Here is a 141,115-nt window from a genome sequence, read left to right as displayed (position 1 = left end):
TTTAAGAAAAAAAAGCCTTACTGTACTGTCGTTTTTTAAGAAAAAAAAGCCTTACTATACCATGTCGTTTTTTTAAAGTAAAAAAGCCTTACTATACTATGTCGTTTTTTTAGAAAAAAAGCCTTACTATAGTATGTCGTTTTTTAAGAAAAAAGCCTTACTATACTATGTCGTTTTTTAAGAAAAAAAGCCTTACTATACTACGTCATTTTTTAAAGAAAAAAGGCCTTAGTATACTATGTCGTTTTTTTAAGAGAAAAAGCCTTACTATACTATGTCGTTTTTTTAAGAAAAAAAGCCTTACTATACTATGTCGTTTTTTTTAAAGAAAAAAAGCCTTACTATACTGTCGTTTTTTAAGAAAAAAAGCCTTACTATACTATGTTTTTTTAAAGAAAAAAAGCCTAACTATACTATGTCGTTTTTTAAGAAAAAAAGCCTTACTATACTATGTCGTTTTTTAAGAGAAAAAGCCTTACATTACTATGTCGTTTTTTAGGAAAAAAAGCCTTACTATATATACTATGTCATTTTTTAAGAAAAAAAGCCTTACTATACTATGTCGTTTTTTAAGAAAAAAGCCTTACTATATTCTATGTCATTTTTTAAGAAAAAAAGCCTTCCAATACTATGTCGTTTTTTAAAGAAAAAAGGCCTTACTATACTATGTCGTTTTTTAAGAGAAAAAGCCTTACTATACTATGTCGTTTTTTAAGAGAAAAAGCCTTACTATACTATGTCGTTTTTTTAAGAAAAAAAGCCTTACTGTACTATGTCGTTTTTTAAGAAAAAAAGCCTTACTATACTATGTCGTTTTTTAAAGAAGAAAAGCCTTACTATACTATGTCATTTTTTAAGAGAAAAAGCCTTACTATACTATGTCGTTTTTTAAGAAAAAAAAGCCTTACTGTACTATGTCGTTTTTTAAGAAAAAAAAGCCTTACTATACTATGTCGTTTTTTTAAAGTAAAAAAGCCTTACTATACTATGTCGTTTTTCAAGAAAAAAAGCCTTACTATACTATGTCGTTTTTTAAGAAAAAAAGCCTTACTATACTATGTCGTTTTTTAAGAAAAAAAGCCTTACGATACTATGTCGTTTTTTAAGAAAAAAAAGCCTTACTATACTATGTCGTTTTTTAAAGAAAAAAGGCCTTACTATACTATGTCGTTTTTTTAGAAAAAAAGCCTTACTATACTATGTCGTTTTTTATGAAAAAAGCCTTACTATACTATGTCGTTTTTTAAGAAAAAAAGCCTTACTATACTACGTCGTTTTTTTAAAGAAAAAAAGCCTAACTATATATACTATGTCATTTTTTAAGAAAAAAAGCCTTACTATACTGTCGTTTTTTAAGAAAAAAAGCCTTACTATGCTATGTCGTTTTTTAAGAAAAAAAGCCTTACTATACTATGTCGTTTTTTAAAGAAAAAAGGCCTTACTATACTATGTCGTTTTTTAAGAGAAAAAGCCTTACTATACTATGTCGTTTTTTTAAGAAAAAAAAGCCTTACTGTACTGTCGTTTTTTAAGAAAAAAAAGCCTTACTATACCATGTCGTTTTTTTAAAGTAAAAAAGCCTTACTATACTATGTCGTTTTTTTAGAAAAAAAGCCTTACTATAGTATGTCGTTTTTTAAGAAAAAAGCCTTACTATACTATGTCGTTTTTTAAGAAAAAAAGCCTTACTATACTACGTCATTTTTTAAAGAAAAAAGGCCTTAGTATACTATGTCAATTTTTTAAGAGAAAAAGCCTTACTATACTATGTCGTTTTATTAAGAAAAAAAGCCTTACTATACTATGTCGTTTTTTTTAAAGAAAAAAAGCCTTACTATACTGTCGTTTTTTAAGAAAAAAAGCCTTACTATACTATGTTTTTTTAAAGAAAAAAAGCCTAACTATACTATGTCGTTTTTTAAGAAAAAAAGCCTTACTATACTATGTCGTTTTTTAAGAGAAAAAGCCTTACTATACTATGTCGTTTTTTAGGAAAAAAAGCCTTACTATATATACTATGTCATTTTTTAAGAAAAAAAGCCTTACTATACTATGTCGTTTTTTTAAGAAAAAAAGCCTTACTATACTATGTCGTTTTTTAAGAAAAAAAGCCTTACTATGCTATGTCGTTTTTTTAAAGTAAAAAAGCCTTACTATACTATGTCGTTTTTTAAGAAAAAAAGCCTTACTATACTATGTCGTTTTTTAAGTAAAAAAGCCTTACTATACTATGACGTTTTTTTAAGAAAAAACGCCTTACTATACTATGTCGTTTTTTAAAAGAAAAAGCCTTACTATGCTATGTCGTTTTTTTAAGACGAAAAAAGCCTTACTATACTATGTCGTTTTTTTAAGAAAAAAAGCCTTACTATACTATGTCGTTTTTTAAGAAAAAAAGCCTTACTGTACTATGTCGTTTTTTAAGAAAAAAAGCCTTACTATACTATGTCGTTTTTTAAAGAAAAAAGGCCTTACTATACTATGTCGTTTTTTAAGAGAAAAAGCCTTACTATACTATGTCGTTTTTTTAAGAAAAAAAGCCTTACTGTACTATGTCGTTTTTTTAAAGTAAAAAAGCCTTACTATACTATGTCGTTTTTTAAGAAAAAAAGCCTTACTATACTATGTCGTTTTTTAAGAAAAAAGCCTTACTATACTATGTCGTTTTTTAAGAAAAAAAGCCTTACTATACTACGTCGTTTTTTAAAGAAAAAAAGCCTTACTATACTATGTCGTTTTTTAAAGAAAAAAGGCCTTACTATACTATGTCATTTTTTAAGAAAAAAAGCCTTACTATACTACGTCATTTTTTAAAGAAAAAAAGCCTTACTATACTATGTCGTTTTTTTAAAGAAAAAAAGCCTTACTATACTATGTCGTTTTTTTAAGAAAAAAAGCCTTACTATACTATGTTTTTTTAAAGAAAAAAAGCCTAACTATACTATGTCGTTTTTTAAGAAAAAAGCCTTACTATACTATGTCGTTTTTTAAGAGAAAAAGCCTTACTATACTATGTCGTTTTTTAAGAAAAAAAGCCTTACTATACTACGTCATTTTTTAAAGAAAAAAGGCCTTAGTATACTATGTCGTTTTTTTAAGAGAAAAAGCCTTACTATACTATGTCGTTTTTTTAAGAAAAAAAGCCTTACTATACTATGTCGTTTTTTTTAAAGAAAAAAAGCCTTACTATACTGTCGTTTTTTAAGAAAAAAAGCCTTACTATACTATGTTTTTTTAAAGAAAAAAAGCCTAACTATACTATGTCGTTTTTTAAGAAAAAAAGCCTTACTATACTATGTCGTTTTTTAAGAGAAAAAGCCTTACTATACTATGTCGTTTTTTAGGAAAAAAAGCCTTACTATATATACTATGTCATTTTTTAAGAAAAAAAGCCTTACTATACTATGTCGTTTTTTAAGAAAAAAGCCTTACTATATTCTATGTCATTTTTTAAGAAAAAAAGCCTTCCAATACTATGTCGTTTTTTAAAGAAAAAAGGCCTTACTATACTATGTCGTTTTTTAAGAGAAAAAGCCTTACTATACTATGTCGTTTTTTAAGAGAAAAAGCCTTACTATACTATGTCGTTTTTTTAAGAAAAAAAGCCTTACTGTACTATGTCGTTTTTTAAGAAAAAAAGCCTTACTATACTATGTCGTTTTTTAAAGAAGAAAAGCCTTACTATACTATGTCATTTTTTAAGAGAAAAAGCCTTACTATACTATGTCGTTTTTTAAGAAAAAAAAGCCTTACTGTACTATGTCGTTTTTTAAGAAAAAAAAGCCTTACTATACTATGTCGTTTTTTTAAAGTAAAAAAGCCTTACTATACTATGTCGTTTTTCAAGAAAAAAAGCCTTACTATACTATGTCGTTTTTTAAGAAAAAAAGCCTTACTATACTATGTCGTTTTTTAAGAAAAAAAGCCTTACGATACTATGTCGTTTTTTAAGAAAAAAAAGCCTTACTATACTATGTCGTTTTTTAAAGAAAAAAGGCCTTACTATACTATGTCGTTTTTTTAGAAAAAAAGCCTTACTATACTATGTCGTTTTTTATGAAAAAAGCCTTACTATACTATGTCGTTTTTTAAGAAAAAAAGCCTTACTATACTACGTCGTTTTTTTAAAGAAAAAAAGCCTAACTATATATACTATGTCATTTTTTAAGAAAAAAAGCCTTACTATACTGTCGTTTTTTAAGAAAAAAAGCCTTACTATGCTATGTCGTTTTTTAAGAAAAAAAGCCTTACTATACTATGTCGTTTTTTAAAGAAAAAAGGCCTTACTATACTATGTCGTTTTTTAAGAGAAAAAGCCTTACTATACTATGTCGTTTTTTTAAGAAAAAAAAGCCTTACTGTACTGTCGTTTTTTAAGAAAAAAAAGCCTTACTATACCATGTCGTTTTTTTAAAGTAAAAAAGCCTTACTATACTATGTCGTTTTTTTAGAAAAAAAGCCTTACTATAGTATGTCGTTTTTTAAGAAAAAAGCCTTACTATACTATGTCGTTTTTTAAGAAAAAAAGCCTTACTATACTACGTCATTTTTTAAAGAAAAAAGGCCTTAGTATACTATGTCGTTTTTTTAAGAGAAAAAGCCTTACTATACTATGTCGTTTTATTAAGAAAAAAAGCCTTACTATACTATGTCGTTTTTTTTAAAGAAAAAAAGCCTTACTATACTGTCGTTTTTTAAGAAAAAAAGCCTTACTATACTATGTTTTTTTAAAGAAAAAAAGCCTAACTATACTATGTCGTTTTTTAAGAAAAAAAGCCTTACTATACTATGTCGTTTTTTAAGAGAAAAAGCCTTACTATACTATGTCGTTTTTTAGGAAAAAAAGCCTTACTATATATACTATGTCATTTTTTAAGAAAAAAAGCCTTACTATACTATGTCGTTTTTTTAAGAAAAAAAGCCTTACTATACTATGTCGTTTTTTAAGAAAAAAAGCCTTACTATGCTATGTCGTTTTTTTAAAGTAAAAAAGCCTTACTATACTATGTCGTTTTTTAAGAAAAAAAGCCTTACTATACTATGTCGTTTTTTAAGTAAAAAAGCCTTACTATACTATGACGTTTTTTTAAGAAAAAACGCCTTACTATACTATGTCGTTTTTTAAAAGAAAAAGCCTTACTATGCTATGTCGTTTTTTTAAGACGAAAAAAGCCTTACTATACTATGTCGTTTTTTTAAGAAAAAAAGCCTTACTATACTATGTCGTTTTTTAAGAAAAAAAGCCTTACTGTACTATGTCGTTTTTTAAGAAAAAAAGCCTTACTATACTATGTCGTTTTTTAAAGAAAAAAGGCCTTACTATACTATGTCGTTTTTTAAGAGAAAAAGCCTTACTATACTATGTCGTTTTTTTAAGAAAAAAAGCCTTACTGTACTATGTCGTTTTTTTAAAGTAAAAAAGCCTTACTATACTATGTCGTTTTTTAAGAAAAAAAGCCTTACTATACTATGTCGTTTTTTAAGAAAAAAGCCTTACTATACTATGTCGTTTTTTAAGAAAAAAAGCCTTACTATACTACGTCGTTTTTTAAAGAAAAAAAGCCTTACTATACTATGTCGTTTTTTAAAGAAAAAAGGCCTTACTATACTATGTCATTTTTTAAGAAAAAAAGCCTTACTATACTACGTCATTTTTTAAAGAAAAAAAGCCTTACTATACTATGTCGTTTTTTTAAAGAAAAAAAGCCTTACTATACTATGTCGTTTTTTTAAGAAAAAAAGCCTTACTATACTATGTTTTTTTAAAGAAAAAAAGCCTAACTATACTATGTCGTTTTTTAAGAAAAAAGCCTTACTATACTATGTCGTTTTTTAAGAGAAAAAGCCTTACTATACTATGTCGTTTTTTAGGAAAAAAAGCCTTACTATATATACTATGTCATTTTTTAAGAAAAAAAGCCTTACTATACTATGTCGTTTTTTTAAGAAAAAACGCCTTACTATACTATGTCGTTTTTTAAAAGAAAAAGCCTTACTATACTATGTCGTTTTTTTAAGGCGAAAAAAGACTTTCTATACTATGTCGTTTTTTTAAGAAAAAAAGCCTTACTATACTATGTCGTTTTTTAAGAAAAAAAGCCTTACTATACTAGGTCGTTTTTTAAGAAAAAAAGCCTTACTATACTATGTCGTTTTTTTAAGAAAAAAAGTCTTACTGTATGTTGGAATAATGATTCAAACCTTTTAAATCATTATTAGTAATATTTAATTTAAAAAGGAAAAACATCTTTCAACAAATTCTGCTTACAACTTGCAAGGAGATGCCTTGTGACGTCGTCTCAGTCCACAATGCATTCTGAATTGCAGTAACTGAATCATTGTATTTAATCGCGACATTCGAAAAACATGTTTATGTAATCAGTACAATAACACCCTAGATGTTTAGAAAAACAACAGTGTGAGGAATGCATTATAAGGTAAACAAAGTAGTATTATAATGTAGACAAAGCATTCTAAAGTAAACCAAGCAGGATTATAATGTAAACAAAGCAGTATTATAATGTAAGCAAAGCCGTATTTTCAAATCTGCTGCTGGAGTCTCGTCATAACAGTCTCATTGGGTCCTGCCGGGAGAAGTGTCCGTAACAATGTGTCCTCGAGCTTTGGCCTTGAGGAGACGATGATGTGGAGGAAAAATGTCCATGTTCCCATGACTTGATTTATAGCCTTACTACTTTTAAAAAAATGCTTACAACACATATAGAATATTCCATAATAATTCTAACACTGTACTATGTCGTTTTTTAAGAAAAAAGCCTTACTATACTATGTCGTTTTTTAAGAAAAAAAGCCTTACTATACTATGTCGTTTTTTAAGAAAAGAAGCCTTACTATACTATGTCGTTTTTTAAGAAAAAAGCCTTACTATACTATGTCGTTTTTTAAGAAAAAAGCCTTACTATACTATGTCGTTTTTTAAGGAAAAAAGCCTTACTATACTATGTCGTTTTTTAAGAAAAAAAGCCTTACTATACTATGTCGTTTTTTAAAGAAAAAAGGCCTTAGTATACTATGTCGTTTTTTAAGAGAAAAAGCCTTACTATATACTATGTCGTTTTTTTAAAGAAAAAAAGCCTTACTATACTATGTCGTTTTTTAGGAAAAAAAGCCTTACTATATATACTATGTCATTTTTTAAGAAAAAAAGCCTTACTATACTATGTCGTTTTTTAAGAAAAAAAGCCTTACTATGCTATGTCGTTTTTTTAAAGTAAAAAAGCCTTACTATACTATGTCGTTTTTTAAGAAAAAAAGCCTTACTATACTATGTCGTTTTTTAAGTAAAAAAGCCTTACTATACTATGTCGTTTTTTTAAGAAAAAAAGCCTTACTATACTATGTCGTTTTTTAAGAAAAAAAGCCTTACTATACTATGTCGTTTTTTAAGAAAAAAGCCTTACTATACTATGTCGTTTTTTAAGAAAAAAGCCTTACTATACTATGTCGTTTTTTAAGGAAAAAAGCCTTACTATACTATGTCGTTTTTTAAGAAAAAAAGCCTTACTATACTATGTCGTTTTTTAAAGAAAAAAGGCCTTAGTATACTATGTCGTTTTTTAAGAGAAAAAGCCTTACTATACTATGTCGTTTTTTTAAAGAAAAAAAGCCTTACTATACTATGTCGTTTTTTAGGAAAAAAAGCCTTACTATATATACTATGTCATTTTTTAAGAAAAAAAGCCTTACTATACTATGTCGTTTTTTAAGAAAAAAAGCCTTACTATGCTATGTCGTTTTTTTAAAGTAAAAAAGCCTTACTATACTATGTCGTTTTTTAAGAAAAAAAGCCTTACTATACTATGTCGTTTTTTAAGTAAAAAAGCCTTACTATACTATGTCGTTTTTTTAAGAAAAAAAGCCTTACTATACTATGTCGTTTTTTAAGAAAAAAAGCCTTACTATACTATGACGTTTTTTTAAGAAAAAACGCCTTACTATACTATGTCGTTTTTTAAAAGAAAAAGCCTTACTATACTATGTCGTTTTTTTAAGACGAAAAAAGCCTTACTATACTATGTCGTTTTTTTAAAGAAAAAAAGCCTAACTATACTATGTCGTTTTTTAAAAGAAAAAGCCTTACTATACTATGTCGTTTTTTTAAGACGAAAAAAGCCTTACTATACTATGTTGTTTTTTTAAGAAAAAAAGCCTTACTATACTATGTCGTTTTTTTAGGAAAAAAAGCCTTACTATATATACTATGTCGTTTTTTAGGAAAAAAAGCCTTACTATATATACTATGTCGTTTTTTAGGAAAAAAAGCCTTACTATATATACTATGTCATTTTTTAAGAAAAAAAGCCTTACTATACTATGTCGTTTTTTTAAAGTAAAAAAGCCTTACTATACTATGTCGTTTTTTAAGAAAAAAAGCCTTACTATACTATGTCGTTTTTTAAGTAAAAAAGCCTTACTATACTATGTCGTTTTTTTAAGAAAAAAAGCCTTACTATACTATGTCGTTTTTTAAAAGAAAAAGCCTTACTATACTATGTCGTTTTTTTAAGACGAAAAAAGCCTTACTATACTATGTCGTTTTTTTAAGATAAAAAGCCTTATTATACAATGTCGTTTTTTAAGAAAAAAAGCCTTACTATACTATGTCGTTTTTTAAGAAAAAAAGCCTTACTATACTATGTCGTTTTTTAAAGAAAAAAGGCCTTAGTATACTATGTCGTTTTTTAAGAGAAAAAGCCTTACTATACTATGTCGTTTTTTTAAAGAAAAAAAGCCTTACTATACTATGTCGTTTTTTAGGAAAAAAAGCCTTACTATATATACTATGTCATTTTTTAAGAAAAAAAGCCTTACTATACTATGTCGTTTTTTAAGAAAAAAAGCCTTACTATGCTATGTCGTTTTTTTAAAGTAAAAAAGCCTTACTATACTATGTCGTTTTTTAAGAAAAAAAGCCTTACTATACTATGTCGTTTTTTAAAAGAAAAAGCCTTACTATACTATGTCGTTTTTTTAAGACGAAAAAAGCCTTACTATACTATGTCGTTTTTTTAAAGAAAAAAAGCCTAACTATACTATGTCGTTTTTTAAAAGAAAAAGCCTTACTATACTATGTCGTTTTTTAAAAGAAAAAGCCTTACTATACTATGTCGTTTTTTTAAGACGAAAAAAGCCTTACTATACTATGTCGTTTTTTTAAAGAAAAAAAGCCTAACTATACTATGTCGTTTTTTAAAAGAAAAAGCCTTACTATACTATGTCGTTTTTTTAAGACGAAAAAAGCCTTACTATACTATGTTGTTTTTTTAAGAAAAAAAGCCTTACTATACTATGTCGTTTTTTTAAGAAAAAAAGCCTTACTATACTATGTCGTTTTTTAGGAAAAAAAGCCTTACTATATATACTATGTCGTTTTTTAGGGAAAAAAAGCCTTACTATATATACTATGTCATTTTTTAAGAAAAAAAGCCTTACTATACTATGTCGTTTTTTTAAAGTAAAAAAGCCTTACTATACTATGTCGTTTTTTAAGAAAAAAAGCCTTACTATACTATGTCGTTTTTTAAGTAAAAAAGCCTTACTATACTATGTCGTTTTTTTAAGAAAAAAAGCCTTACTATACTATGTCGTTTTTTAAAAGAAAAAGCCTTACTATACTATGTCGTTTTTTTAAGACGAAAAAAGCCTTACTATACTATGTCGTTTTTTTAAGATAAAAAGCCTTATTATACAATGTCGTTTTTTAAGAAAAAAAGCCTTACTATACTATGTCGTTTTTTAAGAAAAAAAGCCTTACTATACTATGTCGTTAGTATAGTCAGTTTTTGTCAGTTTTTTAAGAAAAAAAGCCCTACTATACTATGTTATTTTTTAAGAAAAAAAGCCTTACTATACTATGTCGTTTTTTTAAAGAAAAAAAGCCTTACTATACTATGTCGTTTTTTGAGAAAAAAAGCCTTACTATACTATGTCGTTTTTTTTAGAAAAAGGGCCTTACTATATTATGTCGTTTTTAAGAAAAAAAGCCTTACTATACTATGTCGTTTTTTTAAAGAAAAAAAGCCTTACTATAGTATGTCGTTTTTTAAAAGAAAAAGCCTTACTATACTATGTCGTTTTTTTAAGACGAAAAAAGCCTTACTATACTGTCGTTTTTTTAAGAAAAAAAGCCTTACTATACTATGTCGTTTTTCAAGAAAAAAAGCCTTACTATACTATGTCGTTTTTTAAGAAAAAAAGCCTCACTATACTAAATCGTTTTTTAAAGAAAAAAAGCCTTACTATACTATGTCGTTTTTTAAGAAAAAAAAGCCTTACTATACTATGTCGTTTTTAAAGAAAAAAAGCCTTACTATACTATGTCGTTTTTAAGACAAAAAGCCTTACTATACTATTTCGTTTTTTTAAGAAAAAAACCTTACTATACTATGTCGTTTTTTAAGAAAAAAAGCCTTACTATACTATGTCGTTTTTTTAAGAAAAAAAAGCCTTGCTATACTATGTCTTTTTTAAGACAAAAAGCCTTACTATACTATGTCGTTTTTTTCAAGAAAAAAAGCCTTACTATACTATATCGTTTTTTTAAAGAAAAAAAGCCTTACTATACTATGTCGTTTTTTTAAAGTAAAAAAGCCTTACTATACTATGTCGTTTTTTAAGAAAAAAAGCCTTACTATACTATGACGTTTTTTAAAGAAAAAAGGCCTTACTATACTATGTCGTTTTTTAAAAGAAAAAGCCTTACTATACTATGTCGTTTTTTTAAGACGAAAAAAGCCTTACTATACTATGTCGTTTTTTTAAGAAAAAAAGCCTTATCATACTATGTCGTTTTTTAAGAAAAAAAGCCTTACTATACTATGTCGTTTTTTAAGAAAAAAAGCCTTACTATACTATGTCGTTAGTATAGTCAGTTTTTTAAGAAAAAAAGCCTTACTATACTATGTTATTTTTTAAGAAAAAAAGCCTTACTATACTATGTCGTTTTTTTAAAGAAAAAAAGCCTTACTATACTATGTCGTTTTTTGAGAAAAAAAGCCTTACTATACTATGTCGTTTTTTTTAGAAAAAGGGCCTTACTATATTATGTCGTTTTTAAGAAAAAAAGCCTTACTATACTATGTCGTTTTTTTAAAGAAAAAAAGCCTTACTATACTATGTCGTTTTTTAAAAGAAAAAGCCTTACTATACTATGTCGTTTTTTTAAGACGAAAAAAGCCTTACTATACTGTCGTTTTTTTAAGAAAAAAAGCCTTACTATACGATGTCGTTTTTTTAAAGTAAAAAAGCCTTACTATACTATGTCGTTTTTTTAAGAAAAAAAGCCTTACTATACTATGTCGTTTTTTAAGAAAAAAAGCCTTACTATACTATGTCGTTTATTTTAAAGAAAAAAAGCCTTACTATACTATGTTGTTTTTTAAGAAAAAAAGCCTTACTATACTATGTCTTTTTTTAAGAAAAAAAGCCTTACTATAGTATGTCGTTTTTTTAAGAAAAAAAGCCTTACTATACTATGTCGTTTTTTAGGAAAAAAAGCCTTACTATATATACTATGTCATTTTTTAAGAAAAAAAGCCTTACTATACTATGTCGTTTTTTAAGAAAAAAAGCCTTACTATGCTATGTCGTTTTTTTAAAGTAAAAAAGCCTTACTATACTATGTCGTTTTTTAAGAAAAAAAGCCTTACTATACTATGTCGTTTTTTAAGTAAAAAAGCCTTACTATACTATGTCGTTTTTTTAAGAAAAAAAGCCTTACTATACTATGTCGTTTTTTAAGAAAAAAAGCCTTACTATACTATGACGTTTTTTTAAGAAAAAACGCCTTACTATACTATGTCGTTTTTTAAAAGAAAAAGCCTTACTATACTATGTCGTTTTTTTAAGACGAAAAAAGCCTTACTATACTATGTCGTTTTTTTAAAGAAAAAAAGCCTAACTATACTATGTCGTTTTTTAAAAGAAAAAGCCTTACTATACTATGTCGTTTTTTTAAGACGAAAAAAGCCTTACTATACTATGTTGTTTTTTTAAGAAAAAAAGCCTTACTATACTATGTCGTTTTTTTAAGAAAAAAAGCCTTACTATACTATGTCGTTTTTTAGGAAAAAAAGCCTTACTATATATACTATGTCGTTTTTTAGGAAAAAAAGCCTTACTATATATACTATGTCATTTTTTAAGAAAAAAAGCCTTACTATACTATGTCGTTTTTTTAAAGTAAAAAAGCCTTACTATACTATGTCGTTTTTTAAGAAAAAAAGCCTTACTATACTATGTCGTTTTTTAAGTAAAAAAGCCTTACTATACTATGTCGTTTTTTTAAGAAAAAAAGCCTTACTATACTATGTCGTTTTTTAAAAGAAAAAGCCTTACTATACTATGTCGTTTTTTTAAGACGAAAAAAGCCTTACTATACTATGTCGTTTTTTTAAGATAAAAAGCCTTATTATACAATGTCGTTTTTTAAGAAAAAAAGCCTTACTATACTATGTCGTTTTTTAAGAAAAAAAGCCTTACTATACTATGTCGTTAGTATAGTCAGTTTTTGTCAGTTTTTTAAGAAAAAAAGCCCTACTATACTATGTTATTTTTTAAGAAAAAAAGCCTTACTATACTATGTCGTTTTTTTAAAGAAAAAAAGCCTTACTATACTATGTCGTTTTTTGAGAAAAAAAGCCTTACTATACTATGTCGTTTTTTTTAGAAAAAGGGCCTTACTATATTATGTCGTTTTTAAGAAAAAAAGCCTTACTATACTATGTCGTTTTTTTAAAGAAAAAAAGCCTTACTATAGTATGTCGTTTTTTAAAAGAAAAAGCCTTACTATACTATGTCGTTTTTTTAAGACGAAAAAAGCCTTACTATACTGTCGTTTTTTTAAGAAAAAAAGCCTTACTATACTATGTCGTTTTTCAAGAAAAAAAGCCTTACTATACTATGTCGTTTTTTAAGAAAAAAAGCCTCACTATACTATATCGTTTTTTAAAGAAAAAAAGCCTTACTATACTATGTCGTTTTTTAGGAAAAAAAGCCTTACTATATATACTATGTCGTTTTTTAGGAAAAAAAGCCTTACTATATATACTATGTCATTTTTTAAGAAAAAAAGCCTTACTATACTATGTCGTTTTTTTAAAGTAAAAAAGCCTTACTATACTATGTCGTTTTTTAAGAAAAAAAGCCTTACTATACTATGTCGTTTTTTAAGTAAAAAAGCCTTACTATACTATGTCGTTTTTTTAAGAAAAAAAGCCTTACTATACTATGTCGTTTTTTAAAAGAAAAAGCCTTACTATACTATGTCGTTTTTTTAAGACGAAAAAAGCCTTACTATACTATGTCGTTTTTTTAAGATAAAAAGCCTTATTATACATGTCGTTTTTTAAGAAAAAAAGCCTTACTATACTATGTCGTTTTTTAAGAAAAAAAGCCTTACTATACTATGTCGTTAGTATAGTCAGTTTTTGTCAGTTTTTTAAGAAAAAAAGCCTTACTATACTATGTCGTTTTTTAAGAAAAAAAGCCTTACTATACTATGTCGTTTTTTTAAAGTAAAAAAGCCTTACTATACTATGTCGTTTTTTAAGAAAAAAAGCCTTACTATACTATGTCGTTTTTTAAGTAAAAAAGCCTTACTATACTATGTCGTTTTTTTAAGAAAAAAAGCCTTACTTTACTATGTCGTTTTTTAAAAGAAAAAGCCTTACTATACTTTGTCGTTTTTTTAAGACGAAAAAAGCCTTACTATACTATGTCGTTTTTTTAAGAAAAAAAGTCTTACTGTACTATGTCGTTTTTTAAGAAAAAAAGCCTTACTATACTATGTCGTTTTTTAAGAAAAAAAGCCTTACTATACTATGTCGTTTTTTAAGAAAAAAAGCCTTACTATACTATGTCGTTTTTTTTAGAAAAAGGGCCTTACTATATTATGTCGTTTTTAAGAAAAAAAGCCTTACTATATTATGTCGTTTTTTTAAAGAAAAAAAGCCTTACTATACTATGTCGTTTTTTAAAAGAAAAAGCCTTACTATACTATGTCATTTTTTTAAGACGAAAAAAGCCTTACTATACTGTCGTTTTTTTAAGAAAAAAAGCCTTACTATACTATGTCGTTTTTTAAGAAAAAAAGCCTTACTATACTATGTCGTTTTTTAAGAAAAAAAGCCTTACTATACTATGTCAGTTTTTTAAGAAAAAAAGCCTTACTATACTATGTCGTTTTTTAAGAAAAAAATACCATGTCGTTTTTTAAGAAAATACTATGTCGTTTTTTAAGAAAAAAAGCCTTACTATACTATGTCGTTTTTAAAGAAAAAAAAGCCTTACTATACTATGTCGTTTTTTAAGAAAAAAGCCTTACTATACTATGTCGTTTTTTTAAAGAAAAAAGGCCTTACTATACTATGTCGTTTTTTAAGAGAAAAAGCCTTACTATACTGTCGTTTTTTTAAGAAAAAAAGCCTTACTATACTATGTCGTTTTTTAAGAAAAAAAGCCTTACTATACTATGTCGTTTTTTTAAGAAAAAAAGTCTTACTGTACTATGTCGTTTTTTAAGAAAAAATCCTTACTATACTATGTCGTTTTTTTGAAGTAAAAAAGCCTTACTATACTATGTCGTTTTTTAAGAAAAAAAAGCCTTACTATACTATGTCGTTTTTTAAAGAAAAAAAGCCTTACTATACTATGTCGTTTTTTAAGAAAAAAAAGCCTTACTATACTATGTCGTTTTTTTAAGAAAAAAACCTTACTATACTATGTCGTTTTTTAAAGAAAAAAAGCCTTACTATACTATGTCGTTTTTAAGAAAAAAAGCCTTACTATACTATGTCGTTTTTTTTAAGAAAAAAAGCCTTACTATACTATGTCGTTTTTTAAAAGAAAAAGCCTTACTATACTATGTCATTTTTTTAAGACGAAAAAAGCCTTACTATACTGTCGTTTTTTTAAGAAAAAAAGCCTTACTATACTATGTCGTTTTTCAAGAAAAAAAGCCTTACTATACTATGTCGTTTTTTAAGAAAAAAAGCCTTACTATACTATGTCGTGTTTTAAGAAAAAAAGCCTTACTATACTATGTCGTTTTTTAAGAAAAAAAGCCTTACTATACTATGTCGTTTTTTTAAAGAAAAAAAGCCTTACTATACTATGTCGTTTTTTAAGAAAAAAAGCCTTACTATACTATGTCTTTTTTTAAGAAAAAAAGCCTTACTATACTATGTCGTTTTTTTAAGAAAAAAAGCCTTACTATACTATGTCGTTTTTTAGGAAAAAAAGCCTTACTATATATACTATGTCATTTTTTAAGAAAAAAAGCCTTACTATACTATGTCGTTTTTTAAGAAAAAAAGCCTTACTATACTATGTCGTTTTTTAAGAAAAAAGCCTTACTATACTATGTCTTTTTTTAAGAAAAAAAGCCTTACTATACTATGTCGTTTTTTTAAGAAAAAAAGCCTTACTATACTATGTCGTTTTTTAGGAAAAAAAGCCTTACTATATATACTATGTCATTTTTTAAGAAAAAAAGCCTTACTATACTATGTCGTTTTTTAAGAAAAAAAGCCTTACTATACTATGTCGTTTTTTTAAAGTAAAAAAGCCTTACTATACTATGTCGTTTTTTAAGAAAAAAAGCCTTACTATACTATGTCGTTTTTTAAGTAAAAAAGCCTTACTATACTATGTCGTTTTTTTAAGAAAAAAAGTCTTACTTTACTATGTCGTTTTTTAAAAGAAAAAGCCTTACTATACTATGTCGTTTTTTTAAGACGAAAAAAGCCTTACTATACTATGTCGTTTTTTAAGAAAAAAAGCCTTACTATACTATGTCGTGTTTTAAGAAAAAAAGCCTTACTATACTATGTCGTTTTTTAAGAAAAAAAGCCTTACTATACTATGTCGTTTTTTTAAAGAAAAAAAGCCTTACTATACTATGTCGTTTTTTAAGAAAAAAAGCCTTACTATACTATGTCTTTTTTTAAGAAAAAAAGCCTTACTATACTATGTCGTTTTTTTAAGAAAAAAAGCCTTACTATACTATGTCGTTTTTTAGGAAAAAAAGCCTTACTATATATACTATGTCATTTTTTAAGAAAAAAAGCCTTACTATACTATGTCGTTTTTTAAGAAAAAAAGCCTTACTATACTATGTCGTTTTTTAAGAAAAAAGCCTTACTATACTATGTCTTTTTTTAAGAAAAAAAGCCTTACTATACTATGTCGTTTTTTTAAGAAAAAAAGCCTTACTATACTATGTCGTTTTTTAGGAAAAAAAGCCTTACTATATATACTATGTCATTTTTTAAGAAAAAAAGCCTTACTATACTATGTCGTTTTTTAAGAAAAAAAGCCTTACTATACTATGTCGTTTTTTTAAAGTAAAAAAGCCTTACTATACTATGTCGTTTTTTAAGAAAAAAAGCCTTACTATACTATGTCGTTTTTTAAGTAAAAAAGCCTTACTATACTATGTCGTTTTTTTAAGAAAAAAAGTCTTACTTTACTATGTCGTTTTTTAAAAGAAAAAGCCTTACTATACTATGTCGTTTTTTTAAGACGAAAAAAGCCTTACTATACTATGTCGTTTTTTTAAGAAAAAAAGCCTTATTATACTATGTCGTTTTTTAAGAAAAAAAGCCTTACTATACTATGTCGTTTTTTAAGAAAAAAAGCCTTACTATACTATGTCGTTAGTATAGTCAGTTTTTGTCAGTTTTTTAAGAAAAAAAGCCCTACTATACTATGTTATTTTTTAAGAAAAAAAGCCTTACTATACTATGTCGTTTTTTAAGAAAAAAAGCCTTACTATACTATGTCGTTTTTTTAAGAAAAAAAAGCCTTACTATACTATGTCGCTTTTTTAAGAAAAAAAGCCTTACTATACTATGTCGTTTTTTTAAGAAACAAAGCCTTACTATACTATGTCGTTTTTTTAAAGAAAAAAAGCCTTACTATACTATGTCGTTTTTTAAGAAAAAAAGCCTTACTATACTATAAAGTAACCTTAGTAATACTTAAAATTGACATAGTATACTAAGGCTTTTTTTCTTTAAAAAACGACATAGTATAGTAAGGCTTTTTTTCTTTAAAAACGACATAGTATAGTAAGGCTTTTTTTCTTAAAAAACGACATAGTATAGTAAGGCTTTTTTTTTTCTTAAAAACGACATAGTATAGTAAGGCTTTTTTTCCTCAAAAAACGACATAGTATAGTAAGGCTTTTTTCTTCAAAAAATGACCATGTCAATCAAGGCTTTTATTTGTTAAAAGAAATGACCATCGCATAATTAAAACCATCAAGAAATGCTAATTCGTGCACGGTTTAAATCAAGTAACTCAAACACTGATCGTTTGCCACGTCCTTTTATTTTGAAGGTCTTTTAGGAAACGCCACTCGCGAAGCTTGACCGGAGGAAAAGTTAACTATGGGGACGTGGTAAGTCAGGCATCTGGCGCTTTTGTTTGCTGAGCCAGTATCTTTCCGACGGAGCCGGCGATGGCTCCTCGAAGATCGGACTCGGCGAAGAGAAGCGGCCCGGACGGCGGCGTTCGGAGCTCGGCCTCGGCGTCGGCGGCGGCGGGGGGACGCCGCCACTCGGCCGCGGTGCTCCCGTCCGTCCTGACGTTCCTGGTGATCGTCGCATCCGGAGGCCTGCTGCTCATGATCGAAAAAGGAATGCTCAACGGCGTGGAGACACCTCCGCCCCGGGGAAGCAAGCGGCTGGTTGTCGGCCGGCGTTCGTTTCAGTCGGAGCGCCCGACGGACGACGTCGAGGTTCAGGTAAGACTTGCAACTCCTCGCCTGTACTTTAAGATTCATTTCAGGCAGGACTAGAAAAGACACACACGCACACACTGCAGCACAAAATAATAGTTAGCGCAGGGGTAGGGAACCTATGGCTCGGGAGCCACAGATGGCTCTTGATGTGTGCATATGGCTCTCCACTGACTTGTGAGGTAAACTATGGAAACTGCCGGTGAGAAAGTGCAGGAATAGGAGCGTTACGTTGGTATTATGGCATTGGCACTACCTCAGTTCCTTATCTTTTTTTTCTTCATTACACTCTTCTGCATGGATTTTCTCATTGATTAGCAACAATGTAACAATGTTGTCAAAAGAATTCAAATACTTTTTGTACTTTAAAAGTGGTGAAGTGACTAAAAAAGGCACACATTTACATGCATGTTGACTTTTAAAGGATTAGCATTTAAAAAATATGAATTGTTTATGGCTCTTTCCATCAAAAAGGTTCCCGACCCCTGAGTTAGCGGATTCAGCTCGTGAATTCAATAACGGCGACATACGTCTAATCCGTTTTGACTGGAATCTATATGGATTGGATGTCTGTCGCCGTCAATAACAGGCAGCAAATCAACTAGTCCTAACTTTTAATATTGATAAAAGTAGATTTTCTCACCTGGAAGCTACTTACCACGCAAACTTTTCCCTTTTCCGTCTCATCCAGATCCTCCGGGACATCCGTAACCGGACCCTGACGTCGGTGTGCGGCCAGAAGAGCATGCCGCACGGCGTTTGGTCGCTGACGCCTCAGCAGAGGAAGACGTTGCTGCAGCACGTGCTGGTCAACGACCAGTACCGCTTCCTGTACTGCTACGTGCCCAAGGTGGCCTGCTCCAACTGGAAACGCGTGCTCAAGGTGCTGGGCGGCGCGCTGGAGAGCGTGGATGTCAACGTCAAGATGGACCACCGGCACGACCTGACCTTCCTGTCCTCGCTGAAACCGGACGCCATCCGCTACCGCCTGCGCCACTATTTCAAGTTCATGTTCGTCCGCGAGCCCACCGAGCGTTTGCTCTCCGCCTACCGGAACAAGTTTGGCGAGATCGAGTCCTACCAGCGCAAGTACGGCGCAGAGATCGTCAAGCGCTACCGCAAGAACCGCGGTGGCGAGGCCTCACGGCGGAACCGCGGCGACGACGTCACCTTCGCCGAGTTCGTCCGCTACCTCCTGGACGAGGACGTGGAACGCATGAACGAACACTGGATGCCCATGTATAACCTGTGCCAGCCCTGCGCCGTGCGCTATGACTTTATCGGCTCGTACGAGAACCTCCAACGGGACGCCGCATCTGTGCTCCGCGCCGTCGGGGCGCCGCCGCACGTGACCTTTCCGACCAGGCAGTCTTGGTACAAACCCGTGACGGCGGAGACGCTCCACTACTACCTGTGCGGCCTGCCGCAAAAGCTTCTCAGGGAGCTTCTCCCCAAGTACATTTTAGATTTTTCCCTCTTTGCCTATCCGCTTCCCAACACCACCGCCGAGCACTGCCGACATTGAGTGAAATTCCCCGAGTGAAAAAGGTTGACAATGCGAATGTGAATTTTGGCTGACATCTGACTTTCATACTCCGGAACAGCAGATGGCAGTAGTGCTACAGTATATGTAGTTACCAGTGAAGGGGGCTGGTGGATTAAAAACAACAAACCTCTTCATATAACCATCTTCTTTGTCAGTCCACACAAATACTACTCAGGACTGGAAAGACAAATAAGGCTTACGCGCAGGTGTCGTGTTTTGCTGGTGCTGCCACCTAAAGGCTGGGAATGCATACTGCACCTCTAAATTGGAAGTTAGATGGACTGCGTTTATGTATGCGGGTCAAGATTTCCCAACACAAAACCCTCAATATTGTGGTCTTTTAATAGCCAGGCGTGATCAAAAGACTACTGCTAGCCCTCCCAGTCAATTTGGATTGGACACCTACCAACATTAATGTTCGCTAGTTAGTTAAATAGTACTCTGTCATGTATTTAACTCATTAGCTGCTCCATCGATGGCAGCTAAAGAGTTCATATAAACACTTATATAAATACCAACTTACTTACTTTTGCAGTCCTAACATGATGTTGAAGCCAAAGTATTTTATGCACTTATTATTCAATAGTGGATATTTAATGTTTACATTTTGTACTTTTGAGTCCACTAAATTTGTATTGAATTTTATATTTTTTTTACTTACTTGTGGAGTAAAGAATGTTCACATTTTTACTGCATGACTTTTCTTCAGCTGCTAAAACGCACACAGAACACAAGGTCAGCGGGTTGTGGATTATTTTCACTCGGCTTAAACGTTAGTCGTCTTGAGCTGGGGAAATATTTGGTCAATTTGTAGGACGGACATAAAAAAGTTAACTAAAATCGTCTACCTAAAAACATATTTTTCTCTTTTGTGCTTATACAATTGTGCATGAAAGGTTTTTAAGCAACCTTAAAATTATTTTAGAAAACATCTAAAAATCATTGAACCTGGAAAAATGGACAAAAAGTTTCTGAGCACCTTTAAAATGTTGAAAAATGTACATTTAAGTGTCACCAAAAAATTACAAGAATTGATATTTCACTTCAATGCTAAGCCATTTTTTGTTGAAGTTAGTGTCATTATTTATTTAATAAATTGAGGGATTCTACTTCTGGAAGCAAGAGCATTTATAAGGGAAATCTAAAAATATAATCATATATGTATAAAAACATCAATAAACATCCAATACCTATTAATTGGCAGTACTGGTAGTGGAGTCCTCCCAGTTGAAACGACAGTCCAGCCAGTGAGGGCTCCTCTACTGTGGTACGAACCTGTCAGTGATTTTGGACGGTATTCCATAGGTGGTCTTCACTCCAAGTTAGTCCCTGAAGCTCACGTGTCTGGAAAGATGACAAGATACCACAAAAGATAGTTGGATGAAATGGAATTTCTCTGGGTTAGCAATTGAAAAAGAATAGTGCAGGTATGTATTGGCATGACTCACTGCTCCCTGGTCGGTCTCACATTTGTCGGCTCGTTGACCTCCGCCTGTCGTTCAGGTACTTGCAGATTCTGGTTGTTGCAGTCGCCGCTGTAAATCAGCAAAATGTTAAGACGCCATTATGAAATAGCAATAGCTTTTTCTTAACTAAATATTTGTTGTGGGTTCACTGATAGAAGTCAATGAAAATTTCAGCTTTTCTGCTTCGTATCGACCGAATCTTCGCTGCCAAGCCTCCCAGTCACAGCACATTTAAAAATAAAAGCGCGCGATTACTACTTTCCAAAACAGCATTGTTTTGTATGACAACGTGATTCATCGCCATGAAAAAGTCTGATCATTCCCCAACCCTCCTCCAAAGACATATTTCTATGAGTTTTTTTTAGCAAAGTCTGCTAAACGTGACCGGACGATTCGCCGAAAGACGTTTCGCCGAAACGGGATTCGCGGGAATAACAAGGGCATGTACTGCTGGACATATTTCTAAATACAAGTACGTACTACAATGTGCTGCCAAATTTTTTTTTAATCCTTGCGTTTAAAGTAGTAGCCATTTGGACTCGCAATGTAATTTATCAAAGCTGGGGATTGATGAGAAAAAACAACACTAAAAGACTTAGAATGTGAAATTCTAAGTGCCTTGGACAGACTAGAGGGCTTAGAGAACAATACCTGAAAATGCAATGGAACACACTTCTAGTTTAATTTTAAATAATTTCCCAATATTATAGGAAATATATATTCAAAATGATTTGCTGAGAACCTTAATTCAAAGATTAATCTCAACGTTTTCTATGCTGGTGTAACTTTTCTGGAGTAGGATTTCTGGATTTACAATTTCATTACAGTAGTACTTACTGTTACTACTATATTTTCTCTATTTCTTGTCACGTACTGTTCTGCGTGATCTCCAAATGGCTACTACTTTAAACTCAAGGATAAAATAAAAAATTGGCAGCACATTGTAGTACGTACTTGTATTCAGAAATATGTCCAGTGGGGAGCAGTACATGCCCTTGTTATTCCTAAATGAATGTTATCTGTAACGGGCCGTATATGGCCCGCGGGCCGAGGTTGAAAAACATGTACACACGATCCGGGGGCGGGGCGGGGCTAGCGCGCGAATCCTGTTTCGGCGAAATGTCTGTCGGCGAATCGTCCGAGTACCCTGCTAAATACTACTCTTATGAAATAATTTAGTTTGTATCACAGTTCAATTCATCGCAATTAGTGTCGTGCGATTAATTGCAACGCGTCATTACTGGCCAGCCCTAATAATTATGTCAAATTTAAAGGGATTCAAAATTCTAGAACGACCCGCACGCCCACCATTTGCCTTACATTATATTGTTTGCTGGTGCGGTGAGCCGGTCTCGTAGCACCCTCAGCTTGAAGTCTCTGTCGCTGAGCTTCTGAAGCGTGGCGTTGAGCAGCGTCTGCAGGTTGATCCCCCTTGCCTTTTCCTCCTCTAGTTGCTTTTTCAGCGACTCTGTTTCCGAGCGAACCTAGAGAGCAAAAAAAAAATGATACTGCAACCTTCCCCATTAAAAAAATACACAAGAGTGAGGAGGCCTCACGATGTCAAGCTCCAGGCTCTTAGACGTGAGCTCGCACGCGGTCAGCTCCTTGTCCGAGTCCAGTCTGGCGCAGAGCTCTCGCACGCTGGCCAGGGCGGAGAGGAGGGCGGCCGGGCCTTCCTGGGCTTTGCGCAGCTCCACGTCGATGGCGCTCACCAGGTCCTCGGTCACCTGCAGTCGCTGTTCGTGCTCTTGGAGGTTTGACTGGGTCGCCTGCAGGCGCTCCACCAGTTCAAAATTCTCCTGATCCTGCGGTTGATGTATCAAAGTCCGCTGATGTTACTGCTTTTAGGGTCGAATGAAGTTATGAATTGCTTTGAGATTTTCAATGATCCTCCCCCCAAAAAATCATATATTGCAACGTTGAGGGGTGAAAATACAGTAATCCCTCGAATATTGCGGCTTCAACCATCACGGTTTCACTACATCGCGTTTTTTTTCTGGGGGAATTTTTTTTGGGTTAATTACATTTTTTTGGTAAGTTCATAAAAATGTGAATATACACGCTGAAACTCCCAAGCAGAAGCCACTCCCATGTCTTCGGCTTGCTACTAGAACTCAGCACTGAAAAAAATAAAAAAATAAAATATATATATGTATATATATTTTTTAAAATAGGGGTGACCCTACTTCGCGGTTTTTCGTTTATCGCGGCCATGTCTGGTCTACATTAACCGCTATAATCGAGGGATTACTGTATATATATTTTTTGGTCATCAAGCCAAAACCACTTTTGGAGTAAAAACTAAGAATTCAATTCAGATCGGGGATACATCAAATTTTCCTGTTCAATGATTTTTACAAATAAGTGTTTGTCAAATGACTAATAATTTAGTTATTATTATTATTTATTTAATAAATAATGCAACATTTACTCTGAGAATGCTTTAGAGCACGTGTCAAAGTGGCGGCCCGGGGGCCAAATCTGGCCCGCCGCATCATTTTGTGTGGCCCGGGAAAGTAAATCATGAGTGCCGACTTTCTGTTTTAGGATCAAATTAAAATGAAGAGTATAGATGTATATTAAATTTCTATTTTTTTTTTAAATCACTTTTCTCTGCGATCAAAAATCATTTTGTAAAATCTAAAAATATATATTAAAAAAGCTAAAATAAACTGTTTTAGATCTATAAAAAACTGAATATTCAGGGCTTTTAATCCAGTTCTTTTAATGCATTTATAGAATTAAATCTAAATATTATATCTAAAATGGTCCGGCCCACATGAAATCGAGTTGACGTTAACGCGGCCCGATAACCAACCCGACCGAGTCTGACACCCTGCTTTAGAGTGTAGATCTAACCAAGGTTAACATTGCTATTCTTGAAAATCCATACTAAATTAGAAAAATATGTATTATTCTCACCTTTGTCCTCATCATGTCCTCAATCCTGTAAATTGCATTGATATAAGAGTGCATGCTCAATTTGAGCTGGTCCCTCTCACGTAGAATCTCCTCCATCCCAGCATTGATATTCTAAACAAGTCAAGAACGAAAACCACTTATGACAATCTATATGAATGAGACATGAATAATAGACTTTACACTTAATTATTATTACTTGCTTCTCTTTGGTCAGCGTGGTCCTGTCACCTGGTAGCTTCATGTTCTCTTGGACCATGCATTGTTGGGACAAATCTAATTGTTTTGGCAAGTTGGCAAGGTTCCCCTCCAGACTTTTGGACGTCCCCTGCAGTTGCCTGAGGAAAAAAAACATTAATATTCACAACCATGGAAAGAAAAATTGTTTTGTCCAATGGTGGTCATAAAACTGCATTGGCGAAAAACAAGGTTGTCGGTGATATATTTTACATTTCTTAATAACCAACAATTAAAAATATGTGAAACGTTCTGTCTTTCTACACTATAGAGCACCCGTTACTCAGAAAAACTGAAAAGCAAATTAGCATAAAAAATATATATATTGTATATTGACTTCTGAATTTGCAGCTAATTTAAAAATCCCCAAAACATATGAACTGAGGCTAACCTCGGTCGCGTTAGCATGGCTAGCCTTAAACCACAGGTGTCAAATTGCGGCCCGATAAAGTAAATGTTGAGTGCCGACTTTCTGTTTTATGATCAAATTCAAATAAAGTTTATAGATGTACAGGGAATATTTCCTTTGTTTCCCCGTTTTAAATCAATAATTGCACAAGATTTGTACTAATTTGAATTCCAAAAATGATTTTTCGATCAGCACGATAGCAAAAGCTGTGAATTCATGAATGCATTAATTTTGGCAGCCTAGTTGGAAGACATAACAGCCCTCCAGATGGAAAAATGAATGTGACCCCCTGCCTTAAACTGCTCTTCTGTCATGGAGTTATTAACATTGGACAAAACCCACTCAAGCAAAATATTTAAAAGCCAAAAGGACAAAGCCGCATCTTCAAGTCCGGAAAATGCGATATTCGTATTCATCTGAAAAACAAACCCAAGCGCTCGAGCGGCCTTCTTCCGTTGAGTCGCAGCGGTTTCTTCTTCTTCTTCAGTTTTCTGAAGCCGTTCGGCAGGCTGAAAGTCCCAGCGCGTGTCCAACTTGGTGTCTTTACTCACCGAGAGCTGCGAGCGAAGCTCCACCCTCTCCCGCTCCAGCTTCGGGACATAAACACATGCAAACGTCAACGGGCCAGCTTTTAAGGTAATTTCTGTAAGCCATTTGATCCAATCCAACGTGGTTTTTATATTGGCGCTAATGACAACAATGACTTACATTATGGACGGCTTTTTCCAGGTCGACAATCCGATTCAAACTACTTGGTCGGGTCTCTGGAAGTTCCTGCGAAAACAAAAACCAAGCAGCTGGAATATAAACTGGAATATAAACTAAATCAGTTGCGTTAAGAGCAAAGGTGTCCTATTCATATCCGTGGCAGGCAATATCGTAGTCATGATTTCTTTTATAAGGCCTTTATATCTGCCAAGTTTGGACTTGGATTGGATAACTTTATTCATCCCGTATTTATATATATATATATATATATATATATATATATATATATATATATATATATATATATATATATATATATATATATATATATATTTATATATATATATATATTTATATATATATATATATTTATATATATATATATATATATATATATATATATATATATATATATATATATATATATATATATATATATATATATATATATATATATATATATATATATATATATATATATATCAGTGGCGGGCGGTGCATTTTCTGGTAGCGCCTTCAACGTATCAATCCAACCCTCAAAAACTATTTTATGGCTATAAAACCTCTACTGCAGCTACAGCTGCAACACATAAAAAATAATCAATAAATTAATGCACAAAAATTGGGTAAAATCCACTTCCTAGCAGCATTTCATGATTAAATACAAATACTGGAGCTTTTCAGACATTAAAACCAGGCCAGGGGGTGATTTTCCCGGGAAAAGACAGCGATGAACGTCAATGGCGTACGGGCAAACATTGCCCGAAAATGGGGTAAAATCCAGCCAAAAACAGCATTTATTGATTAAATACAAATACTGGAGCTTTTTAGACATCAAAACCGGGCCCGGAGTATCATTTCCCCGGTAAAAAGACAGCGATGAACGTCGATACGTCCATACGTGAAATGACAAAAAATGTACTGTATTGGACCCGCAATGTAATTTATCAAAGCTGGGGATTGATGTCTGACACTGAGAAAAAACAACACTAGAAGACTTATGTGAAATTCTAAGTGCCTTGGACAGACTAGAGGGCTTAGAGAACAATACCTGAAAATGCCCTGGAACACACTTTTACTTCTAGTTTAATTTTAAATAAATTCCCATTATTTTAGGAAATATATATTCAAAATGATTTGCTGAGAACCTTAATTCAAAGATTAATCTCAACGTTTTCTATGCTGGTGCATTTTTTGTCATTTCACGTATGGACGTATCGACGTTCATCGCTGTCTTTTTACCGGGGAAATGATACTCCGGGCCCGGTTCTGATGTCTAAAAAGCTCCAGTATTTGTATTTAATTAATAAATGCTGTTTTGGGCTGGAACTATAAAAAATGAGTCACATTTAGTAAAAAAAAAAATACAGTACCCTACAATCCCCTGACCTAAAACCTATAGAAAACCTGAAAAACATATTAGATGAAAAATGTAAGAAATACAGGAAGAACCGATAAAATGGCTACCGCATACTACTTTTTAACACCAGCAACTTACCCCTCGTATTTTTACAAGGTTATCCTCCAAATCCTTAATGACTTCCTGTTGATTGATAATAACTTCCTGTGGAAACAAGGTTGAATTAAATCTTAAATTGCTAGCTGCGTACAAACTCTCTTCAGTTAGGTTTCCTCACTTTGGAAGCGGATAAATTGCGGTACGCAATATCAAGCACTTGCTTTTTGTCCATCTTGGTCTGCCTCATGACGTTGTTCTTTTGCGTTAACTTTCGACACAGGTCCAAGTTCTTCAGAGAAAGGTCAGCTACTTCGGCCGTTGCTTTTTGCTGCAGTCCTTCGATTTTATGCTCGAGTGTTTTGTTGCTCTCTTGCAGATACTCAATCTGAATAAAGATCATTTTCAAAATCGGCTCTGGCGTAAATAAAAAAAAAATGATACGGCGCTTTCTTTACCTGAAGGTTAAGATAACAGATCAATTTCTTGTTGGTGTTGTTCTGAGTCTCTAAAGAAAAGACCTGGTGAGTTCCAGGAAGTACATGATTGAGATTATCAATCTCTTTGTCTCTTTCGGCCACCTGGAACAGAAAATTCCGTTAAATCAACCATTCTTACAGGATTGCGCAGTTGCTTTTCACTTACTTGGGAAAGTAAGATTTTTATACATCCGTGCGCATTTTCTAGGTCTGATTTAACTTTGTTGATGTTTTCCTGCAGCCCAAGAAGCCTGCAAGACAAAGAGAAGGGAGGAAATTAACATTTTTCCCAACACATTATTGAGGGCATTTTGTAGAATATTCTCAATAATTGATGTAACAATCGTGTATTTTATAACTATAATATAACTTTCTTACATTTTGTTAGCATTAGGAAGTTTTTTTTTAATTGTTTTGAAGAAAGTCAGTTTGTTATCATATTGTTATATCAAAATGTTTAAAAATAGGAAGTGTATTTTGTCTGATATTTTATCATTTTTGTATTTTATCACCCGTACGGTCATTTTCCAAACATATTAATAATATCCCCCGTGACCCTTGTGAGAACATGTGGCAAGGAAGATGAATAATTTTATGTAAAATATTTAGATTTTTTTTTTAACTCATCATTTTTGTCTAAAGGTTTTGTCTATTTCTGTCATTTTCTTTTGTGTTTGCATATTTTCCAATATTAGTGAATCATTCGAAATTACTACTTGGCAAAAATGCTGATGTGGAAATACATTAACGTGTTTGGTTTAACAGCAAAATGTTGAGTTTGAGAGATAGAAAAAATTATTTAGGCCTCGTTAATGTGTATTAGGTGTGTTCTATTGTTTTTGGGGTTCACACTGCGTTAAGCAAGAATCGCTTGAGATGATCAACAAACCTTTCATCCTTCACTTGCAGTCGTTCATCTCCGTGATCAGGCGATTTGGATGTAGGCCGATTAGGAAGAGGTACGGGTCTGCTGCATTCTTTTGTGGCATCTGAAAAGAACATCAGCTTGCTTCACCCAAGTACAATTGTACCATAGACTCACTTTTGACATGTTATCTATATTTTTCCATCATGCTATGCCTTATTAATTGACATTGTTGGGGTTATCCTGGGATGTTATTATATGTGCATTAATCATTAATAGGTATAGGAGCCTTATTTCAATTTGGGACCCAGCAAGCTCGAGGTCACTCTACACGACAGCTGGCTTCGAGGACATTGAATTGTTTTCAGGACTATTGACCAGACAGATCACCATGTTCCAGGCCGAGGACTGTTGATCGGAGTTCGCAATGAATATCTGTGAAGGACTCATAAATTGCTTTGACTTGGATTCCGGCAGATGGCGATAATCGAATCAACTTCCGAAAATACTCGTATATTGTATAAAAAATACTGTCGCTCGGTTTTACCTTATATGGAATTATTATGCTTACTTGTGCAAATTCTTACGCAGTTGTTTTGGTTTCCGATCCCCTCGGGTCACCTTGTATGCTTACTCGTGCAAATTCTTACGCAGGTGTTTTTGGTTTCCGACCTGATATGCAATTGTTGTGGCAGTTGTTTTTTGACCTTAATGGTGTTATTCAGTTAGCTTATGCAATTGTTTGAATCAGATTACCTTAAGTGTTTTGATTATGCGCGACTAAATGGACAGAGGAGGATGCCATTTCTTCAGAATGTCATAGTGGCAAGGACGAGCCAGGACGATTCTCATTTGCAAGTTTCTTAAAGTATATCTATTAAGAAACCTATCAGACATCCTTAATTGTTTATGTCCAACACGTAGTATATCAAAGATGGATGCACAAAGTATTAAGGGATGCAACTGGCCTTTTGAGTTGCTGTTCATGTTTTTGTTGCTATTTTGTTTGGGGTGAGTACATTATAATTTATTCCTGTTATCCATGGGACGTATATGGATCGACCCTCGAACCCTATTTTGCACCAGGGCTGATTTATGAATTTGATACACATTGTTGCGTGTGGTTTAGGAGTCCTGCGCTTGTTTTCTAATCTAAACAAGATTCTTCTTTGGCGAGATACACATGAAAAAATATGTTATTTTTTTCATTTAAGTGGGTGGTAGACTAGAATTAATCATTTTGAAACTCTGGCCAATGTTGCAGTACATATTACTCTATTACACTGGCAGTGGAATGTTAGTAAGACAAAATTCAATATATTTACCAAGGTATTTTCCATTATTAAAGCTAATGTGCTCTTTCTGACAGAAAATCTGGAATTTTCCCAGCCCGGCAAAATAAGGTGAACAAGAGAAGCCCAATGTCCAAAGCTCTAAAAATATGTTTTGAGACTCACAAACTTGTAATCGTTCTAAAAAATATATATGTATAAAAAATAATAATAATAATGTACAACAGCAAACAATGCTAGAAGTTAGCACAACTTGTCCCAACCTGTTAATTTTGATTGGAACACACATGGAAGTTCAGAGGCCTCGTTCACATTTGCATACTTTTGTATCATATGAATAATAATAATAATGTTACCTGACATGGTCTTGCGGCCGTTTCACAATGTTTTCTGTGGCCGGTTGAATTTGGGGAGTCTCGCACGATGGCCCCAAAGTGACATTATGGCTTCTTCTTTTTTTTTGCCCTAAATTGCAAATTTACGAAGGGCTGCACGTCCAAAAACAATCGAATTTGAGAGTTAAGCCGAGTTGCAAATACACAGAAGACGATACGATTATTTTCAATAATTTTGTAACACACAAACGCAGAGTATATTTGATGTTGGCCGTAAGATTAAAGGTTCGCAAATGTTTGTTTAACTAGCAGCGTCGCGTGACGTCATCTGTTTACTAGCTTAATTAGGCTAGCTAAATTTGGTTATTTTTATTTTTATTTTATTTTTTTACTTGCGGTAATGCGCTTTTCTTGCGTGTGGTGATTATAATTTTTCTTCGACATGGTGTATATTTGGTCCTTTAGAAGTTTGAAAGATTTATATTTCAATTAAAAAAAACGCTGTCATACGTGACGTCATAAAGCCATTCTTATTTTATTCTTAATATTCACAGCAAAAACGCAATGCTCACCATGTTTCTTGTTTTGTGGATATATGAACAAAGTGATCTTTGTAATAGAGGCTCTAAAAAAATATGAACAAAATGCTTAGCGTGATAAAGAAACGATTCGACTACTGTAAAGAAGAATTTCAAATAATGACAAAAATATGTCTTTGAGGTTTCACAGACAGATATGTCAGATGTATAAAAGTTTTCTGGATTTTCTATAGATGAGGATGGGATATCAAGTATATGTCATAAATTGCAGTATGAAGTATTGATCGCTTCCTTAAGGTTTGTACAAGGCATTTTACTTAGATATGTATAAATGTTTGGTAATTAAAATCATGATTATACATCATTTCAGTTAGTCTACAAGAGCTACAATACACGCTTTCCTTATTAATTTATTGATTATTTTTCTGTTTGTTTATTCCTGTTATTTGTGCAATTTGTGGTGAAGCTTTAAAATCTCATTTTACTTGTATAATGACAATAAAAGCATTCAATTCAATTCAATTATCTTTTTTTTAATGACAGGCAAGCGCCATGGATCTAGTCAAAGAAAGAAAGTGGTCCAAGCTGAGGGGTCGCCTGTACGATCTGGGCTACGATAAGTATCTAGGAGCAGAGTCTGTGCCACTTGTTCAGGAGCTTTTCAGGTATTACAACCATCATTTTATTCTTTTTGTAAAGTGAAACAACTGTAGTATTTTCCAGCTAAAAAGCTGTAGTTCTAGAAAAAAAAATGTGAGTAGATGAATTAGCAAATGGCAACTCACAACTGAAGAACTGCTGGTGGTGAATATTGTTAATGCAGTGACCTGGTTCACACCACTGAAAGCCTGCGCGATTCCCAACGATCGATGGGCAAGTCAGAGAAAGAAAGCCAAAACTCGGATGTCCTCCTTGCCCACGAGAACCAAGACCTTCAGCTGGAGCTCAGGATGGTGAACGGTGAGAAGGCACACTTGACCAAAGGTAAGCGGAGCATCACGTCAGGGTATGATGGATCATCAGGCCCGTGAAAACGAAACGTTTCTTCTTCCAGAGTTGAAGGCGTACATCGCAAAACTGGCTTCGCAAAAATCTTTAAACAAGGAGTATATACACAAGATCCAATGCTTGGAGGAGGAGTGCAACGAAAAGGCCAGGATCGTACAGCAACTGAGTAGGAAGAATCCAGGTAGATAAAAGTCCAAGGGTTTTTAAATTCCATTCACTGATCTGTAATCATTCCATTTTGACCTGCTCAACAAATCGGAGTATTCTTTCTCTTAACATAGCGTCACATGCCGAATCTTCGCCTGAAGATCCGTATGCAGCCGACCTGCTACAGAGTGAACCCACAAAATTAAAACCAGAGCTAGGAAATTCTCAAGAACAGATCCAACTCTTAAACAACCAAGTAAGTCCAATTGAAATTGGCCATGGATTGTCATTTCAGACATAAAAATGTCGGTGTGCGGTCGATTGGTCACCGTCTTTTGGTTGCCGGTCTTTTGGTCGCGGTCTTTTGGTTGCTGTCTTTTGGTCGCCCGGACCGCGACAACGGGCAACCAAAAAAACGGCGACCAAAAGACAGACGACCAAAAGACCGGCGACAAAACAAGGTAAAACAACACGGTCTACGCACCAATAAAAGCCAACAATGGCCATGAGCAGTTTCACTGAGCCGACGTGTGAGTGTATAAGAGTTTGTATGTAAATGAGTTGTCCCCTTAGGAAACTACTTCAGTCAGGGTCTTAACAAGTTCTCCAACAAAAAACAATAAAAGTCCGGGAAATTTGGAGCTTTTCTTTAGCCTAATAATTAATAGGCCATTAAGTATGACTAAATAGTAATTCGCAGTTTGTATTTAGGGAATTTGAGCAACGATTTAAATGGTAATTATCAATAACCTTCCGGGCGACCAAAAGACCGGCGACCAATCGACCGTGTACCAAAATGTCAACTTTCTGTGTCTCTACGGTTGCCTTGTGCAGATTGATGAGCTGTTCCAGACCAACCACGCCCTGGAACAGGAGCTCAATGCCGTCAGGCAAAAGTCATCTAGCAAAGTGGTGGAGCTCACCTCAAAGAACCACGAACTCTGTCAAGAGATCGTGGACATACGTAACCTAGCGGAGATGATGGAGATGGAGAAGCAGCAAAAGTTAAAAGCTGCCAATATGGAAGTAGAAAATCTAAAAGTAAGACTACATGGAGACTTTGATTTTTCTCTCCAGAGTGCAAAAATATTGTTTTCTCCGACAGGACATTATTCGGAAGCACCAGGAGGTCATTAAAGATTTGGAAGATCAGCTTGGTCGAAAACCAACGGTGAGAGCTGCATTTACATGACTTCACACAGCGGGTGGTTTTGTTCTCCATCTGTTTCTTTACAGACTCCAGCTCTTCAAGATATTGAATACAAAGCACAACCAGTAGCTGGTGACCATCAGGGGAGCAATCGAGAGAAATTGGAAGAAATGGTGGACTTTCTAGCAGCAGAGAAAAGCAGGCTGCAGGACAAACTGCAGAAGATGATGGCCCTGGGTAAAAACAAAACGGTAGTCGGACGACTCCGAGACATGGTACTAGCGAGCTCCTGTTCTGCAGAGAAAGTCTTGGTGCTTGAGTTGGAAGGCTGGCGGGCCAAATATGGCGTTTGCGGGAGGGATCGGTCGCCGTCACGTTTAGATGCCTTTGTCAAGAGTTTGGAGGAAGAGCGGGATCAATATCGCTTGGAAGCCGAACACTATAGAAACACTCTATTCAGCGGCACCGGATTGGACAGGAAGAGAAGTCATGGAATTGAGGTAGCAGAAGATTTCTAATCTTATGTTAGTCAAACTAAACAGACAACACCATGTGTCGATTGGTAGAGCGTACAAGAGGAACCAGGCGAAATTCGGGAACTGAAAGAAGAGCTTCGACAGGTAGAAGAAAACCTTCAGCAGGTGACAAAGGAAAAAGTCTCTCTGATGGAAGAACTGAATGTGAGCACCGCCGGATTTTAGGTTCCAAATATTATTAGAGGTGTTGACAGATTTTTTTGCACTAAAAAAGCAAATACAGGACATCCGCCTTGGAGTTCTGAGATCGAGGAAGCGTACGGAATTTGAGGTTAGATTGGATGGACTGTCGATGTATTGCCCATCTTGGCAGGTATGAATACCCCATAATGCTTCACTGTAACTTCATAATACACTGCAGACAGAGCAGAACTGCCATTCGCCAGATGAAATCTCGGACCCGAGCGAGGCGGACAAGATGTCAGAAGCCAAAAGTGAACAGGAGTTGTCAGAGAAAGATTTACTGGCGAAGGAACTGGAGGTTTGTATCAACAAATTCAGCACCCATGTAGTTACAAGAAGATATTTCCAATATGAATTTGGATGTCCTATGAATCATGCAGCTGCAGTTTGAGCAACACACCTCAGAAATGATCAAACTCCAGATGCAACTCAGAAAGGCAAACGAAAAAATACAACAGCTGGCGATTGAAAACGAGTCACAAGTGGTAGAATTGAGGGTTGGTATTGGATGATTTGCATCACCATTTATCTTTTCATGCATTTGTTGAGTCCATATTTCATCACGCAGCAAAAGCAGGTGAAGCAAGCGGCGGCAAGTGCCGAAATTGTGAAACTGAAAGAAGCGCTCAGGCTAGCAAAGGGAGGAACGGAAGAAACGCCGATGGCAGTTGATCCGCTGATGGAAGAACTGAAGGTTGGTTTTCATCTTGGGGAACGGTCCTGATAAGCGGACTCACGTTTCACAATGTTTAGTACATGCAGCAGCAGCATGAGAAGCAAATGGCAGTTGCCTCTGGTGAAATCGTGCAACTTGAACAGAAGCTCCAAAGAGCAAAAGAAAAGATCCAGGAGTTAGAGGAATTAAAGGTTGGTACTAGGGAAAGTCCTGTGTTCTGACAAGTTCATGATTTTTTCTTCCCACTCTGCGCCTGTTGCCAAATCAGACGCAGAATTCCGAAACATCTGCCGAGATATTAACGCTGACAGTGAATCTAAAAAGGGCAGAACAGAAAGTTCAACAGGTCAATTGTGAAAAAGATTTAGTGAAGGAGGAATTCAAGGTTAGTAACAGCAGTCCATGTTGACTATGTTGTTAAAAAGGTAAGATTACACCACATTTCTTAATGTGAGACCATTGAATTCCAATATAATCGACTTCCAAATATGTAGCAACAGAAAATGCAGCAAGAGCATCGCATCTCCAACGCACTTGTCGATATTGCTGACCTGAAACAGAAGCTCAGAGTGGCTGAAGCAAAAATCCAGCAATTGACGGTGAAAAACGACTCGCAAATGGAGGAATTTCAGGTCAGCACTGGGACTCTCCTATTATATTATGATTGACGTGGATGAATTCAACAACAGTACGTTTCCAAATCTACCACAAAAGCAGAATGCGAAACAGTCGAAAGCATCTGCTGAAATGCTTACACTGAAAGAGAAGATCAAAATGACAGAAGACACTCTCAAACAGTTGAAATCTGAAAAAGAGCGACAGATGGAGGAATTGAAGGTAAATTATTGTGATGTCCGAGGCCCTTAAACCGTAAACAAACCACATTTTCTACTCTGTAGAAAGTTCAGCTGAAGCGTGACGAGCAGCAATTGAAGACCTCTGCGGAAATTCTAAAACTGGAAGAAAAGATCACACTGTCGGAAGACCAAATCCAGCAGATGAAAGATGAGAAAGACTCATTGATGGAGCAATTAAAGGTCACCGCAATAGCATTCTCAGTTTACAGAATAAACATGCTAATTTGTAATAACAACAACAGAGAGTCGAACAAAGCTCCAACGCGTCTGCGGAAGTTTTGAGGCTCAAATTGGAACTCCGAGAAGCCAACAAAACAATTCACCAGTTGACATCAGAAAAAGACTCGCTAACGGAAGAACTGAAGGTCAGCACCAGAAGAACTCTTGCATTGTTATTACGTAAAAACGAATGTTACGTTGACTCTTCTTGCAGCAAACGCAGCTTCAGAAGGAGAGCCTCAATTTGAGGACATCTGCTGAAATCGCAAAGCTAACGGAAAACATCCAATTGTCAGAAGGAAAAATCAAAGAGGTGATGAAAGAAAGAGACTCCTTTGTGAAGGAACTTGAGGTAAGTACCGGGGGGAAAAAAATGTGTGTCGCGTGATGAGGGTAATGCATCTCGGTGAAAATCAGATGTGGCGTGCCGACGAAAGCTCCAACGTGCCCGCCATCATCACAACACTGAAAGAGAAGCTCAGAGCGGCACAAGAAAAAGTCTATGTGGCTACTTCTGAAAAAGACATACTGATAGACGAGTTTAAGGTGAGCCTGTCAGATATTTAAAAAAAACGCAAACGCCTGAACTGGAACAATACTGTTAAATATGTAGATGCCACCTTAGTTTACAAAATCTTCCAAGACAAAGCTCCTCCTCCACTGCAAGATTTTGTACAAAAAAAATTCCAACACATCAACAAGGGCTGGCTCTAGAGGTGAATGTGTAGTTCCCTTCAAAAAGAGTGCATTCAGCCAAAGCACCTTCATACTTGGAACTCAATACCAATTAACACTCTCGTCTCTGAAACTCTTGGCCAATCATCTTAAAGCCTGGCTGTTAGGCGAACAAAATTCCAATCACAACCAATGTTCCCTCTAACCTGCGCGCGTGCGCAATTGGGCACTACTCTCGTCTTCTCTGCGCACAGCAAATCATATGGAGCGCACAAAATAAAATCCCCATTTTATTTATTTATTTATTTTTAGCTGTGAGGCCGACGCGCGAACCACTCATCCGCAGGGCCGCCCATAATAAAATTTATTAATCATTACATTTTATTATTACTAAATCATTTATGTGTAGTAGACATACACCTGCTTATGGCAGGTGTGATACTGGCGTGTGCCCATAGCGAGCAATGATGATGTTGCTCACACCGGTACTCAGTGTGCTCAGGGAGGTTGTCTTTCTGCCCAGACAAACAAAAAAATTAAAGGGAACATTGATCACAACGCTGTCTAAAACTAACGTTTATCTTCAACCTACCCAAGGGACTAAAGATGGAAATGAGCCCTTGGCTACCATCTTACATATTTACATATATATGTTCATTAACATGAATATAAATATGTTCATTAATATGTGCTGTCCCTTATTAAATAAATCCAAGTCAAACCCCTTTTGAGATTTGGATGGATTCAAACCAAATCATATTTCTTTCATCACGACAGCTAAAGACCAGCTCAATTACATCAGAGGAAATGTCAAAGCAAAAACTGAAGATCAAAGTGGCAGAAGAAAACATCCAACAGTACACCAAAGAAGTAGACTCGCTGATTCAGGAATTGAAAGTTTGTAGCAAAATATTTTTACTTTTCACCTTTACGAATCTGAACAAATTGAGCCGAACTACGTTTCCCAATACGTAGAAAAAAATGTGGTCATTCACATCTGATGAAATCTCCAACCTGAAAGAGAAGCTTAGACTGTCTGAAAGAAATGTCCAAGAGTTGACTGGAGAAAAAGACTCGCTGATGGAGGAATTAAACGTAAGTACAAGAAGATTTTCTTTATCTCAACATGGAAACATTTTTACAGAACTACATGTCCAAATCCGTAGGAGAAAAATGGTTCGATCATATCGGATGAAATCTCCAACCTAAAAGAGAACCTTAGACTGAAAGAAGAAAATATCCAACAGTTGACCGAAGAAAAAGATGCACAGATTTCGGAGTTAAAAGTTAGTACTAGATTTTTTTTTGTTTCAACATGACTTCATTTTACAGAGCTAATTGTCCTAACCCACAGAATACAATTGGTTCAATCACAACCGATAAAATCTCCAAACTGAAAGAGGAGCTCAGATTGGCGGAAGAAAAAATACAGCAGTTGATTGAAGAAAAAAACTCAAAGGTCGAGGTAAGTGTTCAATAAAATTCCTGATCAGTTGCAAAAAATATCAATTCATCAAGTCTACTTTGTGCTTAATTGCTAACAAAAGCAGCAGCAACGAGAAGACCAAAGCGCGACTGAATCTTGTGAAGTTCTTTCACTGGTAGAAGAAAGAAATGTAAAGGTTGAAATACGTGAAAGAGAAAATTCCTGATCAGTTGTTAAAATATGAATTCATTAAGAGTATTTGTTTTTTTATTTTAATTGCTTACAAAAGCAGAACCAGAACCAAAGTGCAACGGAATCTGTTGAAGTTCTTCAACTGAAAGAAAAACTCAGACTGGCAGAAGACAAAATCCAGCAGTTAATTAAAGAAAACAACTCAATGGTTGAGGTAATTGCTGATCAGTTGTAAAAACGTGAATTGATTAAGACTTTTTTTTGTTTTGAATCCCAACAAAAACAACAGCAATACAAAGACCAAAACTCACCTGAATCTGCTGAAGTTCGCCAACTGAAAGAGAAACTTAGACTGGCTGAAGAAAAAAACTCAAAGTTTGAGGTAGGTACGAAATTCCTGAGTATTTGAAAAATATGACTTCATCACGACTATTTTATTAAATTGCTGACAAAAGGAGAAGCAGTCTAAAGACCAAACTGAAATGGAATCAGTTGAAGTTCTTCATCTGAAAGAGAAACTTAGACTGACTGAAGAAAAAATACAGCTGTTGACCAACGAAAAAGATCGACTAACAGAACAGTTAAAGGTAGGAACCTCAAGTCTTCTAGTCTTCGCCATAACGGGCGATTTTAAGACGACTCCATTTCTTAATTCGCAGCAAAAGACAAGTTCAGACACATCGATTGAAATCTCCGACCTGAAAGAGAACCTCAGACAGGCAAAAGAAAAAATCCAGCGATTAATGGAGGAAAGACAGTCACAACAAGCTGAGGTAGGCAAAGAAAGCAAATTCTTGATCCAGTAAAAAAAAACATTGAATTGATCAAGACTATTCTTCAAAGTGGAAAAAAAAGCAACTGCAGCGAGACAACTTAAGCGCAAATAAATTTGCCGAAATCCTTAAACTGAGAGAGAAGCTCAAACTGGCAGAAGAAAAAATCCAACATTTGACTGAAGAAAAAGACACACAGCAAGTGGAGGTAAGAAAACAGGCAAATTGTTGATCAGGTTAAAGCAAATAAAACAAAATATGAACGTTCTCGTCGAAGTGGGAAAGAAAACAACTGCCGCATGACAACCAAGGTGCATCAAAACCATCTGAAAGTCTGAAAGAAAGGCTCAGACAGAGCGAAGAACAAGTCCAGCAGATGTTGGCAGAAAAAAAGTCCCTGGTTGAGGAGATGAAGGTTCGTACTGAAAGAATTCTTGCGTCCAGGTATGGAGCAATTCCACAAAAAATCCAATGAACCCTCCAACCTAAAACAGAAGTTCCGATTGACTGAAGAAAAAATCCAGCAGGTCACAGCTGAAAAAGACTCACTGATGGAGCAACTACAGGTCCAGACCAGACGACTTTTGGATTTTTACAAGCGCCAAATATTTCAACCCTCTATTTCTCAATCCACAGCTAAAAACCAGATTGAATACATCCGAAGAACTCTCCAAACTCAAAGCGATGGTCATGATGGCTGACGCCAAACTCACGCGGATGTCGGCGGAAAAAGCCTCACTGGAGGAAGACTTGAAGGTCCTAAAACAATCATCAAAGGTCATAAAAGTGCAAGGACTGAATTCCCGTTCAGACAGGTGGCGATCAACGCTCGAATACATCTGTGGAAGTCCTCCAACTGAAGCAGAAGCTTAAACTGGCGGAAGAAAAAATCCAGCAGTTGACTGCCGAAAAAGAATCTCTGAGGGAAGAACTGAGGGTAAGCGCCGATAAAACTTGACATCGCCACCAGGTTTCTATTACCAGTCCGTAGATGAACTGTAATTAACCTCAAGAACCTTGCGACCTTGTTTTGCAGTGTGGCCTGACCTCTGTGATGCCATATGAAGGTGGACGAGACACCAGGATTCGCGACACGCAGGATGTTGTTTACAATGTAAGGCCACGACTCCTAATCTTTTACACTGATTTGAGCATAAGTGACCTTTAACCCCTGGGTTTCATCAGATAAACTCAATGCAAAGCAAAAACAAGTTAGAATATTGAATCTAGAATATATTTTAATACTGCTACCTGTGTTAGTATTCACCTGAGCATTGAAAGTGTGGTTGGTGATTGATTCCAAATTGTAGACTTGACCTGCAATTGAACAGATTTTTAGATATTTTATGTCGAAGTTCGTCTGTCAAAGTCCAAAGTTCTTGTGTGGTTTCTCACCGTTTCAGTCAGGCAGTTTTCGTCCTTTCCAAGTCCAAAGTTCTCACGTGACTCTCTTCACCGCCGGTTGTTGTTGTGCTGCTAACTGGTCATTTGTGTGTTGCGGGACGAAGCTGAAGCAGGAGAACCTGGAGTTGCGGGAACAGGTTTTAGCACTGCGGGAACAGGTTTTAGGGCTACGGGACCGCGATCGGGATGTGGACCGCCAGATTGATCCCCGTTCTGCTGCACTGGTTTGGAATGATGAGGAGGCGGCGTGGCAGAGGAGAACAGCATCCGGTCTTAGGTTTGTTTCCATTCATTTTGAAGCAGAGTGAATGTACCTCACCTGTATCTCGACACGGAAAGTCAGACTCGTGTATAACCAAACCCGGAAACCGGATTTTCTTTGTAGTATCTGCAATGACTAGTGCAAGTATGCAGATGCCACCTTAGTTTACAAAATCTTCCAAGACAAAGCTCCTCCTCCACTGCAAGATTTTGTACAAAAAAATTCCAACATATCAACAAGGGCTGGCTCTAGAGGTGACTGTGTATTTCCCTTCAAAAAGAATGCATTCAGCCATAACACATATCTGGAACTCAATACCAAATAAATATGGAAAAATTGACAGCACTCTTAAGATGAATGCACAAACGCAATATTACAACAGATCAACCTATTTTTCTCTTTTCTGCAGGCGACACCAAGAGCAAATTCAGAATACGCTTTTGGACCTCCAACAAATGCTCTCTGTGAAAACAGATGAGTTGCACGATGCTCACGACCAGATGAAAAAACTGGAGGACACAATCGGTACAACGACAGAAGGCATTGTCTTTGGCCTTTTTTTTCTCGGTATGACTTTCACCTCGTTTTCTTACCAGAGTCGCTAAGTCAGGAGCTTTACCAGCACAAACAGAAAGCCAAGCTCATTGAGATCTCTTACTCGGCATTGTGCATCCAAAAAGATGTCCTTCAGGACGAGGCGGCAAAAAAGAGCAAGAGTTTAGCGATTCTTAAGGAGCAACTGAGCAAGAAGGTTAACTTCCGAGATACTAGTCTTATCTCAAGTCATCTTAGATGCACTAATAGTCTTTTTCATCAGCAAAGCACCTGGATAATAACAAAAGACATCTCTGATGTAAGTACCTACATTGAAAAAGCGCCAACCAAAATCCAAACTAACGTGGGCAGCTGTTTTTCCCCCATCATAGACCCATGCAAAGGAGATGACCACGCAAAAGATGCAGGAGAACCATGAGGAGACGCTGGGGAGACTCAAGAGAGACAAGGAATTGATCCAAGGTGATTACCAAAAGCTGCAGGACGACATGGCCACGGAGAAGGAGGCCTCTTCCCGCGAAAGGGACGAGCTAAAACAGAAAGTCCATTCCTACGCCGACACGGTGGCCAGGATGGAGAACATCTTGAAGACAAAGGAAAGACAAAAACATTTTCACACGTGGACGATGATCGACTCTCACGTGACTGCGACGAACGTCTGCTTTTGCAGGATCGGGAGAACCTGGAACTGGTGGAGCGCTTCCGCAAGACCCGCTCGGACTTGCACGAGCAGGAACACCAGCTGCAGTGCGCCCAGGACCTCATCGGCTCTATGCGCCAGGAGCTCCTCTCGTCCGAGAAGGAAGGCCAGAACCTTTGCGAAATCCTCGAACAAAAGCAAGGAGAATTTAAGGAGGTACTATCGCGCTTTATTCTTTCATTCATGGTGCGCTTTATTTTTTTTTAACTTGTTTTTTTGGAGTACAAATCCTTCTTGAGTATATATCGCAGCAGGCGCGTGACTGGACGATTCACCAAAAGATGTTTCGCCGACGGACGTTTGGCCGACAGACAGTTCGCCGAACGGACGTTTCGCCGAAACGGGATTCACGCGCTCACCCCGCCCCCGGATCGTGTGTATACATGTTTTTCAACCTCGGCCGTTACAGATAACATTCATTTAGGAATAACAAGGGCATGTACTGCCCCCCACTGGACATATTTCTAAATACAAGTACGTACTACTGTGCTGCCAATTTTTTTATATTTTTAATTTTATCCTTGCGGTTAAAGTAGTAGCCATTTGGACACGCAATGTAATTTATCAAAGCTGGGGATTGATGTCTGACACTGAGAAAAAACAACACTAGAAGACTTATGTGAAATTCGAAGTGCCTTGGGGGCGGGGCGAGCGCGCGAATCCCGTTTCGGCGAAACGTCCGTTCAGCGAACTGTCCGTCGGCCAAATGTCCGTCGGCGAAACGTATTTCGGCAAATCGTCCGAGTACCCAGCAGGTGAACTATCAATCTCACTCCAAAATCCATAAGCGTCTTAATTCTAAGTAATAATGCCGGCCCTTCTTGTAGTTCTCAATGTGAAAATACGGTGATAGTCAAAAAATCACATTTTTTAAATACTTCAAAGCAGAAAAATCACGAAATTGTGAATTTGCCATAAGTGAAGTTGCAATAATCGAGGCATTACTGTGCTTGCCTTTCCAGCTCATGCAGGACTTGCAGACCTATAAGGCACAAGCACAAGGACTGAGTCAGATGGAGGCGGAGCTCCGCGCCCTGCAAAAGGAGAATGTGGTCCTTCTGGCCAACTTGGTCACAGTCAGGGACGAGTGCGTGAAGATGGACTCGGACAAGGAAAGGGCAGCACGAGAACTTCTGCAAAAGTGCATGGAGCTCGAGAGGGTGAGGTTATTTTTTTATACCCATTTTGGAACTATTTGAGAGCTCAAAAGTTGCACGTGGTCTTGTTTAGGCCAACATGAGGCAGGAGGACGCTGTGACTGAAGCGGTTCTTCTGAAGGAGCACCTCGCCAGCGAGAGAGTGACGATAAGCAACATGCAGGCCATGCTGTCCACAAGGCGGAAGGAGATGTTTCAAGCCCACCAGGAAGCTAGCGACAAGGCGGCGGAGCTAATGGCGCTACGCCGCAAGCTCTCCCAGGCTGACAAGACGTAAGACTCAGGGAAGGCTGGGAGATCAATGGGTTTTGAAACTTTGCTGGGGTTTGTCTTTCGCAGAATGGCGCATGAGAAGGAGGTGATCTTTCTACAAGGGAAATTCACTGAACTGCAGGCTAAGGTGGAGGATATAGCGGGCAAAATCCTTGAACGGTGAGTATTTGACAAAGTTTGTTGTCTGCATGTCCTCAAAACATTCTTTAAATTCTCTAAATTGCTCCCAAGTCTGAATGCGAATGTACAATAATTATCTGAAATAAAATCTTGACAGTGAGGGTCATCCCAGTACATCTTCGCAAGATATCTCCTTCAAGCCCTCAAGAGCCTCCACACCTATTGACCACGCCGCCGTCCCTCGTGGGCTGCTCCCTGACAAACCTTTTCAAGAAGAACTTAGCTTTGGGCCTACCTGACCAAAGATCTTGGAGCATCCTGGAATCACAAGCCAAGGCACAGTCCTACAATGCTAGAACATTAGAGTGAAAGATTTTCCTTTTGAGTAAATAACTGTAGTGTGAATTCTATGAATACACAATTTCATTTTTATTGAACAAATAAATTAGGTCATACACCTGTATTTAAACCCCAAATGGGTGCAAACAGATGTGAATTCTAATAAAACTCTACGGTTCAATAAACGCGAGAAGGCAAATACTGTTGGGCCCATTCTACATTGACTTCATTTATGGAGGATACTACAGTAGAACAACAACATACACATATGTACACAAATGTATGCAAATATATTATTCCAAATGTCTGAAACGGTGTCTAGGAGGAAAAAAGTATTATGCATTAATCATCTGACTTGTCAGTGGAGATGTTGATGGACGTGCGCTGCGAACCCGTCGAGGCGTTCAGCGATGAGGAGCTTCGCACCGGCGAGATGGACAAGCCGTGCCGGCGCATCTCCTGCATGGCCCGCTCGCTGGCAAAAAAATAAAACACAGAAATGTTCACAATGCGAATACACAGCTGCCTTCTAATGACTTTTTTTTTTTTAATATTACATTTGTAATGTCACCGAGTATACTATATTGTATTATATATATATATACTATCTATGTACACTTCACTACTATACTGTATACACCATATATATACACACTTCACTCCTATACTGTATATACTATATATATACACTTCACTACTATATTGTATAAACTATATATATATATATGCACACTTCACTACTATATCTATGTATCTATCTCTCTCTCTCTCTCTCTCTCTCTCTATATATATATATATATATCTATATATATCTATATCTATATAACTATATATATATATATATATACTTTACACACATACACACACACACACACACACACACACACACACATACACACACATACACACACATTCCCACACACACACACACATACACTTCACTACTATATTGTATTTAAAATCTATATTAGAAGTTGCATATTTTTGGAGAAATTGTATTTTCAAATTACATTTGAAATCATTTACATGACAAATGTGCAGTTAATATTCTTCCATTATTGAGTTAACATTTATAAATTTAAAAAAAGTCATCCCTAAGGGCAATTTAGAGTTTTCAATCAGCCTACTCTGCATGGTTTTGGGATTTTAATCTTATAAAATATATGATGTACGAGTTCATATAATTATTTTTTTTCTAAAATTAAGAAACATTTGAAAATATAAATCGGGGTTCAAAGTAGTGGCTCTGGTTCTCTGCCAAAAATGAATGGTACTCCTATTCATAAGCGTGTATTCCTCACTAGGTGCTTCTCACCGTTCAAAGCGCTCGGACGTCAGCTGTCTGTTGACGACTTCCATCTCCCTCTGCAGCTGGGAGACCTTTGATCGGAGGTTGGAAACGTCCCTCGCGTGCTCAGTACTGTTTGACAGCAAAAGGGGGACGACAAGCCTCAGGTCCATGTACTAGGACAATACAGTAATCCCTTGAATAGCGCGGTTAACATAGACCAAACATGGCCGCGATAATTAAATAGAAAAATCGCAAAGTAGGGTCACCCCTAATACAACTACCCTTTTTGTGTCCTAGTAGCAAACAGAAGCCGGGATTGGCTTCCGCTTGCAAGCGTCACATTTTTAGGAACTTTAAAAAAAAAAAAGTATTCTTTTTTTTAATAATAGCAGAAAAAAAATCGCAAAGAAGTGAATTTGCGATAATCGAGGGAAGACTGTACTACAATACTTTGTTCTGAAAATAAACCTGCAATCCCTACTTCTTGTTGTCAGCCATGGTGAGCCTTTCCCGCAGGACCTTCAACTCTGATTCCTTCTCATTGGCCGTCAGGTGTGTCTCCAAGACCTGCTGGCGATTGCTGGAAACCAGCGCCTCCAGGTTGCGGACCGTCAGTCGCTCGCTGGCCAGCTGCTTTTTCAGCAGCTCCTTTTCGGAGCGTACATCCTCCAGCTCGCCTTCCACCTTGAAGGGAACAAAAACTTGGGTGAACATTCTACAGCACGTGTGTCAAAGTGGCGGCCTGGGGGCCAAATCTGGCCCGCCGCATCATTCTGTGTGGCCCCGGAAAGTAAATCATGAGTGCCGACTTTCTGTTTTAGGATCAAATTAAAATGAAGAGTATAGATGTATATTAAATGTCCTGATTTCCCCCCTTTAACAATAATTGTCATTTTTTAATCCATTTTTTCTGTGTTTTTAGTTCAAAAATCATTTTGTAAAATCTAAAAATATATATTAAAAAAAAGCTAAAATAAACATTGTATTAGATCTATAAAAAACTGAATATTCAGGGATTTTAATCCAGTTCTTTTAATCCATTTATAAAGAAAAATATCTAAATATTATATCTAAAATGGTCCGGCCCACGTGAAATCAAGTTGACATTAAAGCGGCCCGCGAACCAACCCGAGTCTGACACCCTGTTCTACAGCGACACAGTAGAAATTCACAACTGACTCAAAAACGTTATGTCGATTTAGTCACCCTCTCAAGCTCCATGCTCTTCGACGTGACCTGCCTGGCGTGGATCTCCTTCGCCGAGTCCAGTTTGGCACAGTGCTCCCTGAGGGATGCCAGATTAGAGACGAGAGCGGCTTTCTCCTCGTGGGCCTTGCGAACGTCCTCCTCCAGTCGCGCCATGGTCCGGGCGAGGGTGGACGCTTTGGTCTCGTACGCCTGAAGAGCTTGCTGGTGCTGCGGAAGAATTGAGAAATTCCACAATGTAGTCCACTTTGAAATGTAAATCCACAGTTTGGAACACGTCTTTCACCTGGTGGATCTCAAGATCCTTGCGACCGAGGGCTTCTTGCAAGAGGCGGCGTTCCGTGTTGGCGGTGCGCAGCTCCACGCGGGTGGAGGTCTGGAGCTCTTCCATCTGTTGTAGCAGGTGATTCCGCTCTTGCACGTCAGAGCAGGTTGTGCGGAAGCGCTCAAGCAGGTCCAAGTTCTCTTGTTCCTGTGACGTTAACATCCATACCGTTATTTTCTCAAATATACGCCGTCGTGACGTACTATAATTACCTTTGTCTTCACCAGGTTTTCCAACCTGGCCACTGCGGCGATATAGGAGTGTGTCCTCATTTTCAGATCGTCGCGCTCACGTAAAGCTTCCTCTAACTCGATGTGTACCGTCTACACGAAAAGCAGACTAAGTGGTAACTCCTAGCGTTTTAAATCTGATGATAGATATTCCGATGAATACGTTTCTTACTTGGTTCTCTCTGGTCATTGTGGTCAAGTCATCGTGAAGTCTCCTCTTCTCTCGGGCTGCCAGCTCCTTAGTTTTCTGCAATCCCGTCAGCTCTACCTGCGCGTCATCTAGTTGTTTTCTCAGGCTGCCGAGCTCCCTTTCTCGGCTGTTGAGCGCCCCCTGTTGTTGCCTGAGACACACATTTGTCAGATAATGCAAGTTAAAAAAGGAGAGAAAATGCCTTGATCATCGAGTGAAACAATTTTTTTTTCCAACGTGGAATGGGGTAAAAAAAACGTAAATAAAATATATTATATTTCCGAAAGGGCGCAAAATAGCTGTAGAACAAGGGTGTCAGACTCGGGTTGGTTCGCGGGTCGCGTTAACGTCAACTCGATTTCATGTGGGCCGGACCATTTTAGATATATTTAGATTTTTTTTATAAATGGATTAAAAGCCCTGTATATTCAGTTTTTTATAGATCTAAAACAATGTTTATTTTAGCTTTTTGAATATATTTTTAGATTTTACAAAATGATTTTTCAACTAAAAAAACTGAAAATATGGATTAAAAAATTACAATTATTGATTTAAAAGGGGGAAAATCAGGAAATTTAATATACATCTATACTCTTCATTTGAATTTGATCCTAAAACAGAAAGTCGGCACTCATAATTTACTTTCCCGGGCCACACAAAATGATGCGGCGGGCCAGATTTGGCCCCCGGGCTGCCACTTTGACACATGTGCTGTATAGAAAGACATTGTTTTTTAAATGCCAGTACTATTCTGGCCAAGCAAAAGCAAGTATAAGTCTCAGATTAAGGAGATAAACACAGACAGCCACTTTTTGTCTATTTTCAAAATGGTTTTATCCGTTATGAGTGGTCTAGAAACAATTTGTGCAATCATCTTTCACAAAAAAAGCCGTCTTACGCAATAGATTTGTCCATCGCGCTGACTGTGAACCTCACATCTTCAAGGTTTTTCACCTAGGAAAAAACAATGCATTAAGCTTATCTGTATTTGTAAAAAGGTCAGAATTTGATGAAATGAAGCCATACATTGTGTCCCAGCTCTTCTTGCAAGGCAACCAGCTTCTCTGTCTTTTGGTCCACCTCATCCTGAAGACAATCCTTCTCCCGATCGAGCGCAGAGAAGGAACTCTGAAGAATTTCGGCATCCTGCTTATGTTTGGACACCTGCTGACGCAACGCCTCTGAGAGAAGAACCGTGAAATCATGTTGCGAGTCTTAAGAAGAAAAAAAATGCATGACCGGAAAAATAGTCACCTATCGTCTCGTCCTGTTTTTGCATCTGTTCATAAGCGGCTTGGAGGTCGGCGGTCTTTACGGCCATCTTAATTTGTAGGTCAGAGAGCGAAAACTGCATCTGCTCCTGTTGAAGTCTGGCATACAGAAGCAATAAGACAGCATGTAGCCAAAAAAAGAGCTAAATAAATGATGTTTAAAACAAACCTCAGCGAGGATGCCGCTTTTCTCTGCTCCGTGGCTTCTTCGGCATTCTGCAGAAGAGCGCCGGACTGAACGTCCAACTTCTGCTCCATGTCCCGCTTGCTGTCCTTCAGCGCAAATAGTTGTGCACGCAGGTCCAGGTTCTCCTGTTCCATCTTCACGACACGACGCACAGTTAAAACAAGTTCACGTCAAATGTATCAAGTTAAAGCATGTGTCAAAGTGGCGGCCCGGGGGCCAAATCTGGCCCGCCGCATCATTTTGCGTGGCCCGGGAAAGTAAATCATGAGTGCCGACTTTCTGTTTTAGGATGAAATTCAAATATAGATGTATATTAAATTTCCTGATTTTCCCTCTTTTAAATTAATAATTGTAATTTTTTAATTCATTTTTTCTGTGTTTTTAGTTCAAAAATCATTTTGTAAAATCCCCAAATATATATTTAAAAAAGCTCAAATAAACATTGTTTTAGATCTATAAAAAACTGAATATTCAGGGCTTTTTATCCAGTTCTTTTAATCCATTTATTTAAAAAAATCTAAATACTATTTCTACAATGGTCCGGCCCACGTGAAATCAAGTTGACGTTAAAGCGGCCCGCGAACCAACCCGAGTCTGACACCCTTGCGTTAAAGAATCATCGGGCTTACGCAGTGGATGACGTTTTGCATGTCGAGAATCCTCTTTTCTTGCGCATTGCTACTTGGGGGAGTGGAAGTTTGGCCAAACTGATGAAGAAAAAAAAAAAGGTGAAAAATAAATCAAGGGAAACAGAATTGGAAAACTGCTTTGCATTTTAAAAGATTAAAGAAATATGTCTGGCTCTTACGGGCCCGATTCAAAGGAATGGAACATGTTCAACTGTTAATAAATACCCAAGTTGAGATGTCACGGAACAACAGAAAAGTCCAAACCTGAAGCTTTTCCATTAGCAATTCTCTTTCTGCCTCAACTTGCAGAATTTTACTTTCCGCAAGTCTGAGTTCCTCTTGCAGTGTCAACACTTCATCAGACGTGCTCGTGCCGTGACGGGCTTCCAGCAGCTTTTCTTGCGCCTAAATAAACCAGAGCGCTTAGATATTGATCGCAAGTAGAAATTTTGGCTAGAAAATCTGCTTTCACCTGTTGGAACATGGTTTTAAAATAGTTTTTCTCCGCGCTGAGGGCTTTCACGTTGATCTGGATCTCCTCTGTGTGGTTCTCTACCTCCTGTAGAGCGGCTTTGAGGAAATCTCGCTCCCTCACCACGTCGAGCATTTCGGATTCGGTGACGCTTCGCTGAAAAAACGACAAGTTTTAATTGTGAGCTCATATTCATCACAAGGAAAAGGTTCCAAAAGCATTCACACCTGACCTGTTTGCCATCTCATTTCCCTAAACGTGGCCTAGCAACTCACGATTCGAGACTCAGTATCGGCGCCCTATACGACTACCGTATTTCCTCGCATATATGCCATATTTTTCGCTCATAAAAATGATGACTGATTCGAGGGTACGGCTTATATGTGCACAAATTAGACACACTTCCTGGTTGTACTGCTCACGTGACTTCCTTTTTGAATTTGTCTACGTGCAGGCAACACCCTTTTGGAATGTGCTATCCAGTAATCGATTTATACAGTATCTCAGAAATACCATGTGCGATTATTTTTCTTAAGATTTTCCCTTCAAAGTAACACTTTTGTAGTCCCTATTAAAACCATGAATATGGAGGTAAAAATTGTGAATCAGGGGGCGTCTTATACGAGAGAAATTGTAAAATTCAACGATTTTAAGGGTACGGCTTATCCACGAGAAAATACGGTGTACTTGCTCCATGATTTTTTACATCTGAATTTTATCACGTTAACCCTCTCAGATCATTTGTCAAAAAATTTAATGATGTTTGCTGTCAAATCCTGTAACTTGTAAAAATTCCAATGACAAAAGGATAGGCATCAAATAAAAAAAACAGAGGTTGTATTTTAACCCTGAAAAAAAGAAAGAAAACTATGGACTTTAAATACGCCCTTAGATGAAAATACTAATTTGCAAGGTATACATTTACGTTTTAACTTGACTGACGTGGTTTACCTTGTTTCCTGGACTACCATTCTGGACTAGACTGCGAAGGGGACTTCCGGCTCCTCGAAGCGTTCTGAGGTGTTCGGCTTCTCGACGGTAGCGGTCCCGTTCTTCCTCAAGGCTCTTGACGAAGGCGTCCAAGCGCGACGGCGAGGGCTCTCGACCACAGACGCCATGTTTGGCTCGCGAGGCCTCTAGCTCGAGCACCATGTCTTTGTCTAGTAAAAAATAAAAAAGTCAGTGGGCGTTACAAGATAATACACAAATAATTATCCAGGAGTTTTCCCTCCAAATATACCAGCAGACATCATCTTTTCCACTTTTTCCTCCAGTCTTTTTTTCTGAGCCTCCAGAAATCCCAGCGTTTCCTCCAATTTCATGTTTTGTCTTTGAAGCTCAAGTAGCTGCTCTTCAACGCAACCTTTCTCAGAATTCCGCTCAAAAAGTTCCTAAGATATGAAAAGAAAATGTTACTTCAAGTTGGGCAAAATGAACTAGCAAAATGTTTTACGCAGAACATTTACCATTTTTAGTTTTTCAAGCTTGTCCTCCAAGTCCTTAATGACTTTCTGTTGATTTTGAATGACTTTCTGTGTATAGAGGGAAAACAATTTGTGACGGGAAACTGAAAAATCCACGTTAAACTGACAGTTACCGTATTTTCTTGTCAGCAATGGCAGGCACAAGTGAGTTTTTTCACGTTTTATGAAAGATACGGTTATTTTTTTCTTGAATTTCATTCATAGTCGCCAAAATAAATTTAGTTTAGCGTTTTATCTGTTTATTTTTTCTCTATTTTGAAATAAATTACCATATCGGCCGCATTGTTTTGCGTTATGGCGTTTCGTGCATGTCAAGTCTAATTTACTCGCATATAAGCCGTACCTTCATTTTTTGAGCGACAAATACGGACTATTTGCGAGAAAATACGATAACTTTATTAACAGTATAATTATGACAACCTTAGCCAGCATTTTACTGTTTTTTTAATTTTATTTTAACAGTGTATCTAAAACTCTGAGTTATCCATATTTTAGCTCAGAACATAAAGCAAAAAAAATTGAACAAATGATAAAAAGTACTGTGACTTTGAGTTTCCTAAGCTTACTTCATTATCCCGCAATTCCACATCAGCCATTTCTAGCGCCCTCTCCTTATCCATTTCCATCCGCAGGGCCAGGTCGTCAATATGCGTCAATTCTTGACACAGTTCAAAGTTCTTTAAAGAGAGGTCGGCCACTTGGTTGGACGACTTTTGCTCCAGACCCTCCACCGTCTCCTCTAGCGTCTTGTTGCGGTCTTGTAAATAATCGATCTGGGTGACGTGAGGTGACTTGTGAGAGACGTAAAAGAGGGGCGGTATTTTCAAGAAGGGCCCAGGTGCTTACCTGAAGGTTAAGTTGAGTGATGGCTTTCTCATTGCTGGCATTCTTGGCCTCCAAAGCGACGACCTCACGTGGCCGTCCTCCGTGAAGCACCTGGTTCAGACGCTCAATCTCGTGGTCCCTTTCGCCTATCTAAAACAAACAGTTGAAAATGTAAACGAAGCATTACATGATGGAAGTTGCCCCGATTCCATTTTTTTTTTGCACCCGAGTTAACGTCTGAGTCACTGGATTTTCAGCCAATCGGAGGACCTATGGGCAATATAGAGTGTTAAACCAGCCTACCTTGCATGTTTTTGGGATGTGGTAGGAAACCGGAGTACCTGGAGAAAACCCACCCAAGCCCGGGGAGAACATGCAAACTCCACACAATGAGGATGCAACTGGGAACGGACCCTCGACCCTAGAACCGTGAGGCCGAGGCGCTAACCACTCAGTCATCGTGGAGTTTGCATGTTTTCCCCGGGCCTGTGTGGGTTTTCTCCGGGTACTCCAGTTTCCTCCCACATTCCAAAGACATGCATGGTAGGCTGATTGGACACTCTAAATCAGGGTTGTCAGACTCGGGTTGGTTCGCGGGCCGCTTTAACGTCAACTTGATTTCACGTGGGCCGGACCATTTTAGACATAATATTTAGATTTTTTTATAAATAGATTAAAAGAACTGGATTAAAAGCCATGAATATTCTGTTTTTTATAGATCTAAAGCAATGTTTATTTTAGCTTTTATATATTTTTAGATTTTACAAAATGATTTTTAAACTAAAAACACAGAAAAAATGGATTAAAAAAATGACAATTATTGATTTAAAAGGGGGAAAATCAGGAAATGTAATATACATCTATACTCTTCATTTTATTTTGATCCTAAAACAGAAAGTCGGCACTCATGATTTACTTTCCCAGGCCACACAAAATGATGCGGCGGGCCAGATTTGGCCCCCGGGCCACCACTTTGACACCTGTGCTCTAAATTGTGCCCTGCGATTGTTTGGCCACCAATTCAGGGTGTCTCCCGCCTCTGGGCCGAAGTCAGCTGGGATAGGCTCCAGCACCCCCCGCAGCCCTAGTGAAGATAGGGCAGTTCAGAAAATTAGATTAGATGAGAGGGACACATTAAAAATAAAAAATCTTTGACGCCTGATTCGAATCTTCTAGAAATGACTTGATCGGGCCTGATTTCCAATCAATCGCTAATGACAATATACAGGTTACCTACTTGTATATTTAAGAGTTGTATACATTCATTGGATTCAGCAAGATCCGATTTGACTTTTGCGACCTCGTCCTGAAGCTCAATAATCCTAAAAATGGCAAGAAATATTTGTATTATCAAACAGAGAAAGTAGAATATCTTAGACCAGCGATTAAAAACGAAATAGCGACCTGTTATCAGCCAGTTGCAGGAGATCCGCGATATACGGATCGTCGGGCTGAGTCACGGGATACGCTGACCTTACGGCGGGAGGGATGAGCTCATCGGTTTGCATCCTCTGACGTCGGAAAGCGATGCTGCGCTTTTTCCCACCTGGAAGGAACACAACTGTTGTACCAACAACTAAAAAAATCTTAGCCGATATTACGATTACCTGGCGTTTGTACTACCGCTTGCAGGTTTTTCTCCTGCAGCTGCAGGATGCGCTCGCCTTTGCTTTTACTATCTTTCTCCAGGCAGCGGACCTTTTGGGCGTATTGATTGTTTAAGAACCTTATGTCAGACATGTCAAGGTCCAGTTTTCTGATGTGGCTTTTTAACTCTGAAATGAAGCAGGTGAGTTTTTTGGGGGGGAGGTGACATCATCACACGTCGCACTTGGGTTTGACATCGGAGCATTTGAAATGAAATACACGATACCTCGTGGTTTTCACGTTTTACCTCTGGTCACGTGTTCCATCTCCTCCTTCGCCTTGAGGAGCTCAAGGTGAAGTTGATTGTTCTCCCGGACCAGCCTGGCGTTGTCGGCCTTGTAGGGTTCCAGGAGGACGTCAAGGTTTTGGGTTTCCTTCGCGGACTTTGCTGAGAGTTTTGCATTGCGCAGACTTTCGGTCGTGTGGACCAAATCGCTGGGAAAAATGAATAAGGGTTGTTTTTTTTAAAATAATGATGCATTTTCAATTTTTCTACAGGTGAGAGCCAGTAAATTAGGATTAATATTGCATATTTTTTGATAGTATGAGTATAGGAACGTCCCAATAACGAATATCTAATAGCAGTGGCGGGCTGTCAGGGCCTTCAAGCCCTTCTCTGCTGGCCTAAGAAATATCTGAATCATATATTATATTTTGGCAATCAATATCTATTAAATAATTCCAAATTGTCTGTTAGCTTCCTTTCATTGCTTTTCCCCCTGGTCGCACTGCTTCCAGATGTGTCTTTTCATATTGAAGCATTTAACCAATCCCATTTCAGCCATTATTTGTTGCCAGGGTCAGAAATCTGCCTCAAGGCCTTCACAATCAGTTCTGCAGGCATTAAACAAGCGTCGATAAGACTGTTGCTTTAATCAATCAGATTTCGAGTTGGCAACACCACAATGCATTGTCGCAAAGCGTAGAGATATGTCATTGCCTTGTCGCAGGCGTAGGGATACGTCATTGCTTTCACCAACTACGATTGGCTAGTGATTAGCCATAGCTACCAAACTGTATTTGGAGCGAACTGCACACGCAAATATATTGTTGTGTTGATTTAAAGCCATTTTCAAGACGAACTATGCCAGAAATACGACAGGACAGGCTCGACTTTCAGCATTAGCTTCGATGGCGATATAAAAGAAGGAAGAAAGGAGGATGGATATTGTGTACAGTTAAAAAGGATTTTTGGTGAGTAAAATATGGCTACATTCCTAAATAAATTTCAATTGTGGGCCAAGTTCTGATATCTGAAAAGCTCCAGTGTTTGTATTATAGCTCCAGTGTTTGTATTTAATCACTAAATGCTGCTGGGAAGTGCATTTTACCCCATTTTAGTGCAATTTTTGCCATTTCGCCATTGACGTCCATCACTGTCTTTTCCTGGGGAAATCACCCCCTTGGCTTGTAATGTCTGAAAAGCTCCAGTATTTGTATTTAATCATTAAATGCTGCTAGGAAGTGGATTTTATCTGTTGAAGGCGCTACGAGAAAATGCACGGACCGCCACTGTCTAATTGTAAGGTGATACAACAACTACATGAGCCAGAAAATATTTTTTTGCTGTAGCTATTGATGAACAAAACAAGCCATTTGTAAATGGAAAAATAAACAATTTTGAATGTACTGTAAATGTTTGTAAATAAATACAGCAAGCGTATTAATGCAACATTCTTGTAAGCATAGTGTCTTGCAACTTTTTGGATACTTTATCTTTTTACCGATGTGCGATAGATCACCTTATCGATATATTATCGCAACCCTAGATTGGAGACGCAAAAAAAGAGATAAACCAAATTCGATTCCAAGTCACAGAAGTCCAAAAACACACAACTTCACAATATTTTCCGAAATGTTCCACTCCTTTACAACCGAAATAGTGTCGTAAAATCGGCGACTTTTACCTGAAAAGCTTCTCGACCAGAGGCAGATTTTCAATCGCCAGAGGCTGTCTGTAACCCAGCTGGTCAAGACGCCTCCTCAAATTGACGAATTTCCTCTCCGCCATGCTCTCCATTGACCTTTAATAAATATGTGTGTCAAATATTCACAATATTGTAAAAAAAGACACCCGATGGAGTGTTCATTTTGCACTGCTATCTTTTTAACGGCGCGAATTGAGCCATGTTGCCAACTACAGTCGACTAGCAGCTAGCTACTTTAGCTACAAGTTAGCTATACAGTTTAACACATTTCCAGGCTATTCATTGACAATAAAATAATTTCAAGCAAAACTTTATTAATATAAAGTCGAGTGTTATTGCAACCTACCTCTTTAGGCGTAAAAAAAAATTGGACTGAGGTTTAAGACAGGTTCGTCCCACATAAACGGGCGCTATTTAAACATCGGAACGATCTATTAAAACATCGGAACCATTGTAAAGGCAATTTTCTTACTTCTAAATATTTTGCTAGCCTGTTTTCTAGTACAAATTGTTATTTAAAAGTTTAAAAAGAGCGCCGATGTCATCAGATTTTCATTCGTCACCATGGAAGTAGGGAAACATTACTGGAGACGCTCATTATACTCGCCAGCGCCGCCCGTTCTTGAAACTCCAGCCGGGCGGTGTTGCAACAGAAAAATGGCATTAAAACCCATAGCATTTCTCCCTAAACTGACAAAATTGAATGTAAAATTTGTTAGTCAATTAATTACAGTCTATTATCCATATTGTATAGTGTATACTTACTTGTAGAGCTTTTAGTTTGGAGTGGATGCTTAATTTGTTTTTCGGTCCAATCAGATTACTGTTTACGTGTTGCTATGTTAATTACATTTGCTTAAATATGCAAATATGTATTTTTTCCACACGTGTTATTATTCGTTACTGCTTCAAGTGTGGTACAGTGGGTAGTTTATTGATAATTCTGAAATCCCATTGTGACTATTGGCATTTAAGGCTGGATACGTCGGATTAATCAAATCCATTTATAGCCCAGTTATGCAATTCAAAGTTTGCCATTCACATCTGAAGAGGATTTTATTGGCCAAAAAAATGAAATGGATGAATAAACACATGGTATCCAAATGGTTAGTACATTTGCCTCGCAGTTCTCAAGTTTGGTGTTTTGAGTTTCCAAGTGTGTGAATTAATGTTTTTCTATGAGTGCCATTTATGTATTTCGATTATTAGCAAAGATCCGTCCTCCAATTTGCTAACCCCTGACCGGATGCTATGAAAACAAAGATAAAAAGTATGAACAAATCTGCCTTTTGCATGTTTACCCAGCGTGTGTCAGTAGTGAGTCAGCATCAGGCATCCTAATGGGACTGTGCGATGCTGGAGAAATACTCCAGCATGTCCTGAATAGTAAATTCCATAGTGATTCCAGAGCCGGGGTAACATCTACCAATCAGTCCCTCAAAGTGTTTATACTGCCGGATGAACTCGTCTTGCGTGGAATGCCACACCACCTGCGAGGAAAACGTGCCAGGGAAAGGTTGTGTTTGAAAATAAAATAAAAAACAAAACAAAAAGCACATTTTACCTGCAGTAAGCTTTCCTCTTCACACAAGTGTTTGTCCACCTTCTTGTAAAGATTGTCCAGTCCTTTCTTAACCTCTTTTCCAGGGTATTCTTTAATGACCTTGCGGAGCTCCTGCTTGTTGAAGGCTAGCTGGTAGCTGACCTCCTCCTCACGGACCCCTTGGGCCACGCGGGCTTCCACGCCCTCGAAGAAATGCTGAAACAGAGCCCAAATGAGTGTGAATTTGTGACGTTCGCGTTTTTTATTTGGTCTCACGTTGAGTTTTTCCAGAGGCTGGCCCAGGGAGTTGATGACGTAGGATTGCAGGTGGTCGGTGTATTTGTGCTTGGCCTCGCGTCTCTCCGCGTCCAGGCAGGAGATCTTAAGCCGGGAAAGTGTGGAGAAGATGTGGTGGAAGTTCTCCATCATGACCACGTCCCGCGGTGTCTTCTGACTCTCGCTGGCGACTTTCTCCACTAAATGAAAACGGGTCATTTGTCACAGAGTTTTGCCTTTAACGTAAAAACACACGACTCGGAATTCGTACCGTTCATGAAGACAGCCCTGATGAGTTTAACGTAAGCTTTGTCCAGGTCACCGCGACGTTCGGCGTTTCGGAAGATGGTCTCGGCCAGCTCGGCGAATTCTTCAAAACCAGTGACGAACGGTAGGATGCCGACTTTGCTCTTTTTGGAAATTTTCACTTCCTCCATTTGTCCGATCTGGCCGAACTGCAAGAAGGAAAGTCAACTGGTTATTTTAGTGTCGTGCATTTGTTTTGCAACAGATTGGATATCCATTGGCGCCAGTGGCAGATAATGATCAAAATAATAGTTTTGGAAAGCCCGTACCAACCAGTTACCGAATTTTCTTGCATATTTGTCGCTCAACAAAATGACTGAATCAAGGGTACGGCTTATATGCGCATAAATTAGACTTGACATGCACAAAACTGCAAGGTGACAAAGACAAAACGCCATAACGCAAGACAATACGGCCGATACGGTCATTTATTTCAAAATTGAGAAAAAATAATCTGATAAAACGCAAAACAAAATTTATTTTGATGTCTATAAATAAAATTCAAAAAAATTGCATAAAATGTGAAAACCTCACTTGTGCCTGCCATTGTTTTGTCGCCGGTCTTTTGGTCATCAGTCTTTTGGTCGCCTGTTGTCGCGGTCGGGGCGACCAAAAGACCGCAACCAAAAGACCGGCGACCAATCGACCGCACACGGCAGGCAACACCCTTTCGGAATGTGCAATCCAGCAATCGATTTATACAGTATCTCAAAAATACCAAGTGAGATTATTTTTACTAATATTTTCCCTTCAAAGTAACACATTTGTAGTACCTATTAAAACCATGAAGATGGAGGTGAAAATTGTGAATCAGGGGGCGTCTTATACGAGGGAAATTGTAAAATTCAACGCTTTTAAGGCTTTTTAAGGGTACAGCTTACACGTGGAGGCGGCTAATATGCGAGAAAATACGGTAATATAACAATTTACCACCCTACTCACAATGCATTTGTCGAAGTTCCTCTTGACCGTGACTAGCACGTTTCCCAGCGTGGTGCTGAGGAAAGACGCCGGGTCCACATTCTCGGCCGTCCACACGTGGTGGCTCATCTTCACCAGCATGTACAACGAGTGAAAGCTGTCGATCTTGTCGCCCAGCGCAATGAGGCTGTTGAGCTCGGTCTCGATGCTCTGGAAGACTTTGTTCATCATCAGCCGCACCATCTCTTTACTTTAAAAGGAGAAAAAAAATGAAGAAATGTGGTAAGATTGTCGCCGTTGCCCATTGGAGTTAATGTGAGTACCCACTCGGATGACAAGGAGTGTCTATGTTCCGCCTGGGGATGCATTCTTGGCAGCGCGTTGCCATCCAACTCCTCTGCTTCCGGCTGACAAAATAGTGGAAATAAAATCTGAAAACTCTTGCCAGACATTTACCGCCGCATATGAGAAATTAGAGCATGCCAAGGTCTCTTATTGCTTTGTAAGTTTATGTTTTCTGGAGAAGAGAAACAACACGAGTGCCTCCTTGCATTACCAAGAGACTCCACGGTTTGCTTTAAAAATGGTCATCCTGTTGATAATCAATCTACATTATTGTTTTAACAAGTGGAAATATAATAGAGAAAATGCCTCAGGTGGCAGTGTTCATTATATTGGACTAGATCTTTGAATTGCAGTATAATATTAAATATAGGAGTAGAATTAGAATTTTGGATTGTAAATTAGACTGGATCGCTTCCAAAAAAAAAGTCATTGCAACAGAGACTAACAATTTCCTTAAGACTTTTGCATGCTGAATCCAGAAACCTAACAATTTGTTTTAGGAGGAGTTCTCAAGTCTTTTGAAATAACACCATCATCATCATCAATGATATCATATTCTACCGACTTGGTAAAATTAAAATTAAAACATGCTGTGTAAAACAAAGAAAATGAAATTAAAGTATGCCAAGATGAAAGTAGAACTGTGCGATGTGACAAAAATTGTTATCACGATTAATAAAAATGTATCAGTCGATATCGAAAATTGATCTTTTAGTGGGTCGGCTCGGTGTTGTCCTGCATCTCCTAATCGCTTATTTTGGCCGTGTTATTGTCCCTTTGCATTCATGCTCCGTGTTAGCCTCCATTGCTAAAATGCTAAAAAACATGTTTCCTCGTCATCCTCTTCTCCTGAGCGTTGGTCTGGAACTAGCGTTCATCTTGCAACAGCGCCCCCATTCTCTACTGTGGCCGGGTGGTATAATTACAGTTTAAACTTATCAATTTTTTATCGAATGTTTTTATTATCATTGACAGAAATTATTTCACGATAATTATCGTTATCATTTTATCGCCCAGCTATAACTTTAAAATTTCATGAATATTTACGAAAGCGAAATGTTACCTGGGCAAGAGGAGGCATGAAAGTTGGGTGCTGGTGCAGCTTGAAGAACTTGCTGATAAAGTCTTGTTCCGCAAGGCACAGAGGCTCCAATTCACTGAGGACTTGCTCGAATATCTGCCAAAATCCACCACGGTTGCTTTCACATTTTTTAAACCCCCGTATGAACACTCGTTCCACATTCTCTCTAGAGTTTACCTTGTCAAACTTGGTGCGGTCGGCTACGTCCAGGTCTGAGGCCGACATGTTGCCCATGTCCAGCAGCGAGGAGGACTGCGAGCGGCGGCTGTTGGAGCCCTGCACGCTCAGTTTGTTGAGGCTGGATGCAGAGCCGGTCAGCTTTCCAGAACTACCGTGAAGACCTTGTTTTAACATGGAATATGGTGAAATGACAATTAAAACAAAGAAACAAGCAAATAGTCATATATGGGTTATTCCAAAAAAAAAGAGGACATTATGTCGAACCCACATACAAATTCACAAAAAAAGCAATTTCTGAGTCAATTTACTTTTTGGAAAATTAAATTTGGAAAAATACTAAGGCTGGAGCACCACCTAACACTAACACAGACATGACCGAATTACATCTAAAATAAAGTTAAAATGTATTTTTTTTGGGGGGGGGGGTTGTTTTATTACCGTCTCTTGTAAAATTGATAATTTATTATTATTATTTATTGATTATTTATCTCTTTTTGTTGTTATTTGTGCACTACTTATTTATTATTTATTACCCATTTATTCATTATTTATTTATTAGTTATTGTTATTATTTATTGATGATTTATTTGATTGTTTGTTGTTACTGTGCACTTCATGGTGAAGCTTTAGATCTCCTTATACTGGTATAATGACAATAAAAGCATTCAATTCAACAGCAGAAAGAGCTAGCTACCTAGCTTCATCTCCTGTGAAAAAGTTACTATGAATTTTCAAATAAAATCACCTGTAACCCGAGGTAATTCCAGAGTTTTGTTTCAAAGAATTTCCATGCGCAAATATCCTCCAATTTTGGTATAACCCTTACACAATCATGCAAAACCACACACAAACAACGCAAGCCTAGATAGGTCAGTCGACAATATGATAATGCATTGTTGTAACAAAAGCACGATAGCAAGCTGACTTATGTCAAGACCGAAATGGTTTTCAGTGCAGTTACATGGCAAGCATTGTGATAAGAACGCAGGGTGGGGAGGCTCACTTCCCATGTTTCACTTACTTTCCGTTTCCTGTTTGAGCGCGCTCTCTTTCCGTGGAAGCGTAGCTGCAGCCAGTTAAAAAAAAGGGCGAGCATCAAAGACAGAGAGAGGTTAGACTTACACTAAAGTACATGCAGCACGGGTGTTAAGAAAGGCCAATGCTGCGGTGGACAAACAAACATCCAAGACGACAAATCCCTGGGCTGTTTTCCAAAGAAATGTCGACGGAGAATACTGGAAGCAGATTTAGCTGTTGAGATATTAATCTGGTGAACAGCTTGAAAACGTAGCAAGACATGACGATAAACACAGCGGCAAGAAACAACTTTTAAGCTTATGTTAATTCAAGTCTTTGGTAAGCGTTCGGGAGTAAATGCAAGAACGCGTGTGCGGTCGATTGGTCGCCGGTCTTTTGGTCGCCCCGACCACGACAACGGGCGACCAAAAGACCGGCGACAAAAACAACAAAACAACACGGTCTACGCATCAATAAAAGCCAACAATGGCCATGAGCAGTTTCACTGAGCCGACGTGTGAGTGTACAAGAGTTTGTATGTACATGCGTTGTCCCTTTAAGAAGCTACATCAGTCAGGGTCTTAAGAATTCTCAACAAAAAGCAATAAAAGTCCGGGAAATTTGGAGCTTTTCTTTAGCCTAATAATTAATAGGGCATTAAGTATGACTAAATAGTATTTCGCAGTTTGTATTTAGAGAATTTGAGCAACAATTTAAATGGTAATTATCACTTACCTTCTGGGCGACCAAAAGACCGGCGACCAAAAGATCGGCGACCAAAAGACCGGGGACCAATCGACTGTTAATCGCGAGAACGCAACCTTGATAGCAATACTCCGCCATCTTACCAAACTTGCCCTTTGCCTCCTTGCTGGTTCCTGCCATTTTGATTTTAGCAATCTCAAAGAAGTCTCTGATTTCCCGTTCATACAGTCGGCTCATGTAGTCCACGTAGGTCTGGAGGGAAACAGCAAACAACAATGTTTGAGTTTGATTTATTTAATAAGGGACAGCACATATTCATGTTAATTAACATATATATGTAAATATGTAAGATTGTAGCCGATGGCTAATTTCCATCTTTAGTCCATTGTTTAGATTGATGATTGGCCAAGAGGATCAGAGATGGGAATTCACATATTTTAATTGGTATTGAGTTCCAGGTATGTGCTTTGGCTGAATGCACTCATTTTGAAGGGAACTACACATTCACCTCTAGAGCCAGCCCTTCGATGTGTTGGATTTTTTTTGGTACAAACTCTTGCAGTGGAGGAGGAGCTTTGTCTTGGAAGATTTTGTAAACTAAAGTTGCATCTGCGTATTTACCAGTATTGTTCCAGTTCAGGGTTTTTTGTTTTTTTAATATCTGACAGTGGTGGTGCGTTTTTGGCTTTCGGTCCAAATCTTTCAGAGCTTGCTTGCTGACCTTCTACTAAACTAAAAATGACTGCTATTATGCTACGTAAACAAGCCCGTGCAAGTTCGAGAGAGATTGGTATGTGATTGGCTAATTCAACAGGAACACGAGAGACACTGGGGTATCGGAGTAAGAGCACTGACCCTTGATAAGCCCTCGTACTTTTCGCGGTGGGTGATCTTCAGCCACTCCATGAGCTTGGCGTAACGCAGTAGATCTCGGTGAAGGGGGCCGTGCTTGGGCAGGGTCAGCTCCACAGTGTGCTGGGACAGAGTGGAACTCTGGTCGTGGCCCTGCATCGCACAAAAAATAAGCACACAAACTTTATAGCGTTATTGTACCTGCTCAAACTGTTGCTGACTTTCTTATTAACAACAATACATTAAAATTCAGGTGAGAAAAATTAAATTCCCTTGAAATAACTGATACACACACCGGCACTCAAACACCCCCACACACAAACCACTCCTACTTTAATTTACGAGTCTCTTGTGTTATACATGTTGAGGCACTGCAAAACACACATACTTGTTAAGGTCAACGTGAGTCCTTCATGATAAAAATAGCAGTACGTTCGCATGGAAGCACTCTGAAAGAGCCTATCCATTTTTGAGTAAAGGGTCCTTTTGGTTGTTAGAGGCAAATCTCATGCGCTGCTTGTTTGTAAGGGGGGTACTGTATTTTCTCGCGTATAAGCCGCACCCTTAAAATTGCCCAAAAATCGTTGAATTTGACAATTTCTCTCGTATAGGCCGCCCCCTGATTTCCAATTTTCACCTCCTTATTCATGGTTTTAATAGGGACTACAAAAGTGTTACTTTGAAGGGAAAATCTTAAGAAAAATCACCCCACGTTTTATTTTTCTTGAATTTCCTTCATAGACGTCAAAATAAATTTGGTTTAGCGTTTAATCACTTTACTTTTCTCTATTTTGAAATAAATGACCGTATCGGCTGCATTGTCTGGCATTCCGTCTTTGTCACCTTGCAGTTCCGTGCGTGTCAAGTCTAATTTGTGCGCATATAAGCCGTACCCTTGATTCAGTCATCATTTTATTTTAGAGACAAATACGGCGTATATGCGAGAAAATACGCTAGTTCTCCGGGTGTGGATTCTACTCACGGGAAGTGACAGACAGGAAGACCTATAGAAGTGAGGGATGGTCATTTTGAAGTGACTAAATTGGTTGAACTGACAAAAAGAGCACAGAGTGACTATTCAAAGTGAGGTACAATGACCAGGAGAAAGGACTTGGGGAGGAGGCCAATGAACTTGAAGATAAAGTCACGAAAGAAGACAACGGGCTGTGATTGATGGTTGCTATGTTACCTGGTGAACAAAGACGTTGTTGAGGTGATTGGTGAGGCGGCGAGCGAACGTGTCCCTCAGGTCGGTGAACAGGCTCTGCTGTTGTTTGACAGCCATCAGCTTGTCGTGGCCTAAGAAAAGAACGAAAAGAAAATGACTCGTTTCTTATTTGAGTGGCCGGCACCAAGGGAAAATACCTGGCAGGAGCGCTACGTTCATGCACTGCAAAAGAGCTTCCGCCGCGCTAATGCAAGCGTCGATGCCTTTGGACGAAGTCAGGTCCCCGTCTTGGAGGGCTCGGATGTGGCCCCTGGAGAGATCCATGTTGTGCTTGGCGAGGGGGAAGGCATACCGTTACTGGGTGGGAAGCGATGTGGGTCGAAATGGGTTGTTCCTCACCACTAGGAACTGGATCTCGTCCAGCATCTTGCCATTGTTGGTGTTGCTGATCTGGATGAGGCGGTTGCTTTGCGAGATCTGATCCATTTGGTCCTTGACGCTCTGGAGCATCTCCTCGTAGCTGCTCAGCTTGCCCTCGATGGTGTCCACCTCGCCCAGCGCTTCGTCTAAAAGCTGCATCAGGATGTTGACCTGCTTTTCCGACGCCATTATGGATTGGATGTTGGCCTTTAAAGTAGCGGGGGATGAGGATTAAAGACTCAACCATGTGTACTTCTGATATTATTAACTGGCATGAATTCATTCATTTTCTCAACCACTTATCCTCACAAAGAGTAGAGGGGGGGCCGGACCCTATCCCAGCTGACTTCGGGCAGAAATAGAACATATGTAAAATTTAAAAATCAAAATGAAATATATGGCTGAGATTTTCCATTTCAACTGGGAGGGCTGAAAGAGTTGATTCACTTCATTCGCCGTCAACGGGAGCCAATTGGGAGCCAATCGTTCGGTTCAGCACTGAAGAAAAAATACTTACATAATGTTTAACAATAATTATTTTTTTTAAGTTTTAAGGAAATTTATTGTTTTAAATAATTTATAAGTTACTGCATTTTCCATTTTGGAATGAAATATTTGTATATATTATATTTTATATACAGTAATACCTTGACATGTTAGTGTCCCAACATACGAGAAATTTGAGATACGAGGATAATTACAAGCAAATTTTTGCCTTGAGATACGAGCATATGAGATGGTCTTTCCTGTCCTCTCTCTCTCCGTGTACTCCGTTACCCAGATGCAAGTTCGCATTGAAGATCTGTGAAGGACTCTTAAATTGCTTTGACTTGGATTCCGGCAGATGGCGATAATCGAATCAACTTCCAAAAATACTCGCATATTGTTTTAAAATAGTGTCGCTCATTTCACCTTTTGTGGAAATTGTTATGCTTATTTGTGCAAATTCTTACACAGATGTTTTTGGTTTCCGACCTGCTATGCAATTGTTGTTGCAGTTGTTTTTTTACCTTAATTGTGTTATTCGGTTAGCTTATACAATTGTTTGAATAAGATAACCTTAAGTGTTTTGATTATGTGCGACTAAATGGACAGAGGAGGATGCCTTTCTTCAGAATGCTCCGGTGGCGAGGACGAGCCAGGACCGATTCTCACTTGCAAGTTATCACTAGATTATGTTTCCGATGTCTCTCCTTTTATTAAAGTATATCCATTAATAAACCTATCAGAAGGCGTTATTGTTATGAACTCACCCCATCTAAAACCTGGAGCTCCCTGGAGAGCTGCTCGGTAAAGGCTTCGGCATTGGAGATGGCATCCTCGCACACCTCCATCATGCCTTCGATGTCCTGTTCCTCACGGGTGCTGAGCTCCTGGTAATCGTCCAATGCGTCCTCATCGCCACCAGCGACGCTCTGGCTCTCGCCGCTGGGCACCGACTCTAGAAAAAAATGATACGCTCAAGCAAAACAGGAGGAAATATTCCAATCTGGTCAAAGTAGATTTAAGGTGAAACGTTTGACTAACACGTGAAGACATTCAGTGACGGAGCGGAGGTTTACTTATCTCATAAAAAGTTGTTTTAAATTGATGGCATTTTTAAAAAAATACGCTCCATGTGGTCTATACAAGTGGGATGAGTTAATGCAATCTTAATTTGGTGGCACGTTTATGGGGGTGATGTCATGAAGAATAATGGAGAGGAATTAGTGGGAGGAGGAAGGACTGGCGGGGAAAGTTAAGTCCTACCAACCTTCCGCTTTAGGAAGTTCTGGCCAGAGAAAGTTTGAGAGAAAAAGAAGAAATTGTACACGGGAAGCAAAAAGAGTGGAGTTGTCACTCTATGAACATGCTTTAAATAAACACAACAGGCACAAAGGTAATATTAAAGGGACAGATAACACTTGTGATGTGTATCTATTAAATAAAGTTTTCATTTTTCTAATGCGAAATCGTGAAGAAAATCAAAAACTTTGTATTACAAGAAAATCATTAGTAATGGCAGCCAATCAGATTTAAGTATCCCATATTGCCCGCCCTTTTTTGTGAATGTGACATCATCAATACTCATTATCGCTGGTGGGTATAACTGACATCGCAAAATGGCTGCCTGTGTCATTTTATGTTTAGACATTGTTCTCTCTTTAATCAGACATCAAAGAAATTTGCGATAAGGTGTTATCTGTCTCTTTAAATGTAATTTCATCAGGGAGAGTATGAGAAAGAGAAAAAGGTAAGTTAGCGCACCTTCCAACAGCTGAGAACTGACATTGACAAACTCCACCTTCTTCCTCAAGTAGCGCTGATTCAGCTTCCAAATGCATGATATGAATGAGTTCTTTTCAGCCGTGCTGCTGGCTACCCAACGGTAGACCTTCTCAAAATGGAGGTCGAACTCCGGGTTTTCCTGGAGCAAAAGATCACTGTTAAATTTATGTAAAAACTGATTTCAGACGAGCACAGCTTTTAAAAATAAATCCAAAAATAAGAAAACCATTTCTACAAAACGACCTTGCTAGCATCTTTGGCGTCCACTTCCGTCAAATCGCGTAGCTCCCACGTCAGCTGCCGTTTATAAAAGTCGCCTTTGTCAGATTTCTTCACCTTGACCACTTTGACCTGCACGGGCCGCTCGGTGGTAACTGGAAGGGCGACCGCCAAAATCCGTTGTCAACTTGAACACATTCCCAAACCTTCAAATGAAGAAACTACCTACCCGTGGCGCACAAAAAGCAGTTCTTCTTCTTCTTCCCCGCCTTGCAAACGTTTACGATGCCCAGCAACCGCTCGTCGTTGGGCGTGAAGATGTCCCTCTGGAGGGCGTGCTTGATTGCAGTCATGGTGGACGCTGGGGAAAAAAATATTCGTTAATTCACACAGATTGCAGTAAAATCCAAAACGTTATTTGCAGAAATACTAAAACAACAAGCTTAAAAACTACTACTTACTTTTCCGACTCCTACAAAGTGACATAAACGCACCACATTACACGAAGGACAGTGTATTTGATAGCACTCCATCCCCAACATTAAATGATGACACACAGATGACTTTAAACATGATGCATTTTAGTAATTCATTCCCAAGTTGTAAATAGCATCCAGAAATAAAAACAGAAAAAGCTGTTTTTGTAGCGGATTGGCAAGGACATTATAGCTGCGAATGACAACATCTTCACTGACTTGAGCTAAGAAGCTAGCTAGATGCTAACAACATCTAGCATTAGGTTGAAACGTCCACGGGAAACAACGAAAAGGAGCGGAACACTGTTAGCAAGCTGTCTTTGTCCAGACTGGAGGTTTAGATGCAAGTTAGGGTAAAATAGGAAATAAATGAAAGTCATTACCTTCTCCAAGAAGCTCTCTTGGAGTTCCACCACAGCCGTCAGGAAATTACACCACGCCCCTTCCAACTTCCGGTTTCGGAAAGTGCATCTTCATAACAGAAAGCGCGCATGCGTATTACATTGCAACGTCTAAAAATGTGTGTGGTATTTAAAAAAAAATATATATATGTATATATATTTTAAAACCATTTTAAGTTTTGAAGTAAATGAACTGCTATGAAGCTTGAATGAACTGTTATGCTAGAATTAAAAGTTAACAATTCTAAAATAAAAGATATACATAATTGCATTCCAGGCAAAAATTAAAATGGAAAAATGTAGTTGATTTTTTTCCGTGCAATAGCAACATAATCATCTTTAATTTATTTTTTAAACTAAACTACAAAACAAAATTTAAAAAAAACATTTTTTGTTATAATTCATATACATATACATTCTCTAATGTATCATCTTTACACCATTAGTAACCACTCAATCTATTATATTCAACTTTAATATAATAGATTATGAAAAGTTCCACTTTTCATAATTCACATACATATACATTCTCTAATGTATCATCTTTACACCATTAGTAACCACTCATAATCTATTATATTAAAGTTTAATATAATACTAATGGTGTAAAGATGATACATTAGAGAATGTATATGTATATGAATTATAACTAAAAATGCTGTTTTTTTTATTGTGTTTTGTAGTTTAGTTTAAAAAAATAAATTAAAGATGAATACGTTGCTATTGCACGGAAAAAAATCAACTACATTTTTCCATTTTAATAATTAAAGTACATATATATTCGCACAGCCAAATTTAAATCACCAGAATATTTAAAAAAAATCTCTCATTGTGATGCACTAGTTGCCAGATTGTTGCCATCCAAAATAACAACCATATCATTAATCCTCCTTTTCTACTGCAAAGCAAATGACGCACGTTAACATTTGAAACTACAGGTCGCATCGACCCACGTTCATCGCTGGCGTACGAACAACACAAACATTAACGCTGATTTTGACTCACTGCATGTACCTTTTAAGCTTCTTTTTTCCTGCTATTTCTACTGCCACATGCATGACTGCATTCCATGATGCACAGAGGAGATTGACAAGCAAAGTTATCTGAGCAAATACTGTGAGTCAACACCAATGTTCCCTCTAATTTTTCGTTGGTCTGAGCAGAAAGTCAACCTCCCTGAGCGCACTGAGTACCAGTGTGAGCGACATCATCGGTACTCGGATGATTCGCCTAAAGACGTTTCGCCGACGGACGTTTGACAGACGGGCAGGTCGCCGAATGGACGTTCCGCCGAACGTTCATTCGGCCGAACGGAGGTTTCGCCGAAACGGGATTCGCGCGCTTGCCCCGCCCCCGGATCGTGTGTGTACAAGTTTTTCAACCTCGGCCCGCGGGCCATATACGGCCCGTTAGGATTTTTAATCCGGCCCGCCGCCGGTGTTGTCCAAATTATAGTAAAAATCAATGTTAGTCTACCATCAATGGCAGCCCGGGAATAAGCACTCTTGGGCGGGCAGATGTAGCAGAACCGAGCCGTAAAATGACAGCAATCGGGTCAAATCCATCCTAAAACAGCATTTAATGATTAAATACAAATATTGGAGCTCTTTGGACATTAGAGCCGAGCCCAGGGAAGTGAATTCCTCGGTAAAATGTCGCGATGGAGGCAAAAAAATGTCCATATACGTCCATTCGCCAAACGGCTCAAAATGCTCTCAAATTCGGTAAAATCCAGCTGAAAACAGCGTTTAATGATTAAATACAAATACTAGTATTTGTATTTAATCATTAAACGCTGTTTGAACGAACGTTCATTCGGAGACCTGTCCGTCTGTCAAACGTCCGTCGGCGAAACGTCTTTAGGCGAATCATCCGGTCACGACATCATCATTGCTCGCTATGGGCACACCAGTATCACACCTGCCACAAGCAGGTGCATGTCAATGTTCCCTCTAATTTTTCATGTAAAACATGCTGTAAAACACGAAAAACATAAGTGGACAGAGCTACTATCACTGGCTGCCGCTTAAACGGCGCCATCATAAAGAAAGGGGTAAAAAAAAAAAAAAAAAAAAAAAAAAAAAAAAAAAAAAAAAAAAAAAAAAAAAAAAATCTTTTTTTTTTTTACTGCGCGCCATAGGATTGCTGCTGCGCAGAGAAGACGAGAGTAGTGCGCAATTGCGCACGCGCGCAGCTTAGAGGGAACAGTGGTCAACACTGATTGATCAAAAAGAAAACCCGCTGGTCCAATTTCCTACCTTGTTTTTATTGTGTGCAAACAAACACACGTTGTCCCAAAACGCCAACCGTGTCATCTCTTTGTCACCAGACGTGCCCACCGCCCTCATGGGGGGCATTTCCTACAATAAAATGAGAATATATTTCCATGAAATGCAATCATTGGTTCATAGTAGGACAATCTTGGCATTGTTCTTGAATTTTGTTGATATATTCCCTAATCTGTAATCAAATTGGAATGAACAAATTGTACATCTGATAGCAATAATTGTGACAAGGAAAAACAAAGAAAGTAGGATTGATATGAGTGTTAACCAGCAGCTCACATTGAATGGAGTTTTTATTAAAAAAAAAAAAAATGTAAAAAAAAATATTAAAAAATAGAAATATTCAAGGTTTAACATGACATAGATGCTGCGAAAAAAGAAATAGCAATAATATTTTATGCCAAGCAAAAACTACAAATATTACAGTCCACAAATGAGGAAGTTCCGCTTTTCTATAAAGAAAAAATAAATAAAAAATGAAAAAAATACTGTCACCTATTTGTACAAAGAAAATTATTGGTGTTCGCTCTAGCCAAAAAATTATTTTAAAAAAATGATGACTATTGGTATCATATTGCCATAAAATATCTAATAATAACAATGTCAAAAATTGTTCAAGCAATAATATATATTAATATAATGATACTGTACAATGGCACACTTACCTTAAAGAATAAGAATAAGATCATTAAAAAAGCGCTTTTCCTCATTTAACATCACAATCAGTGAATTCATGTTCACGACTAGTTATTTATTATGTTGACTACCAACTTATTAATTGATTATAAATTATTTATTTGTTTGTTGTTGTTGTGTACGTCCCTAATTATTTATGTTGTTGACTACTCATGTTGACTACTTATGATTTATCTATTGATTATTTATTTGTTTGTTTGTTGTTATTTGTGCATGTCCCTAATTATTTAAGTTGTTGACTACTTATGTTGACTACTTATTGATAATTTATGATGTATTTATTATTTTTTCCTCTGTTTGTTAGTTGTTGATATTTGTGCAGGTCCCTAATTATTTATGTTGTTGACTACTTATTGATAATTTATGATTTATTGATTGATTATTTTTTTGTCTGTTTGATAGTTGTTTGATTCAAATAAATCCAACTCAATTTTATTCGCTTCACGTTCCGAGTCGGGACGATGACCCAAGCGATTTGAAAACGCAACACCGGGGAGGCCCTTTTCCTCCATGCATTGTGGGTAAATAAAGCGCAGGGGTCAGCGGCAAACAAAGGGACTCCGATTCCATGACGGGGATCAATATTTGACATTCACGCCGACGACGAGCGTCGGATAATTTTGCTTATCGCCAGCTGCTGGGAATTTCTATCTGGATGGCATTTGGCGCAGGCCTTTAAGGGGCCGCTAGATTGCATCTTCATTCACATGCCTATGCATATGAATAGATCTGCATGTGGAGATAATGACTTATTAGGAGGACTCGCTATGACGCAAAAAACATCCAAAACTGAGAACTGAGGGAATCAAACCCACGCTGCCCGCAACAAAGTCAGGCGTAAAGACCACTGCACCAATGGGTGGCTGCGTTTCATTTAGACAAACCTCATATTTATTCAAATTAACCGTTTATCCTCAGAAGCGTCGCAGGGAGAGGGGGTGCTGGAGCTTAGTCCAGCTAACTACAGGCACAAGGTGGGGGACACCCTGAATTGGTTGCCAGCCAATCACAGGGCACAAGGAGACCAATCAGTTATAGCTTACGGGCAATTTAGAGTGTCAAACCAGCCTACCTTGCGTTTTTTTGGGATGTGGGAGGAAACCAGAGTACCCGAAGAAAACCCACGCAGGCGAGGGGAGAACCAGGAAACTCCACACAGGATGATCGGAACCCATGGGAATTGAACTTTAGATCTCAGAACTGTGAGGCAGAAGCAGTAAACCACTTTTCACCAGGTTGCCTATTTTGACAAAATATAAAACAAACAACACAAAAAAAATACTTTTTTGTATTTTAATGCAATTTAGAGTGTCTAACCAACCTACCACACATGTTTGGGGGATGTGGGAGGAAACCAGAGAACCCGGAGAAAACCCACGAAAGGCAAAGGACATCCAAACTCCTCACGGGATGGTTTGGAGCTGGGATGGAATCCTCGATCTCAGAACTGCGAGGCTGTCGCGCTAACCACTTTCCACCGGGTGGCCTGTTATGACAAAATTGTCGATCAAAATACAAAACAAACACCCCCAAAAAGGGGGCCTCACAGGAAGGTCTGGACCTGGGATCGAACCCTCGATCTGAGAACTGTGAGGCAAAACAAACATCAAATCAAAAAAATAACTTGGAATACTTTCTTTTACTTTCAATGTGACCTCAGGTAAATTTAGGGTGTTCAACCAACCTACCTTGCATGTTTTGGAGAAGTGGGAGGAGACCAGAGTACCCGGAGAAAACCCACGCAGGCCAAAGGACAACATCCTAGCTCCTCACAGGAAGGTCTGAACCTTGGATCGAACCCTCGATCTCAGAACTGTGAGGCAAAACAAACATCAACTAAAAAAAAAACTTGGAATACTTGTGGGAGGAAACCGAATACCCATAGAAAACCCACACAGGCCAAAGGACAACATCCAAACTCCTCACAGGAAGGTCTGGACCTGGGATCGAACCCTCGATCTGAGAACTGTGAGGCAAAACAAACATCAACTCAAAAAAAATAACTTGGAATACTTATGGGAGGAAACCCGAATACCCGGAGAAAACCCACACAGGCCAAAGGACAACATCCAAACTCCTCACAGGAAGGTCTAGACATGGGATCGAACACTCGATCTCAGAGCTGTGAGGCAAAACAAACATCAACTCAAAAAAAATAACTTGGAATACTTATGGGAGGAAACCCGAATACCCGGAGAAAACCCACGCAGGCCAAAGGACAACATCCAAACTCCTCACAGGAAGGTCTGGACCTGGGATCGAACCCTCGATCTCAGAACTGTGAGGCAAAACAAACATCAACCCAAAAAAAATAACTTGGAATACTTGTGGGAGGAAACCAAATACCCAGAGAAAACCCACGCAGGCCAAAGAACAATACCCAAACTCCTGGACCTGGGATCGAACCCTCGATCTCAGAACTGTGAGGCAAAACAAACATCAACTCTCTAAAAAAAAACAACTTGGAATACTTGGGGGAGGAAACGCGAATACCCAGAGAAAACCCACGCAGGCTAGGGGACAACATGCAAACTCCTCACATTCCCATAGTAAGATGCGGTTGATTGCTTTCAGGCGTGACTGACAATTTGGGCGACCTTTCGACGAGCAGTCGCAACTTTTGAGGGCTATAAGAACGAAGGGTTTAGTTTGGTAAGCTCGCGTCGCTTTTCAAAATTGCGCTTGGAGGAAGAGCGGGAACGAGAGTGGCTATTACGCTCTTCGTCGATCGTGCGTGCCATTTTGTTTCGGAGCAATCATGTAATTTCCGAGCGTGCGACCTGGCAAAAAGCGCCTCTACGTTAAAAAAAATAAAAATAAAAAAGCGGAAGACGAGGCAGATTGTTGTCATCGTGGAGCTCGCGGGGGAAATTCGATTAGATAAAGTCAAAGGGTGACGTAGGGAAGAGGATTTTTTTTTCCTTTTTGTTTTTTTACAGTATGCTGTACTTATCCAAATAAAAACATCTAAAGCTTTTACATTTTGTTTTAATCTAGTCTAATCTCTGCACCCTGGAAAGACAATATTTAATTAGCGTAGTTTTCGGATTATAAATCGCAGTTTTTTGGGGTGCGACCTATACTCAGGTGCGACTTATAGTCCAGAAAATACGATATACGTTTTTTGATCATTTCAAATTTTGTACGCCATATAACAACTTTTGTGCGGGAACCAAAATGTTTTGAAAAAAGTACGTTTTTTTTGTAAAACCGATCCCGTCTTCCCCATTCCGGCTCTAATCCGGATCGTTTCGCTCACTGATAGCAGACGAAAACAGCATCGTCGATTGCTAATGTCGTCATGCTTTAAGCATGATATGCGCACGCGCATTCCCCTTTCACGGGTCCACCTTTTCACTATGTATTTTTTTTTTGTTGAGATTAGATTAGATAACTATTCATCCCGTATTCGGGACATTTCACTGTCACACTAGCAAGAGGGTGAGAATACAGACACAGGAAAAGACATTTTAGACATAAATAAATAGGTAATAAATAAGTGTGTTTCTGATATATATGTATATATATATATATATATATATATATATATATATATATATATATATATATATATATATATATATATAAATATACATATATACATATATATATATATATATATATATAAATATACATATATACATATATATATATATATATATATATATATATATATATATATATATACATATATATATATATATATATATATATATATATATATATATATATATATATATATATATATATATATATAAATATACATACATACACAGATGCACATGTATACATATGCACGTCAGCAAGCAATGTACCCAAACAGTCAAGCTGTTAGTGTCATACAGCGACATTTACAGAATCTTTAATTTAATGCACATGTGTTAAAGTGGCAGCTCGGGGGCCAATTCTGGCCCGCCGCATCATTTTGTGTGGCCCGGGAAAGTAAATCATGAGTACCGACTTTCTGTTTTAGGATCAAATTCAAAGGAAGAGTATAGATGTATATTAAATTTCCTGATTTTCCCCCTTTTAAATCAATAATTGTAATTTTTTAATCCATTTTTTTGTGTTTTTAGTTCAAAAATCATTATGCAAAATCTAAAAATATATTTAAAAAAAGCTAAAATAAACATTGTTTTAGATCTATAGAAAACTGATTATTAGGGCTTTTAATCCAGTTCTTTTAATCCATTTATATTTTTAAAAAAACCTAAATATTATATCTAAAATGTTCCGGCCCACATGAAATCGAGTTGACGTTAACCAACCCGAGTCTGACACCCTTAATTTATTGCATAAAAAAGGTGCACCGACTGATTGGGGACTCTGTCCACTTTGGAGAAAATTTTAGACATTTAAGTGCACCCTATGTGAGTAAATATATGCTGCGTTGCATTTGTACGTTTTTTTTAAATCACTTAATAAGGGGAATTGCGATCATAAATAAGGGGAGCAATTGGCCGAGGTTAACAGATATGTTATATTCTATACAATGTTTTTCAGAACATGTCGTGCACTACGCCACATCCGATTTTAATAACAACGAGCTTTAATTAACATAGTTAGGAGGCGGGAACTTGAGAACAGCGCTTTCGATCCACAGCAATACTTTAAAAGAAACGCACACTGAGAATATTGCACACGTGGCGCATGTAAAACGAGTCAACAGAAAGCGAGTCAAGGGAGACAATTAGCGAATCGGATGACGTCTGCCGGAGTTTCAGCGAGTCCATTAAGACGCCGAGGGCCGATTTTAACCGAATTTCTCACTGACAAATTCATAAAGTGAACCCACCCTTTGCGGAGCATTAAAGGGAAATGATACAAGGGAGGAAGCCATTTTTGTTTGCCTCTCGGTTAAAGTTCAGACCAATGTGGTTGCCATCTGTCAGGATTTGCCCGCGAAAGCTTTTTGGGAGCCTCGACGCGGGAAAACGACCCAGTCATAATCAAAGTCAACTCGTTTCAAAGGTCTTGACATTTTCAGTGGCGCCGCGGTAACGGCGGGGATACACCGGGGAAGCGTTGCCTCGTGATGAGCGACACTTGCTGAGAATGAGGAGGGAGGCGGGATTATTTGGGAGATTGAGGATGTTGATAGCTGGGGAGGAAGAGGATGGACGGGGAGCGTGGGAGGACGGACATGGGTGGGGACCGCAACAACTCCTTGAAATCGATCGGGCTAAGCTAATGCGGAGTTCTAAAGACATCCGAATTGAAGAGACAGAAATAGTCGCAGGGAATGTGCATAGTTGGAAATAAATGTACTTTTCTTGCTAAGAAGCGTATTGCATTCACTTTAAAAATAAATAAAAAAGGCCTGACTGTATTTCAAGTTCATTTATTTTTTTGGTTGTTTTTGAGTGATTTCCTTTTTTTTAAATTTATTATAATTTCTTTATTATACAGTTTGGAATTTGTAGCTCTATAACTTCTGCTTTCTTGTTTTTTTTAATTTTTTATTTTTTTTTTACTGGCGGCCAAGATCAGTAAAAAATAAAAAACAAACAAAACAAAAATGAAAAATGAAAAAAAGCAACCATCCAAAAAAATAATCAGTTAAAACCGAGTTTAAAAATATTCAATTAAAAAAACAACCTTAAAAAAATAAATAAAAAAACAACCTTCAAAATAAATTACATTAAAAAAACACCTTCAAAATAAATTAAATAAAAAAACAACCTTAAAAAAATAAAATAAAAAAACAACCTTCAAAATAAATTAAATAAAAAAAAACACCTTCAAAATAAATTAAATAAAAAAATAACCTTCAAATTAAATTTAAAAAACCTTCAAAATAAATTAAATAAAAAAACAACCTTAAAAAAAGAACCTTAAAAATAAATTAATCAGTAAAAACTGAGTTTAAAAAACAAATTTAAAAAACAACAACCCTGAAAGTAAATTATTCGGAAAAGCCAGAGTAAAAAAAAACATTTATAGATACCATCCAAGAAAATATATTATTTAGTAAAAAAAAAAAACACAGAAAATATTAAAAAAGACAACCCCTAAAATAAATTAATTGGAAAAAGGGTCGGTGATTTTTATGTTTATTTTTAAAGTGAATTTAATACACTTACGCTTACATTGCGAGGGCAAATTTTAAAATGATCTTGAGACACACCTGTTTGCTATGGAGGAAAATAACCATGAAATTTGAACTCAGAGAAATGTAAAAACTATCACGACATAGGTGAACCAAAAAAAAACATGGCTAAAATGACCAACCAGCTATCAACCTCTGATTTAGGCGTTAGGGCAGCTGAGACGCGTCTCATTCCCAACAAACGGCGCCAAAATGAAGCATAGCGTCGCTTTGCTGTTCAAAATCAAAGGAACGACTTAACAAGCAACTGCAACAGGTCGTTTACGTTAGCCTATAAGTCCCCAAAAAAGTGTGATCATCCCGAATGAGACGGAAGGAAACCAACCAATAGAACCTCGGCTGTGGACGTAACGAGCATCCCTGGCGTAAAAGTAATTTTCATTTAGTTTCTCATAATGAGATGAAGAAAAATATCCAATCCCAGCCGTTACTTGCACACATTGTTGAGTGACGCAGAGCGCGAGTGACACCCGCCTTCATAAAGTGCCGACGGACGGCACGCTCCAAAGTCAATCGCAAGTCGCACGCGCTTAGCGGAACGGACGCGGTGGAAGGGGAGAACATGCCCACCAAGGAGAATCGGCGGCGCGCGGCGCCGTCCGGCCGAAGCTGCGGCGCTTTGACGACGGTGGGCCGAGGGAGCGTCAATCCGCTCGGTGTGGCCGGCATCGGACTCGCCGCCATTCTGCTTCTCGACTCTATTCTCTTCTTACACAGTAAGATGGACTTTAAATTCATTTTTTTTCCTTCAGAATTTCAGCTTTTACCTCGTTAATTTTTATATTATATCATAGTATTTTCACAATATTGAGTCCTTTGCCTATAATTTCCCTTTCTTTATATTGTAATTACATTAGATTAGATTAAACTTTATTCATCAGGGAAAAGACTCAATATTGTGAGAATATTTCAACCAATACATAAAATGAGTAATTTAAAGCAAATCAATAAAAAATAAAAATAAAATCATAATAAAAAAAAATAATACAAAATATATATATATATAAATAATATTGAGTTATTTTGTATTGCACACAATTTACTGAAAAAATTCAATATAATATTATTGCAGGTGTAAGTAGTGGTTTCTGTTATTTTCCTCCTTGTTTTGCTGAAATGTGTTTTTCCTCGATAGTTTGTTTCTAATTATGTTAAATAATCACACAATATTATGTATTTTTTAACATTGAAGAAAAAAAAGATACATTTTATGTATTGGTTGAAATATTCTCACAATATTGAGTCCTTTCCGTGTTATTTCCCTTTCTATATGGTATTGTAATACATATATATATATATATATATATATATATATATATACACACATATACATATAAATATATATGTATATGTATATACATATATACATATAAATACATATACATATATATATATATATATATATATATATATATATATATATATATATATATATATATATATATATACACATATACATATAAATATATATGTATATGTATATACATATATACATATAAATACATATACATATATATATATATATATATATATATATATATACACATATACATATAAATATATATGTATATACATATATACATATAAATACATATACATATATATATATATATATATATACACATATATACATACATACATACACATATATATATATATATATATATATATATATATATATATATTTGCACAGCAACGCGCTCGTAACATAATATAAACAAATTTAAATGAAGTTGGATTACAATGCAGACACTCAAAAATAAATTTAATCTAACCTTACACTAAAATTAATTCTAATTTTGTTTTAAATGTTTACATCTTTCTTCTCCCGGGTTGGCTCTATTTGCCCCGCCTCCACCCTGACTTTCAGATGCAACCTATTGTTTGCTTTTGTATTTCCTTCAAAATATTCCCAAAATGGTGCACACAAATGTCCTCACAATAGGATAACGCACGACCACTTGCCAACGAGAAGTAGTATATACGCCATTCGCACTGACTAATGGGAAAAAAAAACACTGAAAAACTGCAACGCTCCGCCCAGTGCTCGCAGAGACATTACAAAGAGGGAGTTGCGGGGAGAGAGACAGTGGCCATGATGTTCTTATAAGCAGCCTTTTGCGTCCGCTGTCTACTCATACGTCAAAATTGGTCTCGGATCTCAAGATAAATATTTGCCCGAAATTTTACTCGTATCTCAAATTGCTCGTATGTCGGGGCACTCGTATGTCGAGGTACCACTGTATATATTAAAAAAAATGTAAATACTCACAGTCAAAATAGCTCCTCTCCACTTGAAATAAATCCAAAAAAATCTATATAAATGAACTTTTACAATGTAAAAAATCCCATCATTTAAACCCAAGATTTTCCAGTTACAACAAATCAAACACAATCCTCCATCTCCAACACTCCGCGATCCAATTTACTCCGGCCCAAATTGTCCGACGCCATGTTAGAATTCAGCGTAATTTCCTCCAATGACATATCTCCGCCCTCCATAAACCCTACGTCAACGCAATAAGTGCGCGCGCTCTAACGAAGAGCTTTTTTTTCCCCTCGGCTAATGGACGGCGTCGGTAATCACGGCAGGCAATCTGCGAAAAACCGGAGAGCTTTTTTCCACCATCATTACGCGTCTTCTCTTAATATAAACGGGAGGATGTTTAGCTTCAAGAAGTTAACTTGGGAACCATTGGTGTTGTTTTCCCGCACAAAGGTGCGCCGCTAGAACCCTGGCAAGACGCAACTGACCACGGGCAGCTTCTGAGCCAGGTAAGCTTCATCCTTCTTCGTCTTCTTGGATCTTTTCTTCACCCTCTGATTTTCTGCAGATCGCCGCCGCCTGCTCCTCCTTCTTCTCTGCCGACATTCAGGTGGCGTTCACGCACACCCAACATTTCAACGGAGACCCACTAGCCATCCGTTTGTCCGTCCAACCATCTCACATTGGGAGGGGTGCTGGAGCCAATCCCAGCTGACTAGGGGCACCAGATGGAGACACCCTGAAACGGTGGCTAGCCAATCGCAGGGGACAAAGAGATTAATAACCAATCACGCGTACACACAACTATATGGACAATTTTGAATTCAACCAGCTAGCCTAGCATGCATGTTTTGGGATGTGGGAGGAAACCGGAGTACCCGCAGAAAACCCACACAAGCCCGAGGAGAACATGCAAACTCCACACAGTGAGGACCCATCTTGGAATCGAACCCTCCACCCTAGTACTATGAGGCCAATGCGCTAACCACTAATGTGGGACATCCTGAATCGATGGCCAGCCAATCACAGGGCACAAAGAGATGAATAACCAATCACGCGTACACACAACTATGGACAATTTAGAATTCAACCAGCTAGCCTAGCATGCATGTTTTGGGATGTGGGAGGCAACCAGAGTATCCGGAGAAAACCCACACAAGCCCGAGGAGAAAATGCAACTCCACACAGTGAGGACCCATCTGGGAATCGAACGCTCGACCCTAGTACTATGAGGCCAATACGCTAACCACTCATCGGGGGACATCCTGAATCGGTGGTCAGCCAATCGCAGTGCACAAAGAGATGAATAACCAATCACGCGTAGTCACATAACTAAGGACAATTTAGAGTTTGATCAGCTAGCCTAGCATGCATGTTTTGGGATGTGGGAGGCAACTGGAGTACCCGGAGAAAACCCACACAAGACCGAGGAGAACATGCAAACTCCACAGTGAGGACCCATCTGGGAATCGAACCCTCGACCCTAGTACTATGAGGCCTAAGCCTTAATCACTCGTCGGGGGACACCTGAATCGGTGGCCAGCCGATCGCAGGGCACAAAGAAATGAACGACCAATCACGCGTAGTCACATAACTGTGGACAATTTAGAGTTCGATCAGCTAGCCTAGCATGCATGTTTTGGGATGTGGGAGGTAACCGGAGTACCCGGAGAAAACCCACGCAAGCGAAGGAGAACATGCAAACTCCACACAGTGAGGACCCATCTGGGAATCGAACCCTCGACCCTAGTACGATGAGACCATTGCGCTAACCACTCGTTTTTAATATACTATGTATGTCTGTATTCCTCTCATGCTTCATGTATATATGTTAACAGTAAATTATGGGGTTAATTAAAGGGAATGAAATGTGTTGCTTTGATTGGCACCCAATAGATTTGGTCATCTTTTCTAGGCACCCGACGTCTTGGGGGAAATTTGCTTCTTGATGCTCGTCCAAAAATCCAAGGTACGCTTAACAACAAGTACACCGAAAATTGCAAAAAAATTAATTAAAAAAAATTTTTTTTAGGAGTTCAAGGGCCGAGAAAATATTAAAAAGGTAAGTCCACCTTTGTTTTTTTTAAATCAGAAAATCTTGGGCAAAAAAAATAATTATAGAAGATTACTAAGCCTTATTTTTCCAACTCTTCGAGATTCTCAATAATTACAACAATGAGATATAGACAAAAAATGGATGTATATTTTGCCTTACTTTTTACCGCATTTTCTCGCAAATACGCCATATTTGTCACAAAAAAATGATGACTAAATCGAGGGTACGTCTTATATGCGCACAAATTAGACTTGACATGCATGAAACTGCCAGGTGACAAAGACGAACGCAAGACAATGCAGCCGACACGATAATTTATTTCAAAATAGAGAAAAGATAAAACGCGAAACAAAATTTATTTTGATGTCTATGAATGAAATTCTGGGAAAAATAAACCGTATCTTGAAAAAAAACGTGAAAAACTCACTTACTTTTACTCAGGGTGCCGCCATATTACCTAGGGATGACAAACTAGACCACTACGGACACACTTCCTGGTTATACTGCTCACATGACTTCCTTTTTGAATTTATCTACGTCCAGGCAACCCTTTTGGGATGTGCAATCCAGCAGACGATCCTTTCAATTTATACAATATCTCAAAAATACCATGTGTGATGATTTTTCTTAAGATTTTCCCTTCAAAATAACACATTTGTATGATCTATTAAAACCATGAATATGGGGGGAAACTGTGAATCAGGGGGCGGCTTATACGAGAGAGATTGTAAAATTCAACGATTTTAGGGCAATTTTAAGGGTGCGGCTAATATGCGAGAAAATACGGTACTTCCTATCATGACAGTTACTGGAACTTTGTTTTTGTGTCAAGCAGAGCCCCGGGACGCATCCCCTCCTTCAACTTGTACCCCAACTCCACACCCGATTAGAGAGAGAACTCAGAGTGCAGGTAAGCGCAGATAAGAGAGGAAAATACCGACATACAAAGATGAAATATGAGGATAATAAAGGGAAGCATCAATCAAAAGTCAAAAAAGAATACCTGTGATGACCTACTTTTGCATTTCCACAGGCTGAACTGGAGGGTCCGGGTGGAATCCAAAGCAGGGGCTACTTCCTCTATCGGGTAAGTCAAGAATTCCATCCCAAAATAAAATACGTACAATATTTGTTTTGTTTGCAGCCTAGAAATGGAAGAAGAGGATTAGACAACGAATAGAATTGCTTGAGAATTTAACCCTGCAGCTGCTGCAATGGATGAGTGGACGACGTCATTTAATAAATGTACAACAAGAAAATGATATACGTATTATATTTCAAAAAAAAAAGAAAAACAGAATACTACATTTTTGTCCAGATTTAATTTTGTACGATATGTACAATGTATATACATATGCAGAATGTCCTTTGCATTAAAAGACCTAACAGAATTCATTGTGTTTATTTTAGCGTTGAAAATGTGTTGTCAAATTCAATGAAAACAAGCTTATTTTTCAATAGGAAAATATTTCATTTTAATTCTATATATTTAATATATATATATATACGTACATACATATATACACATATATACATACATACATATATATACACATACATATATACACATATATATACATACATATATATACATACATATATATACATACATATATACATACATATATATACATACATATATATACATACATATATACATATATATACATATATATATACATATATACATATATATACATTTATACATATATATATATGTATATATGTGTATATATGTATATATATATATATATATATATATATATATATTTTTTTTTTTTAAAGCTAATCCATCAATGATTGGTATTATTGAAAAACAATTAAAAGGTAGGCCATGATAAACTACATAAGAAATGTTAAGGACATAAATTTAGTATGTACACTAAAATAATTAAAAAAAAAAAAAAAAAACTAACTGCAAAGTGTCGCTATTATCAATCAATCACATTCACAGCAATACAAGAACATGAATGGTCGTTGAATGCGCACGTTTCAGCGCCATTGACGCTGAAAAACGTCCAATTCGTTTGGACTGGGAGGTTTGGCAGCGTATAACCCCTGCCAGACCTTTTAGTTTTAATTGATTGGGCTTCTATATGAGTGAACTGTTAATATGGAATCATAGCTGAAACAATTTAGCATTTCTGCATATTTGAACTGAATTTGTAACTTTATTGGAAGCACTATGGAGGAACAGTTTGAACATTACACACCACAAATATAGTTTTTTTTGTTTACGTAAATGTTTTTGCTGTACCAAAAGCAGCACAGATTGAACATGTTTTTTTAAAAAAAATAAAAAAGCAGGTCACCCACATGTTATTGTCTTTTACAAAAAAACAATAACATAATTCACAACACATTTGAACAAACTTTGGCAAATTTTGTACATGATTGTCATCAGTGTAAATGTATTCTTACAACACAAAAAGAGCATAGTACATTATTACTCTCATGCGCCATATAAAATAGTATTTGTACCCCCTTTCATATATATATATATATATATATATACACATTTATATGTATTTACATTATACACATAACTTTCTGTATACTTAAAAGTCCAATTTAGAGCATATTCTTCGAAAAAAATAGGGGCGAAAATAATCCGTTTTTTTTTCATTTTTGCATGAATCAAAACAGGGTCCCCCAAACTGTACACTCTTGGCATTGTGTACATTTATTTTTATGTCGTGATATATTGTGTTATAATATATATATACATATACACATATGTATATATGTGTATATATATATATATATATATACACATATGTATATATGTGTATATATATATATATATATATATATACACACATATGTATATGTGTATATATATATATATATATAATATATATATATTTATATATAATATAGTGTTATAATAAAAAATTGAAGTGTACACTACTCACATGTTGCTGGTATCGAATGCTAAATTTCTGCCTGAAAATCGTGTATAAAAATGGAACATAATTTGAAAAAAAACTCTTCGAGATTCTCAACAATTACAACAATGAGATATAGACAAAAAATGGATGTATATTTTTGCCTTACTTTTTACCGCATTTTCTCGCAAATACGCTAAATTTCTGCTTGAAAATCGTGTATAAAAATGGAACGTAATTTGAAAAAAAACTCTTCGAGATTCTCAATAATTACAACAATGAGATATAGACAAAAAATGGATGTATATTTTTGCCATTACTTTTTACTGCATTTTCTCGCAAATACGCTAAATTTCTGCTTGAAAATCGTGTATAAAAATGGAACGTAATTTGAAAAAAAACTCTTCGAGATTCTCAATAATTACAACAACGACATATAGACAAAAAATGGATGTATATTTTTGCCTTACTTTTTACCGCATTTTCTCGCAAATACGCTAAATTTCTGCTTGAAAATCGTGTATAAAAATAGAACATAATTTGAAAAAAAACTCTTCGAGATTCTCAATAATTACAACAATGAGATATAGACAAAAAATGGATGTATATTTTTGCCTTACTTTTTACCGCATTTTCTCGCAAATACACCATATTTGTCACAAAAAAACTCACAGTACCTCATCATCGCCCTTCTCAGTTCAAATGGATTGGACGTCTATCGCCGTCAATGGTAGCCAGTGAGTTACATTTACCTGTAAAGGTGGAAGCGTATTTCAGGTTCATTCAATTTTTTTTACTTGAGAGCCCAAAGGCGTTTTTTTTTTCAATGTGAGTTTGTGCGAGTTATGGCGATTGAATCGGATAATTCAAAAAGTGAAATAGTTTGGGGGAACCCTGGTGTAAAGTTACGCAACGTCCAGTGCAAACAGGGATCCTCGATGGGTCGCAGCGGCTGACCAGTTAGTTAAGTGTCAGTCTTGTAGGCGTGCTAGTCTGGCTTCGGTAGGTTGGCGGTCGTGGCGAACGCTCCCTCCGGCTGGAAAGGAAACGCGGCCGCCGGCAGGATCAGCTGACTTCCTTGAAGAATCTGCAGACCCTTTTGTAAACACAGATTTTTTTTTTTTTTTTAGGAGATCTACACAGGTGGAGCGACCTGGATTTGAACCCAGGTTTCCCACTGTGAGGCCGACGCGTTAGCCACTCAGTTTCTGGACCACCATTATATTTATTTTAATAAAAGTAAATTTTCTATAAAGTAATGCATTATAATAAAACAATGTAGAAAAAGTGTTAAAATTATTCATTTAAAGCCCCATTGCACTCCCAAATAGTTCTAATAAAATCAAATTATGAATTCACTGCTAGATATTCACTAATTTCCTGTGCATTGAATGAATGAAATTGAAAAAAAAAAGATTTAATGAAGTAAACGCACAAGTTCCCAGTGTTTTTCTAGCTCCTGTTCATTCATCACTTCTCCATTAATTACTTCGTGAACCAATGGACTTAAAGTGCTGAATTTTGCTAGGCTAGGCTAGGCTACATGTGTACCTGCTGCTCCGGTTGCTGCGTGGGCTGCTGGCCGATGCTAATGGTCTGCGCGGGGTCCGGCTGCGGGGCAAACGCCGTCACCACTTGGCCCATGAACATCGTGGACGGCACCATGACAGCCTCGCATGCCATCTGTCCCGTCACTAGCTCGGTGAGCAGCTGGCAGACGTCTGGAAACCTGCAACCACGGAGACGGTTTGAAATACTGTCAACTACGGTTCAGTTTTGCTTATCACGAACGTTCCGTAGTAGGTTACACGTCCTTGAAACACTGTAAGCCTGACCGAATTTGGGTGGCGTAGTCCTCCGCGAAGGTGGCTAGCGTGGGTGTGTTCACGATGGTATTATTGGACAGCAGGCCGCCGGCAATTTGGAGCACGTCAGCGGGGTTTTGTTGCGGGATCATCACCGTGTCGTATAGGGACGCCGCCAGTGGAGCCTGCAGAGGAAACCAATGTGGATTGATATTGTTACTAGAAATTCTTTAGAACTCGAAAACAATCAATCACATGATACACTGGAATTCAGTTTTCCTAAAGAATGAGTACATAGTGCAAATTCTGGAATTACCCACACACTGTCAAAAAATAGTCGCGTGCGGTCGATTGGTCGCCCGGACCGCGACAACGGGCGACCAAAAGACCGGCGACCAAAAGACCGAGGACCAAAAGACCGGCGACCAAAAGACCGAGGACCAAAAGACCGGCGACAAAACAAGGTAAAACAACTCGGTCTACGCATCAATAAAAGCCAACAATGGCCATGAGCAGTTTCACTGAGCCGACGTGAGTGTATAAGAGTTTGTATGTACATGCGTTGTCCCTTTAAGAAGCTACGTCAGTCAGGGTCTTAACAAGTTCTCCAACAAAAAACAATAAAAGTCCGGGAAATTTGGAGCTTTTCTTTAGCCTAATAATTGCTAGGGCATTAAGTATGACTAAATAGTAATTCACAGTTTGCATTTAGGGAATTTGAGCAACGATTTCAATAGTAATTATCAATAACCTTCCGGGCGACCAAAAGACCGGCGACCAATCGACCGTGTACCAAAAATAGTTTCTACATACCTGTGCCAATTCTGTATTCTGTTGCTGGACCATGTGTTGTTGTTGTTGTAAAGTGGTTTGCAGAGGGTCGGCAGATAGCATCGGGTCATGCATGTTGAGAAGGGGGGTTCCCTGGGCCACCTGGGGAGCCACTTGCAGCGCGGTCATATTCACGGCACCCTTCTGCACCAGCATCTGCATGCTTTGCTCTTGCATCCTCTGCAGTTCCTGCTGGATCTTCCACAGCTCGTCAAACAGTTGCTGAATGTTGTTCTCGATGGCGTGCGTGCGCTCCTCCAGCTGCTTCTTCATGTGCGGCATGTTGTCCAGCTGGTTGAAGAGCTGCAGCGACGATGCCTGCCGGCCGGGAAGGGGTTGTCGGGTGTTTGCAGGATTAAATTAGAGATCAAGAGAATGAATTTGCCATTTTATCAATCAGGGGACTAGATTCTTCCAAAACCTTGATTTTTTTAAAGCTACTTAGAAATTGACAAGCTGCTTGAGCATAAATTGATCAGGTTGGGGACACTAACTGATAATAATAATAATAATAATAATAATAATAATAATAATAATCGGAATTCGTCCAGGGCCTGAGCTATCCAAGCAGCCCCAGTCCATCACCCTACTACCATCATGATGAAACAGAGCTTGCTAACAGCTCTATGTCTTCTATTTGGATATATTTGATGATCTCAAGTACAAAAGTGGGGCAACCAAATTTGATTAAGGCTAAATAATGACTTTTGTTTTCAATACAATACAGAATTTACATTTACTTTGCATTTACTACATTTCGACTCGTAACGACTTCATTTTTATCTCATTTTAATCGATAAAAGCTAAATCTTACTTGGGGAACTTCTTGGGGTTGCTGTTGTGAGACCATCAATGCCTCCGTGACTGTGGTTTTTGAGCTGACTGACTGATGGACAAAATCAGAAGAGACAATAACATTCATTACCGTTAGAAATGATATTAACTCGTGGGCTACCATTGATGACCCTCGACTTCTGATTCATTTGAACAGGAAGGACAGACGGTGAATGCGGGTGAGTGGTTAGCGCATCAGCCTCACATTTCTGGGGTTGACGGTTCAATCCCAGGTTGGTCCTTACTATGTGGAGTTTGCATGTTCTCCCACTGCTTGCATGGGTTTTGTCCGGGTACTCCGTTTTTCTCCCACATGCCAAAATCATGCAGGGTAGGCTGGTTGAGCACTCTAAATTACTCGTAGATAGGAGTGTGAGCGTAAATGGTTGTACTTGGTCTCATTATGACCTGCGAGTGATTGGATGGCTACTAGTTCAGGGTTAGCTGGGATAGGCTCCAGCAACCCCCACAACTCTTGTGAGGACAAGCGGTTCGGAAAATGAATGAATGACGATCCAACCAAACCTGACTCCCAATTGATGACCTTATTTGCGATACTGGTTGTTGAGCAGGTGTGCTCCGATCTCCTTGGAGCTTCGCTCGGGACGCTGAAGACACAACAGACCAAATACGGGATGAATAAACTTATCCAATCCAATCCAATGAACCCGCTTGATGCAACACGTCACGCCACAGTCAGTGGAATCTTACTTACAGGAAGCTTCTGACAGCGGCGTGTATGAGGACTTGCGTGAGCCGTGTGACGATGGCGACACTGTCCCGCTGTCACCCAAGAACTCCAGCGCCTCCTTGGGGCTGGAAGCGTTGGGCTGGGACTCCAAGCCAGAATCACGTGACTGCCGAAAGGCGAGGGGGAACGTGTCGGCCATCGAAAAGGGGATGCCCACCCATATCAACGCGGCGCTCACCTTGTCAGTCGACGATTCCTTCAGGCCAAACTCTTGCCGCTGTTCCGATCTCACGTCACCGTAACTGAATGATGATAAAAGTCAAAGGTCAAGAGGCACCCTCCCACCAATTCTTATAACATAATAAACAACAAAATCACATTTTTCCGTACAGTTTGATAGCATTTCCCGTACCTGACAACCGTGTGAGTGCAGACAATGAACTCTGGCCGAGAGTTCCACTGGTGGTAGGTGATGTAGTAATGAGTCTGTAACCAAATCCACTGCTGGCCTTTGGTGAGAAATCTGTAGAAGCAGGATTTTCCTTTGCCGTACTGCATGACTGCAAACACACGAGGAAATCAGACATGGTGGACGATATAAAACACAACAGAGGTGTACTCACGGTGCTCGTGACATTTCGCTAGCGTGTCCAGGTCGTCCACATGGTAGTAGTCATAACCGGATGTGCCGAGTACCTCAAACGGTAGGTAACCTATAATAGGTGGCGCTCTAGACACGCCCAAATGAAAGTGATTTTTTTGTAGAGTTTAAGTCATAAGTAATAACATTATTTTCCGTACTATCAAGGTAGGATTGTTGCATACCTGTCAACCTCTGCCGATAACTGCCCTTATAAATGATTATGATTCCCCTTACAAACCCCCCAAAAACCTTACAAACCGTACGGTGTTTGTAAGGTTTTTTGGGGGTTTGTAAGGGGAATCATAATCATTTATAAGGGCAGTTATCGGCAGAGGTTGACAGGTATGTTGTTGGTACAGGTGTTCCTAATAAAGTGGCAAAGTGTACCTATGGTCCAAGAAAAGAAACTTCCACTCTAAACTTTGTCTGGAGGTGAACTCTTCACTTGGCTCCTCGACAGTGCACATTTCCTGTGGAGATAGATGATTTCGTTTAAATCGCTGACGACCACTGATGGCAATGGATGCCCAATCCTTGAAGTGTTAATTTAGCAACAATAAATCAATCACACGGACCAAAGTTTAGCAAATGTTCTTTTCGTATGAGGGTGTACCTTGATGAATTTGGGTTTGACGAGCTTGACGGTGGCGATGAGACAGAACTGCTCCTCAAAGTCCAAGTGGAGCGTTTGCTTAATGGCGTCCTTCGCAAATCCGTTCTGAGGACAGTCAGGTACTGTTCCAGGTAATCAAGTACAAGTTCCAGTTAGGACTCCAAGGTAGTTTTCATGATTATTATTATTATTTTCACCTCAAAAAGCATGTCTGTTGTCTTTCAATCAAAATGTTTTTTGATATACAGTAATACCTTGACATACGAGTGTCTTTACGAGCACTGGGCGGAGCGTTGCATTTTTTCAGTGTTTTTTTTTTCCGTTGGTCAGTGCGAATGGCGGAGCTTGTTCGCTAATACGAGAGGAGTACTACTTCCTGGGCAAGTTGGCAAGTGGTCGTGCGTTATCCTATTGTGAGGACATTTGTGTGCATCATTTTAGGAATATTTTGAAGGGAAGACGAAAGCAAACAACCCTCGATAGGTTGCATCTGAAATTCAGGGTGGAGGCAGGGCAAATAGAGCCAAAAGAAAGGTATTAAAATTTAAAACAAAATTAGAATTAAGTTTAGTGTAAGGTTAGTTTACATTTATTTTTGAGTGTGTCTGTATCGCAATCCAAGTTCATTTAAATTTGCTTATGTTATGTTACGAGCGCGTTGCCGTGCAAAAAGTCTCTCTCTCCTCCGCGAAATCGGTCTAATTTTAGTACTTTAAACACATTTTAGTACTATTAAACCACTAGTTATTTTTTACTTTGTTAATAGTTGGCAAATTAGAACAAATAAAAATGTTTTTCCAATTCAATATCCTGTTTTCTGTGTTTTTTCAGAGGGTTGGAACGAATCAATTTGTTTTAGGTTCATTTCTATGGGAAACATTCATTTGAGTTACGAGTAAATCGACATACGAGCTCAGTCCGCATTAAGCTCGTATCTCAAGGTACCACTCTATTGTACATTAGCCGCTTACTGTTGTTGACAGACTTGAAGTTCCCGATAAACTTGACGTGTTCGTACACGGCCGGCTCCTTGGGGTCCATCGCCCCCCGTAGCATGTGACAGCAGAATTCCAGCTGATTCTTGGCTATGATTAGAGAAAAACAAAGGACATGACCAAATGCTGGCGTAGATTTAACTTCAATTCAGTGAATAGAAAGAAATTACTTAGATATTCAGGCGTCAACGTCTTCTCCTCGGGGATGTGCGAGGACAGCAGGTTGGAAACATCCGAGTGTTCCTCCCTGGGCAGGAAGTTTAACAGGTTTTGATCCACGAGATCACACTAGAACACACATTGTTTATGTTTTAATACTCATTTTTTTACATAAAATGTACCCTATTTTCTCACATGTAAAATTAAACGATTTTAAGACAATTTTAAGGGTGCGGCTTATTGGATTGGATAACTTTATTCATCCCGTTTTCGGGAAATTTCGTTGTCACAGTAGCAAGAGGGTGAGGATGCAGAAATAGCAAAGGCATTTTAGACATAAATAGATAGGTAATACGTACGTTAATAAATAAATACATGAATAAATATATAAATAAATAAGCGTGTTGCTGAAATATATATATACACATACATATACACATACACATGTATATATACATACATACACATACATATATATAAGCACATATATACATACATACACATAGATGTACATGCATGCATACGGTAGGTCTTAACACTCAGCCATTTGTTTTGTTAAAGAGCCTGACAGCTGATGGGAGGAAGGATATGCGGAAGCGCTCCTTCCTACAATGAGGGTGCAGCAGTCTATTGCTGAAAGAGCTTTGGAGGGACTCCACAGACTCATGCAGGGGGTGGGAGGTGCTGTCCATGATGGACACCATCCTGGTCAGCATCCTCCGCTGATTATACGCGGATGCGGGTAATATGCGAGAAAACACAGTATATTTGTCAGCGAAAAACTCACAGGGAGGTGCTCCAGCAGCGAAGTGACGCTCTCCGAGGCGTAGATGATGTTCCCGTTGGTCGTGATGGCGAGGAAGAAGCCGTCCAATGCCTGAGTGCGAGCAGACCACCAGGTTCGGTTAATTTGACATTTTGCCATCGATTGACGCCTCACCTCCAGCATGAGTTGCGTGAACTCTTCGTTGCTAAGAAACGCCGGTTTCCAGTCTTGCTTGATCTCCGTCGACTCGGACTGGGCGGAGATTTCTGAACGTGAGAATGAAGAATTCATTAGGGGAGAATCCGATTTGTGAAGTGGTTCAAACGAGAAGGCTCTTTTTGTTACCGTGTTGTTTCTGCAGGAAGTCGATGCTCTTCTGCAAAATGGTGGATTTGTCCATTTTGCGGGTGTTACCTGGCAACATGGTGCCGAGTTCTTTAATGAGGATGTTGAAGTGATCCCGTCGCTTCTTTTCTGACTTGTTGCGAGATACTCTGCAGAGGCATTTTCTTTGATTTAAATTACTGGTCACATAGTTTTTTTTTCAAAAATAACGATTTTCTCACCGTCTTGCTTTGTCCTTGTCCTCGTCGTCCAATCCAAAGATGCTACCGTCATCCCTGGAAAATTAAGACAGAAAAAACACAAACCAATGTGGGCCTTAGGGTGGAATAATTGCCCACCTCTGCTATAGTAAAAAATGAAACGATGACTAACAGGGAAATTCTTATACAGTGGTACCTCGACAAACGATCTTAATCCGTTCCGGGACTGAGATCATATGTTGAGCTTTTCGTAACTCGAGCGAACGTTTCCCATTGAAATGAACTAAAAACAAATTAATTCGTTCCAACCCTCTGAAAAAACACCAAAAACAGGACATTGGATTGGATTTTTTTTATTTCTTCAAATTCGCCATCTATTAACAAAGTAACACATAACTAGTGGTTTAATAGTAATAAAATGTGTTTAATAGAAGTAAAATTAGACGCATTTCGCGGAGGGTAGAGACAGCGACATACACGGAGGCGGGGGGTGGGGGTGTTCGGGGGGACTTTATCCACGGCAACAACGCACTCGTAAAGGAATAAACAAATTTAAATTAACTTGGATTAATATATACAGACACAAAAACATACGTTTAATGTAACTTTACACAAAACTGAATTCTAATTTTGTTTTAATTTTTTTTACCTTCGTTCTGGGCGGGTTAGCTGTTTGCCACGCCTCCACCCTCACATTCGCTATCAATGGGCTGTTTGCTGTTGTATTCCCTTGAAAATATTCCGAAAATGATGCACACAAATGTCCTCACAATAGGATAACGCACAACCACTTGCCAACGAGAAGTACTCTTGAATGAGCGATCGCGGGAGCTAAGAAGCTAAGGAAGGAATAACAGCCTACCCACGTATTGATTGTGGGTAATAAAGTTTTATTCTGAGAAAGGGTGCCATGGCCTATCTGTGTTGTGTACGAGTATACTTCATTACCCAGAAAGCCCTCTTTTTGCCCGCGCATGCGCGTTGTGCGTTTTCTGGTCCATGTGTAGGCGAAAGAAACCATTCAGTGTTCGTAGATATCTGTTATACACGAAAGAGATGCGGCAAAAAAGGACAGTGCGCTACAATGATAAACAGCCTCTCATGTCATGGCCACCTGGCTTGGTCGCATCACGAAATTTTGATCGTATCTAGGGCGAATTATTCGGTCGAAATTTTCATCGTACCTCGACCATGTCGTAGGTAGAGCTGATCGTAGGTCGAGGTACCACTGTATCCATTGTTCACGCGGTGTGTGTGACTTACTGATCGACGCTTGTAGTCATTTTGATCTTCTTGAGAGTTACCATGTCAGATGGGGTCTTTCAATCGCGAGTAAGACATTTGTGGGTCAATCTTTAGGAGACAGAGAGAACACAAAATAAGAATGACTCATGAAAGCTGGCAAAAATGGGAAAAAATACAACCTTATGGACAGCTGAGCTGGTCCCGCGAGAGAAGGAAAGTCGCGTGGAGGCGGACGCTGGAACCGGCGCCGCCCCGGATCAACATGTCGAGTACTGCGGAAAGGTTTTGGTGTCGACTCGGCGTGGGAGCTTGGCACATGGCAACGACATTGGAATCTACGGGATTAGGGAAAACCAGTAGTTAGACGTGTACCAACTCGACTCATGTGATCATGTTGTAACTGTAGGTCTTTCTATAGTATAGTAAAAGAGAGCACCATATTTTCTCGCGTATAAGCCGCCCCTGGGTATAAGCCACACCCTTAAAATTGCCTTAAAAATCATTAATATTTACAATTTCTCGCGTATAAGACGCCCCCTGATTCACAATTTTCACCTCCACATTCGTGATTGTAATAGGGAGTACAAATGTGGAACTTTGAAGGGAATATCTTAAGAAAAATCATCACATGTGGTATTTCTGAGATACTGTATGAATCAAAAGCACATTATTAGGGTCAATATACACACAAGGAAGTTAGTAATTGATCCAGTAACTGTTGTTTTCTTACTGCAAAACAGAAAATAACTAACAAAAAGTAAATGTTAATTTGCCAACATCTACTGGTGAAAAAGAGTATATCAACGCTGTAAGTCTTGTGCGCACAAAAGCCATACCGTCGATTCAGTCATCATTTTTTTTAGTTACAAATACGGCTTATATGCGAGAAAATACGGTAGCTACCATTTCTAAATGAGGAACGATGCTTTAAAATACAATTGTGGTCCGAAAATTGATTAAATTTATAGTTCAAGGCACCACAGTTTGAAAAATAATTTCCTTTTGACAAAAGTCCCTTTTATAAGCAATGACTCCCAAGTCACTCAGCAGACCACTTTGGCACCATCTCCCCCGGTATAAAAATCATTTTTGTTCCGATTAGACTTCAACAATCCATGAGATAATGGGTAGAACAATGGTTTTGACTTGGTCGTCGGAAGTAACCCTGAGGAAGGGCTGCTTGTGCGTCATCATAAATATTAACAATGTCATGTGAGGACATATACTGTAGTGTCATCACGGCAGTGACTTCAGGCCATGCAGCGGAATTGGCCCATTCATTCCACTAGACTCACGCGACTTGGGGTTGGGTTCCTCTTTGACCCCTGGGGATGTTTCTCATCGACAATGCGTGGTGGTGGCGGCATCTGAGAGGGGGCGACGGTGTGCCGTGCACCTAAGAAGGCGGCGAGGCTTCTTACCATCAGCAGAAGCATTTTATAAGCGGGAAAACAGAGATTGTGTAATTGTGATGTCAGCACGGCTTCGCTGACCCGCTTGCCCAATGACCTACTTTCCTCCTCCTCCGCCCATCAAACTTAATCATAGTAGCGCGGAGATCAGCGCCCGGCTCCTGCCAGCATCGCCCTGACAAATTCATTCCACCTTACGCAGGAAAGTCCTTTCCGACTCTGGCAGTCATGCCACGCCAAAAAAAGGATTTTCCTAGCAACAGAGCCAAGCTAACATCCTTCATTCATTCATTTTCTGAACCACTTGGGGTGCTGGAGCCTCTTCCGGCCAACTGTGCTCACCAGGCCAATCGCAGGGCAGAAGAAGACAGACAACCATTCATACCTAGAAGCAATTTAGCATACAATTAGCCTAGCATGCATGATTTTGGAATGTGGGAGGAAACCAGAGCACCCAGAAAAAAACCCATGCGACCCAGAGGAAAACATGCAAACTCCACACAGTGAGGACCCTCTGAGATCGGACCTTCGCCCCCAGAACTGTGAAGCCGGCACGCTAACCGCCCGCCCGCCGGGTTGCCAAGCTCACATCTTCATCAATAAATGTGTGCAGGTACGAATGAAGGACACCTTACCGTATTTTCACGACTATAAGGCGCACCGGATTATAAGGCGCACCCTCAATGAATGACACATTTTAATGTGTTTTCCATATATAAGGCGCACTGGATTATAAGGCAGCCTGTCTATTTTGGAGAAAATTTAAGACTTTTAAGTGCGTCGTATAGTCGTGAAAATACGGTATTCTGAATTTTTGAGCCGAGGAATGTGTTTTAAATGTGGGAAAAATATCAGTGGTAGAGGTCATTTTCTGATGGCCATTACTCAACATTACTTTTTTCAGTCTCGTCGCCACCCGAATTGGTTTGCTGAATGTCTATCTCTTTTTTTAATACTGAATAAGAGACAATAATATCGTCAATACTGCCATGGATCATCTTCAGATGTTGTTTTCCAGCAAACATTTATTATTTAGCATTGAGCAACTGTGCCGTCTAAAGTGGAAGATCGTCTAGTGTAAGTTTTATTACACATCAACAACCACTGCAGAATCAGGTGTGTGGACATTTTTGACTTTGGCGCTTTCAGGAATCGGCTCGGAGTTTCAGAAAAATTGGACAAATCTTTAAAAATAGGATATTTTTTAAAAAGTGGTTAGCGCGTCGGTTCTGAGATCGAGGGTTCGATCCCAGGTCGGTTCTCAATGTGTGGAGTTTGCATGTTCTCCCCAGGCTTGCGTGGGTTTTCTCCGGGTACTCCGGTTTCCTCCCACATCGCACTTGGACAGCATTTTTAAAATATATGCTATATGGCAGGTATGCTAAATCTGCTAAAATGCAAGATTGGGTCTTTTGAAAATGATGGAAATGTAGGCCGCTGAATCTCTGAGGATCTGACTCACTGCGAGGTGGATATCCAATGACGCGGCCACCACGCCTGAAGCTGGCAACGGCGCTCAATGGGGGTGTGCCATAGTAACCGTGCCGCGTAAAAATAGACCTGCGCGACTCTCCCCTGAATGTGATTTTCATGAGTTGTCAACAAGGGCTAGCCTGTCGCAAACAAATGTTTCCGTTTCATTCATAGACGTCAAAATACATTTTATTAAGCGTTTAATCTGTTTATCTTTTCTCTATTTTGAAATAAATGACCATATCGGCCGCATTGTCTTGGGATCGTCTTTGTCACCTTGCAGTTTCGTGCATGTCAAATCCAATTTGTGCGCATATAAGCCGTAATCTTGATTCAGTCATCATTTTTTTGTGACAAATATGGCGGATATGCAAGAAAATATGGTACAGAGCTGATGTTTTTTTTTAAAATATAAAGCATCTATGCATATCAAAATGGATGAATTGGCTAAAGTTCTGCTATGGTCTGAATTTAACAGATGTCTCTGCAACCTATAACTTGAACAATGTACTTATCAATGACAATAAACATTTGGAACAATGTTGAAGTATTGAAACATCTACAGCACAGGTGTCAAAGTGGCGGCCCGGGGGCCAAATCTGGCCCACCACATCATTTTGTGTGGCCCGAGAAAGTAAATCATGAGTGCCGACTTTCTGTTTTAGGATCAAATTAAAATGAAGATTATAGATGTATATTCTATTTCCTGATTTTCCTCCTTTTAAATCAATAATTGTAATTTTTAATCATTTTTTTCTGTTTTTAGTTCAAAAAATCATTTTGTAAAATCTAAAAATATATAAAAAAACAAATGAACAATGTTTTAGATCTATAAAAAACTGAATATTCAGGGCTTTTAATACAGTTCTTTTAATCCATTTATTTTTTTAAAAATCTAAATATATCTAAAATGGTCCGGCCCATGTGAAATCGAGTTGACGTTAACGCGGCCCGCGAACCAACCCGAGTCTGACACCCCTGGTCTACAGCATGGAATGAGGTTTTTTTTTTAAATCATGTGGACGGGAGCTAAGGAAAATTGCACTTTTATTTATCCAAAAAAATAATAATGTCCATGGGACAATGTGACAAATCTGGCTAAAGAAGCGTATCACAAAAAACGAACTTTTATAATCAATGCCATCCAGCTGATTCCATTCAGATAAAACTGCTACAAAGGCAAGACTGTTGACGATTTATTTTTTTCATATTTAGAACCACGTGCCACAATCTATAAAAAAAATACAAAATCTTGGAGGAGAGACCTGCCAGATGTTTATCAGTGCTGACACGCTGCCAGACTCAAAGAGCCGAGACGGAATTGCGTCTTTGATCTCACGAGGTGCAGTCTGATGGCAGAACACAAGATCAATTTTAAAACTGCATTGGAAAAAAACACTGAATGTCTTCTTTTGGAAGATCTGACGGTTGTCCCATGTGCAAATTTCTCCACCAATCATCTGGCTAAGTAGCCAGAGGTGAATGTCACTCACAGTGAGAATCTATAGTTTGTTGGAATCTCATGAACTAAACTGAAAAAATCCCCAAGCATGCATGGGAATCTCCAGACAATCATTACCATTATTGAGCTACTTGCGGCATATATTAGTCACCAGTGGCGGGCCGTCAGGGCCTTCAAGGCCTTCTCTGCTGGCCTCAGAAATATCTGAATCATATATTATATTTTGTCCATCAATACTTATTAAATAATTCCAAATTGTCTGTTAGCTTCCTTTCATTGCTTTCCCCCCTGGTTGCACTGCTTCCAGATGTGTGTTTTCATATTGAAGCATTTACCAATCACATTTCAGCCATTATTTGTTGCCAGGGTCAGAAATCTGCCTCAAGGCCTTCACAATCAGTTCTGCGGGCTCTGCTGCATTAAACAAGCATCGATAAGACTGTTGCTTTAACCAATCAGATTTCAAGTTGGAAACACCACAATGTATTGTCGCAGGCGTAGGGATACGTCATTGCCTTGTCGCAGGCGTAGGGATACGTTATCGCTTTCACCAACTATGATTAGCTACCAAACTGTATCTGGAGCTAGCTGCAAAAACAAATATATTGTTGTGTTGATTTAAAGCCATTTTCAAAACGGACTATGCCAGAAATACGACAGGACAGGCTCGACTTTCAGCATTAGCTTTGATGGCGATAGAAAAGAAGGAAGAAAGGAGGATGGATATTGTGTACAGTTAAAAAGGATTTTTGGTGAGTAAATTATGGCTATATTCCTAAATAATATTTCAATTGTGGGCCCGGTTCTGATATCTGAAAAGCTCCAGTGTTTGTATTTAAGCTCCAGTGTTTGTATTTAATCACTAAATGCTGCTAGGAAGAGGATTTTACCCCAATTCAGTGCAATTTTTGCCGTTTCGCCATTGACGTCCATCGCTGTCTTTTCCCTGGGAAATCACCTCCCTGGCCCGGTTGTAATGTCGGAAAAGCTCCAGAATTTGTATTTAATCATTAAATGCTGCTAGGAAGTGGATTTTACTCAATTTTTCTGCATTGATTTATTGATTATTGCTGCAGTTGAGGTTTTATGGTCATAAAATAGTTTTTGAGGGTTGGATTGATTTGTTGAAGGCGCTACGAGAAAATGCACGGACCGCCACTGTTAGTCACGACAATTTCAAATATACATATTGCATTCAGCATCAAGTGCTTGACATTTTACCTATATGAGCAAACAGAAGTTGCCCTTATTTCACTCAAATAATTCATCAAACAAATAAAAGATTAAGATGGGACAACAGAAACATTCAATCAAGTTATGATTTAGCCTTTTTCAGATGTGATTTTTTTCTCATTTTTGATTAATTCAAGCACCACCAAAAGTTTGGTGCTCTATGCTGCACCATATAAACAAAAAATAATAAAACAATCCAAAATTAACATGCATCTTTGGAATTTCAGGAAGCTGGAGTACCCAGAGAAAAGCAACAAAGTACCTAAACCTACAAAATGTGGCTAATCATTATGCCCAAAGCAGCGACTTTTTATGTAAAAAAAAAATGCAAATAGCAAATCCACAACTCAAAAGATGAATAGTAATACAGCATTTATAAGAAAATTGAATCCAGCTCACAAAACTCATTAAAATTGGATAAACCATCCGGGCATACACCATTCATTAAAATACTCTAAATTTCAACACAGCTCGATTTTTTAAAACGTTTGAGAAGATATTCGATGATTAAACACATATTTAGACGACGGAAATGCGTTAAATATCAATATATTTATGCAGATTGTAATTTAACGGCGCCCCCTTGTATAGAAGTATCCTTAGGTGACCTCTCGGAGTGGAGCTCCTGCCCCGAACAACTTCACCCCACGTTGCCGTCTCGAAGGTGATGCCGGCCGGCATCCGTGACCGGCGAATCACCGCTAGGCTAACAGCAGCTAGCTCGTATGCTAACTATCCAACGCCAGTATATTTTTCTGCAGTTTCGCCCCTAAAACAACACAATTATGGAGTGTCACATCTTACCGTTACATTTGATGACAACTTTCCCGTGTAACACTCATACGGCGTTAAGAAGATAAAAGTCCAAGTTTTCTAGAGGCTGAAAAATTGAGGAGTTTAAAAAGAGCGACGCGACAATCTCCAGAGACGCAAGTTAGCTTAGCTACCGCCGCCTTAGATAAAAAAGTGGGTCAGCGGGCCTTTGGCAAGAGCCCAAGCCCAGCAAGATGACGCTGTTCCAGCGGTGGGTCGTCATGCAGACACGGAGAAACAAGCGTCTGGCGCTATTCAGCTTACCCTCCAAGGACTGTCTGTCAGTGGGTCAACCACTTACCGACTTGGTGGTGCTCATTACAGGACGCCCGGGACGACGCTGCAAGGCTGGGTGGAAATGGACACATGCCGGGGAGACGCCACTCGCAAGCCCGGCGAGAAGGACGCCATGGCGGACACATTAATTGGAACACCTGGATCAAGTTCTGGTTGTTTCAGTAACCAATTAGTCACAAAGAACACATTTAAAAAGTGCAAAACATGGCCTAAAAATAATTCACTTTGAAAAAGTACCAAATTAATTATGCTCATGTTACTTTTAATTTTAGTCTTTTACATAAAAAACGGAGGATAAATTTGATGGTAATCCCCCGTTTTTCGCGGAGTTCTTGGCTTTTGCCCTTTTTTGTTGCAAAAAAACGTGAAATGATTAAAACAAGTTAATTGATGAATACCTTGAATGCTGAAATTTAATGCAGGGGTGAAGAAAAAAACTGGGTCAGATTTGATCCATGTTGTGAATAAAATGGATTAATATATCATTTATTCTACTCATTTTTTAATGAAATTGTGCGCAAATTGTTGCATTCATAAGAAGTTTAACTGTAACGCCATCTGCTGTCTATTAACAGTGTCAGAAAACTGCATGAAATAGCTGTAACTAATACAGTTTTACTCTAAGAATTCCAATTTTGTATGAGGAATTTCCCAAAACAAGAACTTTAGTATACATTCTACATGTGATTTCATTGTCAAACACATTTTTAATTCTTGAATGGGATGGTCAGGTCAAAGTGTAAAAATTCCCAACACCTTGTAATTCATTTATTGAGCAATTAAACTTTAAAAAGGCAAGAATTCCAACTTTTAAATCATCTTTAACTGCATACTACGTATTTCACAGCTGACAAATCTTTAGAAAAATATTTCCTGGCCACCACTTCTCAAACAGCTTTTCAAAAAGGAACATAAAAGTACTAAATAAATAGATTGGAGTGCCAGCGCCCATAGATTTGAGGCCAAAAACAGCAGGGGAAAAAAAAGACAATTTAACAAGGGAAATTGATTACATGTAAAAATCACCCAAAAAGCTACCGATGTGCGGTATTTTGAATAGCCCATTTAAAAAAAAAGTCAACACAGAGGAAATGACTCCGTATTTTCAGTAACATCCCTGTTGGTTTGTACTTTATCTCCCATAATTCCATGGGTAGAATTGAGTTCGGGACGGCACGATCTCTCAACAGCAACTAATGGATACAGTATTTACATTTGAAAGAGTCCTTTGGCGCTCTCACATTCCAGCATCGGGCTTAATGAAGAGGGCGGAAAAGGCAAAAGCCAGAAAGACGATCCCCCCGATGATTGTGACTAAAATTCACAAAAAAAGCTGTGAAATTTGATGCCATTATAAGGAGTACCAAATTTTCTCGCATATAAGCCGCACCCTTAAATCATTGAATTTTACTATTCTTCTCGTATAACGTCAGTTTTATGCAAGATACCTTTTTTTCTTGAATTTCATTCATAGACGTCAAAATAGATTTTGTTAAGCATTTTATCGGTACACGGTCAATTGGTCGCCGATCTTTTGGTCGCCCGGAAGGTAAGTGATAATTACCATTTAAATCGTTGCTCAAATTCCCTAAATACAAACTGCGAATTACTATTTAGTCATACTTAATGCCCTAGTAATTATAAGGCTAAAGAAAAGTTCCAAATTTCCCGGACTTTTATAGTTTTTTGTTGGAGAACTTAAGACCATGACTGACGTGGCTTCTTAAAGGGACAACGCATGTACATAGAAACTCTTATACACTCACACGTCGGCTCAGTGAAACTGCTCATGGCCATTGTTGGCTTTTATTGATGCGTAGACCGTGTTGTTTTACCTTGTTTTGTCGTCGGTCTTTTGGTCGCCGGTCTTTTGGTCGCCCCGACCGCGACAACGGGCGACCAAAAGACCGCACACGGTTTTATCTGTTTATCTTTTCTCTATTTTGAAATAAATAACCGTATCGGCCGCGTTGTCTTGCGTTATGGCATTTCGTGCATGTCAAGTTTAATTTATGCGCATATAAGCCATAACCCCGATGCAGTCATTATTTTTTTTAGCGACAAATACGGCGTATATGCGAGAAAATACAGTAATTCTTATTTCAGTTGAGTGGTCTCACCTGTTCGGACTGATATTTTCTGGGCAATCATTCGGCCTCCAATCACAGCCAGACCCGTACACAAGCCGTGTCCCAGCGTGCCACCCACAGCCACGCCAAATGGATCCTAGTGTGGGTTTTAGCAAAAAAAATATTACCAAAACTGTCGCTATGGAGATATTTGTATATGCCATGAAAAAGTAATGTGACAAACCTCACGTGCAGCAAGGATGATGGTGGTGAGCTGGGAGCGGTCGCCCCACTCAGCGAGGAAGGTGAGGGTCAGAGCCTGGATGAAGATGGGCGAGATGAAGCTGTGCCACCTGGACGATGTCGGCGAGGACGAACCGGTCCCTGCTTCCAAGTCTGGCATGCCGTTGGCCATTTTAGAACGTTGCAGCTAAACAGACAAAAAAAAGTTACATTTATGGATGTTTCAATGCTGATAGGTTTTGCCAATGCCACCTGTACTTTTAGACCAGTGAAAATAATACAAAATATAATGTAACTAGTAAATATTAAGTCACATTGTTTAGAAAAGTCAAGAAATGCTTTGTTTACGATATAAGGTGATGATCTGTTACGGTCGTTATTTTCTAAAAAGATGTAACGTATTTTCACGACTATAAGGCGCACCTTAGTCTCAAATTTTCTCCAAAATAGACAGGGCACCTTATAATCCAGTGTACTTTATATATGGAAAAAAGTGTCATTCATTGAGGGTGCGCCTTATAATGCGGTGCGCCTTATAGTCGTGAAAATACAATAGTCCCAACTTAGGGGACATATTTTCTTAGTGGTTTATTTACACTAAAAATAGTCATATCGGGCTAAGTCATCTTATAAAAAAGACAGACAAAAATGTATGATGAATAGATATTTTTGGGGAAGGAATGACTTAAAAGGCTACACTGGATAAGCTAATATCTCACAAAAAATTCCAACACATCAACAAAGGCTGGCTCTAGAGGTGACTGTGTAGTTCCCTTAAAAAAGTGCATTCAGCCAAAGCACATACCTGGAACCCTATACCAATTAACATGCCTGAACTCCCGTCTCTGAACCTCTTGGCCAATCATCTTAAAGCCTGGCTGTTAGACGAACAAAATTGCGAACACAACACTGTCTAAAACTGTCCTACGTGCATGTATATCTAGTATGTGTCGTCATTTATCTTCAACCTACACAAGGGAGTAAAGATGGAAATTAGCCATCTGCTACAATCTATAATTAACATGAATATAGATATGTTCATTAATATGTGTGGTCACTTAAATCAAACTCCCAAAAAAGTATTTATTATTAGTATTTAATTATTAGTTTGTTGTTGTTATTTGTGCACTACCCTACTTATTTATGTTGTTGACTACTTATTTATTGATTATTTATTGGTGCACTGCGTGGTGAATCTTTAAAACTCATTATACTTGTATAATGAAAATAAACGCATTTAATTCAATTCAGATATTGACCTCTTCGTCCTTCTTCTTGATCTCAGCCTGTACTTCCTCCAGCTCTTCCTGACCCTCGTCGGGACTCATTTTGAGGCCCTCGCGCAGCATGCGCACGCCAAAGATGGCAAAGAGGCCAGTGGACACGTAGTAGGTGTAGATTCTGGGGATGATGGTAGTGGCGTAGCCGAAGAGCACTGAGGCGAGACAGTTTAAAAGTTCAGTTTATATACCAAAGGATGAAGGGACATGTGCCCAAAATAAGTTTGACTCATAAATTAAGTATTCAAACCTCACCCGACAAGCAGGTCATGAGCCCCAGGGCCAGCATGGCGCCGACCAGCACGGTGAGCCGGTTGTACCGCATGGCCATGATGGCGGCGATGAAGAAGGTCTTGTCGCCCAGCTCCGACACGATGATGACGGAGATGGAGGCCGCGAAGGCGTGGATGAATCCCAGGTCGCCTTTGCTGGGGTCATCGTCCTTGACCACGTGCGGCAAAGGATGGAGACTGGCTGTTTTCTGGAAAGAAGTGTGAAGGTGAAAAGTTGTTTTAGATCAGGGGTAGGGAACCTATGGCTCGGGAGCCATATGTGGCTCTTTTGATGGGGTGCATATGGCTCTCCGCTAACCTGTAAGCTAAAAATATGGAAACTGTCAGTGAGAATTGATTCCTGAACGTACCAATAGGAGACTTTTTCTACTTTAAAAGTGGTGAAATGATTTTTTTTTTAAAGCACACATTTTTACAATAATAATTGAAAGTATGAATTGTTTATGGCTCTCTCTGTCAAAAAGGTTCCTGACCCCTGCTTTAGATGGAAATAGCTTAAAGAAAGAAACCCACATTTTAAATAAAAAGGACTTTTGTTAGGCAAGTGGTCAGCGCATCGGTCTCACAGTTCTGAGTTCGAGGGTTCAATCCCAGGCTCAGATCTTCCTGTGTCCTATGTGGAGGTTTCTTGCGTGGGTTTTCTCCAGGTAATTTGGTTTCCTTTTTTTAAATTATATTAAATGATAGGTTCCCCTCAAAAGTGCAAGTACATTAAAAATAATAATATGCATGGAAACACTGTACTTCTTTGAAAATGTATTGAACCACTTTCCAATTGGGCGTTTCAGAAAGAAAACGAATTTTAATTGATAATGAACACGACATCAATGAATAAATGAGAATAACATGAAAAGAATATGAATGGATGAATGCTGTAAAGAGTACAAAGTGCCTGACGTCAAGTCAAATTTGCATGACACATGCCTGCATTTGATTGACAGCATATTTAAACACTTGTAAATGAAAATTACAATAACCACAACATTAGTCTTGGTTTTGCTTCGCCATTTTTTAAATATTTGCCAAAACTCGACCCGGCTACATATGACACGTCTTAGTTAGCAAGTAGCGGTTAACTCGGATGCTAAAGTCGGAAATGCCGTCAAACACAGTTTCATTGGCGATGATTAAACTAATATTTGTGACAATTTACCTCGACGGGAGCCTGTTCTTTAACTGCATTTGGTTCCTCGGGAATTGCAGTGACTCCGACCAGCAAAACGAAGAAAATCGAAGCGGCGAGTGGGAGAAAGACGCTCCCCGCTGCTCGTCCATCTCCGCCAACCCGCAAAGGCATTCCTGTTTGCATTCTTATGCTTAATGGATTTTTTTTCACCACCCGTTCGAGTCTCTTTAAACTCCACGCGACTCGCTAGAGCCCACCGGTTACAACAAATAGATTCCACTTCATCTTAACCGTCTGTAGTTTTTGATTTTATTAAGAATGGCCGTTGTGTGAACGGTGAACTCCGGAGGAAGTTGTTCTCTGCTGCCGCATGGAAGACTAACGGCCCTGTGATTGGTCAGTCTAAATTTGACGTGTATATGGGTGGGTCTATTTAGGGATTCGACTCACTGATTGGATGCTCATATACGTCAATCATATGCCATGGCACATTGGGCCCTTGCAGTTTTCCGCTTGTTTGAAAGTTACAACATTTCCAAAATCGAATTAACACATTATTATATCAAAATTATTGGACACAGCAAAATTTGCAATTTGCCTTTTATAATAAAAAATCTTTCGTTGACAGATATGTATAACACATCACATGATCATCACACAGAAGTCATAAAATAATAATAAAATACATTTCCAGACGGTGAGTATAAAATTACTGTCTTATCTTATCTGCGAATGTATTTTCTCCTGGGCGGTATTCTATCTTTGTTAGATGTTATCCGGTTTTAAAAAAACACTTTACAATTTGCCTTTTATAATTAAAAATCTTCTTTTTTTTGACAGATATGTATAACACATAACATGATCATCGCACTTGTAACAGCAGTCATAAAATAATAATAATAAAATACATTTCCAGACGGTGAGTATAAAATTACTGTCTTATCTTATCTGTGAATGTATTTTCTACTGGGCAGTCTTCCATCTTTGGAAAAACACTTAAGCATCTAAAGAAAAAACAATTACTATCTATTTAGCTAAGTATACCTCTTTGAATTGTCATCATTGGAAATCCTTGTAGGCCAAAATTTGAATACATAAAAATACAGGCACTAATTGCCCCGATCAAATCAAAAAAGGTATAAATGCTTTTCTGTGCGTCGGGTAGGACGGGTATTTGCCGATGTAGTGTTCGTGACAGAGCAGTGCAGCGAGTGCCTGATTGAAGAGTACGTATAGGACCACCAGCCACCAGGTGAGCGAAAGACCCCCAGCCACCAAACTCAAAGACACGTAGACAAGAAGCTCAGCCAAGTAGTGTGGGCATGAAACCAGCTCAAAGCAGCCGCCCTTTGGCATTCGGTGAGCCAATGTCTCGACCCTTCCTGTAAAAACAACAAAAGTTCAAAGTTATATTAGCAGTTATTTTCAGATGATGGTGTCCCTTGAGAATTCTTCAATGCAAAAAGTGTGCCGCCGCTCAAAAAGGGTTGCAAAACACTATAATGTCATGAATAGACAACATCAAGATGCCGTCTCGGCATTAAAACAAGCTCACCTGATTTTCCCGTACGAAGTCCAGCTAGAAGCGTCATGGACTGATGCTGCAGCGCAGAGGCCGCAATGAAAAGTGCAATCCCAGCGACGTGAACCCACTCCAGTTGGGATAATAGTGGTCCACTAGCTGAAGAGGAGATAGCACAACCTGAACGTGAAGATCCAGCATCCATCAGGATAGATTTAAAAGCATTGACCTTTTGTCTGGGGGTCCGAACAGAGAACCGTCACCCCCAGCAGGAGGTAATACACCAGGCCAAATATGTACTGCAGGATGTGGATGACGCCGTCGGAGAAGACACTGATCCATAGACACTCCACAAGTCTCCGGAGGGAGTGCGACCACAGAAGCACCTGCAGCAGAACAGTGCTAGCATGTGGGGCTAAATTAGGAAACACAAGAGAACTTGCTATAAGAACTGCTCAATAATAATAATAAAACAAGGAAAAGACCCAATATAATGTCCCAAATCAACATAAAGTAAGATTAATAGTTGTGCTGTGCTGCTTCTGTCTACACTTGATGGATTTAGGTTGCAACTCTATTTGATAGCAGGTCAGCTATTATAAATAAAATGAGGGTGGCTGTCATAATTATAATAAATAATAATTATTCACCAAATATGTAATTTAAAATGAATTGTATTATGACATACAGAAATCTTATTTTTACACATCATTATCTTATCATGTTATTTGTTCATCAAAATTAATAATTTTTAACTCAAACGGCGAGGTGCATACCGGAAGTGATATAGCCTACCGGAAGTAGTTAATCAGCCTACCTTTCTGCTCAGCATGGAATGATCCAGACAGAATATTTATAATTCCTGTCAGCCAATTAGGATAAAAATAATGTCGTAAAGTCACGTTAAGGCTAAAAGCCAACAGGAGACCATTCCAAACGAGCGATGTGGCGTAGAAATGCCAGAACCACCTAAATGATGAATAAAATGATCCCTTTTACAATATCCATGCTCATGCTGTGTATGCTAGCTAACAGCAACGTACAAATTACTTACCTTTTTGGAACGTCAAATGCACAAACCCACTCGTTGCGTTTAAACTTTTGTTTGGTTTTACCGTATCTAATCAAATCCTGGAACAACACATTTAGACAACACGTTTGGTATTTTAGGGGGAACCACTTTGCTAACTTATGTGCAAAAATTGCAGCCAAAAATGAAAAAGACAGAAAAAGCCACACGAAATCTATTAGTCGGACGTCCAAAGAGCTCCAAGTCATTTTGAACGTCGCAGAATTGTTTTGTGTAACACTAAAAACGAGCCGTCTGAAAACAGATGAGCAAACTATAGTTCCGGGATCAAGTCATACATCCAATTAAATGGATGTAGTAGGTATTCAAGTCAATATTTGAAAAAAAAAAAAAAAAAAAACTTTAAAAATAAATAAATTAGCTCATTGGTTTCCATTGACGTCCAATTCAATTTGACTGGTGCCTGCTAGCTTCAAATTGGATTGGACGTCTCTGGCCATTATTGACAGCGAAACATTACAGTACACTTGCATTTTCATCATCTCATTTTTTGAACTGCTTTATCCTCATTCGGGTCATGGGGGTGCTGGAGCCTATCCCAGCTGACTTCGGGCCAGAGGCAGGGGACACCCTGAATTGGAGGCCAGCCAAACGCAGGGCACAAGGAGACACACTCATACCTAGGGGCAATTTAGTGTCCAATCAGCCTACCATGCATGTCTTTGGAATGGGTACATGGTCGATTGGTCGCCGGTCTTTTGATCCCCGATCTTTTGGTCGCCGCTCTTTTGGTCGCCCGGAAGGTTATTGATAATTACCATTTCAATCGTTGCTCAAATTCCCTAAATACAAACTGCGAATTACTATTTAGTCATACTTAATGCCCTAGTCATTATTAGGCTAAAGAAAAGCTCAAAATTTCCCGGACTTTTATTGTTTTTTGTTGGAGAACTTGTTAAGACCCTGACTGACGTAGCTTCTTAAAGGGACAACGCATGTACATACAAACTCTTATACACTCACACGTCGGGTCAGTGAAACTGCTCATGGCCATTGTTGGCTTTTATTGATGCATAGACCGTGTTGTTTTACCTTGTTTTGTCGCCGGTCTTTTGGTCGCCCGTTTTCGCGGTCGGGGCGACCAAAAGACCGCGACCAAAAGACGGCGACCAAAAGACCGGCGACCAATCGACCGCACACGTTGGAATGTGGGAGGAAACCGGAGTACCCAGAGAAAACCCACACATGCCCAGGGAGAACATACAAACTCCACATAGGTGGACCGACCTGGATTTGAATCCAGGCCTCCCACTGTGATGCCGACGCCCTAACCACTTACCCACCGGGCCGCCCTTATCTAGGATTTATTTATTATTTATTGATTGATTATCTATTTCACTTCATGGTGAAGCTTTAAATCTCATTATACTTGTAAAAATGACAATAAAAAGCATTCAATTCAATTCATTGGTAGCATTTCCGTTTTGCCGATTCCCCTTGATGTCTCCGCACATTTTGTAAGCCGCAAAACCTTTGAGATTGGATATTCCGGGATGCCTCTTAGAGAAGCGCAACATCCCGTCTGAGGAAGTGTGGACTATTTCCTGTCCCCCGCTCCCTCCCATTCCAAAACCAGTGTCCTCTTCTTGTTGACAATGCCAAGCAGTCCCCTCAGAGGGCCCCCCACACCCAAATGTTGTGGAAAATAGTTGGCACTAACACTGGTACATTTTTCACATGACAATCCAATCCACAACACCAACAAAAAAAGATGCACTTTTGTTTAAAAATCCCATGCAAGGAACTCTGTGTCCCCCCCCCCCCCCAAAAAATGTGACGTAATATTTTTTTTCATTTTGGCATGAAAAGTTAAATTTGTTGAGACTGGACGGGTCTATTTTTCAGGTTTTTGGAGAATAACATGGTTATTTTGCGGTATATAAAAGACAAAGTTGGATACAAGTTACGTCCCAATCATTTGCTCTGTTAGTCCAACAAGTAGAGGTGTCCACTCATACTGGGACGCTCCTCCCAGTTCTTCCCAGTTCTGCCCAGTTCAGTATGTTTTACCTCTGCCCCCTCTCAGAAGCAAATCCACCTCCAAGGGGACGTGCTGCTGAGCACTAATCGCTCTTCAGCACCCCCGGTTCGATGGAAGTGTGTTAAACGGATTTGTTTTATTTTATTCCAGAATATTCCTGAATTTTGATTGTGGAATAATGGCTTGGACGTTTTGGATTTTCATTTTTAGTCTGGAATTTTGCTACCATGCTGGTAAGGTCATTTATTTGTGATTAGATAAGGCTTGAATGGGATTGCGTTTTTGATTCCGTTTTTTATTGATGTAAAATATTAAGATATTAAGTTCTATTGTGTTTCACCGTGACTTGTTTTTTTTCTCCATACAATGCCTGCTGACGTGGTCCTGGGTGGGGGTCTGTCCGTATCCTCCGAAACAGGAACCCCACCTAGGCCAAGTTAGGGCCTATTGAGTCTTTCCTGGCTTCCTGTTTTGACACAATTCCGCCATTTTGTGCCGCATTGGGAACTTGTTGGAATTGGCGCACAAAATCTTTGGAGTTAAAACGTGGATTATTATTGGTCATTGTTTGAACGTAATGACCTCGAAGGAATGACACATTCAGGGTCAAAATATTGGGGCACATGAAGATGAAAAATTAGACCTTTGATTGAAATCACTGAAATTCATATTGTGTGAAAGCATGGCGAATACAGGTTAAAATTAATAACAAAAAAACTGGATTCAAACCAAAATGGCGTACAAAGGTCATTAATATTTATTTTTTAGGTCATGTAATGTTAGTTTAAACTTGCTTATTCCAATTGTTAAAATTGGCAATTTGTGTATTCAGGTGGCGTAAATGGATCCATTATTGGTGTTTACACATGGTTTTATAAATGTATAAATGGTTTTACCAAAAGTGGTGGAGTGTCAGGCATGTTAAGGAGAATTTCTTACTCACTTTGGAAATTCAGACTTATTTGACCAGTCAAGACAGATAGCCAATCGAAATTTGAAAATATTTTCTTTAATTAACTTGTTTTTTCGAATATCGCAGTTATTCTAGTCCACCTGTGTCAAAGTGGTGGCCCGGGGGCCAAGTCTGGCCCGTCGCATCATTTTGTGTGGCCCGGGAAAGTAAATCATGAGTGCTGACTTTCTGTTTTAGGATCAAATTAAAATGAAGAGTATAGATGTATATTAAATGTCCTGATTTCCCCCTTTTAAATCAATAATTGTAATTTTTTAATCATTTTTTTTTCTGTTCTTAGTTCAAAAATCATTTTGTAAAATCTAAAAATATATTTAAAAATAGCTAAAATAAACATTGTTTTAGATCTATAAAAAACTGAATATTCAGGGATTTTAATCCAGTTCTTTTAATCCATTTATAAAAAAAAAAATCTAAATATGATATCTAAAATGGTCTTGCTCACGTGAAATCAAATTGACGTTAAAGCGGCCTGCGAACCAACCAGAGTCTGACACCCTTGTTCTAGTCAATGTAATTCAATTTAACTTGTTCATCGACTGTTCTAGTCAATGTAATTCAATTTAACCTGTTCATCGACTATTATTTGAATGCCCTCCCAATATTGTTCTTTTATCTAAAAAAAAGCAAACCACTACACTGGAATAATGAGTTTATCCCCATAAAGCTATCGAGACGCGCTTCACTTCCGACCCGCCAACGTTGAGCATCACCGGCGTCCACCGGATGAACAAATCGGACAATTTAGAGCTCAAATGCAGGTTGGTCTCACCCCGTAACAAAACCCTACCAAACGTCACCCCCTCAAAAAAACGAATGTGTTCCGCAGAGGTCGCCAATATCTGCGATGGACCAGCACTCCCACCAGCGCTCACTTTTCCGTGAGCGACTGTAGCGGGTTGGGACTCTTCTGCACGGAATTGCGGATCACCAACGCCACCGTCAACGAGACGGGCCAGTACAGGTGTTCCTACCGCAACGTTAAATCGGAAGACAGCAGGGCGTCGACTTCGATTCACGTGTTTGTTCGAGGTAAGGCTAACGACGAATTGGATTTTAACGGAACGAGCTGATTGAGAGGAGTCGTTCGCGGTTGCAGATGACAAGGTGCCGTTCGTTCCATCTGGGAAGGATTACGAGGTGGTGTTCATCAGGGAAGGCGAGCGGGTGGTCATCCCGTGCCGAGGGTCCCTGGACGATCTCAACGTGACGCTTCATACTGTAAGGAAGAGGGTTTGTTTGGTTCTCTCAAACTAGCTTAACTAGTACCGAACATGGACTACCGTCGACCCTTCGAATAAACTCGTACGTTCAAACGCCGCCAGGAGTATCCAAACAAGGAGTTCCACCCCGATGGTAAAGACTCCCTGTGGGACGCCAAGACCGGTTTCACCATCCCTAGCCATCTGATCAGCTACGCCGGCCTGGTCTCCTGCCAGACTCGCATCGGCAACGAGACGTTCAAGTCTCCGCTCTACGTGGTGGCCGTCGTGGGTGAGAATGGGAAAAAGCTCCGGGAGAACAATGGGAGCAAGGAGCCCAGTGAAAACCCATACGTACCCCCCGCCCTCTTCCTTCCGCAGGATACAAGATCTACGATTTAACCCTGACTCCGACGCAAGTCAGGCTATCCGTCGGGGAACGTCTGAGGCTCGTCTGTATCGCGTTCACTGAACTCAACGTGGGCATCGAGTTCAACTGGACGCACGCCGGCCTGCCTTTGGTCAGCTGTTCGGACACGTTCTTTCTGTCTAATAGATTAGCCATTACCTCTAGCGGAGACTCCAAATTATTACGACTAAACTTTTAAAATTAAGGATGTCCCGATGCAGTTTTTCTTTACCGATACCGATCCAATACCCATTTTTTGGACCAGTAAAAATAATACAAAAATAATCCATTCAAGGCGGACAACTATTCACGCTAGTGGCAATTTTGAGTGTTCAACAAGCTAGCCTAGCATGGATATTTTGGGAATATGGGAGGAAACTGGATACCCAGAGAAAACCCACGCAAGCCCGGGGAAAACATGCAAACTCCTTGGATCGAACCTTTGAACCCAGAACTGTGAGGCCAACGTGCTAACCATTCGACTTAAAAATGTATCTAATCATTATCACTTTTGAGAACCTATTTCAAAGTTAATTGTGGTTGTGGCATTTTTTTTTACCCACATACAACAATGTACCTAAGACATTTCAGTTTATTCTTCTTTTGGGAGAACCGTAACAGCGCTGCTACGTGAACCACTACTTTGCTTGTGACTAACAATCCTTAACCTGTCTTTGCTTCAGATATCGGGTAACAGTTCAAGGCCGGCTAACATGACGGCGCACAAGAAGAAGTTGTGGGACTCCTTGGAGTTGTCCAACACGCTAACGGTGGATAACGTGACGGTGGAGCACACCGGCGAATACACCTGCACCGCCTCCAGTGGAGCCATGGAGAAGAGCGCCTCGGCTTTCCTCAAGGTCCACGGTACGTTTCAGATTGATTCAAATGAAACCAAAGCAAAACAATCTCCGTTCTGAATTTGGGATCGTTTGCAGAGAAGCCCTTTATCATTATGAAGGAACCTTGGACCGAGGTATGGGAGCTGAATGTGGGAGGTTTATCACCCACCTCCATACCGGTCAAGTACTCGGCCTACCCTGAACCAAACTTTAGATGGTAAGTCACCTTTCTATTCAATCAAATCATTGAAACGTATGAAGCATTTATGAGGTCAATACTAATACTGACAAGACGGCAAAATGCGGGTATCAGTAAAGGTTTTGTTTCCAAATGATTGGACCACAGAAGAAGAAGACTCCTGCTGGCATGCAGGCTTGAGTGCCAAAACACTGTGCTAATTGGGTACATTTTTGGACCTAACGGTAGTAACAAAATCCAATTAAAAAGCATTTCGGTGCCTTTTAACACTGACTGGTTTTCTAAACATACTAGATATGTTAGTAATGCTGTTTTGAGATATCGGTAGTTTCGCCATTGGCTGATACCACTTAGCTAAGTATCGAAATCGATATCATACGATTAAAATTGCTATCAGAACCCTACTGGTCAGACCCATTTATGAAGTGTATGTTACTGCAGGTTAAAAAATGGCCACCCCCTGAAGGAAGACCACCGGATCAAGCCGAAAAGCGACTGCCTGCTTTTCAACGGCATCAGCGAATCAGACGCGGGCAATTACACCATCATCCTGAGCAACAAGATCAAAGACGAGCAGAGATCTTTCCAACTTCTGGTCAATGGCAAGTTAGCATCCTACTCCTTAGCGCGCGGATCTCAAAAACCAGTCCTCGAGTTTCCGTAGGGGGTGCAGGTTTTCATCCCAAACCGAAAAAGAGGATACAGTTTCTCCAATCTGGTGTCTTAAAAGTGTAATCATTGGTTTGAAGGCCTGTGCTGGATTGGTTGGAACAAAAAACCTTTGAGGACGAGTGTGGACACCTCGACTTTAGACGAAATAGATGCGATTGCAGGTGGCGGCGTTCGTTAATTGTTGCGTCCTCACTTTTCAGTTCCTCCTCATATCATCGAGAAGGAAGTGGCGGTGGACACCGATGTTTTCTTGTTCGGCAGCAGTCCCATGCTGCGATGTACGGCTCGAGGCTTCCCCACGCCCACGGACATCCAATGGCAGTGGATGCCCATGGCGGACTGTCCAGAAGCCTTCCTGTGAGTTTGCCTGCTTGCTTACTTCTTGTTACGTAAGCGTGGCGTCGTAGTTGGACCCAAATGCAGGGACGCAGTAGAGGTCTTGAAATGGAGTACTCTCACAAAACCTTTAAGAAAAACGTTGCAAGGGTATAACGAAAAAAACAAGGACTTAGCATCATATGAAATTTCCCGAATACGGAATGAATAAAGTTATCTAATCTAATGAAATTTCCCTAATACGGGATGAATAAAGTTCTCTAATCTAATCTAAACAAATAACAAAATCAAACCTGACGGGAAAAGACACGGGGTAATGAGGAACTTGGCATGGAAACTTGGTATGAAACAAACAAGGTAGACAATCCAACAATGACTGACAAACACACGGGTTTAAATAGACTGACAAGAGCTGATTATCAATCTGCTGGTTACAAGAGTAAGGGAAGCCCAGAGGGACACGAGGCAAAACACACACACACACCTGCATTCAAAACCCTAACAAGATGTGACACTTACCAGATTGGAAGATCAGATGGTCGGGAGTTGATCGTTAGCAGATACTAAGCGGTTACACGAAAGCTTGGAGAGAAGAGCCGGTGGAGGCGTCTTATCTGCCGTCCGCACATCCCGCGGCTTCCTCGAACGCCACATTTCCTGTTGTGTTCCTTTTCGGCCGTCCTTGATTTGCCGATTCAACCGAAATGGTGCATTCAGCTCAAAATGCAACCTCGCTAAACAAGGAAGTTGAATGAAAACAAACGGAAGCAGCAGTTGGTTGTTGTCTTCTTTGTGGGGGAAGATAAAGCCGCGTGATTTGCTTTTACGCGGGAAGACAATGCGGGGCAAGGAAACAAACTCAGCATGAGGGGCTATATTTGTTTTAGTCAGGTTTGAGAAAATTCAGTATGTCTTGTCAGTCATATTTTAATTACTTCTTGTCATGATTTTTTTTGCTCAATGTTAATGATTCTCAGTTTTTCTCCATATCTATATTTTTCTCAGATTTTTTTGTTTGCCCATTTACTTGTTTTGGGAGGTTTTCTAAAAAACATCAGTGCTTTTAGGGTTTTAAGTTTTTCATATTATTTTTTGTCTATAATCCTTATAACGCGTGATTTATGTGTGTGTGAGTGTGTGTATGTTAAGAGTCTCTCGTTACGTTTGTCCAAACCGTGCAACGTAGAGAGTTGAATTTTTTTATGGTGACCAGAAACGGCTGTCGGATCCTAATAGATGAATTTCTTCACCTTCTCTAATTGTGTAAACTCAACTTTTATTTGTTAAACACACATTTTTCAAAAGAGATTTTTTTTAATGGCGCAACAGTTTGTTGTTTTGTTTCACCCACTCCGATTTGCGCCTCACAATACAGGCCTGAACTGTTGCAATCAGAGGTGCAAATCGTCCACTGCAAATCTTGGCAGGACATCCACAACGGCACCGGGCACAACCCCGTGGAACGGATCTCCTCAGATGTCGATCATGCCCAGAAGGTAAAATAGTTTCTCCCCTTTTACCCCCCAAAAAGTCTTATTTTAGTGGTGCATGGTCCAAAAATGAATCCATTATATTTGGTGATTAGTTCACAAGAACCAAAATTTACCGTTAGGGGAAATTAAACCAAACCAAATGCATCATGGTTGGACTTCTCTTCACAGTAGTAAGAAAAAACTTGGATAAGCGGGTAAAATACTGGTTATTTTTTCAATTCTAGAAAATGGTGAGCTCACTGAAATTCCAGAAAGCCGAAGTTCACGCCCTCTACCGTTGCACTGCGGCTAACAAAATGGGAAAAGATTCCCGTGTCATTTTCTTCCACGTGACGCGTAAGTTTTCTTTTTAAAAAAACCCAATATTTTGACTCTTTTCTCACTCACCTTTGACCATGGTTTGAACCCCAGTGGGCCATTTCCGGCCCGGGGCCCACAGGTTTCCTATCGACGATTTTAATAGTTATGGATCTTAGTCCTGGTCATATATTTTTGACTGTTCTTTGACAAGAGTCTAACATTAAAATTGCAAGTAAAAACTCGGATTGATAGACGTCGGACTCGCGTGTATCCGTAGGAGGCTTGGCGGTGAGCTTGTCGCCGTCCGAGCCCGTAGAAGAAGAACCCGTGGCTCTGCGCTGTAAGGCAGACGGCCTGATCTACGACAACCTCACCTGGTTTCACGTGACCAACGTGTCCGGTTGGGAGCGGGCGGCAGGTGCTCAGCCCTGCCGCTCGTTGGCGCTGCCGTCCACGCCGCTGTTGCGCCGCGCCGCGTCTGAAGGGGAGCGTGGCGCCAACGTGAGCCTGGAGCTGCTGCTGCCGAACGCGTCCCGCCAGGATGAGGGTCTTTACGCCTGTCAGGTGGAGAACATCAAGACCCGAGAGAGGACTTGTCTGCTGCGCTACCTGTCACTCAAAGGTAGAATGAGCTATTTTATTTTCATTTTTTTCATTTTTGGAACTTTAAATATTTCTCCGAATCACTCAACAAAACAAATCTAGGTAAAAAAAAACCACAAAATTTTCACTAACATTTTGAAACATAATTACAAATATTTAATAAAAATATGATAATAAACCCCTTGAAGAACTGGCTAAAAATCTGGCAAAAATATATATTTTTTATATTAAACGGTACAGTTTGCGTAAAAAAAGAATTGAAGAAAATCTTACAAAAAAATACAACTTTGAAAAAAAATACTAAACCAGAAAAATCACCATTCAAAATGACTATAGTGCTGTTAAATGTTTGACGCCATTTTTTGTGCTCAAGCAAAGCATGTGGAAAATCGGGATTCCTTTTTATTGGATGGCTGTTTGAGTTTGTTTGATTTAATAAAGGACAGCACATATTAATGAACATATTTAAATTCATGTTAATGAACATATATATGTAAATATGCATTAGGAATTGAGTTCCAGGTATGCGCTTTGGCGGAATATATTCTTTTTGAAGGCAACTACACAGTCACCTCTAGAGCCAGCCCTCATTGATATGTTGCATTTTTTTGTACAATGGCATGTAATGTCTTGATCAGGTAGTATTTTAAACATTTCCCAGGTCTGGAGTTTCCAAGGATCCTCAATAACCTCACCGACCAAAAAGTCAACGTGAGCACCACCGTCACGCTCCTTTGCGATGCCACCGGCACCCCTGACCCAAAGGTGCTGTGGACCAAAAACAACCACACGGTGGTGGAGGGCTCAGGTGAGATGCCCCTTGGTTTTGAGTCAGACAAATCTTCCAGTCTTTTGTTCTTTTTTGGCCTAACGTCCTCCACTTCTTTTCAGGCGTGATCCTGAGCCAGCGCGGTCAAGTGCTGACCATCCAACGCGTCAAACAGGAGGACGGCGGTTTGTACAGTTGCTCTGCTTGCAATTCCCGCGGCTGCGACACCTCGCAGGCCTTCTTGACGACTGAAGGTCAGGATGGGATTGGATTGCAAATTTGTCTTCCAAACTATTTCCACTAGCAATGTTTTTTTTTCTTCAATCTGTTATATATTACTATAACATAATGCGGCCTGGGATCGAGGGTTCGATCCCAAGTGGGTCCTCAATGTGTGGAGTTTGCGTGTTCTCCCGGGCTTGCATGGGTTTTCTCCGGGTACTCCGTTTTCCTACTAATCCCAATAACATGCATGCTAGGCTAATTGTATGCTAACATGCCACCAGTGTGAGCATGAATGGTTGTCCTTTGTCTCTTTGAACCTTGCATTTGGTTGGCCACTGGTTTAGAACACAGATACTGGAAAAACAAACCAAAAACGTGCAATAATGCAGCAAAAAAACAAAATTGTAAATCATAAAAATGAAAAAAAATGTAGAAAATAGGGACAAAAATATTACAAAACTTAAAATAATTGTAAAAAGAAAATTCAAACTATATCTCATCTCATCTCATTTTATGAACCACTTTATCCTCATTAGGGTCGCAGGGGGGTGCTGGAGCCAATCCCAGCTGTCTCCGGGCAAGAGGCAGGGGACACCCTGAATCGGTGGCCAGCCAATCGCAGGGCACGAGGAGACAAACAACCATTCACGCTCACACTCATACCTAGGGGCAATTTAGAGTGTCCAATCACCTTACCATGCATGTTTTTGGAATGTGGGAGGAAACTGGAGTACCCGGAGAAAACCCACATGGGCCCAGGGGGAGAACATGCAAACTCCACACAGGTGGACGTGACCTGGATTTGAACCTAAGACCCCAGAGCTGTGAGGCATATATATATATATATATATATATATATATATATATATAGCTGAAAAAAATGGCAAAAAAATCAAAATTAAATAATAATAAAAAATATTATATATATATATATATATATATATATATATATATATATATATATATTAAATTATTATTTTATTTGTTTTTTTTTACAATTTCTTTTTCAGCAACCCAAAATTATATTGCTATTTATTTTCCATCCTATTTTCCATCTGGGTCATTCCATTCCATATGATGCAGCATTTCCTGTTTTGCCGCGAACCCCCTGGCGAAACTATCACCGTATCATTTATATTTAACCTTTTCGATATCAAAGATAAAAACGGAGAACAAACTTCCTGCCGACGGGAAGCCCACCCTGTCCCGCCTTGTCGGTGCACATCCTCCAACCCGAACAATGGAAGGACTCTGTGACAAAAGAAAGTTGCCGGCCTTCCAAGTCGACCGCTGCGCCAACAAAGCCGTCTACGTGACGCTGCGCTCGCCAGCAGAACGTGCACCCGCGTAAAATGAGGGCGCCGCTGCTAACGAGATAGACACCCCAAATTAGTGCGCGCACATCACAAAGAAAGAGAGAGAGAGAGAGAGAGAGAGAGAGAGAGAGAGAGAGAGAGAGAGAGAGAGACCTCGTTTGAAAGTGTAGACCGCTCTTTTTGCCTGTTCAAAATCATTAGGTGTGCTGAATCCTTACAAAAATTGGAGTTCTTAAATATATTAATATGATAATTCCCCTGTAATCTGTCCGTCTTTCTTGCTATATTCATAAACTATGAAAGCCAGACCGGTGGTTAGCATGTCCGCCTCAAAGTTCTGAGATCGATGGTTCAAATCCCGGTGGATTCTGACAATTAGTTTTAAAACTCTAAATTGTCCCTAGTTATGATTGTTTGTTTGTGTCCTTGTGCCCTGTAATTGGCTGGCCACCAATTCAGGGTGTTGCCCACCTGGTGCCCATAGTTGGGTGGGATAGGCTCCAGCACCCCCCACGATGTGGGGATAAGCAGCACAGAAAATGAATGAATCAGATTAATACAACTTTTGTTATATTATTCTATAAAGTATTTAAAATGCAACTTGAAGCATAACCAATAACAATGAAAATTCATTCATTTATTCATTCATTTTCTGCATCGCTTATCCCCACATCGTGGGGGTGCTGGAGCCTATCCCAGCTGACTTCGGGCACCAGGCGAGGGACACCCTGAATTGGTGGCCACCCAATCACACGGCACCAGGAGACAAAGGGCAACCAATCATAACTAAAGGTCGTTTATAGTGTCCAACAATACATGTTTTGGGGATTTGTGAGGGATCCAGAGTACTCGGAGAAAACCCACGCAAGCCCTGGGACAACATGCAAACTCCACACAGTGAGGATCCACCTGGGTTCGAACCCATGACCCCAGAACTGCACTAAAAGCCGCCATTGACACTAAAAATGTGTTTCAAAAAGCCATCATTGAAATAACTTGAGCCCGATAAAAATCTCAAATCAAAAATAAAAACCCATTTATCATAACTGTACAATTTTCCTCCATTTTGTGGCAGGTGCGGAGGAAAAAACCAACGTGGAGCTCATCGTTCCCATCGGCTCGGTGGTCATCGCCATGTTTTTCTGGCTTATCATCGTCTTTTTCATTCGCGGAAGAAAACGAGTAAGCATTTCCAACTCTCACACATACCGTCCTGTACATGAGATTTTGTTCACTCGTGTGCAATGTTCCCTCTAATTTTTCGTTGGTCTGAGCAGAAAGTCAACCTCCCTGAGCGCACTGAGTACCAGTGTGAGCGACATCATCGGTACTCGGATGATTCGCCTAAAGACGTTTCGCCGACGGACGTTTGACAGACGGGCAGGACGCCGAATGGACGTTCCGCCGAACGTTCATTCGGCCGAACGGAGGTTTCGCCGAAACGGGATTCGCGCGCTCGCCCCGCCCCCGGATCGTGTGTGTACAAGTTTTTCAACCTCGGCCCGCGGGCCATATACGGCCCGTTAGGATTTTTAATCCGGCCCGCCGCCGGTGTTGTCCAAATTATAGTAAAAATCAATGTTAGTCTACCATCAATGGCAGCCCGGGAATAAGCACTCTTGGGCGGGCAGATGTAGCAGAACCGAGCCGTAAAATGACAGCAATCGGGTCAAATCCATCCTAAAACAGCATTTAATGATTAAATACAAATACTGGAGCTCTTTGGACATTAGAACCGAGCCCAGGGAAGTGAATTCCTTGGTAAAATGTCGTGATGATATCGCGATGGAGGCAAAAAAACGTCTATATACGTCCATTCGCCAAACAGCTCAAAATGCTCTCAAATTCGGTCAAATCCAGCCGAAAACAGCGTTTAATGATTAAATACAAATACTGGAGCTCTTTGGACATTAGAACCGAGCCCATCATGAAGAAAGGGGTAAAAAAAAAAAAAAAAAAAAAAAAAAAAAAAAAAAAAAAAAAAAAAAAAAAAAAAAAAAAAAAAAAAAAAAAATCCGTTTTTTTTTTTTTACTGCGCGCCATAGGATTTCTGCTGCGCAGAGAAGACGAGAGTAGTGCGCAATTGCGCACGCGCGCAGCTTAGAGGGAACAGTGCTCGTGTGTATGTGAGAGGCAATTTCCTATCCAATTCTGGGGGGCCCCTTACACCCTAATCCCACCCACACACACACACACAGTTGGGTAACACAAATACGATGACTGATTAGAAGCGACTGCTGCCTTTTGTGCAAGGTTAACAACGGGGTCACGGAAGTCACGCACCCCCGTTCGGGCCCCTTTTTAGCGGCGAGAGCTTGGCCGTAAACACGCGGCGGTGCGACAAGGTCAAACAAACGACGGTCTGTTGCAGCCCAACGGAGGCGATCTGAAGACGGGGTACCTCTCCATGATCCTCGACTCGGAGGACGTGCCAATGGATGAGCAGTGCGAGAGGCTCACCTACGACGCCAATAAGTGGGAGTTCCCCCGGGACAGGCTAAAGCTAGGTAAGGGAGTGGCTTTTATTTGGGTATTTGCTCATTTTGTTCAATTCAGGGTTATGGTGGAGGAGGACCAACGGTGTTTTGGCTAATGGGCGAACCAATTAAAGCTATTTTCTCTTATTTATTCTTATTTTAGAGACATTGTTGACCTAAGAAATGTCCAAATCCTCTTTTTTTTGAAGCTACTTATTAGCAAATATTCTCATTTATCTTTTTATTTTATTTTTTTAAATATGTAGTTTTGAAATCAAATTCCCAATTATATTCAGTTTCATATTATAGAAAAAATATTTGGATATATAGTGAAGAAAATATAGAAAATTATCATCTTTTCAAATATCTGTCAAATTTTAAAACCTTTTTCCACCCAAAAAACTAAAAAAAATCTCAAATTTCATATTTTGTGATCTTTCATGAATAATTACCGAAATTTTATTTCATTATTATTATTTTTTATATATAATTGGATTTTGCGGGCCACAGAGAATGGCGAATTTTGAATAAAAAAATATTTAACCGGAAGATCTGACGGATAAATTGATTTAATTTAACGTAAAGTGCATGCTACATGACTATAAGTAGCATTACAAAATAATCACACATTTTCTTGAAAAACTTCATTAAAAATCGATTGCTGAAGGCTCCTTAAACTATACCTTACTATTATCTATAGTCTATTTTGACCGGGAGAATTAGCCATCTGTCCCAGCCCAAAGAAATTTGACATCTTGATCCATCCACGGCAGCCAATTTGTTCATCGTTACTCATTTTGTGGCATTTTTAAAAGTCTGGACGTGACAATTAGATGTAAAAAATATAAATCCAACAAAAATGGGTCGTCAACCGTGCTTTCTGTCGACGCCAAAGGTTAATTTACTCTCTAACCAACCTAACTAAAAATGTTAAACATTTCAAGGTGATCCACTGGGACGAGGCGCGTTCGGCCAGGTGGTGGAAGCCGCCGCTTTCGGCATCGAGAAAGTCGCCACCTGCACCACCGTTGCAGTAAAAATGCTTAAAGGTGAGTTCCAAATCATACAAGTTCATAGCATATGTCCAATGAGAGATTGGAGTTTAAATGTTGGACCAATCACGTGCCTCAGAGGGAGCCACGTCTAGCGAATTCCGAGCTCTGATGTCGGAACTGAAAATCCTCATCCACATCGGACATCACCTCAATGTCGTCAATCTACTGGGAGCCTGCACCAAGACTGGCGGTAAGTGGGCGGAGTTTATGCGTGACAAACATTTAAACCTGCTACGTAATTACACAATCATTGCAGTAAAGAAATACCTTAAAATACTCATGGCCAGATAGACATGGCTAACAGGCCATTAGGTATGAAGCACCCTAATGCAGACCCCCAAAACTGGATTGGTCAGGTTTAAAAATTCTAACATCTTGAAAGAGTGATAAGGCATATTTAACTTCAGTCTCAGTCTGCAGAAGGTCCCCACCTTGTGGACTGCCTGTGTGTGGCTCCAGTTTTTTTACCTAGGTCTACAATGTCTTCTGTGTCTGTCTTGCTACTGCAACCAAGGAAATTTCCCGAATACGGGATGAAATAAAGTTCTAATCTAATCTAGATTCCAATTGGTAGGCATATCTAAAATACTGGTCGCTACAAAATAGACTCATAAAGTCATTGCCAAAAATTGCCAATTTGGTTTAAAGCCACAATTTTAGTGGTGAAAACGTCTCTCTCGTTCTGTTCCAGAAATTTTAGGTCCATTAATGTTTGGAGTATACAGTAGGTCAAGCAAAAAATTACTGAAAATATGAAATAACAGCACTCCCCGCCACTCTAGGCCCTCTCATGGTCATCGTGGAGTACTGCAAACACGGAAACCTTTCGAGCTACCTGAAGAGCAAGCGTGCAGAATACAGTCCGTTCAAGGTAGATGGATCAACGGATCGGCGCGGTATAGCCACTCATTTTATAGCACTAATTCTTAATCTTCTGCTGTCCAAAGCGAAAGAGAACCGACAGCCGGCGATGGACATCCGCAGAAGACGACGTAATGGAGGGAGATCTCGGTCTGGGGAAGGTCGCGCAGCTGGACATTTGTACGGGAACGGCCGACAGACCTTCAAGCAGCCATACGGACTCTCAGGACGGTACGCTGATTCAGCAAAATCGCCTCTGGGGGTCCGGGTTTCTCCTCCTTTGACGCCCACCGTGCATTTCAGAGAGCACAGACGAAGACCACCTAACTATGGAGGACCTGATCTCCTACAGTTTCCAGGTGGCCAAAGGCATGGAGTTCCTGTCCTCTCGCAAGGTGAAAGAACAACCCAAGATGGCGGCGCCTTTCAAACGCCACGGCGCTAACCGAAAAATGTCAATTCCAGTGCATCCACAGAGATCTTGCCGCAAGGAACATTCTGCTCTCCGAGAACAACGTGGTGAAGATCTGCGACTTTGGTCTGGCCAGGGACGTCTACAAGGACCCCGACTACGTCCGCAAGGGAGACGTTAGTATCAAACCTGGAATAGCCTCCAATCACATTGACCCAATCCCTAAACTCACAACACGGACGGAACGTGGGTTAGGTTTAACATCGTGATTTCCTTGTAGGCACGTCTTCCTCTCAAGTGGATGGCTCCAGAAACCATTTTTGACCGGGTCTACACCACCCAGAGCGATGTGTGGTCCTTTGGAGTCCTGCTCTGGGAGATCTTCTCACTGGGTAAACATCAACAAGATCATTCCTGTACAGTCTGTACGACCAGGGGCGGAACAAATACGGACAGGGCACGGGTGCGCTGAGTGTCAATGGCCCCCCGCGGGTCCGGGGGTGTACTTGAAATTATCCTGGCACTCACACGACACCCAGCCGGAACCTGACTGAGATATTTCAACACCAAAACACTTGTTTTATACTCTTGTGTCATCTAACCACACCCTAAAACTGGGGCTCCAACTGGCCAAGGCTGGGATTTGGGGTCTCCTCTAATCTCCGCACTCTTTGTACGATTTCCAGGAGCGTCTCCTTACCCCGGGGTCTGCATTGACGAGACTTTCTGCCGAAGACTTAAAGAAGGCACCAGGATGCGTCCGCCGGAGTATGCCACTTCGGAAATGTGAGTCACCAGGACGTTAATCGCAGTTTCACGTTTATTGAGAAACCTGCGAATTCCATTGGTGATTGCAGATATCAGACCATGCTGGATTGCTGGCTGGACCGTCCTACAGACAGACCGACATTCGCCGAACTGGTGGAGCATCTGGGCAACCTGCTACAGGCCAGCGCGCACCAGGTAGCCATTTTTGCCAGATATCAAAATTTGGGGGTCCGATCCCAGGTCCAGATCTTCCTGTGTGGAGTTTGCACGTTCTCGTGGGGTTTCTCCGGGTACTCCGGTTTCCTCCCACATCCCAAAAAAAGCATGCTAGGCTAATTAAACACTAAATTTCTGCTAGCTATGATCGGTTATCTGTCTCAACATCAAAACATGTATGGTTGGACACTATAAATTGCCCCTAGGTATGATTGGTTGTCCTTTGTCTGCTTGTGCCCTGTGATTGGCTGACTACCAATTCAGGGTGTCCCCCACCTGGTGCCCATATTTTGGCTGGGATATGCTTCAGCACCCCCATTGTGAGGATAAGCAGTATGGAAACTGATTGAATGAACTTGAAAATGCCAAAGAAATGACCAAGTAAAAATGATCTACTCTTATATTTTTGAGAAATATGGATTTTTAGCAGGTGGTTTTGGAAAGGAAAACGCATTTCTCAGTTTTGGTTGGGAAAAAATGGTTTAACGTGAACGGGGGTCTCACCTCTAGGATGGTAAGGACTACATCCCGATAACGGTAGGAGGCGACGCCATGGGGGTTCCGGGTCAGAGCAGAGACGTCCTGGACATCCAGCCGCACTATGACAATGCTCTGTCTTTCGGGTATGAGTTGCGTCTCCGAGAATACCGTTTTACGGCACGGTTGAGTCCACCGACATTGTCTTTTGGGAAGCAGGCAAGGCGAGACGTGCGGTCGGAGGCTCAGCGTGAAGACGTTTGACGACGTCCCTGTGGAGCACAGCAGTGTCATGGTCAGAATCTTTTTGCAGTTACTTTAAAAGACTAAAATTATTTTCTAAACCAAACTAAAAGTGAATGAGAAGTTGTAATTTTCGTAAAATTAAGTTGCAAAATCTGAAGATTTCTTTGGGGTTTGTTTTTACAGTAGTTGTTTTAGGGGTACACGCCAGGGAAATTAAAATGCTCCAATGAATACATTTTAATTTTATGTTAGATCAATGTTGCAGTTTAATAAGAATAACTTCATATTCTACAAATAAAATAAATATGGTATGTAAAATCAAAAAAATGTGTAAAAAGAAGTCACTTTAATGTTGTGATGTTCCTAAAATACGTTTGGAAATTGAATGTCAAATGTTTAATGTGTTTATAAATTTTAATTCCGTCATTCAATCTATTTTTGTTGATGGCATGAGTTTGTTTTTTATTGTTAACATAATGAAAACAGCACATAAAAAAGTTAGCTGAAAGTTGTGATTTTACGAAAAATTACGTGAAATTAAATCTTTCACTTGACCACGATAATAACGTAATTTTTTTAATTCATTCACTTTCTCTCTGTTTACATGTGCACATTTAAAAAAACACTGAAAAAAATGTTGCAACACTACAACAACAACAACAAAAAATTGCTTCTTATAGCAATTTTGATACCAATGCAGCAAAACACCTCCAAAACAATCATTTAAAAAAAAAAGGAGATTGTCATTTATAATCATTTTTAATTATTATTTTTAATTAGGAGGGTCACATGGACACTTCAGCAGAGGAGGCAAAAGCTTTGAACCCTCAACTTCTAACGACGGTCAACTTTAGGTAAGGCCATCTTCGCCTTTGTCCTTTTAAAAAAAAAAAAACCAACCCACATTTTATGAAAATTCCCATTTTTTTTCCGGCCAATCAGCCAACTTCTGCGCTGTAAGAGCAAAGAATCCCTGGCGTCGGGTTCGTCCAACCAGACGAGCGGCTACCAGTCGGGCTACCACTCGGACGATGCTGACACGCCCGTCTACGCTAACGAGGAGGCCATCGTCAAACACGCCATGCTGCTAAAAAAGCAGAAACCTCCCCCCGCTCCGCCCGTCGCCAAATTCGGGTCGGAGATCCGCTACAGCACGCCGCCCGTCTGACCCGCCCAACTTTCGGGCCTGTACAGCATTTTTTTTTGTCGAACAATGAGTAGCGCCGCCATTGTTGTCGTTGGCGTTGTCGTATATCAACCGGGGTGAAAAAAAATGAAGGTTGAATGACGAGAGGGTGTAAAGTAGGCCAGCTATCGTGTTTGCTCAGCCCACTAACGGGAGAAACACGCTTCCTGCGCGGCAGGAAACGCTGTCGGAAATTTGGACGAGGTGACGTCGACACGGCCAATTCCTTTGTTTGGGGTCAGAGGTGCTTTTCAGTGTACAGTGGCTTTTTTGTACCCGTCTTACAGTATATGAGCTATTCGGAGAATTGTAACTAGTTTTATAAAATGCACTGATTGAGGTTTTTACACAAATAAAGTATTTGACATTAAAAACAATAATGGTAGTCTCACTATCATGTGTTTACATAGCAAAAAAAATGAATGATCGTGACTCACGGATTCATTCGTTTTCCGAACGAGGGTCGCGGGGGGTGCTGGAGCCTATCCCAGCTAACTATAGGTACCAGGCGGGAGGAGACGGATATCAATTGAATTAAATTGAATGCTTTTATTGTCAAGTATAATGACATTTAAAGCTTCACCACGAAGTGCACAAATAACAACAACAAATAAACAGACAAATAAATAATCAATAAATAAGGAATAAATAAACAAGTAGTCAACATAATAAGTAGTCACAACATAAATAAGGAGGGTTACTGCAAAAATAACAACAACAAACAAACAAACTGCTAAATAAGCGAAAAATAATATTAATAATAAATAAATGATCACTAAATAAGTAGTCACAACATAAATAAGTAGGGAAGTGCAAAAATAACAACAACAAACAAACAAATAAACTGCCTAATAAGCAAATAATAATATTAAATGATCAATAAATAAGTAGTCACAACATAAATAAGTAGGGAAGTGCAAAAAATAACAACAACCAAACTATTAAATAAGGTAAAAATAATAATGATAAATAAATGATCAATAAATAAGTAGTCACAACATAAATAATGAGGGAATTGCAAAAATAACAACAAACAAACTGCTTAATAAGCACAAAATAATAATCATAAATAAATGATCAATAAATAAGTAGTCACAACCTAAGTAGGGAAGTGCAAAAATAACAATAAATGAACAAACAAACTGCTAAAAAAGCAAAATAATAATAATAATAAATACATGATCAATAAATAAGTACAGTCTCAACGTAAATAAGTAGGGAAGTGAAAAAATAACAACAACAAAAAACAAACTGCTAAATAAGCAAATAATAATAAATATTCAATAAATAAGTAGTCACAACATAAATAAGTAGTGCAAAAATAACAACAACAAACAAACAAATGAACAAACAAACTGCTAAATAAGCAAAAAAATAAATAAATAAATGATCAATAAATAAGTAGTCAACATATTAAACATAAATAAGTAGGGGCAATTTAGCATACAATTAGCCTAGCACGCATGGTTTTGGAATGTGGGAGGATGTCCCCAGAGAAAACCCACCCAAGTAGAATTTGCAAATTCCACATAGGAAGCTTCGGAAGCCATCACACAATATAAACGGAAACTAAATTTGGTCTCAATGAAACTGATTTCAAGGGTTTATTGGTTTGATATTGCGGCTAAATGCTACGCTAACAGGACTTTTTCAACAGGCGCCCTGGAAGAATGAGTGTTGACGTCACCGTGTGATATTTAAGTGGGTGACGAGTGATAAGGGCGCGTGGGAAAGCTCCACTAATGTGTTTTGTCTGTTATTTCAGAGAATGCTAAAAACACAATGTTGTACGATGAGTTCATTCTCACACACAAACAACGGTTGCTTGACCTTTTCAAGCTATTTTGGAATAATAATATTCAGAGGAAAAAAAGGACACTGTTGCCCGTATATTTTTGTGTGTGTGTTCCAGATCCGGCCCGCCAAAGTAAATGTGTCGACTTTATGTTTTATGTTGAAATTCAAATGAAGATTATCGGTGGAAAGTAATATTTAGTTATTTTCAGTTTGTTTTCAGTCAAAAAAAGCATTTAAAGGAATCGAAAATTAATAAATGAAACAGCATTTTTCCTGTGTTCCACATTTACTTTTTAGCATAAAAATAATCAAATGTAGGTATTTGTTAAAATATATTAACTATGTTTCCTTTATTAAAAAAACCTAATAATTAAAAGATAAACAGTTCATATAGACATTTTTTAATATAAAAAACTGACATTTTGTAATATAAAAAAACTGACATTTTGTGATATAAAAAAATGAATTTAATTTTTTTCACCATTTTTTATTCCTTTTTTTCCTATATCAATAATCAAATCAATAAAACTAAAATGTTTCCTCTTTTCACTTTTATTTTACAATGTAAATAAATAACAATTGAATATATATTTTTCCTTTTCATTAAAAGCCCAAGATTAAAAGACAAAAACAAATAGTTCATATGGGGATAGGCTCCAGCACCCCCTGCGAACTTTGTGAGAATACGCAATACAGAAAATGAATATATTTGTGTGTGTGTGTGTGTGTGTGGGGAGAAGAAAAATCACCTTAAAAATGCACACCAAATAAAAAAAAATGCAAAAAAAAAAAATCAAAAAAGTCAACTTATATGTAAAGCAAAAAATAAAATTAAGCTAAATTCACAATATCAACTTTCCACTGCTAACCAGAAATAATAAGCTTATTAAGAAGTGTAGTATCCTTCTAAATCCAGCAGATAGAGCTGTGGTTAAAAAAAACAACAACAAGACTTCAGACTATTTCCCCGCAAAAACAAACACTTCACAAACAAACTGCATTTTTCCTATCTTTGAGACTTGATACTCCTGCCGAACCTCCTTGCCCTTTATTTACTCGTATAAGGCAATAGCACGCCCTCCCAGGAGCCCGGATTCATTCATACGGAGCCATAAAACCATTCATCTGTTGTTAGTTTGGTAGCTTAGTAAACAAGCAACATGTCAGGATAATTACAGGCAATTCTTCCCGAGCACGGTTCAGGTATTTCGTCAAATCTGGGCAGTTTGCCATTCCTCTACCCTGCCCAATCACATCGGCGCATATCTACACGCACAACCGCAGCTGTCAGACGTCTCGTTAAACCGTCTGAGGTGGCGTGCCGTTCGACAGATAACCCGATCGGCGTTCTGGAAACGGGACGTCTAGATCGTGTCAGTGGGAAAAATAACTTAATCCTGGAAAGAAATGAGCCGTCTGTCAAAGAGAGACAAAGAAGAGGCCAACGTGTACGTACACGAGAGGGAAAACCCGCGTTGTTCGTCGAATGGTGTGATTTTATGAGTCGGGTGAACTTTGAAAAGATTGGAAGGAGATTTGAATGGCAGGAACGCTTGCTGCAGACAGGCTACGTTATCTCGGATAAAGGCCGCGAGCGGCGGGCTGTCAGTCAGTGGATTGAACGAGATCAACAGACGTTTGTATGTAAACATGTTAAAGATTACACCAGGGCTCACCGATTTTCAGAAATTCCATTTTTGCACGTTTTATTCCTTCATTTGGTTTCCATCTAAAGTTTTGACGACAAACCAGACCAGATGCAGCTTTTGTGCTCTTCTGATTGGACACGAAGAATTTAAAACAATATTTACCGTATTTTCTCGCATATTAGCCGCCTCCTGAGTGGTTAACGCGTCGGCCTCACAGTGGGGTTCAAATCCAGGTCGGTCTACCGGTACACGGTCGATTGGTCGCCGGTCTTTTGGTCGCCCGGAAGTTTATTGATAATTACCATTGAAATCGTTGCTCAAATTCCCTAAATACAAACTGCGAATGACTACGTATTTAGCCATACTTAATGCCCTAGTAATTATTAGGCTAAAGAAAAGCTCAAAATTTCCCGGACTTTTATTGTTTTTTGTTGGAAAACTTGTTAAGACCCTGACTGACGTAGCTTCTTAAAAGGGACAATGCATGTACATACAAACTCTTCTACACTCACACGTCGGCTCAGTGAAACTTCTCATGGCCATTGTTGGCTTTTATTGATGCGTAGACCGTGTTGTTTTACCTTGTTTTGTCGCCGGTCTTTTGGTCGTCGGTCTTTTGGTCGCCGCTCTTTTGGTCGCCCGTTGTCGCGGTCCAGGCGACCAACAGACCGCGACCAAAAGACTGGCGAACAAAAGACGGCAACCAAAAGACCGGCGACCAATCGACCGCACACGGGTCTACATGTTCTCCCCAGCCCTGCGTGGGTTTTCTCCGGGTACTCCACATTCCTCCCACATTCCAAAGACATGCATGATAGGCTGATTGGACACTCTAAATTGCCCCTAGGTATGAGTGTGAGTGTGAATGGTTGATTGTCTCCTTGTGCTCTGCGATTGGCTGGCCACCAATTCAGGGTGAAGTCAGCTGGGAAAGCCTCCAGCACCCCCCAAGACCCTAGTGAGGATAAAGTGGTTCAGAAAATGAGATGAGATGACATTAGCCACTTATGTGTATAAGCCGCACCCTTAAAAATGCCTTAAAATCGTTGAAATTTACAATTTCCCTCGTATAAGCCTCCCCCTGATTTCCAATTTTCAGCTCCATATTCATGGTTTTAATAGAGAGTACAAATGTGTTATTTTGAAGGGAAAATCTTAACAAAACTCATCGCACGTGGTATTTCTGAGATATTGTACGATTCGAAAGGTGACAAACGTCCAAACAATTTTGGTAGCAACAAAAAGCAGAAATCAGATGGAGATTAATTACCGTTTCCTCACCAAATATTTAATTTTCAACCACCACAACAATCTAGTATGCGATCACGACATCCTGACAGCTGCGTGACCCCACGAAAAATTTGTGAATGGTCGCCGTGGCCGGCATTTCCTGCTTTGCCGGTGCAAATAATAGCTAATTGTGGAATACAAACACTGGCGCATGTTACCTCTTACGCAGCTGCACATGTTTATGTGGCGCGAGAACAATGTTGGCTCGCTTCGTTCATTTCCTCCGCCTCCTGACAAAGTGTAGACAGGTGAAAAGCACCATGGGAAAGTCAGAAAAAAACATTCATTCATATTACTGTGGACGTGTAAGGGTTAAACTCATTAAATGGGGTTTAACTTCGACGAAAAGTACTGTGGAATGCCGTTGTAATTCCAACTTCAATATGTTATACGATGCTATTTTGGGGGGATATTGGAATTTTTAATTTTATTGAGCCCCCGAAGCCCGTGTCATAAACCATCGAAATTGGAAAAGAATGTCATTGATGAAGAGAGACACAAAAAATATCAAAGAACGCATACATGAACAGACAAGTTATTTTTTTTATGAACAACCACCTGGCTATTTTTTTTTTAAGTTTACGTAAATGCTACTGTAGTTGAATGACTAAAAACACTATTTTTGTGTGGTTTCTGAAGTGACAGACTGTTTTGATTGGATTAAATATCCTCTAAATATCATCTTGCTTTGTCAAACTTACATTTTGGGCTTAATGCGAACACAACTTTGACAAATGACAATATTGCCAATTGATTTAATAGCCATTTTTATACTTTTTGATGAATTGAGTCCAATAGTTCAATAAGGGCTGGCTCTAGAGGTGACTGTGTAGTTCCCTTCAAAAAGAATGCATTCAGCCATAACACATACCTGGAACTCAATACTAATTAAAATACGTCAACTTCCGTCTCTGAACCTCTTGGCCAATCATCTTAAAGCAGGGGTGTCAGACTCGGGTTGGTTCGCGGGCCGCTTTAACGTCAACTTGATTTCACGTGGGCCGGACCATTTTAGATATAATATTTAGATTTTTTTTTAAATAAATGGATTAAAAGAACTGGATTAAAAGCTCTGAATATTCCGTTTTTTTATAGAGATAAAACAATGTTTATTTTTGCTTTTTGTATATATTTTTAGATTTTACAAAATGATTTTTGAACTAAAAACAAAGAAAAATGGATTAAAAAATGACAATTATTGATTTAAAAGGGGGAAAATCAGGAAATGGAATATACATCTATACTCTTCATTTTAATTTGATCCTAAAACAGAAAGTCGGCACTCATGATTTACTTTCCCGGGCCACACAAAATGATGCGGGGGGCCAGATTTGGCCCCCAGGCCGCCACTTTGACACGTGTCTTAAAGCCTGGATGTTAAATGAACAAAATTGCGATCACAAGGCTAAAAAATTGCTACTTCCGTGTGTAAGTCTAGTATATGTCATCGTTTATCTTCAACCTACACAAGGGACTAAAGATGAAAATTACAATCTTACAAATTTTCATACCATATATGTTCATTAACATGAATATGAATATGTTCATTAATATGTGCTGTTAAATCATTTGTATTCAATTAATCAAACCCAAACTCCGCCCATAAACAACAAAGTTCAGAGACCATTTTTGTAAGGTGTTGAGGTTAATTTCCTCCCAAATTACGAAAACCGTAAATATCCACCATTTTTTCCATATCATTAGTCTCCTTGTTTGACAATTAAAGTGCCAAAAACAATGAATCTCTCAACTACTGTTAATGACTGTTGTGGTTATTCTGGGATGTTATTATATATGTGCATTAATCATTAGTATATGAGCTTTATTTCAATTTGGGACCAAGCAAGCTTGAGGTCACTCTACATGGCAGCTGGCTCCAAAACATTTAATTGTTTTCAGGACTATTGACCTGACAGGTCACCAAGTTCCAGGCCGAGGACTGTTGATCTGAGTTCGCAATGAAGATCTGTGAAGGTCTCCCAAATTGCTTTGACTTGGATTCCGGCAGATGGCATAATCGAATCAACTTCCGAAAATACTCGCATAATGTTTCAAAATACTGTCGCTCGGTTCACCTTGAATGAAAATTATTATGCTTACTTGTGCAAATTCTTACGCAGTTGTTTTTGGTTTCTGACCTGATATACAATTCTTGTGGCAGTTGTTTTTTTTTACCTTAATTGTGTTATTCGCTTATGCAATTGGATTGAATAGACGAGGACGAGCCAGGACGATTCTCACTTGCAAGTTTAACGCCAGAGATGTACCCGATGCCCACCTTGTATTGTTTATATTATATTAAAGTATACCTATTAATCAACCTATCAATGACGTACTCATTTCTTGGTGTATTTTTGTAGGTCAACTAAAAAAAAGTTGTTGATTTTACCCAAAGATGATAAAGAATTTTTGTTTCCCAAATATTTCCACTTTTGTCATGGAACGACCACCAAACAGACTCCGAGTCCTTTTCTTACTCGGATTTCAGGTGATTAAATGAACTTGTTTTTTCCAAACGGCCCTCACATTTGATTCCACAGATGCATTTCATGTCGCGGTATGTGAGTTTGTATTGAAAGCAAACATCCATTTGTCTCCATCAAACCGCATAACGCTTGGAAGAGTCAAAGTAACAATGATTACAGGGAAGGAATAACCTTGCAGGTCTGCACTGGCGATACCGGCCGTCTGTCATCGCGTCTCCTCGCTATCGCCGTCCAAATGCGTGATGGAGTGTCGGCGTTCCGCCCTTTTCCTGCAACAAACAACACGGCGAATGAGTGATGGAGCGAATCCGACGCAGTGACTCAAAGATGATGATGTTAGCCTGTCACTAGGTTGGAGACGGCTTTGACGGATTCCAGCGACCGCCGATACGGCTCAATAAGTGAAGGTTCCGCCTACCGTGTTTCGGCTCAATAATATGAAGTTCCACTAGCCGTATTTTTTGGAGTATAAGTCGCACCAGCCAAACGGTGGACATTGAAAAGGGAAAAAAAGCCACACTGGAGTATAAGTCGCATTTTGGTCAGAGCGATTTTTTATTTGATCAGACAATAAGAACAAATATATGTCAAAGTAATGATGGACAACAGCAGGCTAATTAGGCAACTGTTAATGTAATATTAACAACATTTTTCAGATTTTTCTGAAAAAATATATATAACGGACTGGGTTACGGAAGCGTATTGCATTCACTTTAAAAAAAAAAAAAAAAACTAAGCGTTTTTCAAATTAATTCATTTTTATGGTTGTTTTTGGAATATTTGTTTTTACCAACTCAGGTTTTTTTACTAATTTATTTTGACGGTTGTTTTTTGAATTATTATTATTTTTTAAATGGCAGTTTTTCTAATTAATTTATTTTGATGGTTGTATTTTAGAATTATTATTATTTATTAAAAATCAGTTTTTCTCATTAATTCATTTTGATGATTGTTTTCTGAATTATTTTTTTTTAAATCTCAGTTTTTCTAATTAATTTATTTTGACAGTTGTTTTTTTAAATTATTATTATTTTTTCAAATCAGTTTTTCTAATTAATTTATTTTGAAGGTTGTTTTTTTAATTATTTTTTTTCTTGAGCCTGGATGCCAGCGGAAATAAAATAATTCCAAATCAAGCTTCAAAATAAGTTAAACAGAAAAGCGAAGATTTAAAATAATAATAATAATTCAACAAACAGCCCTGAAAATAAATTACCCAGAAAAAACAAAGTTAAAAAAATATAAATATAATACAAAAAACAACCCTCAAAATTAACTAATCAGAAAAACAAATTTAGGGTAAAAAAAAAAAAATCAATAAAAAAAGAACCCCAAAACAGGCTGGCCAAAATCTGAAAAAAAGTGCAACTTGTAGAGCGAAAAAATGGTACTTTTAAAAATGTGCATGGAGATGGAGTCAAATTTTGACAAAATGGCTTACAACGATACATCAGGAGATGTGCACTTGTTCCTAATGTTTTGGCAGGTGTGTTTATGTCACTGGGTTTGAGTGAATCATTCATTCCTGTGTGCGTGTTGTTGTTGTTGCGCCGGTGTAGTGCAGCTGGACAGGAAGTTACATAGAGAAGATCTCAGGTTCTCGCAGGACGTCACTGGGTCTTTATGGGCCTGAACTCGTGCGCTCAAATGACCACAGAAACTCAAGCCACGGACAAAGAACAAGTGGAAAACTACAGTAAATGATGAAAATCCAATTGGGGCTAGAAAAATTTTATGGTGCCATGAAATGGCGAGCATGTCAAAAAATGAAAATGATTACACTAATGCAATTTCTCACCCTAATATGTCTTTTTTTCCCTTTTAAAATGTAATAGTTATCCCCACTTCACAAAAAAACAGCATAAGGGAACACTCACTGTTTTTAATTTTTTTTTTTTTTAATTAAACCAATTCTGGTTGTGACATCACAACCAGAATTGATGGTCATGTCTAGCTTTCTGGTGCTACCCTAGCTAAAATATATGTTTTCAGAGAGAACAGATAATAGAAAGCTAGGAGGCAAAAAATAATCATCTGCAGCTCATTCTGGGTGTGACATCATCTGTTTGGAGATTTTTTTTGTATTTTATTTTTTATGTATTTATTTATTTATTGATTAACTATGTATTTATGTCTAAAATGTCATTTCCTGTGTCTGTATTCTCACCCTCTTGCTACTGTGACAATGACATTTCCCGAATACGGGATGAATAAAATTATCTAATCTCATCTGATCTAATCTAATTTTCTAGTGGGTGGGCCCAAGACTAATTAGGATTTCATTTCATTTCTTTTCATCTTTGTGTCCAAAATATGGTTTACTATCATGTTCAAGTCCCTTGTTGTGGTATTTCGTAGCATCTTAAAAATGAAAAATGCCCATAACGTCAGTATAACAAACTATTTTTTAAACCTTAATTCCATGGCGACGTCTCCTTCATTGAATGAAATCTCATTACGACCCCATTGAGAAATCCCTCTTAATAACCTTCAACAAAGTGGGATTTGTGTGCAACCTCAAGTGGAGGTCAATTGCCAGATTAGGAAAAAGCTTTAAGAAGACAAGTGGAATGGAATCGCACACTTAGAACCTAACACCAACTCCAACGTCCACTTCTGCTTCTTTGTCTTAATAAATGGGATTTACACTTCGGATGTTCAATTTGGGAACTTTACGCTTTTCAAGGAACATAAACTTGACACTTCAAGATGGATTGTCCACCTTGGAAGTTTTGGAAAATGTTGTTTAGTGAGCAACACATAAATTGGGGTACGCGTCGTAGAGTAAAAATGTATTAAAAGTTCAGGGAGTTCTCTCATGTTAGAGCTTTCGGTAAATTTAATCCGCATAGGAACATTAAACTTGGTAACCAGAGCAGGCATGGGAAGAACTGTAAAACGTTTAAAAAAAAGCGAATTTATGAATTTATAGGTTAAAATAAAATGAAAATTGAACACTTGGAAGTAATAGTAGTAGTATGCATACCTGTCAACATCGGCCAATTGCTCTCCTTATTAAAGATTGCAATTCCACTTATTAAATGATAACAAACCATATAAATGCAGCGGTTTTACAAAAAAAACCTACTTAAAAAAATCCCTTGCAAAAGTTGTTAGCGTACACAATTTGAAATGATCAAAAAAAAAAGTAAAATACGGGAAATACGTATGAGTTGACAGGTATGAGTGTCTATCTGCATGGAACCACCAAAAAATCTCAAAAACAATATCTAAAAAGACAACTAAGCCTAAAATATTGTTAAATTTGACAGATTTTACCGGTCATTTGGATGGCGCATCACCCTTTAGGATTATGTCATGCATTTTGCCGACGTAATGTTTGGGTGAGCCAAAACATTTTTTTGCGTAATGTTAGAAGATTTCAGTTATATTTGGAGAAAAGTCATAAAATTATGCCATTAAAAAAATGACTACTTATTTTTGCATCACTCGAACCGGAAGTTGTTCAGGAAGTTGTTTTGGTGACATTAGGTCGTGTGCAGTCGATTGGTCGCCAGTCTTTTGGTCGCCGTCTTTCGGTCGCCGTCTTTTGGTCGCCCGGAAGGTAAGTGATAATGACCATTTAAATCGTTGCTCAAATTCCCTAAATACAAACTGCAAATGACTATTTAGTCATACTTAATGCCCTATTAATTATTAGGCTAAAGAAAAGCTCCAAATTTCCCGGACTTTTACTGACCCATTAGGTCAGTGTGAAAAATTACATTTTGGAATATTTTTGGAGGTTTATGTGATTGCTGCTGATAAAACGTTGATGAGAATGACAATTGTTAATATAGGCAACATCGTTTTTTCAGATGGCGGTGTCCAATGAGATTTTTTCAATACAAAAAGTGTGCTGCAGCTCAAAAAAGGTTGGGAAACAATGAATATTTACCATGTTTCCTACTTTTTCTTTAAAAAATCAATAATATCAGAGGATTTGTACTACAAATATGAATGTCCCCAAAAAAATCTATCATTCTGCATGATTGGAAAAGCTGTCAATTATATTAGATTAGATTACTTTATTCATCCCATATTCGGGAAATTTGAATCGATTAATTTTGGCAGCCTCGTCGGAAAACATAACGGCCCTCCGGATGGAACCAAAACTACAACGTGGCCCCCCAAAAAACGACTTTGACAGCAACATAGCCGTGAATTTTCAACTCCCCGCTAACACACTAATCTCCAGAAATCAAACTCCACAAGAGCAAAACGTAAAATCTTAACCATCTGTCTTTCCCCTCATATTAATAAACACTTACATAAGTCAACTAGAACATGGTTTCCACAGATGTGGGGGTGCTAGATGACTTTTGCCTCTTACCATCAGGTGCAGCTTTAATAACAAGTGTTTATCCAGGGAGGAATTTTAATATCTGCAGGTTTAGCATTATTATTTTTGGGCTTCTCGTCTCTAACGTGGAATCAAGACGTCTTTGAGGCCCGTCTTTGAATCTGCTTCTCGTTTGAAAAATAAGCACTTTTCTAGTTTCGCAGGAATGCAGTTGCTCTTTGATGCCCAAGACGTACAAATGACTCATTTCCACGCAATATAGTCCAGAGCGTGAATACATAAATAAACGATATATCGTGAGACGCCAATCGCCTTCGCCATTAAAGTTAAGACGTAAATATTGTTAATATTTTCTGTATGAAAAGCCACTTAAGGGACTTGCGTAGTTTCGTTTAACAGTTTGACCCCGGGAAAGAATGTTCCATTGTTTCCTATTGGGGGGAAATAGAACATATCAACTATCCTCATTCATTGGTTGTCATATTTTTTTGCCTCATGATCACAATAAAATGATCATGAGTGAGAGAAGGAAGACTCACACATGCTCTAGGGAGGAAAAATAAAGAGTTTATCGTCAGCTCCCCAAAACCAAGAAGTTATATCATTTAGTGGATTTAGTTCGGATCTATTTGAATGTTTTTGTTTGTCGTTTTGTATTTTAGCAAAGTCATAGTCAGCTGCTGCAAGCAAGGGCGCTATTTTCGGGCTGGTTTATTATTCCTAACTTTTGAAGTGTTGGGGGTAATGAAGAGCAGTTGTGTTGCTTTGGGCGACGCAGATGCTTCCATCTAAAAATTAATCTTCGTAAGATTGGCGGTCATTGGCAGATTCTCTTCTTTAACGAGCTCCTGCTAACTGATTTCCACTGTTGTCTTTTTTATAAATAAAATGTATTTTTTTTCTTCCTGTCAGGGCTCTATGACAGAAATTGTGGACTCAATTAAAACAGTGGCAGGGCAGTAAGTATAAATGAAAATAAACACCAAAACCTCAAAAAGTTGCATCTTCCGCACTATAACGCGCAACAATAAAAAGCAGTGCGCCTTATATATGGATCAATATTGGTTAATCATTGTATGAAATTCCCTTTAGCCCAGCTCCATTGAGTTCAAGCATAACTAACTCCTAACCTAATTATGTATTGATTATTTATTTGTATGCCTGTTGTTATTTGTGCACTATGTTGTGAAAGCTTTAAATCTCATACTTGTATAATGACAATAAAAGCATTCAATTCAATTCAATACTACTATTACAACTACTACACTATCTAGGGCAGTAAGTATAAATGAAATTAAAAACCAAAACCTCAAAAGATGCATCTTCCGCACTATAAGGCGCAGCAAAAACTTCAGTTTTATCAAAAACCAGCAGTGCGCTGTATATATGGATCAATATTGGTTAATCATTGTACAAAATTCCCTTTAGGCCAGCTCCATTGAGTTCAAGCATAACTAACTCCTAACCGAATTATTTATTGATTATTTATTTTTATGTCTGTTGTTATTTCTGCACTATTTGGTGAAATTCTTAAATCTCATTATACTTGTATAATGACAATAAAAGCATTCAATTCAATTCAATTCAATATACTACTATTACAACTACTACACCTCTATCTAGGGCAGTAAGTATAAATTAACAATAAAAACCAAAACCTCAAAAGTTGCATCTTCCGCACTATAAGGCGCAACAACAAAAATTCAGTTTGATAAAAAAACCAGCAGTGCGCCTTATATATGGATCAATATTGGTTAATTATTGTATGAAATTCCATTTAGCCCAGCTCCAGCATAACTAACTCCTAACCTAATTATTTATTGATTATTTATTTGTACATTTAAATCTCATTATACTTGTATAATGACAATAAAAGCATTCAATTCAATTCAATACTACTTCAATACGATGTATAACACAATCCCCTACTACTACCACACACGACTACTACTGCGTTTACTAATCTCGTGCGCCTTATATATGAAACAAATTCATTGGTGGTAATTGTAAGAAAAACACATGACACACGCAAAACGTAAGAATAAGCAAAATCTACAAACTAGGACTTGACAAAAGGACTGAATAAAACCCAATTGTCGAGACAATGAGGAACACCCGCAAAAGTCGACCCGAGCATAAAATAAACTAAATAATATAGTATATATGTGCATTTCGGGTCATGAGATTTGCGTAAGTGGTATTCAACCCTTTAACTGGAGCCTACTTTCAAGTAAGGATGGCTACAAAACAAGTCTTCGGTTTCATTCCATTCCGTACATATTTTCCAAGTGCTTTCATCGAGTGATGGGATTAACAAAAATAATAATACCGCCATAATTGCATTACGGAGGCGCAGCTGAAGGCCACGTCCCTGCGGCGTCTACGGCTGAACTGAAGTAGAAGCGTCCTCGCACGTCCGTGACTCACCTCTCCCCGGCGACTTGTTCATTCCGTCCCACCATATGGGAGGAGTGGGCTCGTGACTTCGGGACATCGCCACACATGACTGCTCCAAGTTCATCAGAAAGGTCCGTTGAGGGGCTTCTGACGGGCCTCGGGGCCCCCCTGTCAAGAGCTCATTGTCATGCCTTGCTTTCACGAGACCATCCGTTGGTTTTTGTGTTACGTGCACGGCGATGAGTCGTTTGTTTCCCAGTCAAAATGTAATTTGCTTTAAAAAAAAATTAAATTCAATGCTCTTATTGTCATTATAGAAGTAAAATGAGATTTAAAGCTTCACCAAGTGGCCAAATGACAACATCAAACAGACAAATAAATCATCAATAAAAAAGGGAAAAATAAATCAGTAAATCATCAATAAAAAAGGAAAAATAAATAGGTAAAGTCAATAAAAAGGGAAAGACTAAATAAGTAAATAGTCAATAAAAAGGGAAAGAATAAATAAGTAGATAGTCAATAAAAAGGAAAAAAAAAGGAAATAGTCAATAAAAAAGGAAATAAATAAATAAGTAAAGTCAATAAAAAAGGAAAAAATAAATAAGTAAATAGTCAATAAAAAAAGGAAAAAATAAATAAGTAAATAGTCAATAAAAAAGGAAAAAATAAATAAGTAAATAGTCCACAAAAAAGGAAAAAATAAAATAAGTGAATAGTCAATAAAAAAGGAAAAATAAAATAAGTAAATCCTCAATAAAAGGACAAAATAAATAAGTAAACAGTCAATAAAAAAGGAAAAAATAAATAAGTAAATAGTCAATAAAAGGAAAAAATAAATAAGTTAATAGTCAATAAAAAAGGAATAAATAATAAATAAATAAGTAGTCAACAACATAAATGAGGGAAATGCACAAATAACAACAACAAATCAATGAATCAGGAATAAATCATATATAAATAAGTAGTCACATAAGCACTTAACATCATAAATAAGTAGGGAAGTGCACAAATAACAACAAACAGATAAATAATCAATAGATAAATATGTAGTCACATAATAAGTAGTCAACAAAACATATGTACATATACATATGTATTGTGATAGGCTAACTAGCTACCCATTTAGCGTAAAATAAATCAGAATTCATTTTAACATTGGTTTTATGGCAACATATCCGTTGACTTTTATTTTATAATAACAGTATTTTATTAATTCCCCTGCTTCAACTGACTAATTAGACAGTGATTAATCAATTATTTCTTTACTACAAAACTCCTGTTTTGTTTCCATATATGCTAATGAGCAATAATTTCGATAAAAATAAGCAATGTCTTGAGTCCAAGTGGACTACCTGTAAATCGCATTATTATTATTGTTATTATTAATTCAAAGCGAAGGCGATCGGGTCAAGTCTTTCAGAATTTGTTTACGCAAATTACAGAGTGAAAATATATCTGACAAACGAGGCATTTAATTGTAGACAAAGTAAACAACACTATTAAAATTATTGACCAAACTTAAAGTAATTATAATTGCTGCTAGACATGGTGGACAATTGTCAAATTTGTTATTTACTAACTTTCTTTTCTGTTCAGCAATCCCGTTGAGAAGATTAGAAGAGCAATACACAGATACATCATGGTCCGCTGCAGGCCAGCCTTTGATTAATTAGGTAGAGCCCAGGTGTGGAATTGTGGGCGGAGCTTCCTACATCGCACCTGCATCCAATTTTCTTGACAGAGCATTTAAAACAGGGCAGCCAAGAAATGTTGCCTCTCTAGTGCCAATTTGTAATCTAATGCCTTATGAATTGAATTAAATGCTTTTATGGTCATTATGTATATCAAAATGTGTCTTGTATCTCAAGGTAAATATCTCAAATTCACTCGTATGTCAAGGTATTACTG

At 38.4% G+C, this 141,115-nt stretch overlaps 11 protein-coding genes across 27 annotated transcripts in view; 4 read left to right on the top strand and 7 right to left on the bottom strand.

Annotated features, from left to right (window-relative positions):
- The window catches only part of chst14 (carbohydrate (N-acetylgalactosamine 4-0) sulfotransferase 14), a 31,025-nt gene extending 11,028 nt beyond the window's left edge, over positions 1-19,997 (top strand). The window contains exons 3-4 of the mRNA XM_077607848.1: positions 17,362-17,767; positions 18,453-19,997. Of these exons, the coding sequence (XP_077463974.1) occupies positions 17,483-17,767; positions 18,453-19,286 (1,119 nt within the window). The 5' untranslated portion in view covers positions 17,362-17,482 and the 3' untranslated portion in view covers positions 19,287-19,997. The remainder of the gene's footprint in view (positions 1-17,361; positions 17,768-18,452) is intronic.
- Positions 19,998-20,417: 420 nt separating this feature from the next.
- LOC144079212 (uncharacterized) lies at positions 20,418-29,807 on the bottom strand. The gene is made up of 14 exons (XM_077607847.1): positions 29,495-29,807; positions 27,871-27,970; positions 27,148-27,232; positions 26,961-27,083; positions 26,684-26,890; positions 26,545-26,610; positions 25,047-25,112; positions 24,768-24,928; positions 23,892-24,030; positions 23,696-23,806; positions 22,330-22,578; positions 22,094-22,257; positions 20,756-20,842; positions 20,418-20,651 (listed from the first exon to the last, which is right to left on the bottom strand). The coding sequence occupies exons 1-14, from the start codon at positions 29,499-29,501 to the stop codon at positions 20,630-20,632; spliced, it is 1,587 nt and encodes a 528-aa protein (XP_077463973.1). The 5' UTR covers positions 29,502-29,807; the 3' UTR covers positions 20,418-20,629.
- Positions 29,808-30,011: 204 nt separating this feature from the next.
- LOC144079206 (uncharacterized) lies at positions 30,012-41,928 on the top strand. 12 transcript variants are annotated; one of them, XM_077607835.1, is made up of 42 exons: positions 30,012-30,309; positions 30,556-30,677; positions 30,836-30,996; positions 31,067-31,201; positions 31,302-31,423; positions 32,002-32,208; positions 32,273-32,338; positions 32,404-32,554; positions 32,618-32,817; positions 32,884-32,997; positions 33,068-33,124; positions 33,215-33,334; positions 33,417-33,533; positions 33,605-33,730; positions 33,790-33,903; positions 33,981-34,097; positions 34,207-34,344; positions 34,427-34,549; positions 34,612-34,749; positions 34,812-34,934; positions 35,003-35,140; positions 35,206-35,334; positions 36,241-36,360; positions 36,439-36,558; positions 36,630-36,749; positions 36,818-36,928; positions 37,011-37,085; positions 37,182-37,295; positions 37,371-37,463; positions 37,537-37,668; positions 37,741-37,854; positions 37,925-38,062; positions 38,132-38,269; positions 38,349-38,420; positions 38,491-38,610; positions 38,666-38,791; positions 38,891-38,968; positions 39,363-39,535; positions 39,930-40,045; positions 40,117-40,373; positions 40,447-40,931; positions 41,738-41,928. In XM_077607835.1, the coding sequence occupies exons 2-42, from the start codon at positions 30,565-30,567 to the stop codon at positions 41,781-41,783; spliced, it is 5,457 nt and encodes a 1,818-aa protein (XP_077463961.1). In that variant the 5' UTR covers positions 30,012-30,309; positions 30,556-30,564; the 3' UTR covers positions 41,784-41,928. The 12 variants fall into 12 exon arrangements, with proteins under 12 accessions (XP_077463961.1, XP_077463960.1, XP_077463959.1 ...); XM_077607834.1 differs by having other exon boundaries at positions 31,275-31,423; positions 33,614-33,730; XM_077607833.1 differs by having other exon boundaries at positions 31,275-31,423; positions 33,799-33,903.
- Positions 41,929-42,726: 798 nt separating this feature from the next.
- Positions 42,727-54,925, bottom strand: cep135 (centrosomal protein 135). Its single transcript, XM_077607842.1, has 25 exons — positions 54,696-54,925; positions 54,329-54,445; positions 52,669-52,856; positions 52,382-52,549; positions 52,179-52,320; positions 52,012-52,096; positions 50,796-50,924; positions 50,516-50,722; positions 49,932-49,997; positions 49,706-49,856; positions 49,417-49,625; positions 48,466-48,621; positions 48,258-48,398; positions 47,994-48,071; positions 47,347-47,498; positions 47,161-47,276; positions 46,933-47,087; positions 46,805-46,860; positions 45,889-46,057; positions 45,699-45,809; positions 45,448-45,633; positions 45,162-45,371; positions 44,437-44,639; positions 43,980-44,084; positions 42,727-43,139 (listed from the first exon to the last, which is right to left on the bottom strand). Exons 2-25 carry the CDS (start codon positions 54,439-54,441, stop codon positions 43,007-43,009), a joined length of 3,429 nt encoding a protein of 1,142 aa, XP_077463968.1. The 5' UTR covers positions 54,442-54,445; positions 54,696-54,925; the 3' UTR covers positions 42,727-43,006.
- A 461-nt stretch (positions 54,926-55,386) lies between these two features.
- On the bottom strand, positions 55,387-66,611 carry exoc1 (exocyst complex component 1). Of its 4 annotated transcripts, XM_077607843.1 has the most exons (20): positions 66,510-66,611; positions 65,880-66,011; positions 65,675-65,805; positions 65,411-65,570; positions 64,917-64,934; positions 64,417-64,604; positions 63,143-63,370; positions 62,941-63,073; positions 62,765-62,874; positions 61,579-61,728; positions 60,867-60,975; positions 60,023-60,067; positions 58,999-59,162; positions 58,804-58,917; positions 57,723-57,802; positions 57,417-57,645; positions 56,440-56,623; positions 56,169-56,368; positions 55,914-56,108; positions 55,387-55,839 (listed from the first exon to the last, which is right to left on the bottom strand). In XM_077607843.1, exons 2-20 carry the CDS (start codon positions 66,001-66,003, stop codon positions 55,687-55,689), a joined length of 2,715 nt encoding a protein of 904 aa, XP_077463969.1. In that variant the 5' UTR covers positions 66,004-66,011; positions 66,510-66,611; the 3' UTR covers positions 55,387-55,686. The 4 variants fall into 4 exon arrangements, with proteins under 4 accessions (XP_077463969.1, XP_077463971.1, XP_077463970.1 ...); XM_077607845.1 differs by lacking the exon at positions 60,023-60,067; XM_077607844.1 differs by lacking the exon at positions 64,917-64,934.
- Positions 66,612-76,149: 9,538 nt separating this feature from the next.
- nmu (neuromedin U) lies at positions 76,150-81,164 on the top strand. The gene is made up of 8 exons (XM_077608233.1): positions 76,150-76,333; positions 78,337-78,392; positions 78,452-78,493; positions 79,799-79,852; positions 79,916-79,945; positions 80,775-80,849; positions 80,973-81,026; positions 81,084-81,164. The coding sequence occupies exons 1-8, from the start codon at positions 76,180-76,182 to the stop codon at positions 81,117-81,119; spliced, it is 501 nt and encodes a 166-aa protein (XP_077464359.1). The 5' UTR covers positions 76,150-76,179; the 3' UTR covers positions 81,120-81,164.
- Positions 81,165-82,771: 1,607 nt separating this feature from the next.
- On the bottom strand, positions 82,772-98,822 carry clocka (clock circadian regulator a). Of its 3 annotated transcripts, none has more exons than XM_077607162.1 (20): positions 98,339-98,822; positions 92,134-92,289; positions 91,973-92,062; positions 90,731-90,784; positions 90,510-90,658; positions 90,339-90,430; positions 90,186-90,275; positions 89,410-89,486; positions 89,216-89,329; positions 88,245-88,366; positions 88,019-88,101; positions 87,612-87,718; positions 87,401-87,548; positions 87,013-87,290; positions 86,823-86,905; positions 86,278-86,349; positions 85,446-85,781; positions 84,663-84,817; positions 84,379-84,556; positions 82,772-83,923 (listed from the first exon to the last, which is right to left on the bottom strand). In XM_077607162.1, exons 4-20 carry the CDS (start codon positions 90,780-90,782, stop codon positions 83,816-83,818), a joined length of 2,244 nt encoding a protein of 747 aa, XP_077463288.1. In that variant the 5' UTR covers positions 90,783-90,784; positions 91,973-92,062; positions 92,134-92,289; positions 98,339-98,822; the 3' UTR covers positions 82,772-83,815. The 3 variants fall into 3 exon arrangements, with proteins under 3 accessions (XP_077463288.1, XP_077463285.1, XP_077463287.1); XM_077607159.1 differs by having other exon boundaries at positions 89,410-89,527; positions 98,339-98,821; XM_077607161.1 differs by having other exon boundaries at positions 89,410-89,527; positions 98,649-98,821.
- A 575-nt stretch (positions 98,823-99,397) lies between these two features.
- On the bottom strand, positions 99,398-104,029 carry tmem165 (transmembrane protein 165). Its single transcript, XM_077607163.1, has 6 exons — positions 103,683-104,029; positions 102,492-102,717; positions 102,216-102,391; positions 100,958-101,143; positions 100,765-100,870; positions 99,398-99,958 (listed from the first exon to the last, which is right to left on the bottom strand). The coding sequence occupies exons 1-6, from the start codon at positions 103,836-103,838 to the stop codon at positions 99,882-99,884; spliced, it is 927 nt and encodes a 308-aa protein (XP_077463289.1). The 5' UTR covers positions 103,839-104,029; the 3' UTR covers positions 99,398-99,881.
- A 212-nt stretch (positions 104,030-104,241) lies between these two features.
- Positions 104,242-106,505, bottom strand: srd5a3 (steroid 5 alpha-reductase 3). Its single transcript, XM_077607369.1, has 5 exons — positions 106,232-106,505; positions 105,995-106,146; positions 105,407-105,592; positions 105,211-105,336; positions 104,242-105,037 (listed from the first exon to the last, which is right to left on the bottom strand). Exons 1-5 carry the CDS (start codon positions 106,453-106,455, stop codon positions 104,778-104,780), a joined length of 948 nt encoding a protein of 315 aa, XP_077463495.1. The 5' UTR covers positions 106,456-106,505; the 3' UTR covers positions 104,242-104,777.
- A 1,789-nt stretch (positions 106,506-108,294) lies between these two features.
- On the top strand, positions 108,295-125,637 carry kdr (kinase insert domain receptor (a type III receptor tyrosine kinase)). The gene is made up of 30 exons (XM_077607813.1): positions 108,295-108,481; positions 109,889-109,982; positions 110,051-110,253; positions 110,321-110,442; positions 110,547-110,715; positions 110,805-110,944; positions 111,516-111,699; positions 111,771-111,891; positions 112,315-112,475; positions 112,746-112,902; positions 114,257-114,377; positions 114,599-114,710; positions 114,952-115,296; positions 115,939-116,085; positions 116,169-116,300; positions 118,663-118,769; positions 119,959-120,094; positions 121,009-121,113; positions 121,196-121,309; positions 121,902-121,990; positions 122,067-122,211; positions 122,284-122,375; positions 122,446-122,568; positions 122,673-122,784; positions 123,079-123,178; positions 123,250-123,355; positions 123,887-123,999; positions 124,073-124,148; positions 124,880-124,953; positions 125,042-125,637. The coding sequence occupies exons 1-30, from the start codon at positions 108,427-108,429 to the stop codon at positions 125,265-125,267; spliced, it is 3,981 nt and encodes a 1,326-aa protein (XP_077463939.1). The 5' UTR covers positions 108,295-108,426; the 3' UTR covers positions 125,268-125,637.
- On the bottom strand, positions 123,831-140,867 carry LOC144079200 (uncharacterized). Its single transcript, XM_077607815.1, has 4 exons — positions 140,788-140,867; positions 139,238-139,375; positions 132,679-132,776; positions 123,831-124,125 (listed from the first exon to the last, which is right to left on the bottom strand). Exons 1-4 carry the CDS (start codon positions 140,846-140,848, stop codon positions 124,099-124,101), a joined length of 324 nt encoding a protein of 107 aa, XP_077463941.1. The 5' UTR covers positions 140,849-140,867; the 3' UTR covers positions 123,831-124,098.
- Between the last annotated feature and the right edge of the window lie 248 nt (positions 140,868-141,115).

The sequence above is a fragment of the Stigmatopora argus genome, chromosome 8 (assembly GCF_051989625.1).
Source record: "Stigmatopora argus isolate UIUO_Sarg chromosome 8, RoL_Sarg_1.0, whole genome shotgun sequence".
Lineage (NCBI taxonomy): Eukaryota > Metazoa > Chordata > Actinopteri > Syngnathiformes > Syngnathidae > Stigmatopora > Stigmatopora argus.
Note: the sequence above shows the minus strand (reverse complement) of the source record. Positions and strands in the feature narration are given on the sequence as shown.

Coding starts and splice junctions, on each gene's coding strand:
- tmem165 (XM_077607163.1), bottom strand. CDS start 103,838: ATGCAAACAGGAATGCCTTTGCGGGTTGGCGGAGATGGACGAGCAGCG. Junction 102,392..102,491: donor GCTCATGACCTGCTTGTCGG/GTGAGGTTTGAA, acceptor GTCTCGCCTCAG/TGCTCTTCGGCTACGCCACT. Junction 100,871..100,957: donor TCATCCTTGCTGCACGTGAG/GTTTGTCACATT, acceptor AACCCACACTAG/GATCCATTTGGCGTGGCTGT.
- LOC144079200 (XM_077607815.1), bottom strand. CDS start 140,848: ATGATGTATCTGTGTATTGCTCTTCTAATCTTCTCAACGGGATTGCTG. Junction 139,376..140,787: donor ATTGCTGAACAGAAAAGAAA/GTTAGTAAATAA, acceptor AGCTCTTGACAG/GGGGGCCCCGAGGCCCGTCA. Junction 124,126..132,678: donor CGCCAGTGCAGACCTGCAAG/GTTATTCCTTCC, acceptor TGTGCTCCACAG/GGACGTCGTCAAACGTCTTC.
- exoc1 (XM_077607843.1), bottom strand. CDS start 66,003: ATGACTGCAATCAAGCACGCCCTCCAGAGGGACATCTTCACGCCCAAC. Junction 63,371..64,416: donor AGCTCCAGGTTTTAGATGGG/GTGAGTTCATAA, acceptor GCTACTTTAAAG/GCCAACATCCAATCCATAAT. Junction 57,803..58,803: donor TCATGCCTCCTCTTGCCCAG/GTAACATTTCGC, acceptor CTATTTTGTCAG/CCGGAAGCAGAGGAGTTGGA.
- LOC144079206 (XM_077607826.1), top strand. CDS start 30,565: ATGGATCTAGTCAAAGAAAGAAAGTGGTCCAAGCTGAGGGGTCGCCTG. Junction 33,534..33,604: donor CACAAGTGGTAGAATTGAGG/GTTGGTATTGGA, acceptor TTCATCACGCAG/CAAAAGCAGGTGAAGCAAGC. Junction 40,046..40,116: donor AAAACTGGAGGACACAATCG/GTACAACGACAG, acceptor TTTTCTTACCAG/AGTCGCTAAGTCAGGAGCTT.
- cep135 (XM_077607842.1), bottom strand. CDS start 54,441: ATGGAGAGCATGGCGGAGAGGAAATTCGTCAATTTGAGGAGGCGTCTT. Junction 52,857..54,328: donor CTGGTCGAGAAGCTTTTCAG/GTAAAAGTCGCC, acceptor CATTTTTCCCAG/CGATTTGGTCCACACGACCG. Junction 49,857..49,931: donor AGCTTGAAAAACTAAAAATG/GTAAATGTTCTG, acceptor TTCATATCTTAG/GAACTTTTTGAGCGGAATTC.
- srd5a3 (XM_077607369.1), bottom strand. CDS start 106,455: ATGACTTGGAGCTCTTTGGACGTCCGACTAATAGATTTCGTGTGGCTT. Junction 106,147..106,231: donor GCATTTGACGTTCCAAAAAG/GTAAGTAATTTG, acceptor TTCATCATTTAG/GTGGTTCTGGCATTTCTACG. Junction 105,337..105,406: donor TTCGGACCCCCAGACAAAAG/GTCAATGCTTTT, acceptor TCTCCTCTTCAG/CTAGTGGACCACTATTATCC.
- LOC144079212 (XM_077607847.1), bottom strand. Junction 26,891..26,960: donor TCTGTTATCTTAACCTTCAG/GTAAAGAAAGCG, acceptor ATCTTTATTCAG/ATTGAGTATCTGCAAGAGAG. Junction 20,843..22,093: donor GCACCAGCAAACAATATAAT/GTAAGGCAAATG, acceptor GCTGATTTACAG/CGGCGACTGCAACAACCAGA.
- kdr (XM_077607813.1), top strand. CDS start 108,427: ATGGCTTGGACGTTTTGGATTTTCATTTTTAGTCTGGAATTTTGCTAC. Junction 122,212..122,283: donor CCATACGGACTCTCAGGACG/GTACGCTGATTC, acceptor CGTGCATTTCAG/AGAGCACAGACGAAGACCAC. Junction 124,954..125,041: donor CTAACGACGGTCAACTTTAG/GTAAGGCCATCT, acceptor CCGGCCAATCAG/CCAACTTCTGCGCTGTAAGA.
- clocka (XM_077607159.1), bottom strand. CDS start 92,016: ATGGTAACTCTCAAGAAGATCAAAATGACTACAAGCGTCGATCA. Junction 87,549..87,611: donor AGCGAAATGTCACGAGCACC/GTGAGTACACCT, acceptor GTGTGTTTGCAG/TCATGCAGTACGGCAAAGGA. Junction 85,782..86,277: donor AACCCCAAGAAGTTCCCCAA/GTAAGATTTAGC, acceptor CCCGGCCGGCAG/GCATCGTCGCTGCAGCTCTT.
- nmu (XM_077608233.1), top strand. CDS start 76,180: ATGCCCACCAAGGAGAATCGGCGGCGCGCGGCGCCGTCCGGCCGAAGC. Junction 76,334..78,336: donor CTCTATTCTCTTCTTACACA/GTAAGATGGACT, acceptor TCCCGCACAAAG/GTGCGCCGCTAGAACCCTGG. Junction 78,393..78,451: donor ACGGGCAGCTTCTGAGCCAG/GTAAGCTTCATC, acceptor GATTTTCTGCAG/ATCGCCGCCGCCTGCTCCTC.